The sequence below is a fragment of the Macaca mulatta genome, chromosome 3 (assembly GCF_049350105.2).
Source record: "Macaca mulatta isolate MMU2019108-1 chromosome 3, T2T-MMU8v2.0, whole genome shotgun sequence".
NCBI classification, from domain to species: Eukaryota; Metazoa; Chordata; class Mammalia; order Primates; family Cercopithecidae; genus Macaca; species Macaca mulatta.
Window position 1 is genome coordinate 190052294 of NC_133408.1, and position 105702 is coordinate 190157995.

The 105702-nt window shown below is 40.2% G+C and overlaps 3 protein-coding genes and 2 long non-coding RNA genes across 9 annotated transcripts in view; 2 read left to right on the forward strand and 3 right to left on the reverse strand.

Annotated features, from left to right (window-relative positions):
• Positions 1-2852, reverse strand: part of GIMAP6 (GTPase, IMAP family member 6) — a 6477-nt gene extending 3625 nt beyond the window's left edge. For 2 of the 4 annotated variants that reach the window (XM_077997713.1, XM_028846463.2), the window contains exons 1-3: positions 2651-2852; positions 1680-1807; positions 524-608 (exon numbers count right to left, since the gene is read on the reverse strand). In XM_077997713.1, coding sequence (XP_077853839.1) covers positions 524-608; positions 1680-1751 — 157 coding nt within the window. In that variant the 5' untranslated portion in view covers positions 1752-1807; positions 2651-2852. The remainder of the gene's footprint in view (positions 1-523; positions 609-1679; positions 1808-2650) is intronic. The other 2 variants (XM_028846465.2, XM_028846462.2) reach the window with 1 other exon arrangement.
• A 12048-nt stretch (positions 2853-14900) lies between these two features.
• Positions 14901-48121, reverse strand: LOC144340020 (uncharacterized). Its single transcript, XR_013415713.1, has 5 exons — positions 47886-48121; positions 43754-43828; positions 21439-21550; positions 18447-18493; positions 14901-15870 (listed from the first exon to the last, which is right to left on the reverse strand). It is a non-coding gene; the product is annotated as an uncharacterized LOC144340020 (long non-coding RNA).
• Positions 46035-53604, forward strand: GIMAP2 (GTPase, IMAP family member 2). Its single transcript, NM_001193516.2, is given in 3 exon segments — positions 46035-46115; positions 47365-47400; positions 52591-53604. Coding segments are annotated over 2 exon segments (1023 nt in total). The 5' UTR covers positions 46035-46115; positions 47365-47372; the 3' UTR covers positions 53586-53604.
• A 590-nt stretch (positions 53605-54194) lies between these two features.
• On the reverse strand, positions 54195-62854 carry LOC144340021 (uncharacterized). The gene is made up of 2 exons (XR_013415714.1): positions 62680-62854; positions 54195-54530 (listed from the first exon to the last, which is right to left on the reverse strand). It is a non-coding gene; the product is annotated as an uncharacterized LOC144340021 (long non-coding RNA).
• Positions 62855-91291: 28437 nt separating this feature from the next.
• Positions 91292-96021, forward strand: GIMAP1 (GTPase, IMAP family member 1). 2 transcript variants are annotated; one of them, XM_028846466.2, is made up of 3 exons: positions 91292-91485; positions 93695-93743; positions 94695-96021. In XM_028846466.2, the coding sequence occupies exons 1-3, from the start codon at positions 91480-91482 to the stop codon at positions 95570-95572; spliced, it is 933 nt and encodes a 310-aa protein (XP_028702299.2). In that variant the 5' UTR covers positions 91292-91479; the 3' UTR covers positions 95573-96021. The 2 variants fall into 2 exon arrangements, with proteins under 2 accessions (XP_028702299.2, XP_014990761.3); XM_015135275.3 differs by having other exon boundaries at positions 91292-91372.
• Positions 96022-105702: the final 9681 nt, after the last annotated feature.

The window sequence follows — 105702 nt, forward strand, 5'->3', positions numbered from 1 at the left end:
CTGAAAGTTAAGCGCCTGACCCTGTGCAATGGCTTTAGGGAAAGGGACGCCCTCGATAAGGCAGAGCCCAGATGTGAGGCAGCAGCCAAGTACATTCTGCTTGTTCACAAGGCGCTTTCAACCTTACAACCGTGACAGCTCCACTTTGGAGTCAGTCAAACACCCACACAGGGTCTTGGTCCAAGGCCACTTATTTTTGTCACACCCACTGTCAGCACATCCTTCCTGAGGAAGAACATCCACCATGTGAAAGCCTTTCCTTTGGGACTGGCATGGTGAGTTAGTCATTGGTGCTATTTTTTGCCTCCTTTTATCTACCATACCTACCCAGGGGTCTTTTTTCTTATTTTGGCTAGTGATAAGAAGGGCCCTACCTCAAAGACCTCTGATGGTGACTGAGGTGGGTAAATTTCTGCGACCAGGGGACACCAGCTGTCTCTCCAAGCACATCATGGTGGCGGAGCTGTGTCCCACCTGCACCCCAAATGTTTCCCACCCGCTCCTCTCTCCTCATTCGCTTTACCTCCTGACAGCTCTGGCACAGGATCCTGGGACAGCTCTTCTCGGGGATTCTCCTGGGGCATGTGTTCACATTCATCTTCCTCCATCTACATAAAAAAAAATCATATGTTCTACTGACTTTCCAAATGAGTTTCAACAGCTACCTGCCTTTCGCCTTTCTCTTGCCAGGGGAAAGTTTTTTGCATTAGTTTAGGGTTGGGGTGGGACTGAGTGAGGCAATGGAAGAAGGGGTCTAAGACACTCTCTGCTGTCTTTAGGGACCCTATTTCTTTAGGGACCCTATCCCCCGCCCCCTCCACTGTGGTCTCCATAAGTTTAAGAGATTTTACAGATAAAGGTGCAACTGGCCTGGGACCTGAAGAATGGATGATATTTGGATAGACACAGGGTCTGGAACTGTTCTGGGAGGTGGGGGGAGGTGGAGGGGGAGGCAGTGGGGAGAAGGTGGGGGAAGGAGAGGAGGAAGAGGAGGAGGAGGAGGAGGAGGAAGGGAAGCACAGAAGCAGGTGTGATTCTGATCCTGTGTGCCCTGGGAGCAGTAGGAAGTCTAGTGTGCCTGGAGGACGTGAATGAGTAGGATGTTGTTGGAAGGGTCTTGGGGCCAGACTTTGGAGAAGACTGTGCAGTGAGGATTGCAGAGAACTGGGATTGCAGGGGCTGAGCTGGGAAGGAAGCCAGAGACTTCAGGGGAGATGCAACCACCAGTTAGGTCTACCTAGGCCTCAGCATCCCATCAGTATGAATGTTGGACCTGAACCAGATGCCTGTGAATGTCTCTTCCCCAATTAAGGTCCCAACATACTTCATAACATTTTTTAGAGCAATTCTTAGTCCTCTTTGCAAATTAGGGCCACATCATTCCCAACCAGGAACTCCTGTCCCCCTTCCCATGACAGCAATGTGTCCTGGCTTCATGGACTAACACAGTTCTGTATGTCAAGATCCCATAAGGTTCTCTCTGCAGATTTTCTCTGTGCGACTGAGGAGGAAGTTGCATGGTCCATGACTGTTTTTCCAGATCATGTAGGACATTCATAACCAGATGAAACAGATCCAGATGAAGGGTCTGGGGTGTGGGGAAACCTAAGTCCAGGGGAACCTGATAGACAGGTTTTTCTCATTGCCACATTGTTGTATTTTTGTTCTACTCTGCTCACCTGGCAAACACTCCAGTCCTCCCCAGATCCCAGGAGTGTATATGTGGATATTGCTTTATGATTGGTAGACATCAATTTTGCAGTGCTGGGCTGGGGATGGAGGGAGTCCAGGAAGGTCTGGTGACTTTCTAGCAAGAGAGAAAAAGCAGACCAGGCGGACAGCCTTACTCAAACTTGAACAGCCAGATTCTGGAAAGAGTCCAATATTTCACCTACCAAAGGGAGTTCAGTTCTTCCTAACTGGTGGTCTCTCAATCTCTTTGTTCCTGACTTCCTTACATCCCTGGTGGAAACTGAGGCAGCACTTTACCAATGTAATCTCATTCCTCCTTTAGAGAGAACAGGCAGGCAGCTTAACAGGAAACAACAGCCGGGTGGGACTAGGCTGTGGCATGCAGGAACCTGCAGTGTGCCCTCGCAGGGTTTTGGGGGAACGGGTCTGCACCCAAGGTGCCTCCCTGCCTCCTCCTGGACCCTGCCTGGAATGGCGCCTCCCATATTGGCCACAGTGTGTGTTGTCTCCAACACAGAAGATGGAACAGATAGTACCATCCTTGTCATGTTGCTCTGGAAGAAAGCAAAACTCAGAGAAGCATCTTGCCAAATATTAAACAGTGACTTTGTCACAGGGCAAAAAGTTCTCCAGACTTGTTGGTCACAGCTCTTTTTATCACATCACAAACCTGCACACACCACAGCACACAAAAATACACAACACACACACACAAAACACATGTACCACTCACACACATGCAGATGAACACACAAACACATACACACACAAACACAAATATACATACACAACACACACATATGCAAACAACACTCACATACACATACAACACAAACATCACACACACAAATACCACTCACATTCATGTTAACACATACAAACATGTAAACACACATATACAACACAAACACCCACACATACACATCCAAATATGACACACACAATTACTCAGACTTACCTCTGCACCAGCTAACAGGGAAGAGAAAGGGCCACGTTTCTTGTCTCTCAGCCACACACTCTCACGGAGGAGGCAGAGGAAAGCTTCCATGGTGTATGAACAACATGGAGGACAAGGCCGATGTTTGCTTATATTTTCAGCAAAACGTGATCGAAGAGCTGGGCTGGAGACCTGCCTTGAAACAGCAGTGTCTGCTGGAGATGGAGGAACAGGAAGTGGGCAGGAACACCCGCCCTCCTGAGTCAGGGAGCCTACTGTTGCACTTTGCAGCCTCGGAAGTAGAAAAAGGGAGGATACTAGTGGTGGGATTATTTTTATCCTGAGCCAGGATAACTAGAACTCAGAGCTTAAAAAAAAAGCAGATGCCTCAGAAAGACCTGTGTCAGGAAGAGTGACTTTCTCCTGATCTCTCTTTTCTAAACCCCACCCCCTCCCCAGGGAACTTCTATGCCTCAGTATTGGAGCAAATGGTCATTGTCTCCTTTCTTCCCCAGCCTCTCCTTCCTTTAATAGTTTCTCTCAGGACAAGGTCTGATACTCATTACCTGTAAGGCATGAATCATTGGCAATGACAATTGTTACAGCTTCTAGAAGATCTGCACTATAAGAAGAGGGAAAATACAAAATAATGTCTAAAATGTAGGGTTAAAGAGAGCACTTGTTATGTAGGGTTAAAGAGAGCACTTGTTATGGGAGAAGAACAATATTTTAAACAGAGGCTAAGGGAGAAAAAACCTCAGCATCCTCAAAAACATGTTTTCTAGGACTTTACTGACAGGTCTGATCACTGTGGCTAAAGGGAAGCCATTGAAGGAAGAAATTGAGAACATAGGAGCATAGGTGATGATATTGTTACCACATGATTTTAAAATGTTAAGATTCCCTTAAAAAAATCCACTCAATCTACCATAATAGTTCTAATTTTCTTTTGTTCTGTTCTGGTTGATAGTCATGGTGTATTTACTAAAATTGTTACATAGTATGTGTGTGTGTGTGTGATATTTTATATATATATATATCTTCTAATGTTCTACTTAAATTATTCTGTAAATACCCTGACATAATTAATTTTTTTTGAGACAGAGTCTTATTCTGTCACCCAGGTTGGAGTGCAGTGGTGTGATATCAGTTCACTGCAACCTCATCCTCCCAGGTTCAAGTGATTCTCATGCCTCAGCCTCCCGAGTAGCTGGAATTAGAGGTGTCCGCATGCCCAGCTAATATTTTGTATTTTTAGTACAGACAGGGTGTTGCCATGTTGGCCAGGCTGGTCTTGAACTCCTGACCTCAAGTGATCTGCCCACCTTGGCCTCCCAAAGTGTTGGGATTATGGGCATGAGCCACCGCGCCTGGCCTAACATGATTAATTCTTAAAAGTCATGTGTTGATCTTTACCATTCCATTGCCTAAGTATTTGGAAAGTATTTAGAATGTTATTACTCCACCCATAATTGAAATTAACCATCTATTTTGAATTTTAATCATTTCCATCTTCTGCAAGCTGACCCTGGAGAGTTGCCAGACCTGTGGTTGACTGAGCAAGCCAGGGATCATTCAGCTCAGTGTTCAGTCAGTCATGAGACTTGGGAAGTGTTTGTTACTGCAAGGTAATCTGGCCTAACCTGATTGATACAGCATATGAATCTGATGTTGGTTCTTTTGGGTTGTTTTTTATTTTTTGTTTTTCTTTTTCGCTGACTCTCACTTTTGGTGATTTCTTTTCTGGAATTACATTCACAGTCTTTGATTGTGAACTTAAGTATGGAAATCCTTGGGATTGAAATCAAGGTGGCTTTACTCCAAAGAGGATTTGTGTATATTTTTATCAGGAACTGACAAGGGGGTGCTGGCACTACTAAACTGAGACCACTTCAACCCCATTTTCAGATTTCTGGCTTAATCCAGAAATTCCTCAATCTACAACTCACTTTACAACTGATTCCAAATTTAGGCTCCAGAGAGTATGGCTGAGAGCTTCATTTGCTCCTGGGGCAACCAGTCTTCCCTTTGAGTTTATGGCTTTACTGCCATTTCAGTTTAAGATTTATTTATTTATTTATTTATTTACTTACTTATTTACTTACTTATTTATTTGGTTATTTAAAAAAAATTTCCCACATGGTGTTATCCCTCACTTCCTGCAAGCCAAATAATGTATTCTGTTGTTTTGTTGAGGGAGGTCCTCTGTATCCTAATGTCTTAAACATAGCATATTTACAAAGAATGTAATTCACAATCTCTGTCACGATCTTGTTTCTTTTTTTATTATTATACTTTAAGTTCTGGGGTACATGTGCAGAGTGTACAGGTTTGTTACAAAGGTATACACATGCCGTGGTGGTTTGCTGCACCCACCAACCCATCATCTACATTAGGTATTGCTCCTAATGCTATCCCTCCTCCAGCCCCCCACCCCACAGCAGGCCCTGGTATGTGATGTTCCCCTCCGTGTTCCATGTGTTCTCATTGTTCAACTCCCACTTATGAGTGAGAACATGCAGTGTTGGAGTTTCTGTTCTTGTGTTAATTTGCTGAGAATGATGGTTTCCAGAATCATCCATGTCCCAGCAAAGGACATGAGCTCATCCTTTTTCATGGCTGCATAGTATTCCATGGTGTATATGTGCCACATTTTCTTTATCCAGTCTATCATCGATGGGCATTTCAGTTGGTTCCAAGTCTTTGCTATTGTGAACAATGCCAAGATAAATATACGTGTACATATGTCTTTATAGTACAATGATTTATAATCCTTAGGGTATATACCTGGTAATGGGATTGCTGGGTCAAATGGTATTTCTAGTTCTAGATCCTTGGGGAATCACCACACTGTCTTCCACAATGGATGAACTACTTTACACTCCCACCAACAGTGTAAAAGTGTTCCTATTTCTCCACATCCTCTCCAGCATCTGTTGTTTCCTGACTTTTTTTTTTAAGTTTTTAGAGTTATTTTCATTTATTTATTTTTTTTTATTATACTTTAAGTTCTAGGGTACATGTACATGTGCCATGTTGGTGTACTGCACCCATTAACTCGTCATTTACATTAGGTATATCTCCTAATGCTATCCCTTCCCCCTCTACCCTCCCCACAATAGGCCCCAATGTGTGATGTTCCCCTTCCTATGTCCAAGTGATCTCATTGTTCAGTTCCCACCTATGAGTGAGAACATGTGGTGTTTGGTTTTCTGTTCTTGCGATAGTTTGCTGAGAATGATGGTTTCCAGCTGCATCCATGTCCCTACAAAGGACACGAACTCATCCTTTTTTATGGCCGCATAGTATTCCATGGTGTATATGTGCCACATTTTCTTAATCCAGTCTGTCACTGATGGACATTTGGGTTGATTCCAAGTGTTTGCTATTGTGAATAGTGCTGCAATAAACATACACGTGCATGTGTCTTTATAGTAGCATGATTTATAATCCTTTGGGTATATACCCAGTAATGGGATGGCTGGGTCAAATGGTATTTCTAGTTCTAGATCCTTGAGGAATCGCCACACTGTCTTCCACAATGGTTGAACTAGTTTACAGTCCCACCAACAGTGTAAAAGTGTTCCTATTTCTCCACATCCTCTCCAGCACCTGTTGTTTTCTGACTTTTTACTGATTGCCATTCTAACTGGTGTGAGATGGTATCTCATTGTGGTTTTGATTTGCGTTTCTCTGATGGTGAGTGATGATGAGCATTTTTTCATGTGTCTGTTGGCTGTATAAATGTCTTCTTTTGAGAAGTGTCTGTTCATATCCTTTGCCCACGTTTTGATGGGGTTGTCTGTTTTTTTCTTGTAAATTTGTTTGAGTTCTTTGTAGGTTCTGGATATTAGCCCTTTGTCTGATGAGTAGATTGCAAAAATTTTCTCCCATTCTGTAGGTTGCCTGTTGACTCTGATGGTAGTTTCCTTTGCTGTGCAGAAGTGCTTCAGCTCAATTAGATCCCATTAATCAATTTTGGCTTTTGTTGTTGTTGCTTTTGGTGTTTTAGACATGAAGTCCTTGCCCATGCCTATGTCCTGAATGGTATTACCTAGGTTTTCTTCTAGGGTTTTTATGGTTTTAGGTCTAACATTTAAGTCTCTAATCCATCTTGAATTAATTTTCGTATAAGGAGTAAGGAAAGGGTCCAGTTTCAGCTTTCTACTTATGGCTAGCCAATTTTCCCAGCACCATTTATTAAATAGAGAATCTTTTCCCCATTTCTTGTTTTTGTCAGGTTTGTCAAAGATCAGATGGCTGTAGATGTGTGGTATTATTTCTGTGGGCTCTGTTTTGTTCCATTGGTCTATATTTCTGTTTTGGTACCAGTACCATGCTGTTTTGGTTACTGTAGCTTAGTAGTATAGTTTGAAGTCAAGTAGCATGATGCCTCCAGCTTTGATCTTTTGGCTTAGGATTGTCTTGGCAATGTGGGCTCCTTTTTGGTTCCATATGAACTTTAAAGTAGTTTTTTCCAATTCTATGAAGAAAGTCATTGTTAGCTTAATGGGGATGGCATTGAATCTATAAATTACCTGGGGCAGTATAGCCATTTTCACGATATTGATTCTTCCTATCTATGAGCATGGTATGTTCTTCCATTTGTTTATGTCCTCGTTTATTTCACTGAGCAGTGGCTTCTAATTCTCCTTGAAGAGGACCTTCACATCCCTTGTAAGTTGGATTCCTAGGTATTTTACTCTCTTTGAAGCAATTGCGAATGGGAGTTCATTCATGATTTGGCTCTCTGTTTGTCTGTTATTGGTGTATAAGAATGCTTGTGATTTTTGCACATTGATTTTGTATCCTGAGACTTTGCCAAAGTTGCTTATCAGCTTAAAGAGATTTTGGGCTGAGACGATGGGGTTTTCTAAATATACAATCATATCATCTGCAAACAGGGACAATTTGACTTCTTCTTTTCCTAACTGAATACCGTTTATTTCTTTCTCTTGCCTGATTGCCCCAGCCAGAACTTCCAACACTAAGTTGAATAGGAGTGGTGAGAGAGGGCATCACTGTCTTGTGCCAGATTTCAAAGGGAATGCTTCCAGTTTTTGCCCATTCAGTATGATATTGGCTGTGGGTTTTCATAAATAGCTCTTATTATTTTGATATACATTCCATCAATACCAAATTTATTGAGAGTTTTTAGCAGGAAGGGCTGTTGAATTTTGTCAAAGGCCTTTTCTGCATCTATGGAGATAATCATGTGGTCTTTGTCTTTGGTTCTGTTTATATGCTGGATTACGTTTATTGATTTGTGTATGTTGAACCAGCCTTGCATCCCAGGGATGAAGCCCACTTGATCATGGTGGATAAGCTTTTTGATTTGCTGCTGGATTCGGTTTGCCAGTATTTTATTGAGGATTTTTGCATCGATGTTCATCAGGGATATTGGTCTAAAATTCTCTTTTTTTGCTGTGTCTCTGTCAGGCTTTGGTATCAGGATGATGTTGGCCTCATAAAGTGAGTTAGGGAGGATTCCTTCTTTTTCTATTGATTGGAATAGTTTCAGAAGGAATGGTACCAGCTCCTCTTTGTACCTCTGGTAGAATTCGGCTGTGAATCCATCTGGTCCTGGAATTTTTTTGGTTGGTAGTCTATTAATTATTGCCTCAGTTTCAGAGCCTGCCATTGGTCTATTCAGGGATTCAACTTCTTCCTGGTTTAGTCTTGGGAGAGTGTATGTGTCCAGGAAATTATCCATTTCTTCTAGGTTTTCTAGTTTATTTGCATAGAGGTGTTTATAGTATTCTCTGATGCTAGTTTGTATTTCTGTGGGGCTGTGGTGATATCCTCTTCATCTTTTTTTATTGCATCTATTTGATTCTTCTCTCTTTTCTTCTTTATTAGTCTTGCTAGCAGTCTGTCAATTTTGTTGATCTTTTCAAAAAACCAGCTGCTGGATTCATTGATGTTTTTGAAGGGTTTTTTTGTGTCTCTATCTCCTTCAGTTCTGCTCTGATCTAGTTATTTCTTGCCTTCTGCTAGCTTTTGAATGTGTTTGCTCTTTCTTCTCTAGTTCTTTTAGTTGTGATGTTAGGGTGTCAATTTTAGATCATTCCTACTTTCTCTTGTGGGCATTTAGTGCTATAAATTTCCCTCTACACACTGCTTTAAATGTGTCCCAGAGATTGTGGTATGTTGTATCTTTGTTCTCATTGGTTTCAAAGAACATCTTTATTTCTGCCTTCATTTCATTACGTACCCAGTAGTTATTCAGGAGTAGGTTGTTCAGTTTCCATGTAGTTGAGTGGTTTTGATTGAGTTTCTTAGTCCTGAGTTCTAGTTTGATTGCACTGTGGTCGGAGAGACAGTTTGTTATAATTTCTGTTCTTTTACATTTGCTAAGGATAGCTTTACTTCCAACCATGTGGTCAATTTTGAAATGTGTGATGTGGTGCTGAGAAGAATGTATATTCTGTTGCTTTGGGGCGGAGAGTTCTGTAGATGTCTATTAGGTCCACTTGGTGCAGAGTTGAGTTCAATTCCCGGATATCCTTGTTAACTTTCTGTTTCATTGATCTGTCTAATGTTGACAGTGGTGTGTTAAAGTCTCCCATTATTATTGTATGGGAGTGTTGACAGTGGGGTGTTAAAGTCTCCCATTATTATTTTATGGGAGTCTAAGTCTCTTTGTAAGTCTCTAAGGACTTGCTTTATGAATATGCTCCTGTATCGGTTGCATATATATTTAGGATAGTTATCTCTTCTTGTTGAATTGATCGCTTTACCATTATGTAATGTCCTTTGTCTCTTTTGATCTTTAATGGTTTAAAGTTCGTTTTATCAGAGACTAGGATTGCAACCCCTGCCTTTTTTTGTTTTCCATTTGCTTGGTAGATCTTCCTCCATCCCTTTATTTTGAACGTATGTGTGTCTCTGCATGTGAGATGGGTCTCCTGAATACAGCAAACTGCTGGGTCTTGACTCTTTATCCAATTTGCCAGTCTGTGTCTTTTAATTGGACCGTTTAGTCCACTTACATTTAAGATTAATATTGTTATGTGTGAACTTGAGCCTATCATTATGATATTAGCTGGTTATTTTGCTCGTTAGTTGATGCAGTTTCTTCCTAACATCGGTGGTCTTTACATTTTGGCATGTTTTTGCCATGGCTGGTACCGGTTGTTTCTTTCCATGTTTAGTTTTTCCTTCTTTTTACTCTTTTTTCTCTACACTTCTCTTCTCGCTTCATTTCATTCATTTGATCTTCAATCACTGATACTCTTTTTCCAGTTGATCAAGTCATTTACTGAAGCTTGTGCATTTGTCACATAGTTCTTGTGTCATGGTTTTCATCTCTATCAGTTCATTTATGGACTTCTCTGCATTGCTTATTCTAGTTATCCATTCTTCCCTTCTTTTTTCAAGATTTTTAGTTTCTTTGTGCTGGGTACATACTTCCTCCTTTAGCTCTGAGAAGTTTGATCAACTGAGGCCTTCTCTCAACTCGTCAAAGTCATTGTCCATCCAGCTTTGTTCCATTGCTGGCGATGAGCTGCATTCCTTTGGAGGGGGTGATGCAGGCAATTTAGAGATACCAAATCTAAACCTACTCTAATTCCTTTAATTACTGAAAAAGAATCAGCTGGGCGCAGTGGCTCACGCCTGTAATCCCAAAACTTTGGGAGGCCAAGGAAGGTGGATCATGAGGTCAGAAGATCAAGACCATCCTGGCTAACACAGTCCCCAAGGTCTATTGTATCATTCTTATGCCTTTGTGTCCTCATAGTTTAGCTCCCACATATCAGGGAGAACATATGATATTTGGTTTTCCATTCCTGAATTACTTCACTTAGAATAATAGTCTCAAATCTCATCCAGGTTACTGAAAATTGTGTTATTTCATTCTTTTTATGGCTTTGTAGTATTCCATCACATACACACACACACACACACATACACACACACACACACACACACACACACACACACACACTACAGTTTCTTTATCCACTCTTTGATTAATGGGAATTTGGATTGGTTCCATGATTTTGCTGTTGTGAGCTGTGCTACTATAAACATGCATGTGCAAGTATCTTTTTTGAATAATGACTTCTTTTCCTTCTTTTTTGAATATCCAGTAGTGAGATTGCTGGATCAAATGGTAGTTCTACTTTTATTTCTTTAAGGAATCTCCATGCTGTTTTCCATGGTGACTGTATTTGTTTACATTCCCACCAGCAGTGTAGAAGTGTTCCCTGTTCACCGCATCCACACCAACATCTACTGTTTTTTGATTGTTGGATTATGGCCATTCTTGCAGGAGTAAGGTGGTATTGCATAGTGGTTTTGATTTGCATTTCCCTGATCATTAGTGATGTTGAGCATTTTTTCATATGTTTGTTGGCCATTTGTATATCTTCTTTTGAGAATTGTCTGTTCATGTCCTTAGCCCACTTTTAGATGGGATTGTTTTTTTTCTTACTGATTTGTTTTTGTTGTAGATTCTTAATATTAGTCCTTTGTCAGTTGTGTAGATTATTAAGATTTTCTCCCACTCTGTGGGTTGTCTGTTTACTCTGCTGACTGTTTCTTTTGCCATGCAAAAGCTCTTTAGTTTAATTAGGTCCCAGTTATTTATCTTTGTTTTTATTGCATTTGCTTTTGGGTCATGAAATCCTTGCCTAAGCCAATGTCTACAAGGGCTTCTCCAATGTTATCTTCTAGAATTTTTATAGTTTTAGGTCTTAGGCTTAAGTCCTTACTCCATCTTGAGTTGATTTTTCTATAAGGTGAGAGATGAGGATCCAGTTTCATTCTCCCACATGTGGCTGTCAATTACCCCAGCAACATTTGTTGAAAAGGGTGTCCTTTCCTCCACTTTATGTTTTTGTTTGCTTTGTTGAAGATCAGTTGGCTATAAGTATTTGGGTTTATTTCTGGATTCTCTATTCTGTTCCATTGGTGTATGTGCCTATAAAACAGTAATCACACTGTTTTATAGTTTGAAATTAGGTAGCATGATGCATTCAGATTTGTTCTTTTTGTTGAGTCATGCTTTGGCTATGTGGGCCCCTTTTTGGTTCCATATGACGTTTAGAATTGTTTTTTCTAATCCCGTGAAGAATGATGGTGGTATTTTGATGGGGATTGCGCTGACTTTGTTGATGGCTTTTGGCAGTATGGTCATTTTCACAATATTGATTCTACCCATCCATGAGCATGGGATTTGTTTTCATTAGTGTCGTCTATGATGTCTTTCAGAAGTGTTTTGTAATTTTCCTTGTAGAGGTGTTTCAGCTCCTTGGTTAGGCATATTCCTAAGAATTTTATTTTATTTTATTTTATTTATTTTTTCAGTTATTGTAAAAAAAAAAAGGTTGAGTTCTTGATTTGATTCTCTGCTTGGTTGCTGTTGGTGTATAGAAGAGCTACTGATTTGTGTACATTAATCTTATATCCAGAACCTTTGCTGAATTCTTTTATCAGTTCTAGGAGCTTTCTGGAGGAGTCCTTAGGATATTCAAGGTTAACAATCATTTCATCAGCAAACAGTGACAATTTGACTTTCTCTTTACTGATTGGGTGCCCTTTATTTCTTTCTCTTGTCTGATTGTTCTGGCTAGGACTTCTAGTACTATGTTGAAGAGGAGCAGTGAGAGTGGGCATCCTTGTCTTGTTCTAGTTCTCAGGGAGAATGCTTTCAGCTTTTCCCTATTCGGTATTATGTTGGCTGTGGGTTTGTCATAGATGGATTTTATTACATTAAGCTATGTCCCTTGTATGCTGATTTTGCTAAGAGTTTTAATCATAAAAGGATGCTGGATTTTGTCAAATGCTTTTTCTGCATCTATTGAGATGATCATGTGATTTTTGTTTTTAATTCTGTTTATGTGGTATAACACATTTATTGACTTGCATATGTTAAACCATCCCTGCATCCCTGGTATGAAACCTACTTGATCATGGTGGATTATCTTTTTGATATGTTGGATTCAGTCAGCTAGTATTTTGTTAAGGATTTTAGCATCAGTGTTCATCAAGGATATCAGTCTGTAGTTTTCTTTTTTGGTTGTGTCCTTTCCTGGTTTTGGTATTAGTGTGATGTTGGCTTCATAAAATGAATTAGGGAGGGTTCCTTCTTTCTCTATCTTGTGGAACTGCATCAAAAAGATGGGTACCAATTCTTCTTTGAATGTGTGGTAGAATTCTGCTGTGAATCTGTCTGGTCCTGCACTTTGTTGTTGTTGCTGTTGTGTGTTTGGGAGAGGAGGGTCTCCCTTTCCCACTTCTGCAATTGGAGCACTCACAGAATTTGGGGTATCTCCCAGGTCCTGCAGGAGCAGTCTGCTTCCTTTGGGGGGTCCTCGCAGGGTTGCTGGCTTATTCTTACAGTTGATCTGCAGCTAAAATTCACAATGCGAGCTTCCGCAAGCTGTTCTGTCCAGAACCGCAATCTGGTCCTGCCCCCCATCTGCTATGATGATCTAATTGTCTCCCACTTCGGAAAGTTTCAAAATGATTTTTCTAGGCCGGGCGCGGTGGCTCATGCCTGTAATCCCTGCACTTTGGGAGGCTGAGGCGGGCGGATCACGAGGTCAGGAGTTTGAGACCAGCCTGGCCAACATAGTGAAACCCTGCCTCCACTAAAAATACAAAAAAATTAGCTGGATGCAGTGGCGGGTACCTGTAATCTCAGCTACTTGGGAGGCCAAGGCAGGAGAATCGCTTGAACCCAGGAGGGGAAAGTTGCAGTGAGCCGAGATCACGCCACTGCACTCCAGCCCGGGTGTCAGTGTAAGACTCCATCTCAAAAATAAATACATAAATACATAAATACATAAATAAAAATTTTAAAAAAGATTTTTTCTGTCTCTCTCTCATCTTTGGCTTCTCAGTATGGGATAAAGGGAAAAGTCCACAGAAAAATGCGGAGCCTTCTCCATGGACTCTCCAATCTAAGGCTTGCTCCCAGCTCACCTTCTGAGGAAAGTGTGGATCATTTCCTTTGCCCTCCCCTGATCTGTTTAACACATGATGTCAATGAAAATTTACAATCATGGCTAGAGAGTAACCAAGGACAGGCTGTAGAGTGCATGGTTAAGAGTGAGCATGGTAGAGTCACACTTCAACTCAAATATTTTTATCATTCTAAAATCAAATCTTCATAACAGTCAATTCAAAGAAGTCCAGCTTCTGTTCTCATTTCTGCTCCCTCATTCCCTCCCTCTGTACACAGATAACCATTTTCCTTCTTTGTTACTCTTTCTTGCTTTCTTCTTTAATTTCTTCCTTTCTTCCACCTTTCTTTTTTCTTCTTTCCCTTCCTTCTTTCTTTCCTTGCTTGTTTTCAAAGTATTTATCTTTCTATTGTCATCTTTACATTTATATATCTATATGAAAATATATAACATATAAATATAATAAATATACACGCAAAATTGTATTTTGTGCCCTTTACTAGGCAAATGATAGTTTTCCTTACATTATTTTATTCAACTCATAATTGAATAAAATACTTAGCAATATATCCTGGAGATGATTTTACAACTCTGTATAGAGATAGTCTTCACTACTTTTTACAACTAAGTACTTCATTGCATGGATGTATCTAAGCTCATCCTACCAGTCTCTTATTCATGGTAATTGGGATCAGTTTTGTCTTTTGCTTTTTTAAGTAGTACTCTTCCAAGGAGACTTTTGCATAGTTCTTTCTATGCTTTTGCCAGTGTATTTTTGGGCATATTCTTAAATTTGATAATGTTGTGTCAAAGGGTAAATCCTTCTCTATTTGCCCCCATAGAGATGAACTCTTTCGCTTTCCCTTCAGTGTCTGAGAGTTTCTGTCTTCCCTATACTTTTGCCAAGAAAGTAGGCTGTCAAACTTTAGGAGTTTTGCCAAATCTATACATGAGAAACATTCTCTGGAATCTATCCTTTTTCCAAGGACTCTTGGTTCTGGTTATTGGGTAATAAACAAAGATTTGGGCACTTGATGTGCTCATTGCTAGAAGGTGTCACTTTTTCTAAGCCTTAGCAGACAGAGCTGGGAAAGCTATGCGTGCATATTTACCTATGCAAATCCACATACTTACGTTGATTTCTGTATCTCTCTATCTACATCCTTTTAAAAAGCAGTAAGTTCTAGTCTCATTTATAACTTGTTTGTGCAACATTATTTGCAATATACATACTACTTTGTTCAATCCTGTTGTCACTGATAGAGTTGTCCAGGTTCTTGAAGTGTTGAACAAAGAATTGAACAAAATGCACAAAGTAACAAAAGAATGAAGCAATGAAAGACAAAGCAAGGAACTAACAAAAGCACGGATTTATTGAAGACGATTTACAGCGTGGGAGTGAGCTCCAGCAATCAGTTCAAGAATCTCCTTGTTACAATGCTCCCCAGTGTTTTCACATAGCCAGAATAACTTGGTAACACCTCTAGGTGCCATTTATTTATTTATTTATTTATGACTGAATCTTGCTCTATTGCCAGGGCTGGAGTACAATGGTATGCTCTCGGCTCACTGCAACCTCTGCCTCCCAAGTTCAAGTGATGCTCCTGCCTCAGCCTCCTGAGAAACTGGGATTACAGGCCGCATACCACCATGCCTACCTAGGTGCCCTTTAGAGGTCTCCAATTGATTACACCTTATGAAGGATTGGCCTGTGACCAATCAGAGGATAAAGTGGAAACTTATGTCTTGTTATCACAGGAGCAAGGATGTGGCCTTTATGCTGCCTAATCTTGCCAGAACTGTCCGCACCTGCTGGTTTTTTGCGTGTGCCTTAACCCTTGGTTACCTTAATTCCCTATTCTCCTGTCTTATTTCCTGCTGAGAGACATGATCCCCATAAATCTTTATAGGAGGCAGAGGGACTGAAGATCAGTTTTCTGTAGCTGCCTCAATAGGTCATGGGCGTTGTCCCTGCCTATTGAGAATCCTGGCTCTTTGTCCCTAGGCAGTTAGGTCGGTGTCCGTGGGTTGCAGTGAACCTTGTACTTGGTCATAAAAGGTGCAGCTAGCTTGATCCAGTTGTGACAGTTGAGTATTTTTGACTTGATTTCGGATTTTGTTCCAAAACTGACTGAAACCCTTGCCCAAGTTTCTGTGAGGGAGCAAAAATCAATTAACATTTTACACCAGGGAAAATTGGTAGGTATTTACTTATCTTTTGGCTTTCTTTTAAACAGGTACTTCAGGTCTTCCACAAGTCCACAGGTATAGTGGCAGGAGGGAGCCTCCAGTTCCAGGTCCAGAGCTTCAGATATTGCAGGCTTAACCCTGGAAAGATGTATCCAACAATCTAACCCTAGTACTTTGACCATGGAAGGCATGGCCAACACAATTGAAAACAGTCCTTTCCATTTGGGTTGTAATTGTTGAGCAGGTGACCCTTCCATGTTTTAACAAGTACCTTATCTCCTGGCCTGACCTTGGTTTGCTGGTTAGTTGCTGGTACAGGGAACCTCTGAGTTCCAAACTTTTGTAAAGCCTGCTGAAGTTGTCCCAGGTTAACTACGTATTTTACTAAACCAGCTGCTTCTGGATCAATCATTAGATCATTAGTTTAAAATAGCCTCACTAAAACATTTCATATGGGCTCACATTAATTTTTGCTCTTGGGGAATTACAAATTCTTAAGAGGGATATGGGCAATACGCTGATCCAAGTTTCTGTTGTTTCCTGATGTAGCTTAGCTAATGCCCGTTTTAGAGTTTGATTAGCCCTTTCTACTTTCTTGGAGGATTGAGGCCTCCATGCTGAATACAAATAGTATTTGATTCCAAGAGCCTTAGTTATATGAAAGTTATTTGGGAGTTATAAATAATCATTGAGTTATTTGGGAGACAAAAGAAGGCTGTGATCACTTTGGAGGCTTTGGGGTAACCCAAACTGGGGAATATTTCCTTCCAGAGAAACTTTATAACCTCATTAGCCTTCTCTGTTCTGGTAGGGTAAGCTTCAACCCAGCTAGTAAAGGTGTCCATTCATAGTAACAAAAATTTGTATCCTTTACAACCTGGCATGTGGATTAAGTCCAGTTGCCAGTCTTCCCCTGGGTAAGTTCCCCTTCTCTGGACTGGTCCTATTAGAGGAGGCATTTTGTTTCCTGGGTTGTTGAATGCACACAGTGAGCTGGTTTGTCAGATCTGCTTAACCACTGAACCTAAGTTAGGCCCAAAGAAGAACCTGTTTACCAGACCAGAGTGGCATCTCTTCCCATATGGAAAAAGTCATGAAGATTTTTATAATTCTCCATTGGGCTGTTTGAGAGAGATACACTTTTTATCCCATATACCACCAGGATCCTTGTTTTTGTCCCCCTTGCTCCTTTATTAACTGTTTTTCCTGTGGTATGTATTCAGGTTCTATTGGGGAATCATAGAAAGGAAGCAGTGCTAGGATTTGTTGAGATTGCAGCCTGAACTGCTGCTTTGGCTTCCCCATCTGCCTTTTTGTTTCCTTGTGCTACAGGGGTTAAGTCCTTTTGGCGCCCCCTACAATGGATTATAATTATGATGCAGGGTTTTTGCTCCTTAGCTCAGCTAGGTCTGGGTCCTTGTCTCACAACTAGGAAGAATTAGGAACACAGATACCAGAGAGTGGCTGGAGTAGAATTTATTAAACAAAAGGAAAACTCCCAGCAAAGAGAGTGGTCCCGAAAGCAGGTTGCCATTGCACCCTTCGCAGTTGAATACCCAGGCTTAAGGTGCAAATTCCTGGCAGCTCCATCCCATCCTTCCAGTGTGCACGTGGGCCCTTAGACTGAGTCACTCCAAATTGATTTATTTCCCTTACTGCGCATGTATTAAGGAATGTAATTTTCCACTGCTGGTGTGTTTAGGCAAGCCCCCTGTGCAAGTTTCCTCAAATGTACAAAACATCTGGTATAAGCACTTGTGGGGCAGGTTGGAGGTTCTCTGGGGACCTTTCCCTTACTGTCTGCCTAAAGCAAGCTGGCTAATTCCTTTCAGCTATGGCCTCTGGCAAGTATATTGCTTCCAGTAGTTGAAGAATTTCAGACCCATGCTTTATGGAGAAATGCTTATCAGTTAGTAGTCCTGTTTCTTTCCAAATTTCGGCATGAGCATGAACCTGATAACTGCATATTTAGAATCCATATATTATGTTAAGCTTTTTCCCTTTTCCCAATATCGGAGTTCAGGTAAGAGCAATAATTTCAGCTTTTTGTGCTACCCACGGGCAGAGGCTGAGCCTCAATAACGGTGTTATAATTTGGATTCTCTTTTAGGGTGCTAACTCCCAGGGAAATGTTAGTGCTGGAGTTCCAGGCATACTGTGAAAGGAGCCAGGAGTGTTAGAATGAGTGCCTCAGCTTAAAGGGGACACATTTGCATGATAGTAACAACTTGACAAAAGAAAAAGAAAAGTTTATAAAATAAATTAATTGTTGAGTATGGATATACAATCCCTGGTATGTTTCTGAAAACATTAGTCTTGCTTACAATAGGACTATATTTATGGAAAAGTTTAAAGGAATTAAATATTTAATGGATACAATTTGGGATACAGCATGAAAGTATTTCTTCTGATGGGAACAATAGTGCCATTAATTTCCTTGATGCCTGAAATTCTATAAACTTATTCATTATAGGCGTTATGAACTATCCTCATCTCATTTCAAATAAAACACAAATTTCCTAGCCTCATTTCAAATTTTAGGGAGAAGTTTATAAAGTAGCAGAAGAAATGAAGGTAATTTATCCACATAACTATCTTGGGGAAACAAAGGGTGTGACTAGATTAAGGAAGGCATGGAATGGAGTAGGGTCATTGGTCTATTTACCAATGTCACTGACTTCGACCTCTTAGGAGTTGTAACTGCAGCTTCTTACCTTTAGTCTTCCTTGCTAAAGGTCAGGGAAGAGTGGCCTTCAGGCTTCTTTGGTAAAGGAGAGGGGAGGAGAGAAGGGAGCATCAGTGTGAGATTCCCAGTGTACCGCCTACCTACGTGCCTCCCCACGCCCCCAATATGGAACCTGCTGCCTGGATTCCTCCTACTACTCTCCCTCAGCCCTTGATTCTGTCACATTTATTTTGGGTCCTTAGTTGCAAGACTGCCTTATTTTATCCATTATTTGTGACCTGTGCCTCGTCTTATCCCTCCAACGACACTGAGCTTGTCTCTTCTCAACAGTGTTCTCAGCACTGTACACATGGAAGGGGCACCATGATGAACTGTACCGCTGAGTTGAGATGAGATCAAATGGGAAGGGCAGGGAGGGAAGGGCTGACAGTTTCCCCTCTGTGAGAAAGCAAGGCTGCTGTCGCACTGACTGCTGCAGCAAGCAACATGCTCTGGAGGTCCCTTTTTATGTCGGACTCCATGGCCTCAGTTTCCTTTATGAGTTTATACTCACTGACAAAGGCAGGTGGTGTAAGGTAAGAAGTGCTGGTCTGGAGCATGGTCCCTCCTCCCTGGGGTGCCCCACAGTCTAGCCAAGACCCATTCCTGGACACATGGTCACCTGGGCCAGCTCTGTCACAGCCCAGTGTCCATCCACTTCCCATCACATCCTCTACATCCAGGTTTTCTGACTGAAGCCTCAGACCCTCAGAGCCAGGCTCCCTCCTCCTTCCAGAGCCACCTCATTTATAGAAAAGCTGCCTCAGGTGACTGAGATGACACCAACTCTGCTACCATCTCCTTTCCCTTTGGGAACCAAGATACCTAAAGAGAGCTTGTGAGCTCTGGGCCTTTGGGTGTGGGAGACAAGACACCAACATCATGAATAAAAGCATAGAAAAGACAATGAAAGATGAATGGGACATTCTAGACAATTCTCTCAGGGGCTGTTTCAGGTTATAGGCTAACAGGTGGGCGTTCTCACGACAAAGCCCCTGGACAGATTCCACGATGTCCTAATCCCTGAACAAGGGGTCTTCTCTTTTCCCTAAAAATATCTGTATGTGGGCCAGGCGCAGTGGCTCACATCTGTAATCCCAGCACTTTGGGGAGCTGAGGTGGGGGGAACACGAGGTCAGGAGATCGAGATCATCCTGGCTAACACGGTGAAACCCTGTCTCTACTAAAAATACAAAAAATTAGTCGTGCGTGGTGATGGGTGCCTGTAGTCCCAGCTACTCGGGAGGCTGAGGCAGGAGAATGGCGTGAACCCGGAGGCAGAGCTTGTAGTGAGCTGAGATTGTGCCACTGCACTCCAGCCTGGGCAACAGAGTGAGACTCCGTCTCAAAAAAAAAAAAAAAAAGAAAAGAAAAGAAAAAGAAAAAAAAACTGTATGTTACAATTTTTTTGAATTTAAATTGCTTCTCTGGGGTTTGGAATTCATATATTGCCATGTTGCAGATGTGACGATAATAATTATCAACAGTGTCATCTTTATCCTCTTCTGAATTCTCTCTATGAAGCAATTTATCATCTTTAAAGTTCTCTTATCTCTATTGTTTTAGCATGCCCTCTAACATCCCTGTGATATCGTCTAAATAGATATTAAAATCTGCTTTTAAAATATTCAAAAACTGAGCATCACAGGATGTGTTAAAGCCATACAGTTGGTTATGAAGCCAGTATGTTCTTAATAAAAAATCCATTCTAAATAATATTTGCAATGAGGTATACTAAGGAGATAACACAAAACAAGATTGACAAGATGAACCCTTGCACTAAAACCAGCTGGATAATTATTTTGAAAATTCTTAAGTGATAGTTTTTCCAACAATAAATCTTAGAAGAATAGACTGGAGGCATTCTAAATAGGATAATTTCCATGGAAAATAACCTGGAGCTTTTAGCTGAGCCAAAATCAATAAGAACGAATGGTGCAAAAAACCTGTCACCAAAAAAGCCCCTTTAGCTCATGCTTTCTTAACAGAAGCCCTGGATCCAACAGGAAATAATATTCCCAACCCTCTGTAAGTTTAACAGAAACAAGATCAATTCTAGAGACTAGACTATAGGAAATATTGGCAATTTGGAGTGTTCAGTGGAGTGTAGCAAAGAATATGAAGGGAGTTTGTAAAATAATTATATATTATTATACAGTACATAGAAAATAGTGAATGAACTAAATAAAGACTTCAGAAAAAAGCTGCTTGGCAGTTATACAGATCTGAAGAAATTTGCTATCTGTTGATATGCAAAGCAGAAAACAGACAAATGGGTACATGTTTCAGAAATTTCTTCACCATGAAGGGAAATCTAAATAAGATATCCAAAGATGAAAGTGCGTAATGACAGCAAGAGAAGACTAGTGGTTGAAAACGGTACTTAGAAAGCTTGATAATTTTGCCATAAAGCTTGATGATTTCAACCACGAGTAAAACAGAAGTTAGAGTTCATGCAGGAGAGTGACATGAGGTGAGCTAATGTACCTTCCCATTTTACTAGTTGGGAATTCTGACTTTTGATCTCACTGTAGGTCATCTGCAGGATTGGGACCACATAAAAACTTCCATGCGGTTTTTGAGAGCAAATTTTTTAATCTGCCCCCTTCACCCTCAGAAGTATCTCCTCCAGGAATCTACTCCAGTGCTTACATTTCAAACTCTTGGGATTTAGGGTTTTATTAATCAAGACTCTGTAAAACCTGTGGTTTAGCACGCATGAAACTATTCACTAACACCTGAAGCATGGACATGGGAGGTGATGTGAGTATCAGGGAGAGAGAAACGGGCTTGAGAAAGTGCATGCACATGAGCAGGTCAGGGTTGAATCTCCAGGCAGCAGAGACAGTACAGCCATCTCTCCCACCCTCTCCCCAAGGAGACCTCGCAAAGGCATTATCCTTCCCAGCCAGTCTTGACATATAGGGTGGAGGGTTGAGTAGCGAGCTATCGCATGGGAAAATCGTGCAGTACAGCCTCACCTGACGGTATGATTTTAAGGATGTATGTAGGCCTCTGTGAATTCAGTTTTCAGATCTTCCAGTGGCATTTCTCCATTTTTGCTCATGTGTTTAGCATTTGCCCAGTTTTGCACTGTGTCATTTCACAAAGATCAAATGGGATGTGAAAAGGACAATAAAATTATTTAAATGATTAAATAATATAAAGAATAATTCAAAGACATGCTGAAGAAATAGTTATTTTCCAAACGTCCAGTAATCTTTCAGCAACTTGACTGGCAGATTTCACTCTAAACACCTCACATGAGCAGTTGATGGGACACATTTACCAACCGTGCCCACTGTTAGCAACTTTGCCCAAAACTTAAATTCAGTCTGTTCTAGTCCACACCTTAAGCCCATTTTCTCCTCTCCTTTAGTTGTGCAATGAATGATATTAAGGTATTCCTTGTGCCCCACCTAAGGATTTATTATTTTCTCTTAGGCTGGTCTCCAGCTCCTTGTGGGCCAGTCCCTGGGTCCCCATGATGACTCATGAGCTCCAATAAAGAATCACTGGTGATAGGTCTTGAATTAATTCCAAACATTATTTTCATTAGATGGAGAGTTTGCCTGAGGTCAGAGATTCATGACTATCTTGTGGACATGTGATTTGCAGAGCCCAGCAGAGTAAACACAAAAAAATTATTAAGTAAATAAATTGTTACATACCCTTTACACAGAAAAATTATTTTCCCTAGCAGAATAACACATGAAAAATTGAGTAAATAAAATTTATTCCATAGCCTTTACACACAAAAAAACCCTATCTTTTCCACAGTGTAAATAGGTCTATGCAGAGGTTTTTTGTTTTTTGTTTTTTGTTTTTTTTTGCTTTTTAAAACTTTGTTTCAATATAACTATGCTTACAGAAATACACTCATATTGGTTAATAGAATGCAATTTAAGTTTAACTTATCTTACACAATTTGGATCAAAAACCTGGTACATGGTTTAAGATTTTAAAAAAGGATTTGCAATCTGGTTTATTTTTATCTAGTACAAATGTATAAAAGATCCTCAATAAAATGCTGCTAAACAAGGCAGCAAGAACCTTGAGAAATTTACCTTTGGTTTGCTTCAGAAAAATAACATGTATTGCACTGCCTAAGTTTATAAAATTGGTGCAACGAAACATTGTCGTATGCCAGAGACATTGTTTCAATGCCAGTTTAGAAAGTTCAATAACTAGTGGGTATGGAAGGGACTGGGAGAGAACCTATGTACACATGTGAAACTATAAAAGCTATCTGATTTAGTTAGTATTGCACGTAGATTGTAAATTTACACAAACCAAAATTCAGATAATTTCTAAAAGAAGAACTATCATTCAACCTGGAAATCTCATTACTTGGTATATACCCAGAGGCATATAAATCATTCTACCATACAGACACATGCACACATATGTTTATTGCCGCACTATTTACAATAGCAAAGACTTGGAACCAACCCAAATGTCCATCAGTGATAGACTGGATAAAGAAAATGTGGCCATATACACCATGGAATACCATGCAGCCATAACAAGGAATAAGTTCATGTCCTTTGCAGGCACATGGATGGAGCTGGAGGCCACTATCATCATCAAACTAACACAGGAACAGAAAACCAAACACCGCATGTCCATACTTATAAATGGGAGCTGAACAATGAGAACACATGGACACAGGGAGGGGAACAACACACACTGGGGCCTGTGGGTGGGGCAGTGGGAGAGAGAACACCAGGATAAATAGCTAATGCATGTTGGGCTTAATACCTAGGTGATGGGTTGATAGGTGCAGCAAACTACCATGGCACACATTTGCCTATGTAACAAACCTGCATGCCTGCACATATATCCTGAAACAAAAAAAAATAAAATAAAACAAGAAAGAATGTAGGTTATCATTGCTTCCAAACAGGCAGTAAATCTAAAACTAAAACTGTCAGCAGTTTAGGCTTTCAGAACTCAGTTGTCAGATTCCTGCATGGCAGGTTAGGGCAGAGGCACATGCTTCAACTAAGTGGTCATCTTGCCTACTCCTGAGGAAGTCAGAAATGGTCATTGCTGTGTCTGTCTGAATGAGGCCGTGTGTGGGTCCGCAGACTCAGAGAAAAACTCTCCTGTCACCCTTGGGTCAGCACCAGCCTGAGGAGGGTCTACAGAGGGGCCTGAGCACAATTCCCCAAGATTTCCATGGAGAGACTCCTCCTCATCCCAGTCTGGCCTTCCAGTCATCCAGGGCACATCCCATGTGCAGGGAGGGGACAGGGGCCCCAATTCTAACTCTGTCCTGTGTGGAAACCACACTGTATGTGAAGGCTAAGACAATAGATGGAGAAGGTGAGACAGGAAATGGCTGTTGCAGCCACAGGAAGTAGTGTTGCTGCATACACAGGTAAATTTACAATAAATAGTCTTGCTTTCATATCTTGAGAAGGTTCTGGGAAATGGGCTGACATCAGTAGTAGACCACAGACTTCCTGGGGACATGCTGAGATGCACAAGAACAAAAAAACCCATACACTGTATAATAAAGAGGTACAAGCTTCTGCAAATGGTGGGTAACACTGGTTTAAGAAAAATGCTACATTGCCAAAGCAAAGGAAGAACTGAAACTAGGAGGAGACATTGTCCAAACCTAAGTGCAAAGCCCTTGGGGTGGAGGCGATCCTGACTCTTGAGGCCTTTTCTTGCTGTCCTGACCCTCCTGGGCACACTTTGCTCCCCCCATGATATTGAGGAATAGGTCAGAAACCAGGGGCTTTCAAGGGAACAGTATGGTTTGTGGCGAGGTGAGACAGGGATTGGAACATGAGGAAATGGGGGCTGAGTGCCCATGTCTCTCAGCACAACCTACCTCCTTGGTTATTTTGCACCAAGACAGGGACAAAGCCGACATACCGGCCCCTCAGTCTCTGCAAGTCAACAATGTGTGGAACCAAAGGGGTCAGACCCCAGGACTTCATGGCTTTTATGAACATAGCTTCCTGGACAGGGCACTCTACTCCACACCTCCCAGGGTTGGCATTGTCACTCTCCTGGTCTGGTCACCAGGTATAGTCTCCATTAGGGATCACAGGTCCTCAGAACCAGCCCTGTGCAGTTCAGCTGTGTTCCCACAGCTCTCTGAGAACTGAGTCTGTGTTGATGGGTCATTTGGCCGGGCTGTGCTAATGGGTAAATAGAATTTCATGCTCACTGGGTAAGGTCAGAAACATCAGAGAACTTCGGATGTTGATGTGGGAAGAGAACTTAGATCATGTCCTGCAATTCTCACTTTAACCATAAAACAAGCATCCTACCCACCACCTTCATCTCCTGACGCCCGGGCTGCTGCTCTTTCCACAAGGTGGTGAACTTGTCTGTGGGAGGCACAGGTGCTAGAGCGCTAATGGCAAAGTCCATGCTGATGGGCTCCAGTGGAAAACCAGGGCCTCCATGCCAGTGAGGAGCCCTACTGATGCAAACACAGTCCTGATGGGTGCTACTGTGCCACTCAGAGAAGGAAAAAATGAATGTGTCGATGCACCGCAGCAGAGACAATGCCGGGGGAGGCAGGGGGAGAAACTCCCTACATAATTTAATGCAGTACAACGAGGGTTTTTGGAATTGATACCCTTCCCTTTGTTAATGTCAATAAAATTCTCTTGGTAGGAAGTTCCAGTTTCTGTCACAGTATGAGAATGTCTTATGAGTCATGCTTACAGGCAATGGGGCTTTGCAACCATCTCTGAATGCTCTAGCCTGGCAGTCTGCCTATGCCCTGAAATGTTCTCCACCACTCAGAGACAGAAATCATTGCCTATTCTCCAGATTAAATGAACTCCTAAAGCATTTTCCCATAGAGATGCTAAACTCAGAAAGGATAAGACCTAAAAGTTGGAGAAGCTGGGAGGGGGCTGGGCCCTGCCATGGTGTGTACACATGTGCTCTCTGGGTGGAGGCAGAGCGGGCTCTAAGAGCAGACAGGCAGGGTCTGGAGTGGCCTTTTCGGGAAAGCCAGTGTCTCTGCTCTACTTTGTGACCTTCAGAACCCACTAATTCTGGGTGCAGGGTGGGACTGAGGGATGGGTGTCCCATAAGGTTGAATATTACCTAAGGTAGTGGGGCTGGGAGCTGGGATCAGGATTAACAGGACACCACGCAAGAAAGACAGAGGAAAGAGGGAGGAGCAGTGAGACAGAAAGAGGCACAAACTGACAGTGGGAGAGTGAAGTACAGGGTTTAGGGAGCAAAGGAGAGGCAGGAAAGGGGGAAGAACAAGGAGACTTTCTGTAGCCAGAAAGAACTTCTCTCTTCACTTCTCTAATTAGTCTGCACCCAACAGATCAAGATTATGTAGCTCAGACCTACCATGTGTGTTGCTCAAGAGGCCATGATCACCTAGGTTACAGTTCACACTTCTTGGCCTGAAATTGACAGTTTTTATATCAGGCTGCAAACTTTCTTCACAGCCCCCTTGCTTCTATTCTACTACCTTATGAGAGTCACAGCAAGGGGCTTGGGGTAGACAGATGGGGTAGAATGGGGTAGAATGGAACAGAGATGGGGTAGAATCCATCTCTGATTCTACACTCATTCTCTGAGTAACATTGGTCGAGTTACTCATCTTTCTGAGCCTTATTTTTACTTCTTTAGAAATGGAGATGATAATTTCTACTTCCTACTGTTACTGTAAGCATTAGAGAAGGAGATATAAAACCCAGGGCTGAGCCAGAAAGAATTAAGTGGTAGCTGTATCAGCTCTATGAGGGGTACCCGTTTACTGGCAGTCTGCCTATGCTTATTTTTACCTTAAAGGCAATGCTTATTTTTACCTTAAAGACATTCACACTATTTCCTTCCACCTATTTGTCTGTCCCCAAAGTTCTCCACATTTCCAAATCCTCCCTTCCTCTAGTGCAAAACTCCTGCATGAAAACCTCCACAACTTGAGAGTTTTGATCCTCTGCTGTCTGTCAATCAGACAATGCCTCTTGGACTCCATTTCTCCATGTGTGCTGGTTTCATTTCCTCAGCAACATGGGAAGACATCTGTAGAAATGATGCCGGGTTGGTTTCTTCTTCTTTTTCCCCTTGCTCCACCCTCTGCCACATGACAGACACATCAGAGATTTTAAACCTTACTTGGAGTTCATGTAAATGGCCCAGGCATTCTGATGGTCCCCAGGGGTGCTAGTTTATTGTATTAGCTCCTTTTCAGACTTACTGTGTATTAGACTAGTGGTTCTCAAAATGTGGGCCATGGATCAGCAGCATCAGTATGAACTGGAAACTTGTTAGGAAGTATGGGCTCCATCCTTAACTCACTGAATCAGAAACTCTGGGGATGGAGTCCAGCAATCTAAGTTTCAGTAAACCCCCCAAGTGAGTCTGATGCCTGCTAAAGTCTGAGAACCACTGAGCTAAAGCTTTGTTAAAGGACTCTCACCTATGATTAAATCAGCTGAAATGGAGATCGTAAGAGAGTTTTTAAAAGAACATCTGAAATGTAAAAGTTTTAGGTGAGAAAAGTCAACATAAGACCCTCTCATCTAAGATCATCCTAGAGGAAACAAAATGGAGAGGTGCTTTAGGCCATCAGGAAACAGCCTAAATGTCCCTGAAAGTTGAGATGCCTCAGAAATAAACCTCCAACTTTTATTTGTAGCTGGGCACAGGCCCCAATTCCACCAGTCATGGCCCAACTTCAACAGTGCAAATGATACAGCAATGCCCAAGAGCAGTGGTTCTCAAAGTGAGGTTCCCAAACTACTGGGAATTGTCAGAAATGCTATTTTCAGGCTCCATTCAAAACCTACTAATACAGAAATTCCAGGGATGTTGACTAGCCATTTGTGTTTTAATAAACTCTTTAGGTGATTCTGATGCAGGCTAAGGCTTGAAAACCTCTTTGCTAGCCACTGGGAATTCATCCTTTACAAGCACTTTTCCATGTAATTCAGACAATTCTACTGGATGGTTTAAATTGTTCCCATGTTAAGATGAAGGAAATTAGGCTCGAGTTTGAGTAAGGACACTTAGCTAGTTAGTGGCCCAGTAAGAATTGGAACTCAGTTCTAATTCCAGAACCCCAGTGAGAATATGGAGGATGTATTTTGGGTATATGTGATCACTGATGGACTGAGCAGTTAAAAATTTATGTGGGATAACTTCAGGGCAGGATGAAGAAGGTAGAGAAAGGCAAATAGAGCAGTCTCTGCTATTTTAATGGATGATCAAGCCCCAGATCTGTAGCAAGTTAAAACTATAGAGGTCATCTCTTTTACAAGATGTGGCCAAGATAACGGGCAACAGACTACATCAAAGAAACCTTCCACTGGAACCCCAGCATTTAAGGACTTGATTTTTTTGTTTGTTTGTTTTGAGGCAGAGTCTTGCTCTGTCACCCAGGCTAGAATGCAATGGCATGGTCTCAGCTCACTGCAACCTCTGCCTCCCAGATTCAAGCAATTATCTTGCCTCAGCCTCCCAAGTGGCTGGGATTATAGGCACCCACCACCACGTCCGGCTAATTTTTTGTATTTTTAGTAGAGATGGGGTTTCACCATGTTGGCCAGGCTGGTCTCAAACTCCTGACCTCATGATCTGCCCACCTCAGCCTCCCAAAGTGCTGGAATTACAGGCATGAGCCACGGTGCCCAGCCAAGGGCTTGAATTGTTAACTCTTCACTTGAGCTATTAATATTTGATCTGTATTCAGCTCCTTTGACTTCCTTCTCAGTATCTCCCTGTGCATTATTTTCTCCTTACCTAACTGCTGTCCTGACAGAAAACATTTACCTCTGAGAGAGGAATGACAGCTCCAGATCAATGGGGTGCATGTTTTACAGAGGGGAATTTCAGCCCCTTCAGATCACACAGGATAAGACAGTTATCTACCCTCTCTGAGGACAGAGCTTGCTGCTATAGCAGCCCTGGGTCTTGTGGTTTCCTTTCACACACTGAAGTTATTTTTCACACTTGACAAAACATCTAGAAACCAAATGCCTCTGAATACTCAGGGAGATGAAACTCAGGAAGGACAGCAAGTGAAAATGAAAAGGTACTATGGGAGAGTTTTTGGAAAGGAAATGGGGTAGGGGCTGACAGGTTTATGAGCAAAGGAAACAGAATGGGCTGGTGACCCCAGTGGGTTCACCTCAAAGTTTACAGCCAGGGTTCCTCTATGCTCGCTTTGACTCACTTGTTCTGTTTCCATGCACTGAGTGGGTGGGGCTGGTGGGAGGCAGAGCAAGTGGAAGAGGATCACAATTAAAGCAACTGAAATTCAGATCATGTAAAGCCTGATGAGGGAGAAGGTTTTGAATTCATAATTCACACAGCCCACAATTACACATATCTGACTGTGACATACCCACATTCAAGACTGGAGTGTTTTTCCATTTTCCATAATAAAACATTCAGGATACAAACTTAGTTATGAGTTTCTGTAAAACATCATCTGCTCAAATCACCAGCCTCATTTCTACACAATCTGACTTCCCACCTCGAGGATCTAGCCATCCTTGGCTTTCTTTGATTAACTGAGAGCTCCAGGTTTTCACTTACCTTGGAATATGCATTATCTTCTTCCTGAAAATACTTCTAATCTCTTTCCCTAACTTCTATTCACTATTCAATTTCAGCTCAAACAATGTTGCTTTTTCTAAGAATTTTTTTCTGACTACCCCCACTATTGGTTTAGCAGATCCTCTATACACTCTTAAAACATCCTAGTGTTCTCCTTAATAACATTCATTATCCTACAGTTTTTGTTAACTGTCATGTTTGCCTGAGAAAGGAGGTAGTGATAGGGAAAATGTGGTGATGGTAAAAATAGAAGAGGGATGATTTTATAGGATAGGCACAGAAGGAAGTAAAATATTTATTGATTCTAATTACACCGTTACATTATTTGGTCTGCCCTGTTGTAAAGTCCATAGTTATGTTTGTTGGCTACTTCTATTAGTTGAGCTTAAGGTCTGCTTTTATTTAATATTAAACATTTACAAGAAATAGCTCAAGTTAAGTCTTGCTTATCTTTGCAAATCAAGCAAGGTTGAGGTCATTTGTAAGGCCTAACTGCTTTTGTCTGCTCAGGGATTCTCCGGGTCTGGTCTCCATTTTAACTTATTAACAAAAAGAGATGAGACCCTGAAACCAGGTCCAGCTAGAACTAGGGCAATTGAAGAGAGAATTGCTCTTAGAAATGGATAAGATTACTTAGGAATAGCAAGTCAAAAATCCTGAATTAGCTATTAACAAATAGAATCAAGCAATGCCTTGTATGATTAAGATTTGTCAAAGTATGCAAAGAATTCAATATTAGGAAATATTTTTATATAATGTAATGTATTACAAAGTTATGGAGCAACATAATCTGATCACCTCCTTAGCTGCTGAAAGGTAATTTGGTAAAATTAGATGTCTAATAATTGGTTCCTTTTCCCCATAATAAAATTTTCCATCTCAACCTCAAAGTCTGCATCTAGTTTAATGGCAAACATTGAGACATTGCCACAAAAGTTAAGAACAAGCTAAGGAAGCCTACTACCATTGTGATTACTTACTTAACATTCTCTTAGATACTAGCCACAATAAATTAACAGTGAAAGAAATTAGAAGTTGTTTTATTAAAAAATTCAAAAAAAAAGATGGTAAATTATCGTTTTTGGCCCCATAAAGAACTTTTACAAATCAATATCAAAATTATTCCCATCATAATTGAAACATGGGCAATAAATATATAAGACAGATATCAATAAAAATATAGTTCTTTCTTTAATAAATAGACATATGACAAATGACTCAATCATATTCCCATTGAGTAATGTGTATGAAAATCACACTAATATCATCTTTCAGCTATCCGTTTGGCACAGATAAAATTATGAGCAATAATATCAGAAACTAATAAAATGCTGGTGAAACTAATTTGATCAAAACTTTTATTGTAAGCAATTCAGTAATATCTGTCAAAATTACAAATGCATGTACCAATTGTATAGCAATTCTCCTTGTAGGAACCCACTCAGGTGATCTGATTATCTGTTGCTGCATAAGAAACTACTCCAAAACTCAGTGGCTTAAAACAACATGTTTTCATGTGTTAAGAATTTGGGCAGAGCACAGTGGGTACAACTTGACTTCACTCCTTGCAGACTGGGCCTCAGTTGGAGTGGCTCAAATGACTCAAGATGGGGTGGGGGACAGATCAATGAGGGCCACATATGGGAGCCTCTGGTTGTCAACTGTGTCCCTAGCTTTTTCTCCACGTTGCACCTGCTGAGCCTAGAATATCCCAAATGGCTTCTACCCTCCTTCACCAAAGTAACAGACTCTTCTCCTGGTGGTTTTACTTTCCCAGGTTCATCATAGAACTGTAAAGTCAGCAGAACTTAAAGGTACTATTGATCAGCTTTATTCACTGTTTGACTCATAATAGCCAGGAAAACAGATTGTGTGTGCGAAGCAGGCTCTCAGATGCTCAGAGATCTTTATAGAGCCCTGACTCACCCAAAACTCTTTTCCTTCATGGCCTGCTGAGTCTTTTACAATCCCACCCCATTGCATCTCATAGTAGAGGAATCCTTTGCTCCAAATGTTATACATCCCCAAAAAAAGTTACATAGCAAAATTCCACCATAGGGGCTCTATATTTCATCATTTAAAGGGGAAAAGCTGCCATACATTTCTAGCCCATCCAAAAACCCCAACAATTTCCTCCAGATATCACTAAAACACTCTTAAACAATCAAAGCAATATAACAGTCAACAATGATATCTGCAAAATGGAAGGCCATTAAATGCCAATCAGATCATTGTTTAGCTGATTATTTGCCAGTTATTTAACACTACACTCATGTCTGTCTGCAGTGAGCAGTGATATCAATGCAAACATTCTTCTCTACTACACCTCTACAAGAATTCAGAAAAATTGATCAAATATAAAAATAGGTTCATATAGATAACAAATTCAAATTTCACTCACAAATTTAAAAAAGGTTTATTTACTAATTAGAATTGCCTAAAAGAGGTTTAGAGGAGAGGAGAGGGAGATCAGGGTCCTCACAGTGGCTGCTCGGTGGGATGAGTGTGTGAGATGAGCTGATGAAGGAGGAGGAGGAATTGTTCATGCCTGGGGTTTGTCCATATCCAGTTCCAAGGGACTGGTAATTGTCTTTACAGCACTTGACCCTCCAGAAGGAGATGATTGTGGTTTGAATTAGTTCTCTGGCAGTAAGTCCTTTGCTATGTAAGGCTCATAGTTCTTCACATTTTTCACTGTACATGTCACCAATTCAGACCTCTTCAAAAAGATCCAAGAAGGGTTTTTCTGTTGGCGGTGTTGGTGTTGGTGTTGTTATTGTGTTGCTTTGCAGTCATCACTTCATGAAACTTTGGAAATCAGCAATAAATTGTCCCTTTCTCGTAGAAGAAACTTTCACTTAATAATATGAAGAAAATGATTCTAACAATTAAAAACCAATTTAGACAATGTGGGAACAAGACAGGATCCTGTCAAGAAACAGCTGAGATATGACTGCAGTTCACTTAACTTTCACCCTACAGACTCAAGGGCAATATCAGTGTTTTACTGGTGTGCACAATCAGATTTCCTTCAGTGGAGTTTCAATTCAAATAATGAATTTTGGGTGCAATCAGTGGAAAGTTATTTATGGCAAATATTTAAATTTTGGGAGTTTAAATAGTGAGTTTAGGAATGCAATCCCATTCACAATTGCCTCAAAGAGAGTAAAATACCTCGGAATACAGCTAACCAGGGAGGTGAAGAATCTCTGTAATGAGAACTACAAAAACAGTACTCAAAGAAATATGAGATGACACAAACAAATGAAAAAACATTCCAAGCTCATGGATAGGGAGAATAAATATTGTTAAAATGGCCATACTCTGCCTGTATTAGTCAGGGTTCTCTAGAGGCACAGAACTCATGGAATATACATATATATTTCACACAATAGGCCATCTTCAGGCTGAGGAGGAAGGGGAGCCAGTCCAAGTTCCAAAACTGAAGAACTTAGAGTCTGATGTTTGAGGGTAGGAAGCATCCAGCATGGGAGAAAGATGTAGGCTGGGAGGCTAGGCCAGTCTCTCTTCAGATTTTTCTGCCTGGTCATATTTTAACCATGCTGACAGCTGATTAGATTGTTTCCACCCAGATTAAGGGTGGGTCTGCCTTTCCTGGCCCACTGATTCAAATGTTAATCTTTTGGGGAACACCTTTAGAGACCCAGGATCAATACCTTGTATCCTTCAATCCAATCAAGTTGACACTCAGTATTAACCATCACACTGCCCAAAGCAATTTAAAGCTTTAATGCTATTCCTATCAAACTACCAATGACATTCTTCACAGAATTAGGGAAAAAAAACTATTTTAAAATTCATATGGAATCAAAACAGAACCTGAATAGCCAAGGTGATACTAAGCAAAAAGAACAAAGCTGGAAGCACCATGCTACCCAACTTCAAACTATACTACAGAGCTACAGTAACCAAAACAGCATGGTACTGGTACAAATACAGGCACATAGACCAATGGAACAGAATAGACAGTCCAGAAATAAGGCCACACACCTACAGCTCCTGATCTTCAACAAAGCTGACAAAAGCAAGTAATGGGAAAAGGACTCCCTATTCAATAAATGGTGCTGGGATAATTGGCTAGCCATATGCAGAAGATTGAGATTGGACCCCTTCCTCACACCATATACAAAAATCAGCTCATGCTGGATTAAAGACTTATACGTAAAACCCAAAACTATAAAATCCCTGGAACATAACCTAGGAAATACCATTCTGGACACAGGAACAGGCAAAGATTTTATAATGAACTTGCCAAAAGCAATTGCAACAAAAGTAAATTTGACAAATGGAATCTAATTAAACTAAAACGTTTCTCACAGCAAAAAAACTATCAACAGAATAAACAGACACCTACAGAATAGGAGAAAATGTTTGCAATCTATTTTTTTCTTATACATGCTGGATATTAGATCTTTGCATCTGACAAAAGTCTAATATCCAGTATCTACAAGGAACTTAAACGAATGTACAAGAAAAAAACAAAAGACCCCATTAAAAAGTGGGCAAAAGAGGGGTGCCCCCAAGATGGCCAAATAGGAACAGCTCCAGCCTCCAGCTCCTAGCCTGAGCGACACAGAAGATGGGTGATTTCTGCATTTTCAACTGAGGTATCAGCTTCATCTCACTGGGGCATGTTGGACAGTTGGCGCTGGTCCGCGGGTGCAGCCCAACCAGCAAGAGCTGAAGCAGGGTGAGGCATCGCCTCACCTGGGAAGCCCAAGGGGGAAGGGAATTCCCTTTCCTGGCCAAAGGAAATTGAGACACACAACACCTGGAAAGTCAGGTAACTCCCACCCTAATACTGTGCTTTACCAAGGGTCTTAGCAAATGGTACACCAGGAGATTACATCCCATGACTGGCCCGGAGGGTCCCACGCCCATGAAGCCTCCCTGATTGCTAGTACAGCAGTCTGAGATCTAACTGCAAGGCAGCAGTGAGGCTGGGGGAGGGGCGCCCGCCATTGCTGAGGCTTAAGTAGGTAAATGAAGCCACCTGGATGCTCAAATTGGGTGGAGCCCACCACAGCTCAAGGAGGCTGGCCTGCCTCTTGTAGACTCCTCCTCTGGGGACAGGGCATAGCTAAACAAAAAGTAGCAGAAACCTCTGCAGATGTAAATGTCCCTGTCTGACAGCTTTGAAGAGAGCACTGGATCTCCCAGCATGGAGGTTGAGACCTAAGAATGGACAGACTGCCTGCTCAAGTGGGTCCCTGACCCCCGCCCTGAGTAGCCTAACTGGGAGACATCCCCACTAGGTGCAGACCGACACCTCACACCTCACACGGTGGGGTACACCCCTGAGATGAAGCTTCCACAGCAAGAATCAGACAGCAACACTCACTTTTCAGCAGTATTCTATCTTCTGCAGCCTCTGCTGCTGATACCCAGGCAAACAGGGTCTGGAGTAGACCTCAAGCAAACTCCGACAGACCTACAGCTGAGGGTCCTGACTATTAGAAGGAAAACTAACAAACAGAAAGGACATCCACAACAAAACCCCACTGGTACGTCACCATCATAAAAGACCAACGGCAGACAAAACCACAAAGATGGGGAAAAAGCAGTGCAGAAAAGCTGGAAATTCAAAAAATCAGACCACATCTGCCCCTCCAAAAGAACGCAGCTCATCACCAGCAATGGAACAAAGCTGGACAGAGGATGACTTTGATGAGTTGAGAGAAGAAGGCTTCAGTCAATCAAATTTCTCAGAGCTAAAGGAGGAACTATGTACCCAGCACAAAGAAACTAACAACCTTGAAAAAAGAATGGATGACTGGATAACTAGAACAATCAATGCAGAAGAGACCTTAAAAGAACTCATAGAGATGAAAACCATAACACGAGAACTACATGACAAATGCACAACCTTCAGTAACCGACTCGATCAATTGGAAGAAAGAGTATCAGCGATTGAAGATGAAATGAATGAAATGAAGCGAGAAGAGCAGTGCAGAGAAAAAAGAGTAAAAAGAAATGAACAAAGCCTCCAAGAAATATGGGATTATGTGAAAAGACCAAATCTATGTCTGACTGGTGTGCCTGAAAGTGATGGGGAAAATGGAACCAAGTTGAAAAACACTCTTCAGGATATCATCCAGGAGAACTTCTCCAACCTCGTAAGGCAGGCCAACATTCACATTCAGAAAATACAGAGAACGCCACAAAGATACTCCTCGAGAAGAGCAACTCCAAGACACATAATTGTCAGATTCACCAAAGTTGAAATGAAGGAAAAAATGTTAAGGGCAGCCAGAGAGTAAGGTCGGGTTACACACAAAGGGAAACCCATCAGACTAACAGCAGATCTCTTGGCAGAAACTCTACAAGCCAGAAGAGAGTGGGGGCCAATATTCAACATTCTTAAAGAAAAGAATTTTCAGCCCAGAATTTCATATCCAGCCAAACTAAGTTTCATAAGTGAAGGAGAAATAAAATCCTTTACAGACAAGCAAATGCTTAGAGATTTTGTCACCACCAGGCCTGCCCTACAAGACATCCTGAAGGAAGCACTAAACATGGAAAGGAACAACAGGTACCAGCCATTGCAAAAACATGCCAAAATGTAAAGTCCATTGATGCTAGGAAGAAACTGCATCAACTAACGAGCAAAATAACCAGCTAATATCATAATGACAGGATCAAGTTCACACATAACAATATTAGCCTTAAATGTAAATGGACTAAATGGTCCAATTAAAAGACACAGACTGGCAAATTGGATAAAGAGTCAAGACCCATCAGTTTCCTGTATTCAGGAGACCCATCTCACATGCAGAGACACACATAGGCTCAAAACAAAGGGATGGAGGAAGATCTACCAAGCAAATGGAAAACAGAAAAAAAGCAGGAGTTGCAATCCTAGTTTCTGATAAAACAGACTTTAAACCATCAAAGATGAAAAGAGACAATGAAGGCCATTACATAATGGTAAGGGGATCGAATCACCAGAAAGAGCTAACTATCCTAAATATATATGCACCCAATACAGGAGCACCCAGATTCATAAAGCAAGTCCTTAGAGACTTACAAAGAGATTAGACTCCCATACAATAATAATAATGGGAGACTTTAACACCCCACTGTCAACATTAGACAGATCAACGAGACAGAAAGTTAACAAGGATATCCAGGAATTGAACTCACTCTGCACCAAGCGGACCTAATAGACATCTACAGACTCTTCACCCAAAATCAACAGAATATACATTCTTCTCAACACCACATCACACTTATTCCTAAATAGACCACATAGTTGGAAGCAAAGCACTCCTCAGCAAATGTAAAAGAACAGAAATTATAACAAACTGTCTTTCAGACCACAGTGCAATCAAACTAGAATTCAGGACTAAGAAACTCTATCAAAACCGCTCAACTACATGGAAACAGAACAACCTGCTCCTGAATGACTACTGGGTGCATAACGAAATGAAGGCAGAAATAGAGATGTTCTTTGAAACCAATGAGAACAAAGATACAACATACCACAATCTCTGGGACACATTTAAAGCAGTGTGTAGAAGGAAATTTATAGCACTAAATACCCACAAGAGAAACAGGAAAGATCTAAAATTGACACTCCAACATCACAACTAAAAGAACTAGAGAAGCAAGAGCAAACACATTCAAAAGCTAGCAGAAGGCAAGACATAACTAAGATTAGAGCAGAACTGAAGGAGATAGAGACACAAAAAACCCCCCAAAAAATCAATGAATACAGTAGCTGGTTTTTTGAAAACATCAACAAAACTGATAGACCGCTACCAAGACTAATAAAGAAAAAATGAGAGAAGAATCCAATAGACGCAATAAAAAAAAGATAAAGGGGATATCACCACTGACCCCACAGAAATACAAACTACCATCAGAGAATACTATAAACACCTCTATGCAAATAAACTAGAAAACCTAGAAGAAATGGATAATTTCCTGGACACTTACAATCTCCCAAGACTAAACCAGGAAGAAGTTGAATCCCTGAATAGACCATTAGCAGGTTCTGAAATTGAGGCAATAATTAATAGACTACCAACCAAAAAAATTCCAGGACCAGATGGATTCACAGCCGAATTCTACCAGAGGTACAAGGAGGAGTTGGTACCATTCCTTCTGAAACTATTCCAATCAATAGAAAAAGAGGGAATCCTTGCTAACTCGTTTTACGAGGCCAATATCACCCTGATACCAAAGCCTGACAGAGATACAACAAAAAAAGAGAACTTTAGACCAATATCCCTGATGAACATTGATGCAAAAATCCTCAATAAAATACTTGCAAACCAAATCCAGCCGCACATCAAAAAGCTCATCCACCACAATCAAGTGGGCTTTATCCCTGGGATGCAAGGCTGGTTCAACATATGCAAATCAATAAACATAATCCAGCATATAAACAGAACCAAAGACAAAAACCACATGATTATCTCAATAGATGCAGAAAGGCCATCGACAAAATTCAACAGCCCTTCATGCTAAAAACTCTCAATAAATTCGGTATTGATGGAACATATCTCAAAATAATAAGAGCTATTTATGACAAACCCACAGCCAATATCATACTGAATAGGCAAAAACTGGAAGCATTCCCTTTGAAAACTGGCACAAGACAGGGATGCCCTCTCTCACCACTCCTATTCAACATAGTGTTGGAAGTTCTGGCTAGAGCAATCAGGCAAGAGAGAGAAATAAACGGTATTCAGTTAGGAAAAAAAGAAGTCAAATTGTCCCTCTTTGCAGGTGACATGATTGTATATTTAGAAAACCCCATCATCTCAGCCCAAAATCTCCTTAAGCTGATTAGCAACTTCAGCAAAGTCTCAGGATACAAAATGAATATGCAAAAATCACAAGCATTCTTATACACCAGTAACAGACAGAGAGCCAAATCATGAATGAACTTCCATTAACAATTGCTTCGAAGAGAATAAAATACCTAGGAATCCAACTTACAAGGGATGTAAAGGACCTCTTCAAGGAGAACTACAAACCACTGCTCAGTGAAAAAAAAGAGGACACAAACAAATGGAAGAACATACCATGCTCATGGATAGGAAGAATCAATATCATGAAAATGGCCATACTGCCCAAGGTAATTTACAGATTCAATGCCATCCCCATCAAGCTACCAATGAGTTTCTTCACAGAATTGGAAAAAATTGCTTTAAAGTTCATATGGAACCAAAAAAGAGCCCGCATTGCCAAGACAATCCTAAGCCAAAAGAACAAAGCTGGAGGCATCATGCTACCTGACTTCAAACTATATTACAAGGCTACAGTAACCAAAAGATTATGGTACTAGTACCAAAACAGAGATGTAGACCAATGGAACAGAACAGAGCCCTCAGAAATAATACCACACATCTCCAGCCATCTGATCTTTGACAAACCTGACAAAAACAAGAAATGGGGAAAGGATTCCCTATTTAATAAATGGTGCTGGGAAAATTGGCTAGCCATAAGTAGAAAGCTGAAACTGGATCCTTTCCTTACTCCTTATATGAAAATTAATTCAAGATGGATTAGAGACTTAAATGTTAGACCTAATACCATAAAAATCCAAGAAGATAACCTAGGAAATACCATTCAGGACACAGGCATGGGCAAGGACTTCATGTCTAAAACACCAAAAGCAACAGCAACAAAAGCCAAAATTGATGAATGGGATCTAATTAAACTAAAGAGCTTCTGCACAGCAAAAGAAACTACTATCAGAGTGAACAGGCAACCTACAGAATGGGAGAAAAATTTTGCAATCTACTCATCCGACAAAGGGCTAATATCCAGAACCTACAAATAACTCAAACAAATTTACAAGAAAAAAACAAACAACCCCATCAAAAAGTGGGCAAAGGATATGAACAGACATTTCTCAAAAGAAGACATGCATACAGCCAACAGACACATGAAAAAAATGCTCATTATCACTCACCATCAGAGAAATGCAAATGAAAACCACAACGAGATACTATCTCACAGCAGTTAGAATGGCAATCAGTAAAAAGTCAGGAAACAACAGGTGCTGGAGAGGATGTGGAGAAACAGGAACACTTTTACACTGTTGGTGGGATTGTAAACTAGTTCAATCATTATGAAAAACAGTATAGCGATTCCTCAAGGATCTAGAACTAGAAGTACCATATGACCCAGCCATCTCATTACTGGAGATATACCCAAAGGATTATAAATCATGCTGCTATAAAGACGCATGCACACGTATGTTCATTGTGGCACTATTCACAATAGCAAAGACTTGGAATCAATCCAAATGTCCGTCAGTGACAGACTGGATTAAGAAAACGTGGCGCATATACACCATGGAATACTATGCAGCCATAAAAAAGGATGAGTTTGTGTCCTTTGTAGGGACATGGATGCAGCTGGAAACCATCATTCTCAGCAAACTATCGCAAGAACAGAAAACCAAACACCGCATGTTCTCACCCATAGGTGGGAACTGAACCATTCTTAAAGATCACTTGGACTTGGGAAAGGGAACATCACACACCAGGGCCTATTATGGGGAGGGGGAAAGGGGGAGGGATTGCATTGGGAATTATACCTGATGTAAATGACGAGCTGATGGGTGCTGATGAGTTGACGGGTGCAGCACACCAACATGGCACAAGCATACATACGTAACAAACCTGCACGTTATGCACATGTACCCTAGAACTTAAAGTATAATAAAAAAAATGAATAAATAAATAAATAAAATTAAATTAAAAATAAAATATAATAATAATTTAAAAAAAGAAATGAAAATGGCCATACTGCCCAAGGTAATTTATAGATTCAATGCCATCCCCATTAAGCTACAAATGACTTTCTTCACAGAATTGGAAAAAACTGCTCTAAAGTTCATATGCAACCAAAAAAGAGCCCGCATTGCCAAGACAATCCTAAGTCAAAAGAACAAAGCTGGAGGCATCATGCTACCTGACTTCAAACCATACTAAAAGGCTACAGTAACCAAAACAGCATGGTATTGGTACCAAAACAGAGATATAGACCAATGGAACAGAACAGAGCCCTCAGAAATAATACCACACATCTCCAGCCATCTGATCTTTGACAAACCTGACAAAAACAAGAAATGGGGAAAGGATTCCCTATTTAATAAATGGTGCTGGGAAAATTGGCTAGCCATAAGTAGAAAGCTGAAACTGGATCCTTTCCTTACTCCTTATATGAAAATTAATTCAAGATGGATTAGAGACTTAAATGTTAGACCTAAAACCATAAAAACCCTAGAAGATAACCTAGGAAATACCATTCAGGACACAGGCATGGGCAAGGACTTCATGTCTAAAACACCAAAAGCAACAGCAACAAAAGCCAAAATTGATGAATGGGATCTAATTAAACTAAAGAGCTTCTGCACAGCAAAAGAAACTACCATCAGAGTCAACAGGCAACCTACAGAATGGGAGAAAATCTTTGCAATCTACTCATCAGACAAAGGGCTAATACCCAGAACCTACAAAGAACTCAAACAAATTTACAAGAAAAAAACAAACAACCCCATCAAAAAGTGGGCAAAGGATATGAACAGACATTTCTCAAAAGAAGACATGCATACAGCCAACAGACACATGAAAAAATGTTCATCATCACTCACCATCAGAGAAATGCAAATCAAAACCACAATGAGATACCATCTCACACCAGTTAGAATGGCAATCATTAAAAAGTCAGGAAACAACAGGTGCTGGAGAGGATGTGGAAAAATAGGAACACTTTTACACTGTCGGTGGTATTGTAAACTAGTTCAACCATTGTGGAACACAATGTGGTGATTCCTCAAGGATCTAGAACTTGAAATACCATTTGACCCAGCCATCCCATTACTGGGGATATACCCAAAGGATTATAAGTCATGTTGCTATAAAGACACATGCACACATATGTTTATTGCGGCACTATTCACAATAGCAAAGACTTGGAATCAACCCAAATGTCCATCAGTGACAGACTGGATTAAGAAAATGTGGCACATACACACCATGGAATACTATGCAGCCATAAAAAAGGATGAGTTCGTGTCCTTGGTAGGGACATGGATGCAGCTGGAAACCATCATTCTCAGCAAACTATCGCAAGAACAGAAAACCAAATACTGCATGTTCTCACTCATAAGTGGGAGTTGAACAATGATATCACTTGGACACAGGAAGGGGATTATCACACACTGGGTCCTATCATGGGGAGCGGGGTGGGGAGGGATAGCATTAGGAGATATACCTAATGTAAATGACGAGTTAATGGGTGCAGCACACCAACATGGCACATGTATACATATGTAACAAACTTGCACGTTGTGCACATGTACCCTAGAACTTAAAGTATGAAAAAAAAAAAAGGGCAAAGGACATGAACAGACACTTTTCAAAAGAAGACATACATGCAGCCAACAAGCATATGAAAAAATGCTCAACATCACTGATCATTAGAGAAATGCAAATCAAAACAACAATGAGAGACCATCTCACACCAGTCCAAATGACTATTATTAAAAAATCAAAAATTAACATATGCTGGTGAAGTTGCAGAGAAAAGGGAACATTTATACACCATTGGTAGGACAGTAAATTAATTCAACATTTGTGGAAAGCAATGTGGTATTTCCTCAAAGACCTAAAAACAAAACTACCATTTGACCCAGTAATCCCATTACTGGGTATATACTCAAAGAAATATAAATCATTCTGTCATAAAGACACATGTATGTTCACTGCAGCACTATTCACAGTAGCAAAGACATGGAATCAACCTAAATCCCCAATAATGGTAGACTGGATAAAGAAAATGCAGTACATATGCACCATAGAATACTCTGCAGCCATAAAAATGAATGAGATCATATCCTTTGCAGGAACATAGATGGAGCTGGAGGCCATTACCCTTAGCAAACTAACACAAGAACAGAAAGCCAAATACTGCATATTCTCACTTATAAGTGGAAGGTAAATGATGAGAACAGATGAACACATACAAGGGAACATCAGACACTGGGGATTACCAGAGGGTGAAGAGTAGGAGGAGGAGAGGATGAGAAAAAAGAATTATTGAGTACTAGGCTTAATACTTGGGTAATAAAATAATCTGTACAACAAACTTCTATGACACAGGTTTACCTATATCACTAACTTGCACATATACCCCTGAATTTAAAAGTTGAAAAAAAAAGATGTTAAGTAACTGGGTTATTCATGTATCTCCTTTTCTGAAGTATCTGTTCAATTTTTGCCCATTTTTATTAGGTTATGTGTCTTTTTTAAATTATTGAGTTATAAAAGTTCTTTATCATGAATAACGTATTTTTCTAGATACATTTTTGAGAATTTTTTCTCCTAGCTGTAGCAAGGATTCCTTCCTTTCTCTTTCTCTTCCATACTTCCTTTCTTTCTTCCTTTCTATCTTTTTTATATAAACACAGCTATATACTGCCTTTTAAGCACTGATTTAACTACATTCAATGAGTTATGGTAAGTTTTGTTTTCATTATCAGTTTTCAAATTTTGACACATTTGGGCATTATCTAGACATCATATTGTTATTGATTTCTTTGCATCATCCAATTGTTGTCAGAGAACATACTTTGTATGGTTTCAGTAGTTCCAAATTTATTGAGACTATTTTCCATCATATTATGTCTTCATGAAGGTAGATGTTCACTTGAAAAAGAATACGTATTCTGCAGTTGTAAAGCATAATGTTTTATAAGTATCAATTATCTCAAGATGGTTAATAGTACTTTTCTGATCTTCTATATCATCATGAATTTTTTATCAAGTTATTCTATCAATTACTAAAAAAGAAGTATTAAAATCTCCAGCTGCTTGTGGATTTCTTTCCCTAGTCCTGACAATTTTTGTTTTATGTATTTTGAATCTGTTATTATATACATATTTATCATTTTTGTTTTTTATTAAAGTTTACTTTTTCCTTAAAAAACAGTTACAGAAAAGGAAAATTACAAACTTTTCTCTAGACACTGCTGTTCCTGAGCATAATTTATGGAATTACAAATCCGTCTTTCTACCAAAGTAAGATAAAGCCAACGATGAAAATGGATAGTTAGATGAAATGAACATGGGTCGTGTAGGTGATCCACTGAATTCATTAGACCTGTAGATGCCTTGCACTCCCACTTACATCATCCAATATTTTTTATTTATAAACCTAAATTATTGGGCCAGATGCAGTGGGTCACGCCTGTATTCCTAGCACTTTGGGAGGCCAAAGCGGGCGGATCATGAGGTTAGCAGATCAAGATCATCCTGGCTAACACAGTGAAACCCCGTCTCTATTAAAATAAATAAATAAATAAATACAAAAAATTAGCCCAGTGCCCGTAATTCCAGCTACTTGGGAGACTGAGGCAGGCTAATCGCTTGAACCCAGGAGGTGGAGATTGCAGTGAGCCAAGATTGTGCCACTGCACTCCAGCCTGGGTGACAAGTGAGACTCCAAATCAAAATAAAATAAAATAAAATAAGCCTAAAGTATTTTTTTTTTTTTGGTATTCAGAGAAGCATATATTATAATTCTGGTATTCTAAGTTGACAGTTTTTTCTCATAAATTCTATTTATGATTTAGAAAATTGGTAAGCTTTCAGTTTGATGCATATTACATTACCTTGGTTTCACACATAAAACAATAAGAAATAGTGTTTTTACATAGAATATTTCATTTTTAGGACTAAATTATAGACTTACAGATTATAGATATCAAGCAGGAGTTGCCTGTGTATTGTTCTGTAAGCACGCTTATGAGATTGTACAGTAAAGGATCTGGAAGAAAAAGAAACAGAGCAACAATTGTGTGTTATAAAGGTGGTAGTGTTCACCCAGGTTCCATAGGGTCCACTGCATTCCCCAGTCTCCCTCATAATGTGTCCAGAATTGATGGGTTCTTGGTCTCACTGACTTCAAGAATGAAACTGTGGACCCTCACGGTGAGTGTTACAGTTCTTAAAGATAGTGTGTCCCCAGTTTCTTCCTTCTGGTTGGTTCTTGGTCTCACTGGCTTCAGGAGTGAAGCTGCAGACCTTCGAGGTGAGTGCTACAGATCTTAAAAGCAGCACGTCTGGAATTGTTTGTTCTTCCCGGAGGGTTTGTGGTCTCACTGGCTTCAGGAGTGAAGCTGCAGACCTTCAGGGTGAGTGTTACAGCTCATAAAAGCAGTGTGGACCGAAAGAGTGAGTGGCAGCAAGATTTATTGCAGAGGGGAAACACAAAGCCTACACCACGTGGAAGGATACCGGATGGGGTTGCGGAAGCTGCCTGGCGGGACAGACTGCTTTTATTCCCTCATCTGGCCCCACCCACATCCTGCTGATTGGTCCATTTTGACAGAGTGCTGATTGGTGTGTTTACAATCCCTGAGCTAGACACAGAGCGCTTGGTGCACTTACAATCCTCTAGCTAGACATAAAAGTTCTCCAAGTCCCCACTAGCTTAGCTAGATACAGAGTACTGATTGATGTATTTACAAACCTTGAGCTAGACACAGAGTGCTGATTGGTGTATTTACAATCCCTTAGCTAGACATAAAAGTTCTCGAAGTCCCCACTAGACTCAGGAGCCCAGCTGGCTTCACCTAGTGGCTTCCGCCGGTGGAGCTGCCCTGCCAGTCCCCTGGAATCCACTTCTCAGGGGGTCATTTGCACCTGTACTCTTCAGCCCCTGGGTGGTTGATGGCACTGAGTGCTGTGGAGCAGGGGGCAGCGCACGAAGAGGCAGCTGAGGCCCCGCGAGAGCTCGAGCACAGCACCGGCCGGCACTGCTCGGGACCGGGCCCACCCACCGCAGCTGCTGGCCCAGGTGCTAAGCCTCTCACTGCCCTGGGCTGGAGGCACCGGTCAGCCGCTCTGAGTGCTGGGCCCCCGAGTCGCGCCCACACCTGCCGGAACTGGCGCTGGACTCCGTGCAGCACGCAGCCCGTGCCTCTCCCTCCACACCTCCCTGCAAACAGAGGGAGCCGGCTGCAGCCTCGGCCAGCCCAGAGAGGGACTCCCACAGTGCCGTGGCGGGCTGAAGCGCTCCTCAAGCGCTGCCAGAGTGGACGCTGAGGCTGAGGAGGCACCGAGAGCGAGGGCTGCTAGCATGTTGTCACCTCTCAATAGGAGAGCCATGTGATTAGGAGCCTAGGGCTTTGTGATTAGGAGCCTAGGGCTATGTGATTATTTTGACCAATGAGTTTGGAAAGAAAGCAATGCATATCACTACTAATCTGGGGGTATTTAAAGACAATAGAAATTCCATGTCTTTCTTCCCCTGCTGTGGCAACTGCCCTATGTATAAGAAAAAGAATATTTGGACGATTTCAACTGTAATTATTTGCGTTATTCTTCTTCAATATAAACCACTCCAGATTATTACTATAGATATTTCCTAGACAATTTCTCCCCACAGGGAGGTTCTCTGAAATTATAGAGCTGGACAGGGAAGAAAGGCCCAGAAACCTAGAAACCATGAATGAATTATGTAAAAACGTTTTGATGGTTAATGGTCCTTACAATTAGACTCGTACAACACCGGCCCCTCTCAGGTTCCCCTTTCTGTGCCCTTCTTCCCCTGGGCAGTGCCTATCAGAGGCTCCTCTTCTCTCCCAGTGGCATCTGCTTTAGAACAATCCCTGCTGCCAGTGTGAATGAGGTTTAAGCCCTTCTCGGGGGGTCATTTGCATCTAGACAAACTTCTAACTGTTAGGACATATCCCAGCTGGGAAGGACTGAAATCTACCAACTTCCTTGGCATTCATGCCTTTCTTTCTAGTACAGATGAAATAATTAAAACACTCTTTTTTCACTTTTGAGAAGAGACAGTTGGCCCGCATGACAGTAAATAACTACTGATTAACTTTCCATTTAAACTTTATTTTGTTTAATGGCATGAAAGAGAATTTCAGACATAGGCACGTGGTGGGGTTTGTTAGCAGTCAGGAAGCTCAGTGAAGATTCAAGAGAGGAAGAAGACCATCTGGAGTTTCAGTTTTACTTTCTTTTTCTCTTGGAGCTGAGCTACAAGATAACAGGACTGAACAGGGAGCCAACTGTTTCTTTGGACAGTAAATCAGGTAAGCCAAGATTTACAAAAAGTTCTGCAGTGTTGATTTCTAGGTTCCAAGCCATGCACAAACATTTTCATTTTTCTTAGAACAAATTTGTCCTATTTTAAGAGAAACAATTTAGAGTGACTGCCTTTTCCTTAAGTGAAGCCAGTTTACAGGAAACCAATGCAATTTGCTTTACACATCACTGGCAAAGAAAGAATTTCCATAGTATAAAGCCAATAAAAAGTGCTAACTGGGAAGAATCTGGGCATTAACATGTGGCTTTCAGTTTTCTGTGCTTGTAGGCTTGGTCTATGCCTGCCAGATTTAAGCAAGAGAAACTAGCTGATGAAAATGTACCGATACTTCTCACTGCATAGTAGTTCCTAGATTGCAAGGGCTTCATAATCAATGGCTGTTGGGGAATGAGGAAAATTCAAGCAATTGATGGATCAAGTGAAGTGTATTTCTAGCTTAAAGGATTGCACGGTTTCCCAGAGTCATAATCTTAATTCATTGAGTCTGTCAGCAAAGACTCAACATGAGGGAGGAGGTTTGGAGAGAGTAGAGGAGGGAAGGAGGCAAGGTGGAAAAAGAAAGAGAGGGAAAGGGAGGACTGAGCCTCAGGTGTAAGGGAAGGCACACCTACAAAGAAAGCTGACAGAAGGGAAGAGTGTGCAGGCAAAACAAAAACAGAAGGAGCCGGGCTGACCTGTGAGAGGATGGGAGGAAGGAAGCGAGAGAGAACTGGGTGTGAGGCTTACGAACGAAACCCACTTCTCAGCTCCTCAGCAAGTGATTCCAGTTCTCTGTAAAGTAGGAAGTCATTCTTTTCCCACCCATCTTGTCCCTTATTAGTAGACAAATGAAGCATGGTTGTTTAGAAATATAAGGATCTTGGCCTAGCGCGGTGGCTTATGCTTTTAATTCCAGCACTTTGGGAGGCCGAGGCGGGTGGATCAATTGAGGTCAGGAGTTCGAGACCAGCCTGGCCAACATGGTCAAACCCTGTCTCTACTAAAACTACAAAAATTAGCCAGGGGTGGTGGTGCACACTTGTAATCCCACCTACTCGGGAGTCTGAGGCAGGAGAATCGCTTGAACCCAGGATGTGGAGGTTGCAGTGAGCCAAGATCGCACCACTGCACTCCAGCCTGGGTGACAGAGTGAAACTGTGTCTCAAAAAAAAAGAAAGAAAGAAAAAGAAAAGAAAAATAAAGATCTTTCAGGATTTAGAACTGAAAAATAAGTTTCTTGTCTGTCTGTTTCTCAGGAACAACAATGGACCAAAATGAACACAATCACTGGGGTAAGAAAGTGACTTCTCTTGTGTGTGTGTGTGTGTGTGTGTGTGTGTGTGTGTGTGTGTGTGTGTGTGTGTGTGTGTGTGTGTCTTCTGATGATGTTGGGGCAAAATAAAAAAGAATGAAGGATCTTATTCTAACTCCCACAGCTACCACCACCAGCAGCTGAAAATTGCAGGTTTTTGTTTTGGTTTTGTTGTTGTTGTTCGTTTGTTTGTTTTGAGATGGTGTCTCGCTCTGTCACCCAGGCTGGAGTGCAGTGGCGCAATCTTGGCTCACTGCAACCTCCACCACTCAGGTTCAAGTGATTCTCCTGCCTCAGCCTCCTGAGTAGCTGGGACTAAAGGCACACACCACCATGTCCAGCTATTTTTTAAAATTATTATTATTTTTAGTAGAGACGGGGTTTCCGCCAGCCTCGACCTTGCAAAGTTCTGGGATTACAGGCATGAACCACCACATCTGGCCTGAAAATTGTTAAAATACTCACCAGGATCCAAAATATGCATCCAGGCTTTTCCCTTATGCACAAATCTTTCAGATCTCTTTGATATATTCCTTCTCCTACCATTCAGTCTTCTCTTCCTTCTCTCACACTTCTATAGATTCTTTGTCTCTCTCTCTCTCTCTCTCTCTCTCTCTCTCTCTCTCTCTGTCTCTGACTCTATCATTCCCTTTCTTTCCCTTGTCCTCTCTCTCTCTCTCTCCTCTTCTTGCACCTGTTTCTGCTATCTGTATGGTATGGGTGTCTTTCTCTCTGTATCTTGACCTCCCCTTTCCCACTCCCTCCTCCTCACTCTCTGCCCCTCGCCAGCCCTATCTTCAGTCTCTTACATCAAGAAGAGCCCAGATCTTCCTCCCTTCCAAGTTCCCTTCACACTCAACCCTCACCTGTGAGAAATAGGAGGTCTCTGGCTTCATTGTGTATGGAACTTGTTTATTAACAAGCTGAACTCTGCGATCCAAATGAGAAACAACTTTTTTTCCTCCCATCACTGCCTCTTATTATGCAATCTTGATTTCCTTTTGTTTTGGTTGGGGGGGGGGTGATGGAGTCTTGCTTTGTGGCCCAGTCTCACTCTGTGGCTCACTGTAACCTCTGCCTCTCAGGTTCAAGTGATTCTCCTGCCTCAGCCTCCTGAGTAGCTGGGATTACAGGCATGTGTCACTATGCCTGGGTAATTTTTGTATTTTTAGTAGAGACAAGGTTTCACCATGTGGGCCAGGTTGATCTACAACTCCTGACCTCAAGTGATCTGCCTGCCTCAGCCTCGCAAAGTGTTGGGATTACAGGTATGAGCCACCGCGCCTGGCCACAATCTTGATTTATTGATGCCATCTCAGGCAGTTGCCTTTATGATTAATGCAGACTAGAAGAATAGTCTATTAAAGTCCCTATGACACATACATCAGGTGTTGCATTGTTCGGTGCCATCTAATATCAAACTTACATTCAGTATGAGTTTCTCCTTCCTCTACCTCAGCCTCAGCCTCAGCCTGAACTCTGGGACCTTCCAAAAGTCCTCCTCTCCCTTCCAGCTCTGCCTCCTCAACCCTCATGCTAGTCCTTCTTTCCCCATCAGGCAGGAGGATGGGTGACTGGAGAAAGAAAGTGGAGTGCTTGAGTCCCATTGTCTTTGCAGTCGTCTCCTGGCTGGTCCTCACCACCATCCCATGCCCCATTACAGCAGACACCCTCCACCGTGCGAGGACACTGTAGCGGCCCCATGGGGCTGATGCTTTGCACACTTCCTGCCAGAGGCTGTGCCCTCTCTGGCTGAATTATCCAACTAGACCTCTGCTCCCACCTTCATGGCACCCCTGGCTTCCTCTTACTATTGCACTCCCTTTGCCATACAAGGCAGGCCTTTGGCAGGGCCTCATCAAGGCAGCTGTGCCTCGTTATTTTCTGTAAGATCCCTTCTGTCCATGGGAAACCCCCTAAGCCATTGCTTCTTACACCTTATCCTGGTCTCCTAGTTGGCTCTAGTCTGCCTTCAAAATTTAGAATTCTCCAGAAAGGAAATAGACACCAATTTCCATGTTTATACATGTCTCCAAACTCCAGGTAATATCTTACTTCTCTCTAAATTTGCTCAAGAATTCTCTTCACTTTGCTGCACTTGGATAGGCTTACCAGTTTCTGTCATTCAGCAGACACCCATCTGGGAAATGACCTATCTCTCAACTTCGGTGTCATGCCCAATATTTATGAGTGGATGTTTTAGAGACCCTCTCACTTGGCTTTGGATGCAGAGAATTCTCTTCCCTATACCCTCCCCACGGGAGAGAATGAGGCTGCACTTCCTAGGAGGCCAGAAACTCAGGACTCCCACCGGTTCTCTTCAGTGACTCCCTTGATTTCTGTTTTCATAGGCGAGAGGAAGGTTAAAGGTGCAGTTTGGCTACCTCTAAGCAAGCACCAGCAAGGTGTATCAGGAGCTGCTTGGCTGCTGTTTTCAGAATATAGAAATCTGTAATGTAATGCCTGCTTCCTTTTAAGTAAAAGTGTACATTGCCTGCCCACTGTGAGGCCATAACTTCACTGGCATACAGAAAATAAGAATAAATGTCCATAAGTTTTGGCCAATTTGGCTGGAAGAGAAAATACTTAAATATATGCAACAAGTATTAGTGTAGCAGCATGGCAAAGCACTAATACTTCAGGCATAGAAAATGGGCTGGTTCAACTGCCAGCTTTTTCATTTACAAAATTGGTTAATTTTAATAGCTCTAAGTTCTTGGCCAACTTGCAGATTCATGTGTAAAATAAGGTGAATAAAAGAAACCCATGGGTAAAAAGGTTGACAAACCATTTCCCTTTCTGCCTGAGAATTTAATCTTTGGTTAAACGTTTTAGCTCAGATTCTCTAGTAATTTAATAAGAGTAAAATGTCTATAACATTATTAGGAACTTTGCTTATGGTTGAAAACTTCTCTTGATGGGTGAATTATATCTATGCTGAAAGAACTATAAATACATGCTAGGAAGCTGTTTGGAACTTCCCTGAGCAGAGTGACTTTTGTAACTCTCATGTTCCTTGCAGGGAATCTGGAAGCTAAACCCCTAGGGTTGCTACAAGAGACACTGGCTCCTGTGAGTCCGGGTGTCTTCTCTAACTGCTCAAGATGCCATCTCCTTGCCCTGGGACATCCCCAGGTGACAGTTTGCAGTGTTCCATGAATTGCTGCATAGACTTCCACTAGGTGGAAGGCCCAACATTGTCCCTCTGGCAAGCTAAGATTTCCATTAAAGTAGACTAGTGTCCCAGTGAGGCCCATGGCAGTTCTGTGAGCCCAAGAGGTCATTTGAACCAAATAAGAACAAGACCCCTGGTGGGCATTGCAGCACCTAACTCATACCATTGCTAGAAGGAGTACATTAGGTAATGAAGGTAAACCACTTGGAACAGATCCTGGCACATTAAAAGTTCTCAATAAATGGTAGATTTCACTAACTATTTAGGACTTTGTCCAAGTTACTTAACCGCTGCATGCAAGTTACTTCCTCTATAAGGAGGTTGCTATAAACAATCCTAGCCTAATTTTCACTAAGTGCTTTAGTGCACCAGCACTCTTTTAAGTTCTTTACATATATTAACTTATTTAATACTTAGAACACCACCACATGGAGTAAACCGTCATCTTCTCCAGATGCAGAGAAATTAATCAGTTGTCCAAGATCATATGACTAGCAATGGAAAGACAATTAAAACTAAGCAATCCAGCTCCAGATTCTTTATTCTTCACCACTGCATGCTGCCTCTCAGAAAGCTCATTTTCTTTGTACAGTCTAAGTTCCTTCTAAGCTCTGATATTCTGTAGTCAATGTAGATGTTCTTTCTCCAACTTTATTTCTGCAACATGAGAGTAAGGAAAAGCTAAACCCCAAAAGGCCATGGGCTTAGCAGAAGAGTCTTTGTTTGTTTGGATATTCCCTCCAGAAAGATTCTTCTGTTATCATGGTATTCCATTTCATTCATACAGGTCAAATGTTCCTCCCTTACAGTAAAGGAATCAAGGAGTTAAGCCTCAGGAGACAGAGTACCCCTACCTTGCAAGTTAAATAACTCATCTCTCCACTACAAAGCTGCATCTTGAGTCTTCCATGAACCTGCCCCAGACAAGTCATTCCTTTCACTGCCACGTGGACCAGCAGAAATGGCACCATGGCTCCTATGCCTTCCCCTTTAGGGGGAATGAATGAAACACATTTTTTCCCTAAAGTCTCAAGCTCCTTCATACCTCTGTCCCCATTCACTCGTCTCCCCAGAACCTTACCCACGTTGAAGGGAAATGGGGAAAGAGAGAGGGAAGTTTACCATATTCTGTGACTATCTTATACAAAAATTATGCCATCCTTTCTAAGCAAAATTATGATATCCTTTATAAGATCTCAGTTATTTCTTCACTAATAAAAATAATTTTACACTGCTCATTCTAATATTTTGCTGGTCTAGACACTTCCCTGGTAGTCATGACCCCACTCTGCCCAGCAAAGGTCAGAGGAGAAACCTCTGGCCTTGAAACAGAGCCAGGTCACTTGACCCACATTGAGATGGAACCCATGGCCTTGCCTACACATCTCTGATCTCCAGAGAACTTTTCTTCTAGAGATCCAGGACTGAGTGATTCAGGCAACCACTGCATGATGAGAAATGTTTCTAAATCCATCTCATCCCCAAGTGTGTTTTCCTAGGCTCCAAATGGCAATATCCTGCAGTCCTAGAGAAATCAAGTTAGTTTTCATTTCATACATGAAATAGATATGAGAGTATCCTTTTACATAATGGGGAATACCTCCTTACCATTAAAAAATATTCCACTGCCAGCTGGGCGCGGTGGCTCACACCTGTAATCCCAGCACTTTGGGAGGCGGAGGTGGGCAGATCACGTCAGGAGATCGAGACCATGGGGTGAGACCCCATCTCTACTAAAAATACAAAAAAAAAAAAAAAAAAAAAATTAGCCTGGCGCGGTGGTGGGCGCCTATAGTCCCAGTTACTTGGGAGACTGAGGCAGGAGAATGGCGTGAAACCAGGAGGTGGAGCTTGCAGTGAGCCTAGATTGTGACACTGCACTCCAGCCTGGGTGACAGAGTGAGACTTGGTCTCAAAAAAAAGACAGAAAAAGAAAAAAAAATTCCACTGCCATGATCAATGTGGTGATAAACACAGTAAACTTGCTCCTCACAGGATCACATGCAAAGGGCCAATGTGCCAGCAGATCTGAGCTGAGAATCATCCTTGTGGGCAAAACAGGAACCGGCAAAAGTGCTGCAGGGAACAGCATCCTCAGGAAGCAAGCATTTGAATCGAAGCTGAGTTCCCGGACCTTGACTAAGACTTGCAGCAAAAGTCAGGGAAGCTGGGGAGATAGAGAGATTGTCATTATTGACACACCAGATATGTTTTCTTGGAAGGACCACTGTGAAGCTCTGTACAAAGAGGTGCAGAGGTGCTACTTGCTCTCTGCACCAGGACCCCATGTGCTGCTCCTGGTGACTCAGCTGGGCCGCTACACCTCACAGGACCAGGAGGCTGCACAGAGGGTGAAGGAGATCTTTGGAGAGGATGCCATGAGACACACAATTGTCCTCTTTACCCACAAGGAAGACCTCAGTGGTGGCTCCCTGATGGATTACATGCGCAACTCTGATAACAAAGCCCTAAGCAAGCTGGTGGCAGCATGTGGTGGGCGAATCTGTGCCTTTAATAACCGTGCTGAAGGGAGAAATCAGGATGACCAAGTGAAGGAGCTAATGGACTTGATTGAGGATCTGTTGATGGAGAAAAATGGTGATCACTATACCAATGGGCTGTACAGCCTAATACAGAGGTCTAAATGTGGATCTGTGGGATCAGATCAAAAATTAAAGGAATTCAAAGAGAGCCTTATAAAGTACATGGAAACTCAGAGAAGTTACACAGCCTTGGCTGAAGCAAATTGCCTGAAAAGAGCCTTAATCAAAACACAACTGTGTGTTTTATTTTGTATTCAGTTGTGTCTCAGATTGCTAATTCTGTTGCTTTGCATATTGCACAGCATGTGCACTTTGTTTTGTTGCTTTCTCTTTAGTATGTGCAATTTACTCTGCAGCTTGCTGTTTATTATACCCAAAAAGTTAATGATAGTTTCGAGAACAGTTATTAGACTAGAACGCAGGACTCCTAGGTTATTTACTCACTAGTGGGTGAATTTTTTATTATTTACTCACTAGTGGGTGAATCACAGTGCTTTCCCTGTAAAATGTGGTACCCGATGTCATATTTGAGATTCTATGAAATGTTTAAATCTTAACATCACTCCAATTATTAATGAACCAAATCATACGGTAAGTTACTGACTGCATTGAAATATAATATCAAAGCCTTTTGAAATCTGTAAACATAAAATTCCTCTCATTTTCAAATATTTAAAGCCAGTTTTATGTTCCTAAAAACTCATTTTCTTCTTTCTAGTACTACTGTTTCTACTGAATATAATGAAAATGGCAATAAAACAATATTACATAAACTGTAAAGTTCCTTTGATCATATGTTGTTAATTCTCTTCTATAGTTTTCTCCTTAGAAAATGATAAGTGGACACATGACTCATTTTAGCCAGATTTTAGCCCAGACGTCCTTCAGATTGATCACTGAAACATAGGTAAAGACAAATGTCAGAAAAGATAGTAAATTGGACTGGATATTCTGAAGCATCATCTTGCTAGGTGCAAATAGAGGCTACATTTATTAAAAGAAACAGAATTTTTATAATTGATGAGCTCACCAGAAGAATAAAGAAAATTCCAAAGATGGAGCAAACAATTTTTTTTTTAAATGAGGAGCACAAACTGGAGTTGAGGCCCATGAGGAATACATGAACAAGGAAGGCAGAGCTGACCAATAGACAAATGCTGGTACCAATCCTGAGATGAAGAAATCAATCTTGGGTTGTCAGTAAAATTGGAGAGCTGATTTGGAGTGTTCTGTAGTAATTTAGGACCTTCCAGGAGACTAAAGTTATCCAAAATTAGTTGAATTCTTGACATCCAGTAGAAGCAAATGCAATCTTCTCTACAGGAAGCCATCTCCAATTCACTTGAGTATTCAGATGGAATTAATTCAGTAAAGTGAACCTAAATCATGTCCCTATGAACAAGATCAAAAAGATTTAAAAACCCAACGGAAGTAGACTCAGAAACTTTAATATCACAGTACTAGTTACAGTCTACTAAGTAGCTATGAAATATTTCCTAAAATATCATACACACACAGCCCAAATTAAAAAGGAACAAAAAACTACCAAAGATGATGAACTGTATTTGAAAAAACTCATGAAATTTTAATAAATCAAATTATAATTGATTTTTAAAAAGTTAATGATGAATACTCCTATTAATGATGGGGAAGTGAATTGATTACATAAACTCCTCCATGAGTAGCAGTTATAAAAACTTTTAAAATTTTTAAATCAATGTAAAGATACTGAAAAACATCTAAAAGTGGACAGATGAAAAAAGAGAATTTCTCTCAAACATTGCAGGCATTTGTATTAAAATTTAGAACAACAAAGGATGCAGACTATCACTGCTTCTTTTAGCATTTTACCACAGGTCTCATCTATCTAATAACTTTAAAAACAGAAATAAAAATAAAAGGTATGAGTACTGATGAGAAAGAAAAATAATAATTTTAGATAGATAATTAGAGGTAATAAAAGTAAAGCAATGAATCTCAATATAATATCAACTTTTTAAAAGCTACAACACTTCCATACCCTGACAACAGACAGAAAAACTAAATTTAAAAATCAGAGTTCAGACTTCCTTGTCAGATCAAAATAGCATAACAAGGATCAGATACCCACTTCCTGCCCCATGTGAAACAACCAAAAAATGGACAAATGATATAAAATGACAGTGTTGAAGACACTGAACAGAGTAATCACTGAGAATTGGAAAACAAGACAAGACTTTCAATTGTCCCAGCCTCCTGTCTTGAGAGAGTTTTCAGGTCACAACACAGAGAGGGTATAGCAGACAGACCCTATGATGACTTCAAATGATTCCTGGCTCCTGGTGTTCACACCTTTGTAGAACTCCTCCACTTGAGTGTGAGTGGGATCTGAGACCTACTTCTAACCAATAGAACATGGCATGGGTGACAGAATGTCACTCCAGTGATTTACATGGCTGCACAAAGACTTGCTTTTCCTCTCCTTCAAGGAGCAAATTTCTATTTTCTGAATTGCCTATGAACAGGGCTAACATGGCAGAGAACTGCAGGTGGCCTCTAGCCAACATCCAGGAAAAAGTCAAAACCCTTAGTAACAGTCACAAAGAAACAAATTCTGTCAACATCCTGAGGGTTCAGATCTTTCCCTAGTCAAGCCTCTGATTAGACTTAAGCTAGCATTACAGGCTGGTGAAACCCTAAAGCAGAGAACATACAGTTAAGCTATGTCTACACTCCTTGCCCACACTAATCTTGAGATAATAAATCTATGCTGTTTTAAGTTGCTAAGTTTGTGGTAATTTGTTATGCAGCATTAAAAAAAACTAACATTTATGGAAACCAGGTGGAACTGGCAGACTCCCTGATTTGAGAAGATAGAGCTGGGATTCTGGAGATACAAAGGTGGCTAAGAGTTCACATAACAGTCTGAGAGATGAGACAGCTACATGGAGAGAGAAATCCAGACACCTACAGAGAGTCCCCGTTGAGTCTTCAGTTGAATACTGGTCACCACATGCATGTGGTGAAGCGCCCTGAGGTGACAAAAAGAACCAGTCAAGAATATTACAGGAGATAGTATCCTGCACTCACCACAGACCATAAAAACTAAGAGAGCCTATGATTTGTGGGGTATTGGGTAGAGTTAACAGAAGAGCCTTGACTCGCTAGTGGGAAATAATTGGTTCCAGACTAAAAACTTATCAAGTATGCCTACTAGATATTAAAAGCAAGACCTGAAGGATCAAATTGTTTCCAAGTAACTTAAATGCATCCCATAAGAAAGCTCAAGAATATTTACAGGAGTACGAAAATGTTCAGCACATAAGAAGGTCAAAACCAGATGTCTGGCATCCAATAAAAAATTATTAAACATGAAAATTAGCAAGAAAATATGACCAATGGTGAAGAGATAAATCAATGAATAAATACCAGCCCAGATTGACAAAAGCATTAGAATTATCGGCCAAAGACATTAACACAGTTATTAAAATGGTATGCTATATGTTAAAACAGTTAAGTAGTAAGATGGAAGACATGAAAAAGATCCAAATTTAACCTCTAGAGATAAAAACCACCATAAAAGATATAAGAAATACATTGAATAGGGCTAGCAAAACATTAGGCTGAAAAAGAAAAGATTAGTGATCATCTAAATAGATGCATAAAAGGCTTTCGATAAAATTCAAAAATCCCTTCATGTTAAAAACTCTCAATAAACTAGGTATTGAAGAAACATACCTCCAAAATAGTAAGAGCTATCTATGACAAACCCACAGCCAACATACTGAATGGGCAAAACCTGAAAGTATTCCCTTTGAAAACTGGCACAAGACAAGGATGTCCTCTCTCACCACTCCCATTCAACATAGTATTAAAAGTCCTGGCCAGAGCAATCAGACAAGAGAGAGAAATAAAAGAAAGTAACAAAAGAGAGTTTGTTTCTCTCTTCCAAATGAGAAGAGAGAAATTTACACTATCCTTGTTTGCAGAAAACAGGAGCCTATATCTAAAAAATCCCATAGTCTCAGCACAAAAGCACCTTCAGCTAATAAAGAACTTCAGCAAAGCCTCAGGATACAAAATCAATGTACAAAAGTCACTAGCATTCCTATTTACCAACACCAGTCACGTCGAAAGCTAAATCAGGAATGCAATCCCATTCACAACTGCCTCAAAAATAATAAATATTTAGGAACACGGCTAACTAGGGAGGTGAAAGATCTCTATAATGAGAACTACAAAACACTGCTTAAAGAAATCAGAGATGACACAAACAAATGAAAAAACATTCTATGCTCATGGATAAGAGGAATCAATATCGTTTAAATGACCATACTGCCCAATGCAATTTATAAATTCAATCCTATTCCTATCAAACTACCGATGACATTCTTCACAGAACTAGAAAAAATACTATTTTAAAGTTCATACAGAATCAAAACAGACTTAATAGCCAAGGTGATCCCAAGCAAAAAGAACAAAGTTGGAGGCATCATGCTACCTACCTTCAAACTATACTACAGAGCTACAGTAATCAAAATAGCATGGTACTGGCACAAAAACAGACACATAGCCAATGGAACAGAATAGAGAGGCCAAAAATAAGGCCACACACGTACAACCATCTGCCAAAAATAAACAATGGGGAAAGGACTCCCTATTCAATAAATGGTGCTAGAATAATTGTCTAATCAGGCTAGCCATATGCAGAAGATTGAAGCTGAACCCCTTCCTTACACCATATACAAAAATCAACTCAACATGAATTAAAGACTTAAATGTAAACCCAAAAACTATAAAAACCCTGGAAAACAACCTGGACAATATTATTCTGGACATAGGAACTGGCAAAAATTTCATGATGAAGATGCCAAAAGCAATTGCAACAAAAGCAAAAACTGACAAATAGAATTCAATTAAGGAGCTTCTGCACAGCAAAAGAAACTATCAACAAAGTAAACAGACAACCTACAGAATGGGAGAAAATTTTTACAAATTATGCACCTGACAAAGAAAGCTCTAATATCCAGCATCTGTAAGAAACTTAAGCAAATTTATAAGAAAAAAAGACAACCCCATTAAAAAGTGGGCAAAGGACATGAATAGACACTTTTCAAAACAAGACATACATGTGACCAGTAAGTATATGAAAAAAAGCTCAATATCACTGATCTTTAGAGAAATACAAAATAAAACTACAATGAGATACCATCACGCATCAGTCCAAAAGGCTATTACTAAAAAGTCAAAAATAACAAATGCTGGCAAGGTTGCAGAGAAAAGGGAACACTGATACACTGTTGGTGAGAGTGTAAATTAGTTCAACCATTGTGGAAAGCAGTGTGGCAATTCCTCAAAGAGCTCAAAACAGAACTACCACTCAACCCAGCAATCCCATTGCTGGGTATATACTCAAAGGAAAATAAATCATTCTATCATAAAGACACACATGCATATGGATGTTCATTGCAGCACTATTCACAATAGCAAAGACATGGAATCAACCTAAATGCCCATCAATGGTAGACTGGATAAAGAAAATGTGGTACATATACGCTATGGAATACTACACAGCCATAAAATGAATGAGATCATGTCTTTTGCAGGAGCATGAATGGAACTGGAGTCCATTATCCTCAGCAAACTAACACAGGAACAGAAAACCAAATGCCACAAGTTCTCCTATGGGCACTAAATGATGAGAACACATGGACACAAAGAGAAGAACAACAGTCACTGGGGCCTACTTGAGGGTGGAGGATGGAAGGAGGAAAAGGAGCAGAAAAAACAACTATTGGGTACTAGGCTTAGTATCTGGGTGACAAAACAATCTGTAAAACAAACCCTTGTGACATGAGTTTACCTATATAACAAACCTGCATATTTACCCCGACCCTAGAAATTTTAAAAAGAGAAAAGATTAATGAACTTGAAGACACAGCAATAGAAATGTCCCAACATAGAAAACACACACACACACAAAAAAAGAATAATAGTCACTTTCAAAGAACATAGCTTCGATTAGCTCTGGGACAACCTCAAGTGGAATGTGTATGTAACTGGATTCACTAAAAATAAAAGGGGGTCAGGACAGAAAAAATATTGGAATCAATAATGGCCAAAAGTTTTCCAAATTTTATGAAAACTGTAAGCACACAACCCAAGAAGTTCAATGAACCCCAAGCAAATAAAACATCTACACGAAGGAACATTATAATCAGGTTGATCAAAATGAATCATAAAAGGACAATCCTTAAAGCCACTAGAGGAAAAAAACATGTTATGACCAGAGACACAAAGGTAAGGATGACAACAGATTTTTCTGAAGAATTAATGTGACAGAGAGGACAGTGAAACAACATTTACAAAGTACAATCGTGTGTCACTTAACAATGGGGATATATTCTGAGAAGTGCACCATTAAGCTACTTCATCATTGTGTGAACATCATAGAGTGTACGTACACAAACCAAAATGGTACAGCCTACTACACACCTAGGCTATATGATATGGCCTATTGCTCCTAGACTACAAACCTGTATAGCATGTTACTGTAGTGAACACTGTAGGCAACTGTAACACATTGGTAAGTATTTGTGTATCTAAACATATCTAAACACAGAAAAAAATACAGTAAAAATAGAGTGTTAACTTTTATGGGACCAACATTGCATATGTGGTCTGTCGTTGACCAAAACATCATTATGTGACACATGACTGTATTAGAAGAAAAATTGTCAAATTAGAATTATTTTTCAAAATTACCTGTCAAAAATGAAGGCAAAATAAAAACTTTTCCAGACATTCAGTAGCTCAGTTTGTTGCCAGCAGACCTGAACTACAAAAAAAAAGTTAAAAAGGGAGAATGATATCAGAGAAAAATACTGATGTGTTCAAAGGAATTAAGATCATCAAAAATGGTAACCTCATGAGTAAATATGTAAGGTATTTTTCTTATTAATTAAATACCTTTAAAATATTATTGACTGCTTAAACAAAAATACTAACAATATAGATTGAGGTCTGTAATATATGTAAAAGTAAAACATGTGACAACAATAGGACAAAAAATCAGGAGAGGAAAAAAGAAATGATACTATTATAAAATGTTTATGCTCTATGTAAAGTGATATATCACTTGAAGGTGAACTGAGGTAAGTGGAGGCTCTATACTATAAACTCAAAGTCAACAAATAAAATAACAAAACAAGGAGTTATAGATAATAAGCCAACAGACAGAGAAAAAATGGAATTTTTTTAAAGTTCAATTAATATAAATGAAGGCAGTAAAACGGGAAACAAAGAACAAATGAGACAAATTTTTAAAACAGTAAGATGATAGATTTAAATCTAAAGAAGTCAATAATCTAAATATTAAATACATGATCTACATATTCTCAGTTAAAAGGCAGCGACTGTCAGAGTGGGTTTAAAAAACAAAGCTTATCTATATTTTGCCTACATGAATCTTGCAATAAATATAAAGACAGCTGGCTTAAGCAGAAAAGGTATTATATGATGAGACTAATCAAAAGATACTTGGAAGGACAATATTTTTTTTTTTTTTTTTGAGACGGAGTCTCGCTCTGTCGCCCAGGCTGGAGTGCAGTGGCGCGATCTCGGCTCACTGCAAGCTCCGCCTCCCGGGTTCACGCCATTCTCCTGCCTCAGCCTCCCGAGTAGCTGGGACTACAGGCGCCCACAACCACGCCCGGCTAATTTTTTGTATTTTTAGTAGAGACGGGGTTTCACCATGGTCTCGATCTCCTGACCTTGTGATCCGCCCACCTCGGCCTCCCAAAGTGCTGGGATTACAGGCGTGAGCCACCGCGCCCGGCGGAAGGACAATATTAATATCAGACAAAGTGGACTTCAAAGGAAAAAATATTACCAGGAATGAAGGACATTCTACAATGATAAAGCCATCAATTCATCAAGATTACATAACAATCTAAAACTTTTATGTGTGTAATAACAGAATTCTAAAACACATGAAGTAAAAATGGACAGAATTGCAATAATAAAAAGAAAAACTGACAAACATGGTCAGAAATTTTAATGCCCCTCTCAATAATTAATAGTATGGAAGACAGGTATGGAAATAATAATAATAATAGTACAAGTAGACAAAAAAATCTGTAAAGATAGAGCAGATTTGAACACCATTGTATTAGTCATTGTATTAGTTTCCTATGGCTGCTGCAAGAAATTTATACAAGCTTAGTGTCTTAATACAACCCATTTATTCTCTCACAGTTCTAGAAATCAAAAGTCCAAAATCAGTTTCTTGGGGCTGAAATCAAGGTGCTGGTAGGGCCCTACTTCTCCAAAATCTCTAGGGAAATTATTTTTTTGCCTTTTCCAGCTTTTAGAGCTGCTCATGGCCCCTACCTTAATCTTCAAAGCCAGCCAGCAGCACAGCATCTTACTTCAGTCCTCACATTGCCCTCTTTTTCTGTGGTTTCCCTGTGCTTTTCTCTTACAATTTATATTTAGAGTCCATCTGGACAATCAAAAATAATCTCTTTATCTCAAGATACTTAACTCAATTACATCTGCAATATCCCTTTTTGACATATAAGGTAACATCCACAGGTATGTCCTGGGCAATAAGACATGGATATCTTTGGGGGCATTATTCGGTGTGCCAACATTGTCAACCAACTTGACCTAATTGACATTTATAGAACATTCCACTTAATAACAGCAGAATACACATTTTCAAGTCCAATACACTTAGTTTCCTGTTGCTACTGTTACCATAAATTTAGTAGCTTAAAACAATAAACATTTATTATCTTACAATTTTGGAACTTAGAGGTTCAAAATGAGTCTCAAGGTGTTGGTAAGGATGAGTTCTTTTCTGGAGGCTGTACTGAAGAATCAATTTCCTTGCCTTTTGCAGCTTCTAGAGATCACCTACATTCCTTGGCTCATGGCCCACTTCCATCTTCAAAGCCAATGACGGTAGATTGAGTCCTTCCATTTTGATTACATCAGGCCATTTTGATTACACTGGGGGTACCCAGACAATCCAAAATAATCTATTTTAAAGGCAGCTAATTAGCAACCTTTTCCCCCCAGATTACTCCAGCAGTAAAACCAAGCCTCCAGCTTCTGCCTGGAAGGGGCTTATCTATACATTGAGCACCCCAACTTGTACAGCTCCCACTTGAGGGACTAGCACCTAAATCACTTATCTCTAGGAACTGACATGACTTGGCATTTACAAGTCCCACCAGACCACAGAGAACAAAGAATTGATTTGATTATAAATGGGAATGGGAACACTTGTAGTGGCTATTTCCCCTGGCTTGGCAGAGAGCAAGAAGGGAAAACACCCAGTTTCCAGTTTCTCCCTGGAAGGGGTTCAACTGTGCACCTAGCATCTCAACTTTCACAGCTGCTTTCCAGGGTTAGGACTTTAATTATCCTGCATCTTGGAGCTGATGGGGCAGGCAAAAAGTAGTTCTCTGGGCACCTGAATGGAACTATAGGCACTTCCCACAAATCCTCTTCTCGGCTTGATCTAGAGATAGTACCAAGCCTCCATCTGACTCACCTGTCTCTGACAGCTGATGGGAATCAATATTCATTAGGCCCCTGGGGGAAACAAAGAGCAGACCGGTGGGTTGAAAGAGTGTACAGTCTGAATTAGAGTGCAGGAATCTGACACAGATGGTCTCCATGCCGTATTCCAGAACAAGGGCAGAAAAACTTCAGTTCCAAGCTTCTCCCTGAAGAGAAAAAGAAAACTGGGCCACACATCTAGCACCACAAATTTTCCAGCTTCTTCTCAAAGTATTGACTTCTTTTTCAATTATCTCAGGGCACTAATAGAATCTGGAACACATTAATCCCCCATGAGGGATACAGACAGTGCTTTGGACAAGCACAAAGGTTTGGGAGGCACCCAGAATCACTGGCCAGACTGATTTGTGTGGTTTATTCCTACACGAAACTGGAGAGGTGGCTGTTTTATCTAATGCACAGAAACCAACACAGAATCACGGAAAATGAAGAAACAGGAAAATATGTTTCAAACAACAACAACGACAACAACACAAGATAAAACTCCAGAAGTCAAGCTAATAAAATGGTAACAAGTCATTTACCCAGCAGAGAATTCAAAATAATGGTCTTAAAAATATTCACTGAGGTCAGGAGAGCAAGGCATAAACAAAGTTTTTTCAATACACAGATAAAAAATATTTAAACGTACCAAAGAGGAGTGATACAGCTTAAGAATACAATGCCTGAACTGGAAAATTCAACAAAGGAGTTCAGCAGCATACTAAACCAAGCAGAAGAATCAGTGAACTTGAAGACAGACCATTGGAAATCATCCAGTCAGAGGAGTAAAAAGAAATAAGAATGAAAGAGTGAAGATACCTTGAGAGACTTATGGGACACCATAAAGCTGACCAATGTATACATTATTAGAGACCCAAAAGAAGAGAAAAAAGAAAGTGAAAGAAAGTATTCAGTTTGTGCAAAAGTAATTGCAGGTTTTGCAATACATCTACAAAAAAACGCAATTACTCTTGCACCAACCTAATATATTCGAAGAGATAATAGCTAAAAGCATCCCAAGCCTGGGGGAGTAAATAGAAACCCAGATCCAGGAATCCCAAAGGATACCAAATAAGGTGAATCCAAAAAGACCCATTATAATTAAATTGTCAGAAGTTAAAGACAGAGAATTTTGAAATCAGAAAGAGAAAAGCAACTTACTACATACAAGGGAATCTTCCTAAGACTATTAGCAGATTTTTCAGCAGTAACCTTGCAGGCCAGAAGTGCATGGAATGATATATTCAGGGTTCTGGGAGTGGGGAACTGCCAATCAAGAATACTGTATCAAGTACATCTAACCTTAAAAAATGAAAAAGAGATTAAGACTTTCTCAGAAAAACAAAAACTCAGGGAGTTTATTACTGCTAGACCTACCTTACAAGAAATGCTAAAGAGAGCTCTTCAAGTTTAATTAAAAGGGTACTAAACAGCAACACACATGCATAAGAAGAAATGAAGCTCACTGGTAAAGGTAAATATAGACAAAAACAGAATATTGCATTACTATAATAGAGGTGGTAAATCACTTTTAATTCTACTATAAAAGCTAAAAGACAAAAATATTAAAAAGTCTATAACTAAATTATATTAATAGATACATAATACAAATAGATGTACATTGTTACATCAACAGAATATAATGTGGATGGAAGAGAGATCAAAGCAGTTATTGTATGCAAATGAAGTTATTATCAGCTCAAAATAGACTGTTACAACTATAAGACGTTTTATGCAAGCTCCTTGGTAGCCACAAATAAAATACCTATAGAAGTTACACAAAAGAAAAACAAAAAGAAATCAAAACCAATTAATTAAAAATGAAAAGAGAAAAAGAGAGCAGAGATAAAAATGGGACAAAAGAGCTGTAAGACAAAGAGAAAAGAGTTAATAAAATGGTAATAATAAATCCCTCCTTATCAGTAATAATTTTAAACGTAAATGAGCTAAACTTCCCAATAAAATGATATAGAGTCATTAAATGGATAAAAAAATCAAGATCAAACTATCTGCTGTCAACAAGAAATTCACTTTAGATTTAAGGACACACAGAGGCTGAAAGGAAAGGGATAAGAAAGGATATTTCATACAAATGGTAACCAAAGGACAGCAGGAATGGCTCTGCTTATATAAGATAAAGCAGAATTTTGGTTAAAAACAAACTGTCTTTAGATACAAAAAAGATCATTACATAATGGTAAAGGAGTCAATTTAACAGAAACATATAACAATAGTAAATATAAATGCGTCCAACATCAGAGCATCTAAGTATATAAAGCAAATATTGACAGATTGGAAAGGAGAGCTTGACAGCAATACAATAATAGTAGAAGACTTCAATATCCTACTTTCAATAGTGAATAGGACATCCAGACATAAAATCAACAAAGAAATAATGGAACTGAACTACACTATAGGCCAAATGGACCTAATAGACTTATATAGAACTTTTTATCCAACAGCAGAATATATATTCTTCTCAATCATACATGGAATATTCTCCAAAATAGATCACATTTCAGGTCACAAAGCAAATCTTAACAAATTTAAGAAGATTGAAATCATTCCAGGTATATTATCCAACCACAATAGAATGAAGTTAGAAATCAATAACAGCTGGAAAAAGGGAAAATTCACAAATACATGAAAACTAACACACTCTTGAATAGCCACTGGGTAAAAGAAGAAATCAAAGAAATTTTAAAACTATCTTGAGAAAAGCAAAAATGAAAATATAATTTATCAAAAGTTACAGGATACAGCAAAAGGAGTACCAAGAGGGAAATTTATAGCAACATGGATGCATCTGAAGACCATTATCTTAAGCAAACTAACACAGGAACAGAAAACCAAATACCATATCTTCTCACTTATAATGGGAGCTAAACATTGAATACACATGGACACAAAAATGGGAACAATAGACACTGGGGATTACTTGAGTGGGGAGGGTGGGAAGGAGGAGAGATTGGAAGGCTACCTATTGGGTACTGTGCTCACTACCTTGATGATGAGATCATTCATATACCAAGCCTCAGTGACACACACTGTACTCATGTAAAAAACTTGTACATATACCCCCTCAACCCAAAATAAAACTAGAAAAAAAGAAGAGCAATCTCAAATAAGCAACATAACTTTACACCTCAAATTACTACAATGACAACAAATTGATAGGGATAGCATTGAATCTATAAATTACTTTGAGCAGTATGGCCATTTTCACACTAAACAAAAAGAACAAAACTGGAGGCACCATGCTACCTGACTTCAAACTATACTACAAGGCTACAGTAAACAAAACAGCATGGTAGTGGTACCAAAATAGATAAATAGACAAATGGAACAGAACAGAGGCCTCAGAAATAACACTACATATCTACAACTATCTGATCTTTGACAATCCTGACAAAAACAAGAAATGGGGAAAGGATTCCCTATTTAATAAATGGTGTTGGGAAAACTGACTAGCCATATGCAGAAAACTGAAATTGGACCCCTTCCTTATACCTTATACAAAAATTAACTCAAGATGGATTAAAGACTTAAACGTCAAACCCAAAACCATAAAAACCCTAGAAGAAAACCTATACAATATCATTCAGTACGTAGGCATGGGCAAAGACTTCATGACTAAAACATCAAAAGCAATGGCAACAAAAGCCAAAATTGACAAATGGGATCTAATTAAACTAAACAGTGTCTGCACAGCAAAAGAAACTATTATCAGAGTGAACAGACAACCTACAGAATGGGAGAAAAATTTTGCAATCTATCCATCTGACAAAGCTAATATCCAGAATCTACAAAGAACTTAAATGAATTTACAAGAAAAACCTCATCAAAAAGTGGGCAAATGATATGAACAGACACTTTCCACAAAAAAAGACATTTATGCAGCCAACAAACATATGAAGAAAAGCTCATCATCACTGGTCATTAGAGAAATGCAAATCAAAACCACAATGAGATACCATCCCACACCAGTTAGAATGGCAAACATTAAAAAGTCAGGAAACGACAGATGTTGGACAGGATGTGAAGAAATAGTAACACTTTTACACTGATGGTAGGAGTGTAAAGTAGTTCAACCACTGTGGAAGACAGTGTGATGATTCCTCAAGGATCTAGAACCAGAAACACCATTTGACCCAGCAATCCCATTGCTGGGTATATACCCAAAGAATTATAAATCATTCTACTATAAAAATACATGCACACACATGTTTATTGTGGCACTGTTCACAAGAGCAAAGACTTGGAACCAACCCAAATGCCCATCAATGATAAAATGGATAAAGGAAATGTGGCCCATATACACCATGGAATACTATGCAGTCATAAAAAGGATAAGTTCATGTTCTTTGTAGGGACATGGATGAAGCTGGAAACCATCATTCTCAGCAAACTAACACAAGAACAGAAAACCAAACACCACATGTTCTCACTCATAAGTGGGAGCTGAACAATGAGAACACATGGACACAGGGAGGAGAACATCACACACTGGGGCCCTTCGTGGGGTGGGAGGTTAGGGGAGGGATAGCATTAGCAGAAATACCTAATGTAGATGACGGATTGATGGGTGCAGCAAATCACCATGGCACGTGTATACTTATGTGACAAACCTGCACGTTCTGCACATGTATCCCAGAACTTGAAGCATAATTTTAAAAAATTTAAAAAAGAAAAAAGAAAAAAAGAACAAATAAAACCCAAAGGTGGCAGAAGAAAGAAAATAATGAAGATCAGAATGGAAATAAATCAAAGAGAAAACAGACAAACCATAGAAAAATAACCCAAAATTAAGAGTTGGTTTTTCAAAAATAAATAAAGTCAATAAACCTCTAGTTAGACTGAAAAAAAGAGAAGACTTAAATAAAAAATATCAGAAATGAAACAGAAGACATTACAACAGATGCCTAGGAAATTAAAAGAATCATAAAGGACTACTTGAAAAATTATATGTCAACAAACTGGATAACCTAGAAGAAGTGTATAAATTCCTAGAAATACACAACCTACAAAGATTGAATCAAGAAGAAATAGAAATCCTAAACAGATCAGTAACACATGAGATTGAAGCAGTAATAAAAATCCTCCCAACAAAGAAAAATCCAGGACCAAACAACTTCAAAGCTAAATTTTACTAAACATTCCAAAAATAATTAATACCAACGATTTTTAAACTCTTCCAAAAACAGAATTAGAGATTAGACTTCCAAACTCATTTTACAAGACCAGCATAACCCTGATGTCAAAGCCATGCAAAATTACAAGGAAAGAAAACTACAAGCTAATATCTCTGGTGAACACAGATGCAAAAATCCTCAATAAAATATTAGCAAACCAAATTCAACAACACATCAAAAAGATTATACACCATTACCAAGTGGGATTTATCCCTGGAATGCAAGGTTTGTTTAACGTATGCAAATCAATGTGTTATACCACATTAAGAAAACGAAAGATGAAGACCACATGATCACCTCAATAGACACAGAAAAAAGAACATTTGACAAAGTTAAACATGCTTTTGTGATAAAAACCCTCAACAAAATAGTCATAGAATAAAATTTCCCAGACACAATAAAGGCCACTTATTTAAAGCTCACAGATAACATTATAATCAGTGGAGAAAAACTGAAAGCTTTTCCTCTAAGATCAGGTACAAGTCAAAGTTGCTCACTCTCACCACTTCTATTCAACATAGCACAGGAAGTACTAACAAGAGCAATCATACAAGAAAAAGAAATAAAAGGCAATCCAGTCAGAAACGAAAAGGTAAAATGATCCCTGTTTGCAGATGATGTAATCTTATGTGTAGAAAACTACATAAACACTCCACAAAAAAAAAAAACTGTTGGAAATGACAAGTGAATTCAGTAAAGTTGCAGGATACAAAATCAACCCATAAAATTCAGTTGCATTTCTTTACCACAATAACAATCTATGCAGAATGGAAATAATGAAATAATCCCATTTTGACAGCATCAAAAAGAATGAACAATGAATAAATTTAACCAAGGAGGTGATAGATCTGTACACTGAAAACTGTAAAACATTGACAAAAGTAACTGAAGAATATACAAATAAATGGAAAGATAGCCATGTATATGGTTTGGAAGAATTAACATTTCTAAAATGTCCATACTAACCAAAGTAATATATACATTCAATATAATCCATATCAAAATTCCAATGGCCTTTTCCAGAAATAAAACAATTGGATGTACCTATAATCCTCTGTATGTATGTAACTACAAAAGACTGAACAGCCAAAGCAATCTTTAGGAAGAAGAGCAACGTTGGAGGTATCACATTATATTACAAGGCTATAGTAATCAAAACAGTATGATACTAACATAAAACAGATACATACACCAATAGAACAGAATAGAGAGCCCAAAAAGAAATCCATTCATGTATTATCAACTAAATTTTAACCTGGGTGCCAAGAAGACAGAATGGGAAAAGAATAGTCTCTTAAATAATGTTGGGAAAACTGGATGTCCACATGCAGAAGAATGAAATTAAAAATTTTAACATAAGGCCCGAAACCATAAAACTCTTACAAACAAAAACACAGAGAAAAAGCTCCTTGATATTGGCCTTGGCAATGACTTTTTGAATATGACACCAAAAGGTTAGGCAACAAAAGGAAAAATAAAAAAATGGGACTATATCAAACTAAAAAGAACTTTTGCACAGCAAAGGAATCAATCAATAAAACAAAAAGGCAACCTAAAGATTGGGAGAAAACATTTGCAAACCATGTATCTGATAAGGCATTAATTTCCAAAGTATATAAGGAACTCACACAACTCAATAACAAGAAAACAAATAATCTGATTTTTTAAATGAGCAAATGACCTAAATAGATACTTTTCCAAAGAAGGCATATAAAAGGCCAATAGGTATATTAAAAGGTACCCAATATCACTAACTATCAGGGAAGTGCAAATCAAAACCATCATGAGATACCACCTCACACCTGATGTCCACTATCAAAAAGACAATAGATAACAAGTGATGGGGAGGGTGTGGAGAAAAAGGAAGATTTGTACACTGTTGATGGGACTGTAAATTGGTACAGTGATTATGGAAAACAGAGTGAAAGTTCCTCAAAAGAATTAAAAATAGAACTACCATATGGTTCAGAAATTCCTCTTCCGAGTATATATCCAAAGGAAAACTGACCATGTTAATCGCAGCATTATTCACAATAGCCAAGATTTGGAAACAACCTAAATGTATGTCAGTGGAGAAGCTGATAACCATGTCTTATCTGCTCATCCACTCATGTCCTCTTAGAATATTATTCTGCCTTCAAAAAGAGAGGTTCTGCCATTTGCAACAACATGGATGAAACTGGAAGACATATGCTAAATGAAATAACCCAATTATCCAGATACAGAAAGAAAAATGGTGCATGATGTCACGTATATGTGGAATCTAAAAAAGTTGAATATATGGAAGCAGAGAGTAGAACGGTGGTTACCAAGGGCAGTTATTATAGTTAATAATAGTGTATTATATCCTGGAAATTTGCTAACAGAGTAGATCTCAGGTGCTCCTACCCTTTAAAAAAGGTAACTATGTGAAGAGAGACACATTTGTTAACTTGTAATCATTTCACTATGTATATGTATATCAAAACATCATGTTGTACCTCTTAAATATATACCATTGTTATTTTTTAAAAATGGAAAAACAATAGAGAAAATCAATGAAACCAAAATTGATCATTTGAGATTAATAAAACTGATCAACCTCTGGCCAGACCAATCAGGAGAAAAGAAAAAACACAAATTACGAATATCAGAAATGAGAAAGAGGACATCACTACAAGCTCTACACATGTTAAAATGTAACAGAATATTATGAACAACTTTCTGCCAGTAAATTTGACTATGTAGATGAAATGTGCAACTTCCTTGAAAGAAATAAATTTCCAAAGCTCAATCAAAAAGAAATAACCCAAATAGTCCTGTATCTATGAAAGACACTTGATTTATAGTTACAAACCTTTCTACAAAAAAAAAAAAAAAAAAAAAACGCTCCACACACAGATAGCTTCACTGCTAAATTCTCTGAAATCTTTTAGGAAGATATACCAACTCTATAAAGACTGTTGTAGAAAATTGAAAAGGAAGGAAAACCTCCCAGCTGCTCACCTGAGATTAGCATAGGCCTCCTCTGCTAGACAACGTGAAGAAGGGGTTTTCACTAAGGAACTACCAACATGTAGCATGCTTTAAATGATAATGAATGAACCACCTGGAAATAAATAGTGAAAAATGACATAAAAAGACCTGAGCGTTCATCTTTTCTTTGCCACTAAATTTAAGGGCCAACTGGCACAGGCCGTTTAACTTTCAGCCATAATGTAATCATCTCTAATATTAATCTGTTAAATTATATGAGTGATATTCAAATATTAAGAGAGTATAGAGGAGAAATGTATACTCATTTCAAAGGTTCCATGGTTTGATAATGTCTGTTCAACCTTACGATTTTCTGTTTCAAAGATACCCACCACTTTTTTTTGCAGTTCAAAAGAAAACAGTTAAGACCTAATTTTTTAATGCCCTGATAAAAATTCACAGAAGATAGAGACTCCCTTGAAAAGCAAAGCACAATCCCTGAGAGTGTAAAGCTTTGTATATCAGAGACATGAATTTATTTTTTTAAAAAATAAGTTTGTGAAAAACCAACTAGATGTTTCCCTAAGCAGTTTTCAATTCTCCCACTCTTTTACCTAATTGTCCGCAGCACCTCTGCCTCTTGCCTCTTCTCAGATGTCCCATCCCTACAGAGGTCAGAAGGGAGGTTGAGGTAGCTGAGGCTGTGGGTTTCCTGAAGAGAATATAGGACTTATGACCCCAGGTGGCTTCCTATTGGATGGCTCCTGAAACATTTCCAACGCTTCTGTATGGAAAACCTTCATGGGACATCTTCCTTCCATGGCAGGTTTAATTTTAGTTTTCACCATGCCAACTGATTCAACATCTGCTGTCTTCCTCCAGACCAAATGGGAAATGGAGTCAGCCCAGGGGAGAATCTACAACCATCCTACAACACAAAATAGTTGGGGCCCAGATACATTTGTAATTTTTTGACACAAGGTTATTAAGCCTGGCATTAAGCCTATCAAGGTTATGATGCCTCTACTGAGTTGGAAAGTTCCCCTCCTCCTCTATTTTATAAGAGATGCATAAAGCTGGAGTAATTTCTCCCTAAGTGTTGGACCAAATTCATCAGCAAAGCTATCTGAATCTAGACTTTTCTTGGTGAGGAAACCTTTAATTACAAATTCAATTTTTAAACTAAATATATAAAGCTGTTCTTATTTTTTATTTCCTCATGCTTATTTTGGTAAGTATCCTTGTAAAGGAATTAGTTGATTATATTAAAATTATTGAATTTCTTTGGACAAACTCATAAAATCTTCTTATTATCCCTTAAATACATACAGGAACTATAGTAATTTTCCTCTTTGAATTCTGGCATTAAAAATTCAGACTTGGAGGTCTGATGGCCGAATAGGAGCAGGTCCAGCCTCCAGCTCCCAGCCTGAGTGACACAGAAGACGGGTGATTTCTGCATTTTCAACTGAGTTACCAGGTTCATCTCACTGGGGCACGTTAGACAGTCGGTGCTGGTCAGTGGGTGCAGCCCAACCAGCGAGAGCTGAAGCAGGGCGAGGCAAATGGCACACCAGGAGATTATATCCTACACCAAGCCTGGAGGGTCCCACGCCCACGGAGCCTCCCTCATTGCTAGCAGAGCAGTCTGAGATCTAACTGCAAGGTGGCAGCGATGCTGGGGGAGGGGCGCCCACCATTGCGGAGGCTTAAGTAGGTAAACAAAGATGCCTGGATGCTCGAATTGGGTGGAGCCCACCGCAGCTCAAAGAGGCCTGCCTGACTCTATAGACTCCACCTCTGGGGACAGGGCATATCTGAAAAAAAAGCAGCAGAAACCTCTGCAGATGTAAATGTCCCTCTCTGACAGCTTTGAAGAGAGCAGTGGTTCTCCCAGCACAGAGGTTGACATCTGAGAATGGACAGAATGCCTGCTCAAGTGGGTCTCTGACCCCTGAGTAGCGTAACTGGGAGACATCCTCCACTAGTTGCAGACCAATACCTCACACCTCACATGGCGGGGTACACCTCTGAGACAAAGCTTCCAGAGCAAGAATCAGACAGTGAGGCTTGCTGTTCAGCAATATTCTATCCTCTGCAGCCTCTGATGCTGATTCCCAGGCAAACAGGGTCTGGAGTAGACCTCAAGCAAACTCCAACAGACCTGCAGCTGAGGGTCCTGACTGTTAGAAGGAAAACTAACAAATAGAAAGGACACCCACACCAAAACCCCATCGGTACATCACCATCATCAAAGACCAAAGGCAGATAAAACCACAAAGATGGGGAAAAAGCAGTGCAGAAAAGCTGGAAATTCAAAAAATCACAGTGCATCTCCCCTCCAAAGGAATGCAGCTCATCACCAGCAATGGAACAAAGCTGGACGGAGAATGACTTTGACGAGTTGAGAGAAGAAGGCTTCAGTCGATCAAACTTCTCAGAGCTAAAGGAGGAACTATGTACCCAGCACAAAGAAACTAAATACCTTGAAAAAAGAATGGATGAATGGATAACTAGAATAATCAATGCAGAGAAGACCATAAACGAACTGATAGAGATGAAAATCATGACACGAGAACCACATGACAAATACACAAGCTTCAGTAACTGACTCAATCAACTGGAAGAAAGAGTATCAGTGATTGAAGATCAAATGAATGAAATGAAGTGAGAAGAGAACTGTAGAGAAAACAGAGTAAAAAGAAATGAACAAAGCCTCCAAGAAATATGGGATTATGTGAAAAGACCAAATCTACGTCTGATTGATGTGCCTGAAAGTGAGGGGGAAAATGGAACCAAGTTGGAAAACACTCTGCAGGATATCATCCAGGAGAACTTCCCCAACCTAGTAAGGCAGGCCAACATTCACATTCAGGAAATACAGAGAACGCCACAAAGATACTCCTTGAGAAGAGCAACTCCAAGACACATAATTGTCAGATTCACCAAAGTTGACTTGAAGGAAAAAATGTTAAGGGCAGCCAGAGAGAAAGGTCGGGTTACCCAAAAAGGGAAGCCCATCAGACTAGCAGCAGATCTCTCAGCAGAAACTCTATAAACCAGAAGAGAGTGGGGGCCAATATTCAACATTCTTAAAGAAAAGAATTTTCAACCCAGAATTTCATATCCAGCCAAACTAAGTTTCATAAGTGAAGGAGAAATAAAATCCTTTACAGACAAGCAAATGCTTAGAGATTTTGTCACCACCTGGCCTGCTCTACAAGAGATACTGAAGGAAGCACTAAACATGGAAAGGAACAACTGGTACCAGCCATTGCAAAAACATGCCAAAATGTTAAGACCATTGATGCTAGGAAGAAACTACATCAACTAATGAGCAAAATAAACAGCTAATGTTACAATGACAGGATCAAGTTCACACATAACAATATTAAGCTTAAATATACATGGACTAAATGGTCTAATTAAAAGATACAGACTGGCAAATTGGATAAAGGGTCAAGACCCATCAGTTTGCTGTATACAGGAGACCTATCTCACAGCAGAGACACACATAGGCTCAAAATAAAGGGATGGAGGAAGTTCTACCAAGCAAATGGAAAACAAAAAAAAAAGCAGGGGTTGCAATCCTATTCTCTGACAAAACAGACTTTAAATCATCAAAGATCAAAAGAGACAAAGAAGGCCATTACATAATGGTAAAGGGATCAATTCATCAGGAAGAGCTAACTATCCTAAATATATATGCACCCAATACAGGAGCACCCAGATTCATAAAGCAAGTCCTTAGAGACTTACAAAGAGACCTAGACTCCCATACAATAATAATGGGAGACTTTAACACCCCACTGTCAACATTAGACAGATCAATGAAACAGAAAGTTAACAAGCATATCCAGGAATTGAACTCAACTCCGCAGCAAGCGGACCTAATAGACATCTACAGAACTCTCCACTCCAAATCAACAGAATATACATTCTTCTCAGCACCACATCGCACTTATTCCAAAATTGACCACATAGTTGGAAGCAAAGCACTCCTCAGCAAATGTAAAAGAACAGATATTATAACAAACTGTCTCTCAGACCACAGTGCAATCAAACTAGAACTCAGGACTAACAAACTCTATCAAAACCGCTCAACTACATGGAAACAGAACAACCTGCTCCTGAATGACTACTGGGTACACAACGAAATGAAGGCAGAAATAAAGATGTTCTTTGAAACCAATGAGAACAAAGATACAACATACCACAATCTCTGGGACACATTTAAAGCAGTGTGTAGAGGGAAATTTATAGCACTAAATGCCCACAAGAGAAAGCAGGAAAGATCTAAAATTGACACCCTAACATCACAATTAAAAGAACTAGAGAAGCAAGAGCAAACACATTCAAAAGCTAGCAGAAGGCAAAAATAACTAAGATCAGAGCAGAACTGAAGGAGATAGAGACACAAAAAACCTCCAAAAAATCAATGAATCCAGGAGCTGGCTTTTTGAAAAGATCAACAAAATTGATAGACTGCTAGCAAGACTGATAAAGAAGAAAAGAGAGAAGAATCAAATAGACACAATAAAAAACGATAAAGGGGATATCACCACAGACCCCACAGAAATACAAACTACCATCAGAGCATACTATAAACACCTCTATGCAAATAAACTAGAAAACCTAGAAGAAATGGATAATTTCCTGGATGCTTACACTCTCCCAAGACTAAACCAGGAAGAAGTTGAATCCCTGAATAGACCAATAGCAGGCTCTGAAACTGAGTCAATAATTAATAGCCTACCAACCAAAAACAGTCCAGGACCAGACGGATTCCCAGCCGAATTCTACCAGAGGTACAAGGCAGAGTTGGTACCATTCCTTCTGAAACTGTTCCAATCAATAGAAAAAGAGGGAATCCTCCCTAACTCATTTTATGACACCAGCATCATCCTGATACCAAAGCCTGGCAGAAACACAACAAAAAAAGAGAATTTTAGACAAATATCCCTGATGAACATCGATGCAAAAATCCTCAATAAAATACTGGCAAACCGAATCCAGCAGCACATCAAAAAGCTTATCCACCATGATCAAGTGGGCTTCACCCCTGGGATGCAAGGCTGGCACAACATATGCAAATCAATAAATCTAATCCAGCATATAAACAGAACCAAAGACAAGAACCACATGATTATCTCAATAGATGCAGAAAAGGCTTTTGACAAAATTCAACAGCCCTTCATGCTAAAAACTCTCAATACATTTGGTATTGATGGAACGTATCTCAAAATAATTAGAGCTATTTATGATAAACCCACAGCCAATATCATACTGAATAGGCAAAAACTGGAAGCATTCCCTTTGAAAACTGGCACAAGACAGGGATGCCCTCTCTCACCACTCCTATTCAATGTAGTGTTGGAAGTTCTAGGGCAATCAGGCAAGAGAAAGAAATAAATGGTATTCAGTTAGGAAAAGAAGAAGTCAAATTGTCCCTGTTTGCAGATGACATGATTGTATATTTATGAAACCCCATCATCTCAGCCCAAAGTCTCCTTAAGCTGATAAGCACCTTCAGCAAAGTCTCAGGATACAAAATCAATGTGCAAAAATCACAAGCATTCTTATACACCAGTAACAGACAAATAGAGAGCCAAATCATGGATGAACTCCCATTCACAATAGCTATGAAGAGAATAAAATACCTAGGAATCCAACTTACAAAGGATGTAAAGGACCTCTTCAAGGAGAACTACAAATCACTGCTCACCGAAATAAAAGAGGACACAAACAAATGGAAGAACATTCCATGCTCATGGATAGGAAGAATCAATATCGTGAAAATGGCCATACTGCCCAAGGTAATTTATAGATTCAATGCCATCCCCATTAAGCTACAAATGACTTTCTTCACAGAATTGGAAAAAACTGCTCTAAAGTTCATATGCAACCAAAAAAGACCCCGCATTGCCAAGACAATCCAAAGCCAAAAGAACAAAGCTGGAGGCATCATGCTCCCTGACTTCAAACCATACTAAAAGGCTACAGTAACCAAAACAGCATGGTACTGGTACCAAAACAGAGATATAGGCCAATGGAACAGAACAGAGTCCTCAGAAATAATACCACACATCTACAGTTATCTGATCTTTGACAAACCTGACAAAAACAAGAAATAGGGAAAGGATTCCCTAGTTAATAAATGGTGCTGGGAAAACTGGCTAGCCATAAGTAGAAAGCTGAAACTGGATCCTTTCATTACTCCTTATATGAAAATAATTCAAGATGGATTAGAGACTTAAATGTTAGACCTAAAACCATAAAAACCCTAGAAGAAAACCTAGGAAATACCATTCAGGACATAGGCATGGGCAACGACTTCATGTCTAAAACACCAAAAGCAATGCCAACAAAAGCCAAAATTGATAAATGAGATCTAATTAAACTAAAGAGCTTCTGCACAGCAAAAGAAACTACCATCAGAGTCAACAGGCAGCCTACAGAATGGGAGAAAATCTTTGCAATCTACTCATCTGACAAAGGGCTAATATCCAGAACCTACAAAGAACTCAATCAAATTTACAAGAAAAAAACAACCCCATCAAAAAGTGGGCAAAGGATATGAACAGACACTTCTCAAAAGAAGACATTCATACAGCCAACAGACACATGAAAAAATGCTCATCATCACTCACCATCAGAGAAATGCAAATCAAAACCACAATGAGATACTACCTCACACCAGTTAGAATGGTAATCATTAAAAAGTCAGGAAACAACAGGTGCTGGAGAGGATGTGGAGAAATAAGAACACTTTTACACTGTTGGTGGGACTGTAAACTAGTTCAACCATTGTGGAAAACAGTGTGGCGATTCCTCAAGGATCTAGAACTAGAAATACCATTTGACCCAGCCATCCCATTACTGGGTATATACCCAAAGGATTATAAATCATGCTGCTATAAAGACACATGCACAAATATGTTTATTGCAGCACTATTCACAATAGCAAAGACTTGGAATCAACCCAGTATCCAACAGTGACAGACTGGATTAAGAAAATGTGGCACGTATACACCATGGAATACTATGCAGCCATAAAAAAGGATGAATTCGTGTCCTTTGTAGGGACATGGCTGCAGCTGGAAACCATCATTCTCAGAATATCGCAAGAACAGAAAACCAAACACCGCATGTTCTCACTCATAGGTGGAAATTGAACAATGAGATCACTTGGACACAGGAAGGGGAACATCACACACTGGGGCCTATTGTGAGGAGGGGGGAAGGGGGAGGGATAGCATTAGGAGATATACCTAATGTAAATGACGAGTTAATGGGTGCAGCATACCAACATGGCACATGTATACATATGTAACAAACCTGCACATTGTGCACATGTACCCTAGAACTTAAAGTATAATAAAAGAAAGAAAGAAAGAAAGAAAGAAAGAAAGAAAGAAAGAAAGAAAGAAAGAAAGAAAGAAAGAAAGAAAGAAAGAAAGAAAGAAAGAAAGAAAGAAAGAAAGAAAGAAAGAGAGAAAAGCATCCAATCTCTGGCCATCAAATATATGTTATTTTTTTTTTAAATAAATGTTTTCATCAAAAAAAAACCTCAGACTTCATCTCTTTTCTTCTTGATCAACCTAACTAGAAGTTTATCTATTATTTTAAACTTTATAAAAATCTAGCTTTGTTTTTCTCTATTGTATTTTCTGTGTTCTGTTTTGTTATGTTTAAAAGTGTCTCTTGAAGAACAGAAGGTTTTTATTTCATTGAAGTCCAACTTACCAATTTTTTTCTTTCATGAATTCGACTTTTGGTATTTTGTATAAAATGTTATCTCTAAACTCAAGGTCACCTAGATTTGCCCCAGTGTTATCTTCTAGGAGTTCTATAGTTCTGCGCACTTTACATTTACATCTATGATTTATTTTGAGTTAGTAAATGTACAGTTGTTCCAGAGTCATTTGTTAAAAAGACCATCCTTTCTCCATTGAATTACTTCTGTTCCTTTGTCAAAAATCAGTTACATTTAATGCAAGCAGAGCTATGGTTGGATTTCAGTCTACCATCTTGCTCATGCTTTCTGTTTACCCCATCTTTTCTTTGTTCTCTTTTATCTCATTCTTTTCTATTAATTGGTTTTTAAAATTATTCCATTTTATCACCTCTTGGGGCTTTCATTGTTTTAGTGGTTGGTCTAGGGACTAAGGTATTTATCCTTAACTTATTATTCTCTACCTTGAGTTAATGGTGTTCCACTTCAAATAAAATGTAAGAACCTGAAAGTGGTGTAGCTCTAGTTAACTGCTACCCTTCCTTAATGACAGTGTAGTTATTTTTCACTCATTCATATGTTTAAAACTCACAATATGTTATTATTTTGTTTTAGTCAATTTAATTTTAAAGAAATTAAATAATAATCAAAATAATAATTTTTTCCCATTTCCCACATATTTTAAATTTCGAGCAATCTTTATTCTTTCTTGTTGATCTAAGTTTCTGTCTGATATCATTCTTCTTCAACCTGGACAATTTCTTTAATTTCTTGTAATACAAGCCTTGTGAAACAAGATAACTTATCTCTTGTTTTCATTTGTCTTTTTAAAATTTTCAATTGTCTTTTTTAAATTTTCAATTATTTAAGGGTAGTTTTGCTGAATATAAATATCTAAGTTGATGTTACTTTTCTTCAGCAAAGTATGAACATATGCCAGTGTTTTCTCACTTAAATTGTTTCTTATGTTTTTTTTAAAAGCAGCCATTATTCTTATGTCATTGCCCTGTGTGTAATGTGTCTTTTTATCCTCCTCTCCTTTATTCAACACTTTTATCTTTTTCTTTGGTTTTCAGCAATTTACCTATAAAATATCTGTGTTTGTTTTTCTTTGTATTTCCTACTTAAGGTTCATTAAGATGTTTGGATTCATGAGTTTAAGTTTTTCAAGAAATTTTAAACATTTTGTCTATTATCTCCTCAAATATTTTTTTCTAGCCAGTTCATTTTTTTTTCTCTTTCTTACATTTTATTTATATTAGATTGCTTGATATGATCCCACTGATCATTAATGCCATGTTCATTTTTTTCAAATTTTTTTCATTTTATACTTCAGTCCAAATAATTTCTCCTGAACTTCCTTCAAATTCATGTATCATTTCAACAATATCCAACATGCTATTAGATCCATCCACTTAAGCTTGTTCATTTCAGATATTTTATTTTCTAGTTCCAGAATTAGTTCTTTTCAGAGTTTATATTTCTGTCCTGAAATTCTTCATCTCTTAACCCATTATATTTATTTTTCTTTAAATTCTTTATCACATTTATTATAAAGTCCTTATATGGTGATTACAATGAGTGAGTCATCTGTGGTTCTGTTTCTACTAACTGTTTAATCTTTTGATTATGAGTCATATTTTCCTGATTCTTCATATGCCATGTAAATTTTTATTGTATTCCACACAATAAAGCTGAAATCTAAGGTACATGTTTAGTCTGCTTCAGTTTTTCCTGGAGAATGCAAGTTCATTTATCTGCCTAGTGGTTAGAGTGACCACACCATTTGCTCCTAAATTTGAGTTGAAGTTTGACTAAGCCATCATTTTACATAGATTTAGTTCATTTCTGATTCATGCAACCCACGACAACCTCCTATGCAACTACTGCCTGTTTTTCTATGTAGTCAACATTTGAACTAGGAGGGTAAAGGACTTCAATTTTAAAAATGGCTTTACTTCACTAGTAAGATCTATTGATAATATATTAAAAGGAATAATTTCTGTCTGATTTTTTGATCTTTCATTGCTGCTCTCCGGGAAAAAAATTGTAATGGGGGAGGGAGGATCATGTAGATTCCAATCTATTTTAATAACACACATTTTTATCAAAGGCTTATATAATTTCTCCACTCTGCAAAGTCTGTCTGTAGCAGGCCAGTGCCTCCATTTACTTATATCCAGGGTAGATATAGAAAGCACCTCAGCCCTCTGATCACCTACATCAAGCTCTCTTCCCTCTGGAATTCGGCATCTCAATGCTTCACCACTCTTGGCTACCCATAAGTGTGTTTTGATTCTTTCTATTTCTCGTCGTCAGTGTGGAAGGTACAGTCTTTTGCATCTTTCTCTAACTTAACCAGAAGAAAAACCAATTTAACTGATTTTTCCCTTTTTGTTTTCCAACTTGCTTTAGCCTTGTTTTTAATAACACACTCTCCAGCTATCATCCTGCTTTTCAGTTATCACCCTCTAACATTTGCAACACTCTCCCACTAATGGCTCCAGACTTATAAGGGTCTTTGGGGTTCTGCTTTCCGTTCTTTTTTTTAATATTGTACATATTTTATCTGAGTGATTTTCCTCATTCATTTGTCTTTTTCATGGCATTCTGATGTTCTTTAAATACACCTCCAGCTGAGTCCTTTCTCTTGGTCCTTTATTAACTGAAACTCATCTTAGATTATTGAGCAAGTGTAGGTTTATTGTTATGCTGTGTCTCTCTCATTCTGAACTTTTTTTACACCTTTGACTTCAGTGTCCCATTGGACCTGGTATTTGAAGACAAAATACACAGCATTTAACTCCTGAATCGGTTTACAAATGTCCATAGCCTCTTTTTTTTAGATGGAATCTTGATCTGTTACCCAGGCTGGAGTACAATGGCATGATCTCAACTAACTGCAACCTCCACCTCCCAGGCTCAAGCAATTCTCCCAGCTCAGCTTCCTGATAGCTGGGACTACAGGTGTGCACCATCACACCCAGCTAATTTTTGTATTTTTGGTAGAGATGGGGTTTCACCATGTTGGCCAGGCTGGTCTTGAACTCCTGACCTCAAGCAATCCGACTGTTTCAGCCTCCCAAAGTGCTGGGATTATAGGTATGAGCCACTGTGCCTGGCCGCATATCCTTTATATCATGCTGTCAACCCTGGTTTCTCTCCTGGGAAACTGAATCCTGAATTCTATCTACTTGGTTGGTACTTACAACAGGTAAACCTTGATTGCCAGAATCTCTTCCCCTACCCCTCCAAAAAGAAAGCAGGATCTACATGGACACTGAAATAGTGCTTCTATAAGTTGGGGCACAGTGGAGCTAGTGTCTTTCAGACAATCAATATTTGATTGAAGTCATTTCCCTACAGCCTTATTCTCTGAAATGCTATTTGGACTATGTATGAAGTCCCTTATTCCTTTGTGGCCTTGGGGATTCTTCTGGTTGAGCTCTGGGCATATCAAGAAAAGACAGGGAAGACACCAGGGCTGAAGGATGACCTCAAAAGGTTTGAACTTCTTATTACTGAAGGTCTATTCAAGAAGGATGTTTTCCTTAATATTCATGAATTCAGTGTTTTCCATATCTTCTGATTATGGTTTGGATTTGTGTCCCACCAAATCTCATATCAAATTGTAATCCCTAGTGTTGGAGGGGTGATTAGATTACAGGGGTAGATTTCTCATGAATGGTTTAGCACCCTTTCCCTTGGTACTGTCCTCACGAGAGTGAGCAAGTTCTCATGAGATGTGGTTAAAAGTGTGCAGTACTGGGCAAGATGGCCAAATAGGAGCAGCTCCGGCCTGCAGCTCCCAGCAAGACCAATGCAGAAGGCAGGTGATTTCTGCATTTCCAACTGAGGTACCCGATTCATCTCACTGGGACTAGTCAGATAGTAGGTGCAACCCACAGAGGGCAAGCAGAAGAAGGGTGGAGCGCCACCTCACCCAGGAAGTGCAAAGAGCTGGGGAACTACCTCCTCTAGCCAAGGAAAGCCATGAGGGACTGTGCTATCTGGCCCAGATACTATGCTTTTCCCATGGTTTTCACAAACTGCAGACCAGGAGATTCCCTCGTGTGTCTACACCACCAGGGCCCCAGGTTTCAAGCACAAAACTTGGCAGCTGTTTGAGCAGACACCAAGCTAGCTGCAGGACTTTTATTCCATGCCCCAGTGGCAACTGACACCCCAGTGAGACAGAACCGTTCAGTCCCCAGGAAAGGGGGCTGAAGCCAGGGAGCCAAGTAGTCTTGCTCAGTGGGTCCCACTCCCACAGAGCCCAAAAAGCTATAAACCACTGGCTTGAAATTCTCACTGCCAGCACAGCAGTCTGAAATTAACCTGGTACAATCCAGCTCAGAGGAGGGAGGGGCATCCACCAGTACTGAGGCTTGAGTAGCCAGTTTTCCCCTGACAATGTTAAGGAAACCAGGAAGTTCAGACTGTGCGGAAATCATCACAGTGCAGCAAAGTGGCTGGGGCCAGACTGACTCTCCAGACTCCTCCCTACTGGGCAGGGCATCTTTGAAAGAAAGGCAGCAGCCTCAGTCAAGGGCTTATAGATAAAACTCCCATGTCCCTGGGATAGAACACCTGGGGTAAGGGGCAGCTCTAGGTGCAGCTTCAGCCGACTTAAATGTTCCTGCCTGCCAGCTCTGGAGAGAGCAGCAGATTACCCAGCACAGTGCTCAAGCTCTGCTAAGGGAGACTGCCAGCTCAAGTGGATCCCTGACTGCCATGCCTCCTGACTGGGAGACACCTGCCAGCAGAGGTTGACAGACATCTCATACAGGAGAGCTCTGGCTGGCATCAGGGAAGTGCCCCTCTGGGACAAAGCTTCCAGAGGAAGGAGCATGCAGCAATCTTTGCTGTTCTGCAGCCTCTGCTGGTGATACCCCAGCAAACAGGGTCTGGAGTGGACCTCCAGCAAACTGCAGCAGACCTGCAGAAGAGGGGGGTGAATGTTACAAGGAAAGCTAACAAACAGAAAGCAATAACATCAACATCAACAAACAGGACACCCACACAAAAACCTCATCAAAAGGCCATCAGCATCAAAGATCAAAGGTAGATAAATACATGCAGATGAGGAAAAACTAGCACAAAAATGCTGAAAATTACAAAAACCAGAATGCCTCTTCTCCAAATGATTGCAACTCCTCTCCAGCAAGGGCACAAAACTGGACAAAGAATGAGTTTGACAAACTGACAGAAGTAGGCTTCAGAAGGTGGGTAATAACAAACTCCTCTGAGCTAAAGGAGATTGTTCTAACCCAATGCAAGGAAGGTAAGAACCTTGATAAAATGTTACAGGAACTGATAACTTGAACAACCAGTTTAAAGAAGAACATAAATGACCCAATGGAGCTAAAAAAAAAACACAGCACGAGAACTTCCTGAAGCATATACAAGTATCAATAGCCAAACAGATCAAGCAGAAGAAAGGATATCAGAGATTGAAGATCAATTTAATGAAATAAAGTGTGCATACAAGATTAGAGAAAAAAGAATGAAAAGAAATGAACAAAGCCTCCAAGAAATGTGGGACTATATGAAAAGACCAAACCTACAATTGACTGGTGTTCTTGAAGGTAACAGGGAGAATGGAACCAAGTTGGAAAACACACTTCAGGATATTATCCAGGAGAACTCCCCCAATCTAGCAAGACAGGGCAACATGGGCAACATTCAATTTCAGGAAATACAGAAAACACCCATAAGATACTCCTCAAGAAGAGCAACCCCAAGATACGTAATTGTCAGATTCTCCAAGGTTGAAATGAAAGAAAAAATGTTAAGGGCAGCCAGAGAGAAAGGTCAGGTTACCTACAAAGGGAAGCCCATCAGACTAACAGTGGATCTCTCTGCAGAAACCTTACAAGCCAGAAGAGAGCAGGGGCCAATATTCAACATTCTTAAAGAAAAGAATTTTCAACCCAGAATTTCATATCCAGACAAACTAAGCTTCATAAGCAAAGGAGAAATAAAATCTTTTACAGACAAACAAATGCTGAGGAATTTCGTCACCACCAAGACTGCCTTACAAGACCTCCTGAAGGATGTACTAAATATGGAAAGGAAAAAACAGTACCAGCCACTTCAAAAACACACCAAAATATAAAGACCAAAGATACTATTAAGAAACTGCATCAATTATTGTGCAAAATAAACAGCTAGCATCATGATGACAGGATGAAATTCACACATAACAATATTAACTTTAAATGTAGTTGGGATAAATGCCCCCAATTAAAACACACAAACTGCCAAATTGGATAAAGAGTCAAGACCCATTTGTGTGCTGTATTCAGGAGACCCATCTCACATGGAAAGACACACATAGGCTCAAAACAAAAGGATGGAAAAATATTTACCAAATGAAAAGCAAAAAAAGCAGAGGTTGCAATCCTGGTCTCTGATACAACAGACTTTAAAAAAACAAAAATCAGAAAAGACAAAGAAGGTTCTTACATAATGGTAAAGGGGTCAATGCAACAAAAAAAGCTAACTATCCTAAATATATATGCACCCAATACAGGAGCACCCAGATTCATAAAGCAAGTTCTTAGATACGTACAAAAACACTTAGACTCTGACACAATAATAATGGGAGACTTTAACACCCCACTGTCAATATTACACAGATCAATCAGACAGAACATTAACAAGGATATTCAGGACTTGAACTGAGCTCTGGACCAAGCAGACTAATAGATATCTACAGAACTCTTCACCTCAAATCAACATAATATACATTCTTATCAGCATCATATAGCACTTATTCTAAAATTGACCACATAATTGGAAATAAAACACTCCTCAGCAAATGCAAAAGAACAGAAATCATAACAAGTAGTCTCTCAGACCACAGTGCAATCAAATTAGAACTCAAGATTAAGAAACTCACTCAAAACTGCACAAATACATAGAAACTGAACAACCTGCTCCTGAATGACTACTGGGTAAATAATGAAATTAAGGCAGAAATAATGAAGTTCTTTGAAACCAATGAGAACAATGACACAACGTACCAGAATCTCTGGGACACAGCTAAACCAGTGTTAAGGGGGAAATTTATAGTACTAAATGCCCACATCAGAAAGCAGGAAAGATCTAGAATTCACACCCTAACATCACAGTGAACAGAACTAGAGAAGCAAAGCAAACAAATGTAAAAGCTAGCAGAAGACAAAAATAACTAAGATCAGAGCAGAACTGAAGGAGACAGAGACACAAAAAAACCCTTCAAAAAAAATCAATGGATCCAGGAGCTAGTTTTTTTTAAAGATTAATAAAATACATAGACTGCTAGCCAAACTAATAAAGAAGAAGAGAGAAGACTCAAATAGACACATTAAAAAAATGATAAAGGGGCCGGGCGCGGTGGCTCAAGCCTGTAATCCCAGCACTTTCGGAGGCCGAGACGGGCGGATCACGAGGTCAGGAGATCGAGACCGTCCTGGCTAACACGGTGAAACCCCATCTCTACTAAAAAATACAAAAAACTAGTCGGGCGCGGTGGCAGGCGCCTGTAGTCCCAACTACTCGGGAGGCTGAGGCAGGAGAATGGCGGGAACCCGGGAGGCGGAGCTTGCAGTGAGCTGAGATCCGGCCACTGCACTCCAGCCTGGGCGGCAGAGCGAGACTCTGTCTCAAAAAAAAAAAAAAAAAAAAATGATAAAGGGGATATCACCATAGAAATACAAACTAACATCAGAGAACACTATAAATATCTCTACATAAATAAACTAGAAAATCTAGAAGAAATGGATAAATTCCTGGATGCATACACCCTCCCAAGACTAAACCAGGAAGAAGTCAAATCCCTGAATAGACCAATAACAAGTTCTGAAGTTGAGGCAGTAATTAATAGCCTACCAAAAAAAAAAACAAAAAAAAGAAAAGCCCAGGACTAGATAGATTCACAGCCAAATTCTACCAGAGGTTCAAAGAGGAGCTGGTACCATTACTTCTCAAACTATTCCAAACAATAGAAAAAGAGGGAATCCTCCCTAACTCATTTTATGAGGCCAGCATCATCCTGATAGCAAAACCTGGCAGAGACACACACACAAAAAGAAAATTTAAGGCAAATATCCCTGATGAACATCGATGCAAAAATCCTCAATAAAATACTGGCAAACTGAATCCAGTAGCAAATCAAAAAGCTCATCCACCACAATCAAATTGGCTTCATCCCTGGGATGCAAGTCTGGTTCAACATATGCAAATCAATAGATGTAATCAATCACATAAACAGAACCAATGAAAAAAAAACACATAATTATCTCAATAGACGCAGAAAAGGCCTTCAATATAATCCAACATGCCTTCGTGCTGAAAACACTCAATAAACTAGATATTGATGGAATGTATCTCAAAATAATAAGAGTTATTTATGACAAACCCATAGCCAATATCACACTGACTGTGCAAAGGCTGGAAGCACTCCCTTTGAAAACTGGCATAAGACAAGGATGCCCTCTCTCTCCACTCCTATTCAACATAGTACTGGAAGTTCTGGCCAGGGCAATCAGGCAAGAGAAAGAAATAAAGGGTATTCAAACAGGAAGTGAGGAAGTCAGATTGTCTCTGTTTGCAGATGACATGATTGTATATTTAGAAAACCCCATTATCTCAGCCCTAAAACTCCTTAAGCTCATAAGTAACTTGAGCAAAGTCTCAGGATACAAAATCAATATGCAGAAATCACAAGCATTCCTATATACCAATAATAGAGAGCCAAATCATGAGTGAACGCCCATTCACAATTGCTACAAAGAATATTAAATACCTAGGAACACAACTTACAAAGGATGTGAGCAATCTCTTCAAGGAGAACAACAAACCACTGGTCAAGGAAATAAGAGAGGATACAAACAAATGGAAAAACATTCCATGCTTATGGATAGGAAGAATCAATATCATGAAAATGGCCATACTGCACAAAGTAATTCATAGATTCAATGCTACTCCCATCAAGGTACCATTGACTTTCTTCACAGAACAAGAAAAAACTACTTTAAATTTCATATAGAACCAAAAAAGAGTCTGTATAGCCAAGACAATCCTAAGCAAAAAGATCAAGATCAAAGCTGGTGGCATCATGCCAACTGACTTCAAACTATACTCCAAGGTTATAGTAACCAAAACAGCAAGGTACTGGTACCAAAACAGATATATAGACCAATGGAACAAAACAGAGGCCTCAGAAATAGCACCATATATATACAACTATCTGATCTTCAACAAACCTGACCAAAACAAGCAAGAGGTAAAGGATTCCCTATTTAACAAGTGGTGCTGAGAAAACTGGCCAGCCATATGCAGAAAACTGAAACTGGACCCCTTCCTTACACCTTATACAAAAAATAACTCAAGATGGATTAAAGACTTAAATGTCAAACCTAAAATCATAAAAACCCTAGAAGAAAACCTAGGCAATACCATTCAGGACATAGGCATGGGTAAAGACTTCATGACTGAAACACCAAAAGCAATTGCAACAAAAGCCAAAATTGACAAATGGGATCTAATTAAACTAAAGGACTTCTGCACAGCAAAAGAAACTATTATCAGAGTGAACAGACAACCTACAGAATGGGAGAAAATTTTTGCAATCTATCCATCTGACAAAGTCTAATATCCAGAATCTATAAGGAACTTAAACAAATTTATAAGAACAAAAAAACCATCAAAAATTTTGTGAAGGATATGAACAGACACTTTTCAAAAGAAGATATTTACGTGACAAGCATATGAAAAAAAAAAACTCATCATCACTGGTCATTAGAGAAATGCAAATCAAAACCACAATGAGATACCATCTCACACCAGTTAGAGTGCCGATCATTAAAAAGTCAGGAAACGACAGATGCTGGAGAGGATGTGGAGAAATAGGAATGCTTTTACACTGTTGGTGGGAGTGTAAAGTAGTTCAACTACTGTGGAAGACAGTGTGGTGATTTCTCAAGGATCTAGAACCAGAAATACCATTTGACCCAGCAATCCCATTACTGGATATATACCCATAGGATTACAAATTATTCTGCCATAAAGACACATGCACATATATGTTTATTGTGGCACTGTTCACAATAGCAAAGACTTGGAACTAACCCAAATGCCCATCAGTGATAGACTGGATAAAGGAAGTGTGGCCCATATACACCATGGAATACCATGCAGTCATGAAAAGGATGAGTTCACGTCCTGTGTAGGGACATGGATGAAGCTGGAAACCATCATTCTCAGCAAACTAACACAGGAACAGAAAACCAAACACCGCATGTTCTCACTCATAAGTGGGAGTTGAACAATGAGAACACATGGACACAGGGAGGGGAACTTCACACATGGGGGCCTGTCAAGGGGTGGGGAGACAAGTGGAGGGAGAGCATCAGGACAAATACCTAATATATGTGGGACTTAAAACCTGGATGACAGGTTGATGGGTGCAGCAGACTACCATGGCACATGTATGCCTATGTAACAAACCTGCATGTTCTGTACATGTATCCCAGAACTTAAAGTATATTAAATAAAATTTTTAAGTATGCAGCTCCTTCCCACTCTCTCTTGCTCCTACTCCAGCCATGTGATGTGCATGCCTCCCCTCTGCCTTCTGCCATGATTGTAAGTTTCCTGAGGCCTCCCCAGAAGCCAAGCAGATGCCAGCATCATGCTTCCTGTACAGCCTGTGGAACCATGAGGTAATTAAACCTCTTTTCTTTATAAATTACCCAATCTCTGGTATTTCTTTAAAGCAGCATCAGGATGGACTAATACATCTTCTTTACCGCATTTATAAGGATAGGGAAGAAAACAATGAACATGCAAAGACTGGAAAGAGGTGAAGGAGTGTTAATACAGGGTAGAAAAGGAAGCAGGAGTTCTAGATATAATTCTGAGACTCAAGTGTAGTCAGGGTCTTGAGCTTCACCTGGGTTTCCACAACTGATAGTAAATATCAATGAATAATAGGCAACAAAGCCCAGAGAAAGTGAGACATAATCAAGAGCTAACAGAAATGTAGCAGAAAATAAAGACAGAAACGGTTACTTTTCAATAGGAAGAAGGTCCCAGAAAGCACCAGTAGGAAAGTGGAAATGTGAGACAGGAAGGGATAGTAGCCAACGCAGGTTGCATTAATGAGCACATTACCACTGTATACGGTGATAAGGATGTTCCCACTGTAAACAACTGGGTCTCAGTCCTGCTGCGGACTCAGCAATTTGTATGCAGTACATCACAGAGTTGTCTCACTTGGTGGACAGCTTGATAAGTAAGGAAGCTGTGGTGTTTATCCATAAGTCCTAACTGACATTGATTGAAATATGCTCCTAGGATATCAGCTCTGACAACTTCAGGCTGCTGCATGCACTACCTACACATACTTTTGTAGTCAGATAAACCCTCTGACAGGGAGTTACGAGTGGTTGAAGTAAGACATCATACACATGCATGGAAACAATAAATGGCAAGGAGCTGTCGAAGAGGTTCTGAAAGCATCTTTATGAAAGGTACACGTCATGTATCAAAAACTTATTCAAAGCTGATCTACATGGCTTGGGCTAGGATGAGGCTAGTGAGAAGCCCTAGGCACCTCACTCTTAAGAAAACACTCACTCCCAGGGTCACCCACCTACAGGATCTGCACTTGGGTGACCTGAGAGTGAGTGCCTCCTTAAGCTGTGTGCCCTAGATGCCCCACCTGCCTCACAATAGCCCCAGCCCTGCTGGTCTAGTGGGAGAATGACAGGCTCCCTGTTTCAGCAATGATGAATGGAAACAGTGGACATGTCAGACATCCAGGAGACGCTGTGCCCCCAAAAAGATGGGAAACAGTAAAAGTTGGGTCTCTCCCCTACCAGAAAAAAAGTGGACTGGCATGAAAAAGGTTAAAAAGCAGATCCTATCCAGTAGGGTAAGACTTGAGTTATTGTCTTCCCCATATAGTGAACTCCAGAAAGCCAACTCCAGAAAGTTTGAGTTAGGTGAGGTCCTATAGCTGGCTAATGACCTAACCAGATATGCAGCCTGTTCTTCTGTAACCTTCTCACCACCCAATGATTCGCTTTTTTGCTGACCTCATGATGCTCTTGAGAGAATATAGAATAACTAGAACTGGTGATACCAACATAGATGACTAGACTAAGCCTCCCAATAAGGCTAATTTGAAGACAGTGCAAAGGTGTTCATCCTCAACATATTAGTTCACCCTCAAGTCCTTTGGTAGCTGGGAAAGCCCTCCTCTCTCAGAGAATGATAAGACCTTGCCTCCAGGTTTTTCTGGCAGACTGGATCTGGGGCTGGCACTGACCACATGGATGTCTAATTAATGGACAGATGATGAGAACAGCTATCATGTTATTTGTTCTGGGGCAGGAGACTTTCTGGGCCTATTTTATATGGGGAAACGTCCCTAAAGGGCAAAAGGCAACTGAAGGTTAGCTTAGTAATCAATTTTAGAAGTACAGTCAGGCCTCAGGGACTAAACATTCCTCCCTTCTTAGGGCATGGCAAGATATTTGATATCATGAGGTCCTGCTGGAGACATATAACCTCAGTCACAGCAGAAAGTAGAGTGGGTAGGAGAAGTATTGCCAATTCACAGCTCAATGGGAAATGTTTCTGTCTCTTTAAATCGTAACCATGGGGCCCACCCTGAGCTTCCTGATTTCTGAAGTCTGAGTGATTTCCTCTGTGTGCCGAGAGGAAAGAGCCTTCTGCACTCACAGCCGAAGGGAAAGCAGCAGGTTGGGGCTTCTTGTGGCCAACTTCAGAGCCTGTCACCAGGAAAGGTGAGCCAGAGCCTGGGAGTGGCGGGGGCTGGGGGTGCTCTGAGAACCAGAAAGAACGTGATTCCTAGAGTGTTTACTGCCTGAGCACTTGCATTCTACAAGGCATCATGCAGGTGAGCAATTTCTGGAACAATCAAAGACATGCTTCCAGGTTTTTAAGTAGGCAAAGTTCAGAGGAAATTTTAGGATCATCTTCTCCAGCTCTGGAGCACACATGTTCTTGGTGGGGAGTGAAACCTGTCTCCTCCCACTTCCCTTAATAAAGTAAGAGAAGAGTGTGCTGGAACCACCTCCAGGAATAAAATACAGTTTGAAAGGCATTAAACATTCCTCAAGCTCCCTATTGAGCAAAGGCAAAAGATACTTCTGTGGCCCTGTAAGCCATCTAACCTCGGAGTGAGTCACAACGTGGCAAGACTGGGTACATTTGAACTCTCCTCCTCACTGTCCACAGAAGGGGCCCCTGAGGAGACATCTGAGATTAATATCTTGATCTTCATCCCCTTTCCCTGCATGGTCCCTTTAACATCTGCTCCCTTAATTCAAGCTTCTCCTGCTCCAGCCACGGGGACACCTTAAATTCCCACCTGTACAATAAAGGGGGTTGCAAAAATGACTGATGTCCAAGTTCTGAGCTGTCGACATCAGAAACATTTAATTCATGAATCAGAATCTCTGAGGATGGATCCAAGAGCTGTACATTTTTAAAGAACATTCACGTAATTCTGAGAAACAGCACATTTGAGTGGCAAAGAACTCAATAAACTTTGAGGTCTCTTAAAGTATTAGGAATATAGGATCCTACAAGTGTTCCTCAATGATTACAGGCCATTTGTCACCTCAGAGTTCAGCTGGGTCTTACTTTCCTCTAAAAAAATCTATTTAAAATCATTTCAACCCCTGTTCCAAACTATGGAAAATTCCAGTGGACTATCCAGAGTTCTGTGGACTCCCTGCAGCACACATTCTCATTTTCTTGGTTGACAAGGACATTTTGCTTCATCTAAATTATTTTCTCCGAATCTTGCAGCTGTTTCTTCATTTCTGCTCTGATATCATTGATGATCGTCTGTTCATTCCTACACGCAAAATAAATAATCACATAAGGCCCATGCAGTGAATCTTATTGAAGGTTTTGGGGAGGGCCAGGAGAGTTCCTGCAGAAACAGAAACAGCTCTAGATTTAATAGAGGATGAGGCAAACCTGTTCTCCAAGTCCTTCGATCAAAGACAAGTTACTTAGCCAGCTTCTCTCTCTGCCCTTCCTTCATGTGTGGTGCCAATGGGAGAGAACACAGGTACCTGAGTGACCAGGGTGCAAGACACAAAGAGTTTGACATGGATGGTGAGGTACAGAGAGATGGTCGGGGAGGATCAATAGTCCTAGGAGGGGAAGCAGAGTGGGTTGGCAAGGCCCTGAAATCTGCTGATCGTGAAGTAGCTGACCGAGTGGGGGATTGTCTGGGAATGAGGCTGGAGACGTAGACGCAGGGAGAAGTGCATTTGTGTTCAGGAGCTTGTGTGATTAGGCAAACTGGATCAGAGAGTGTTTAGCTGTATTACATAATGTTAGATTTCAGCATAATCAGCTTTGGAGGGGAAGACAACTTCAGGAGTTGAAGGGGAGTGTTCAAGTCTCTCCAGCACAGACATCATATTTAGACATCTCTAGACAAACAAAACTATTTGATTTTAAGAAAACAGAGTCAGGGGCCCTCCAGATCTACTTGGGAGATCTGTTCAATTTCCAAAAGAAAAATCCCAATTTTCTTCTTTTTTCCCAGGCCAGCCACTTGAAGGTGGGTGCCTGAGTCCTGGGCAAATTTTCTGGTTCTGAGGGTTTACCTAATCTTCCCCCAGCTGCTGAATCCCCTGATATCTCTAGCTTATGTCAGTGATATAGAACCACCCGGGGAAAAAGTAATACCTCAAGCCCATTGGCATTGAGTAAATATTATACCCTACCCTCTGCTTTTTGCCTTTGGAGTTCCTGAAAAGACAAATCCAGCCCCACCCAATGTTCTCACAGCATCATACCAACTCAAGGGCAGGGTGTTGGCCCTTCCAAGGCCATTCTCTCAAGTAGTTAAAGAAGGATTAGCACAATGTATTATATTTGACGAAATTTACCTGTCTTCTCTCTAGCCACCTGCCCTTCTGCCAAGACATACACCTAGATTTTTAGATCCTTGCAGGCAAAAACCATGTCTTTCCACTGTGCTGTCACCAGCTCTTCGGACTTTGCCTGACACACTGTAGATGGTTATGCCCATTTGAGGAATAAATAAATGAATTAACAAATTGTGTTTGGTACCCTTCCAGGTAAGCATGGGAGGAAGGAAGATGGCGAGAGATGAAGAAAATATCTATGGTAAGACCATATCTCTACACCTCATACTTGCCCCCCTAGGCTTCAGCTTAGGATAATGAGAATGGGGCTTCCTCAAGACTGAACAGAGATAAGTTCCAGAGATGTCTCAACCCTGGGATGACAGCACTAGCCCTGAGATTCGCATTTTAGCTGGATCTCTGCTGTGAAAAGTTAAGTTCTTTGACTAGCCAGCTCCCTTGGTTCCACAGTATAAAATAAGGATAATAAGCCTACTCTGATCACCACAGAAGAAGCGCAGAGGGGATCAAATCATGCACTACAGTGAACATAAGATTTGCGAGGTAGAATGTTTACAGAACAAGGATAGAGGGTTAAAACAGATATTCTTTTTAGGCAGCCAGTTTAAGAGAGAAAGAAGAGAGGAAGGAGAGAAAGAGGAAGAGAAGGAGGGAAGAAGGAAAGAGGGCTTATCTTACCCCCTCAACAGGCCTCTGAGAAACAGGCCTCTATTATCACTCCCATTTTTGCCGAAGAGGCTTAATACTTAGATTATGCAACTTCCCCAAAGTTACACAACTAGCACATGGTGGGGCTGTGATTCAAACCAGGGTAGCTGGAACTCCACACAGCTCTTCCCTACCGGGCAGTACTGCCCCCACGGCCTTTCTCTGGGGATGGTCTCTGGGAGAATATTTCAGAGTGCATCGAAATTTTCAAATACTAAATAAATATGTCTGCATGTGTGTGGCTGACCAGAAATGTCAGAACTATTGGGCTGGATTGATAAAGGAACATTTCTATGATAATCAGCTGTAGTTGGAGCATCTACAGGTGCAGGCAGACAACCCAAATACAAAAGGAAAAGGTGAAAATGAACGCCTACGGGCTCAAATCTCTATTCTTAACCACTTCTGCTAAAGGCAAGAAGATTCCAGTTCCCAAGGGAAAGTTAGTTAAACTTAAGTAAGATTATAACACTTGGTCTCACAGGTTTAGAAGAGACCACTTGGTCCCGGCAGGATCCCACGCTGAGGCTCCTCCTTGTTGGGAGAACAGGGGCCGGAAAGAGCGCCACTGGGAACAGCATCCTGGGCCAGAGACGGTTCCTCTCCAGGCTGGGGGCCACGTCTGTGACCAGGGCCTGCACCACGGCCAGCCGCAGGTGGAACAAGTACCACGTGGAAGTCGTGGACACTCCGGACATTTTCAGCTCCGAAGTGTCCAAGACAGACACCGGCTGTGACGAGAGAGGTCGCTGCTACATGCTCTCGGCCCCCGGGCCCCACGCGCTGCTCCTGGTGACCCAGCTGGGCCGGTTCACCGCCCAGGACCAGCAAGCGGTGAGGCAGGTGAGGGACATGTTCGGGGAGGACGTCTTGAAATGGACTGTCATCGTCTTCACCAGGAAGGAGGACCTGGCTGGGGGCTCCCTGCAAGATTACGTGTGCAGCACAGAGAACCGGGCCTTGCGCGAGCTGGTGGCCGAGTGCGGGGGCCGTGTCTGTGCCTTTGACAACCGGGCCACCGGCCGGGAGCAGGAAGCCCAGGCGGAGCAGCTGCTGGGGCTGGTGGAGGGCCTGGTGCGGGAGCACAAGGGCGCCCACTACTCCAACGAGTTGTACGAGCTGGCGCATCTCCTGCGCTGGGCAGGCCCGGAGGAGCGGCTTCGGAGGGTGGCTGAGGGCGTGGCCGCCCGCATGCGGAGGAGGCCATGGGGCGCCTGGCTTCGGGCCGGGCTGTGGGCGTGGCCGAAGCAGCCCTGGAGCTGGAGGCTGGGCCTGGCACTGCTGCTGGGGGGCGCACTCCTGTTCTGCGTGCTGCTCCACAGGCGCTGGTCGGCGGCCTTTGCGGAGGTCGGGCCTGACTGACACTGCAGGTCCTAAAACTGAAGGCAACTTGGTCAAGAGAGGCTGAATTCTTGGAGCTGAAAGGACAACTTTATTCCAAAGGAAGGAATCCTGTAGTTTCAGGCACAGTTTTAATGACACAGAAAACTTTGAATGCTGCATCATCTTTGCAACTTTGCCAAGGCTCAGAATCCACTTTTTAAGTTTTTGACTCATTTTAAATGATGTGTATGCAGAGTTTTCCATTTGTCTAACATAACTTCCTTTGGTAGTTTTGGTAGTCTAATGTCAAGTAGCTTCTGGTGGGGACAAATGCGTGGCACAGGGGAAACAAGTGCCTTTATTTTTGAACTTTTTAAAAAATTTAGACTGCCCCACCTTGATAAATTTCTAGTTCATATACATGAGTAGATATGTTCTTTTGTGATTCTTGTAGACTGTTAGCATCAATAAAAGAAATGTGGGCATTATACATGTTACTGTTACTTCTGCAACATCAGTTTATTAGTACAATGATTTACTACCAAAAAGATGAATGTAACTGTACTGTTACAAAGCAGAAAATAAGTTTTCACTTTTCTAGAACATATTATGGTTCGTGGCATTCCAAAATGAAGTAGGGGCCGGGTAAGGTGGCTCACGCCTGTAATCCCAACACTTTGGGAGGCCTAGGCAGGCGGATCACCTGAGGTCAGGAGTTCGAGACCAGCCTGACCAACATGGCGAAACCCCATCTCTACTAAAAATACAAAAATTAGCCAGACGTGGTAGCACTCGCCTGTAATCCCAGCCACTCAGGAGGCTGAGACGGGAGAATCGCTTGATGCAGTGAGCCGAGATCGTGCCACTGCACTCCAGCTTGGATGACAGAGCAAGAATCTGTTTCAAAAAAAAAAGAAAGAAAGAAAGATGGCCGGGCGCCGTGGCTCAAGCCTGTAATCCCAGCACTTTGGGAGGCCGAGATGGGCGGATCACGAGGTCAGGAGATCGAGACTGTCCTGGCTAACACAGTGAAACCCCGTCTCTACTAAAAAATACAAAAAAACTAGCCGGGCGAGGTGGCGGGCACCTGTAACCCCAGCTACTCGGGAGGCTGAGGCAGGAAAATGGCATAAACCCGGGAGGCGGAGCTTGCAGTGAGCTGAGATCCGGCCACTGCACTTCAGCCCAGGCGACAGAGCGAGACTCCGTCTCAAAAAAAAAAAAAAAAAAGAAAGAAAGAAAGAAAAAAAGTAGGATACTGGGAAAATAACGTATAATATCTCCTATATGGTTATTCATATTTTTGTCACACACACACACACACACACACACACACAGAGTCTGTATCTCCAGCTCCACTCTGGTTATGGAGAAGAGGCAGAGCGCCAGGTGCATAGGCTGAGACTGCAGACACCTGACCATCCTATTACTGTGAGGCAAAAGCATCCGGTATTTTTCGGGATGGGCCTGTCCAGGAAGGTTCTTGAATGCCAGATGATTAGAAAATGTGACGCTGACTGGTTGTGCGAATCAAACAATAGGATTTCCTTATTTCTACTTCTGAGCATAATGAGAACCCTTTAAGGGAACTCATTGTCTTTAAATCAGCCAACCTCTAGTGAGATCATGGAGACACGGGAAGCAGGTATTCACATTAGCCCCAATCAAGGGGAAGAGGAGGAGGAAGGGAGTGTGCGCAGGCGCCCTAGGGTCTTCCCAGCACACGTTGGGAAGGAGGGGTCTGCAAGCATGCGCACAAATGCCAGGTCAAGCTAAGGACTGCAGGAGGTTCCAGGTGGGCTGCAGGCTTCGGGCAGGCTATGGTCAGGGGTCCTGAGGGCCTTGGTGACGTTGCAGGGAGTTGGACTTTTTGAAGCGTGGCTCAAGTAAAACCCATGTTTAATTCCTGCCTTTCGCTTCCTCAGCACCCATACTGGGCCATTGCAGGGTCCTCGAGCCAGGGAGGGATTCCTTTGATGATCGGAGGGGGCAGCAGGGAGGGCACAGTGTGGTCGTCCATGGCCACTTGCGCACGAGCCAGTGCTGCTGGCGGTGGTAGAGAACAACTTTTATCAAAGTGGTAGAGAACAACAGCAGCAACAAACGTATTGCTCTTTGTGGAGCAGGGCTGCCCCATAGGCAGTGTGCCCAGAGTAGCAGCTCGGAAGCAGTTCTGCAATCATATTTATACCCACTTTCAATGATATGCAAATTAAGGGGTGGATTATGCCAAAATTTCTAAAAAAAAAAAAAAAGTGATAACTTCCAGGTCATGAGATTGTTGCCATGGAAAGGAGCCATAACTTCCAGGTGTTGCCTTAGCAATGGTAACCTGACGTGGCACCGGTGAGTGTGTTTTATGGAGAGACTCCATAAAACCTCTTCCCTTTCAGCTCGTCTTCAGTGTGGTCTGGAGCCCAATCCCCACCTCCGGAGTCGAGTCCTGCCTCCTCTCAGTAATAAAAAATAGTAGTATATGGTTAATTGTCAAATACATTTGCAAAGTGTAATCAAAGATACATTACCAATCTGACTCTCAAAATGTGCTATCATCTTTGAATTTGAATAATATGTTATTAAAGAAGTTACGGTTTTCCTTTACATTCAATAACATTTCTTTAGTGGTTTTCTTTTTCAGATACTTTGATTATGATTTTTTTTTTTCCATCTTTGTATCCCCATTATACAACCCAGTGCCTGGCATATAAAGTGGGATCAACAAATGTTTGGAAAATGAATTGTAAAGCTGACTTTCCTGTACCTTTTCAATATTAGGTTTCCAACTACCATACTTTTGACCATTTTCTAAATTTTCTACCCTAGATAACAGAAAATTATTTCATGCAAGCATGCCATTGTATTAATGATACTCTCCTGCCCTAAGGAAATTTACTTCCCTTCAAGCACAGGGTCCCCCAAATTACTGTATTTCCACCCCCTTTCAGTTATTTTATCCTTTTCTCCTACTACAGAACAGTTGGCATTCACCATTCCCTTCAGTAAAGTCTTTTTTTAGTCTGTGGCTTAAAGGATGCTTTTTCCCCCGTAGCTCAAGGTTAGGCCTTGTAACCTCAGTTATGTAATTTGAGTGATTTGATAGCACAAATCAATTTTATATTTAAATTACAGCATAAAACAGCACTGCCTCCTGTAGAAAAACTTGCTTGCTAATTTTAACCAGACATAGGGTAAAAATACTGTCCAATACCTCAAAAATTATATGAATATATATCCATTTCAATTGTGTCCCCCTTCCTCTCCTCTCCTTTTATCTCTTCAAGGATAAAAATGTATGGATCGTGTGCTGATGATGTTTCTGTTCATATTTCTATGCCCTGGTACCTGGATCAGCTTTTGTTCTACAAAAAAAGACTTGTATCCGGCTTATTTCTGAAAGCTAGTGTTAGCCATGATTAACTTTTAGAGCAAAATATTTCAGGCAATGAGTACATTCTTACATATTCTTACACAATGAATATTCAGTTCCAGCCCGCACAGTAGCCCTAACAGATACCAGTGCTCCTTCCAGAGATTCACCTATGGATTCAGTACCCCAGAAGAGAATTCCTGTAAATTCTTGGGGAAGCTATAGCTAGACTATGGCTCAACACTCATTTTTCCCCCATGATTCTTAATCTAACAGTGGCACTGTTGGCCTATTCTTTGGCAACTAGATTTGGTTCTTGCTTATTCTACCAATAAAATATTTTATGGAGATGCGTCTAAATTTGTCCCCTCCTCTTTAATTCTTTAAGCAGTTATCACTCCATATACTGGATATTTTGTTATAATTATTGGTTTGAGTCTTATTTTTATACTTTCAATCACATTCTTTGCCTAATTCTTTTCATATTTTTATCTTTTCTTTCCCTCCTCATAATTCTCTTTACATACCATTAAGTTTAGGCACTTGGACATTTTTTAAATTTCAAAATGGTATTATATTGTGCATATCCTCCTGATTTCATACATCTGAAGATGCCTAGACTCTCTTTTCTACTACAGCTAGCAGGATGTATCATGGTGAACACTGAAGAGAACTGCATACCACTGCTCAAAAATTAAACACACACGCTTGCATGCATGCAAACACACACACACACACACACGTACACACACACCCCAAGGATAGACATCTCAATCTCCAGAAACAAAAATGAAAGAAAGACTTTCTGACTTCCAGTTCTGCAGAAGGATCAACTCCAAGTTTTAAGCCTGAATTCCCAGAATTTGTCTCCAGTAGGCAAAGAAGACCTTCTTCCTGGAAACAAGAATTCTTTCCTGGGAAGAACAATTCTTTCTTGTGTTAAAGGAGGTAACTAATATTCTCTGTAGGTCCCTCTGTAACAGCTTGCACATGAAGACCTAGATTAGGATTGTCTCTGATGCTCAAAGAATTAGGGTTACTCAGAATCAATAAGATCAATGGAGGCCAGACGCGGTGGCTCATGCCTGTAATCTCAGCATTTTGGGAGGTCGAGGCAGGTGGATCATGAGGTCAGGAGATCGAGACCATCCTGGCCAACATGGTGAAACCCCATCTCTACTAAAAATTCCAAAAAAAATGAGCCGGGTGTGGTGGCGCACACCTATAGTCCCAGCTACTCAGGAGGCTGAGGCAGGAGAATCGCTTGAGCCCGGGAGGCGAAAGTTGCAGTAAGCCGAGATCACACCACTGCACTCCAGCCTGGGTGACAGAACGAGACTCCATCTCAAAAAAAAAATCAGTGGAACATACATCTTATGGTAATGGTGGGTAGATAATTAGGACAGTACTCCCATAGAGAATAATGTTAAAACTCTGGATAAAATAAACTAAATAGTAAGCTTCAAAGACATAACAAGAGAGTGAGGAATTTCTAGAACAAATCTAAGAAAAATGAAAACCCAGAAACCTAAGTCTGGTGAGGAGCCACTTATATTTTCAGATCAAGTAGAAACAGCTTAAAGATGGAGCCACAATTTGGGATTTGGTAATTTTATAGGATAATCAGGATAAAAGTAAAACCCACAATCCATCCAAAGTGAAGAATGTCATCCTCGCCTTACTTTTAGAAAGGATCCCGCCTGTAATTCCAGCACTTTGGGAGGCAGGTGGATCACCTGAAGTCAGGAGTTTGAGACCAGGATGTCCAACTTGGTGAGACCATGTCTCTACTAAAATACAAAAAATTAGCCAGGCGTGGTGATGCATGTCTGTAATCCCGGCTACTCAGGAGGCTGTGGCAGGAGAGTTGCTTGAACATGGGTGGCAGAGGTTGCAGTGAGCCGAGATCATAACACTGCACTTCAGCCTGGGTGACAGAGTGAGACTCCATCTCAAAAAGAGAAAAAAGAAAAAAAAGGATCCCAAAGTGATAAATTCTCAGATATAAATCATCCTTCCCCTGTAGACTTGCAGTGTGAGTGTCCTTAGACTTGATTAAAGTGGTCTTTCTCCAATAGTGTCTAAAGATTTGGCATTAAAAAGAAATTCTACCTGGAGGATGATACTAATATTTTGGGCCTTACATTTTCCCTTGAACACTTCTTTTTAAATGTAATGTGTAGCACTTGGAGAAAACCAAACACCAAAAGAAACATGATGCAATGAGAAAACCAAACAAAAAGTAACAGAAACAAATAAGCAAAAACTTGAGATACTATAATGATCAGATATGGGTATAAAATAAGTACACTTACAATATCTAAGACAGTTTTTAAGCAATCTTGAAAATGTCTTCTGAAAATAGGAAAATATAAAACTGACATGATACATTTGCAAACATACCAAATAAAACTATTAGAATCGACAAATGGAATATGGCAGCCATAAAACATGCCACCCACATCACCAGCTCTGGCGAGTATGATTGGTAAATGGCCCTGCTGCTGCCCCTCTGGACCCACCACCATGTTTGTGCCAAAGGCATGCCACCTGCAGACTGCTCCCAGCCAGTGAGCTAGCACATTGAAATGGTGAGGGTACTCAGGCTCCTCCTGGAAAGAAATGAGCTTCCTCTAACTGGCGGCTTGGCTCAAAGACTCCCCCTTGGCTGCTGAATCTTTCCTGGAACCGCACTGCTCACGACTCTTCCTAACCAAACCTTCTTTCTTCCCACTCTCCCTTCACAGGTGTCAAATCATTATGGTCTGAAGGCTATCCTTCCCTCTACCTGCTTCTGCCTCCATTAAATTTTTGTACATCTAATCCAGTTTTGGTGCTTCCTCCTTCACAAACCTGAACTTATATACAACTGAAATTAACAACTCAGTGGACAGATTTAACAGATTAGACAGTGCTGAAGAGAGAATCAGGGTAGAAGAAAATCTGGAATGCAGCCCAGAGATACCAAATAGATAGGCAATGTGGAGAGAGGGTAAGAAATATAGAGAAAAGAGTGAGAAGTTTTAACATATTAATCATCATTCTGAAAGAATAGAAAAACACAGGTTCACAGAGATAAGGCAAAAAGAAAAAAGGAATAGAAACACAGGAGTTAAGACAATATATGAAAACATGAGAAATTTCCAGAACAGATAAAATATATCAATCCACTAATTCAATTAAACCAATAAACTTAAAGCAGAAAAAAAGAGATATTATAAAGGAGTAAAAATTGGACTGACAACTGACTTCTAAAAAGAGACAAAAAAACACCTCTGTTCTGTACAAGACTTCTATTACACATATACAAAGAACAGCCTGGATTCTGTGATAGTTAATTTTATGTGTCAGCCTGATTGAACTAACGGATGCCCGGATAGCTAGTAAGATATTATTCTGTGTGTGTATGTGAAGGTGTTTCCAGAAGAGATTAGCATTTGAATCCGTAGATTCAAACGAGTAAAGAAGTTCTGCCATCACTAATATGGGCAGAAATCGTCTAGTCAGTTGAAGTTCCAAATAGAACAAAAAGGCAGCAAAGGGCAAATTCATTCTCTCTTCTTGAGCTGGGACATCCGTCTTCTCTGGCCTTCGAACATTGGAGCTCCTGGTTCTCAAGCCTTTGAATTCTTGGACTTACACCAACAACCTCCCCCACACACACCTGGTTCTTGGACCTTTGGCATCAAACTGGGAGAGTTACATCATCAGCTTCCCTGGTTCTCAGGCCTTCGAACTCATATTGGATTACACCATCACCCTTCCTAGTTCTCCAGCTCACAGACAGCATATTATGGGGCTTCTCAGCCTCCATAATCATGCAGACCAATTCTACACACACACACACACGCGCGCGCACGCGCACACACACAATGGTTCTCTATTTTTGGAGAACCCTAACGAATACAGCTGCCATTAAGAAGAAGGTTAGGATCACAGAGAAAGCCCAGCGCCCAAGGCCCAGGCACATAGGCCATGCCTAAGACTGAAGCTATGTAGGAACAACAAAGAACACTTCCCTGCCCTTGCCATATATCTAAAAAATACTGGGTGATTAACAAGCAATCCAGTCTACTATAGGGAAGGGTCAAAGCCTGGAACAACCCTCTGTGAAGTGGAGTTATGCAGAGATGACTGAAATCTGAGGGTGAATGGAACAGGAACACCAGGTAAAGCCCTATGGCATTTCAGTCCCCATCTAAGCACAAGGCAACACTAAACATATTAAAAACCTAAGATGCACTGAAGGTAACCATAGCAACAACCCCAACCCAGTTCAACTCTTAATTAGATTGACTCACCTGAACACTAACAGCCTGACAGAAGAAGAGGCATAACCATTCTAGGTATAAATACTGTTTATCCCAATTACTTTCCTACTATGCATATTTACAATTTAAGAAAATTATAATATATTCAGAAAAGCAAAAGTATAATAATCCATAATGAAAGGACAAAACAATCCACAGAACCAGACTCAAAAATAATCCAGAAGTGGGACAGGGACTTTAAAATAATTATGATTACTATGCTAAAGGATGAAATGAAAAATGTAGACAACATGTAATAAAAGATTAGACATTTCAACAGAGAGATGGAAACTATAAGAGTCAAATGTAAATGCTGGAAATTAAAAACATTTTATGAGACATGAAGTATTCCTTAGGGGTTACATCAGTAGACTTGACACAGTTGAGGAAGGAATCAGTGAATTTGAAAATAAGTTAATAGAAATCGTTCAAACTGAGCAAAAGGAGAAAAACAAATGAGAGAAAACAATATATAGGAGTTATGAAATTATATCAAGCAGTTTAACATACATGTCAGAAAAGGAGCATGGACAGAAGAAATATTTGAAAAGGTAGTGGTTAAGACTTTTCTAAAAGTATTGAAGGACATCAAACTACAGATCCAAGAAACAGAGAGCTCCAAGCAGGGTAAACACATAACAAAGCAAAACAGAAAATCTAGACATTTTATACTTAAACTGTTGAGAATCAATGATAAAGAGGAAGTCTTAAATATAACTAGGGGGAAAAGACATTATATTAGAGGAATAAATATTAAAATTACAGCTGATTCTTTGTCAGAAACTACAATTCAGAACACAATTGAATAGCATCTTTATTATACCGAAATACAAAAAACTACCCAGAATATTCAGTCAGCAGAAATCTTTCTAATATGATGGTGAAATAAAGAATCTAACTAACAAAAGCTGGAATAATTAATTATCAACTTATCTTCACTATAAGAAAGGTTAAAAGAAGTTTTTCAGGCAGAAGGAATGAATATGACACCAGACAGAAATTTGAATCTACACAAAGAAATGAAAAGCCCTAGAAATGGAAAAAAAAAAAACAAATATAAAAGAAATTTCTTTTACATTGTATAGCTCTAACAAAAATAGTAATAGTGTATTAGGGAAGTTATAAAATATGTAAAAGCTTACAACGATAATAACACAAAAATGGGAAAGATGAATTGCAAGTACACTATTGTAACTTTCTTAAAATATATGTGAAGTGGCCTGAAATTTTTATAGGTAGATTGAATCCATTTAGATTGGTTAAAACCACAAGAAAACCACAAGATTCAACCATATGCTATCTACAAAAAAATGCACTTTAAATATAATGACTGAATTGGTTTCTATTGCTGCATAACAAATTACCACAAATGTGAAAACTTACAACACCACACAATTATTACTGTGGATCAAGAGTTGATATTTTTGGAATGTTTGGCCCCTCATTTCTCATGTTGAAATGTAATCTCTAATGTTAGAGGCAGGACCTGGTGGGAGGTGTTTGGGTCATGGGAGTGGATACTTCATAGAAGGGTCGGTGTTGTCCTCACAGCAGTAAGTGAGATGTAGTTATTTGGAAGTGTGTAGCACCTCCCCCACACCTTGCTGTTACTCTCATCGTGTGACATGCAGGATCTCCTTTGTCTTCCACCATGATTGGAAGCCTCCTGAGGCCCTCACGAGAAGCAGATGCCAGCACTGTGCTTCCTGCACAGCCTGCAAACTGTGAGCCAAAATAAATGTCTTTTATTTATAAGTTACTCAGTCTCATATATTTCTCTATAGCAATGTAAAAACAGCCTAGCACAGGAGTCAAGACATGGCTTAGGTGGATCCTCTACTCAGGGTTTTGTGAAGCTGAAATCAAAGTATCACCCATCCTGCCATTTGGAGCTCAGGGTCCTTTTCCAACTTCATTCGGGTTATTGGCAGAATTCAGTTGTTTGTGGTTGAAAGACTGTGGTTGTGGGTAGATCCTAGAGGCTGCCCCTCTCCATATATTCGTAGGCAGTTTAAAGCATGAATGTTTGCTTTCTTAAAATCTGGAAGTATCTCTTGCTTTTAAGATTTCTTTTAATTAGGTGAGACCTACCCAGAATAACCTCCCCTTTAACTAATGCAAAACTAGCTGATTAGAGAACTTAATTAAATTTGCAAAATCCCTTCACTTCTACCATGTAAACCAATCATAGAAATGGCATTTTTTCTACTCACAGGTCTTCCCACACTAAAGGGGAAGAGATTATCCAGGGCATGTATACTAGTTTATGGAAATCTTGGAGCCCACCTTAGAATTCCGCCTATCACAATCATAGAGATGGCTTAAAAGTAAAAGAATGAGGAAATAAACATCATGAAAACACTCATCAAAAGAAAGCTGGAGTACCTACATTAATATAACATAGATCTGTAGTCTACAGAGCAAGGAATATTGTCAAGGATAAAGATGGACGTTACATAATGATAAATGTGTTAATGTATCAGAAAAATATA

Excerpts from the sequence above, each read along its gene's own strand:
- GIMAP1 (XM_028846466.2), top strand. Across the intron at positions 93,744-94,694 it reads AGATGAAGAAAATATCTATG|GTTTAGAAGAGACCACTTGG; the intron begins GTAAGACCATAT and ends TTGGTCTCACAG.